The sequence below is a fragment of the Notechis scutatus genome, chromosome 1, assembly GCF_049901735.1.
Source record: "Notechis scutatus isolate UNSWTSFEM ecotype Mainland chromosome 1, rNotScu1.2, whole genome shotgun sequence".
NCBI classification, from domain to species: domain Eukaryota; kingdom Metazoa; phylum Chordata; class Lepidosauria; order Squamata; family Elapidae; genus Notechis; species Notechis scutatus.
The window spans coordinates 299,117,452-299,234,612 of NC_142009.1; the positions used below are offsets into that span (position 1 = coordinate 299,117,452).

Here is a 117,161-nt window from a genome sequence, read left to right on the forward strand (position 1 = left end):
TAAAGTTTTACAATGCCCCTCACAAAAATGTTTTTTGTGCTACTAATTTAACTTGTGTTACTAATTAACTCTAATAATGTAATTTACATGAAGTTCAAATCACTGTAAATCACATCTTTACAGGCTTATGGATAAGTTTAAAAGGTTCACAAAATTTCTTTCTCCATTATTCATTACCATACTATGATCACATTTATCTTGCCTCTTCCTCTGGGAAAAAAATCCAATTTCAAATAAAACTATTTCTCAACTTTTAATTGCATTTCCTACCATTTCATATGTTGATCTAAAATATCTCTAAATGAATGTAAGGCTGTCCACTCTATTGCCTCTATACAAGTTACTTGAGAGTTTTAAAACAGAGCCACAAATGCTTACTATGAGGATCAGATAAGAAAGAGAACATCTCTTTTCATACTCTCAACAGCTAAAATTTTAAAAATATATAAACTAAGCATATTTCACACCAGTTTAGTTACCAACCACGTTTTACTTTGCCAGTTGTTTAAAATATTTTCCTTTTTTTTACAGTAGTTTGCATTACTTGACAGTTTTATTTGGCTCATCCTTTTTTACACTAGACCTGATTCTTGAAAATAGCTGAGTAACTGTTCACTCTTGATTATCAAGGATTGTGCAAGGTTGTTTGCTTGTAGTTAATATTTATTTATTTACCAGGCTTATATCCTGCTGCAATTGTAGGATTCTTGCAGTTCACAAAATAAGAATGTACAGCAAAGTATAAAACATACATCAAATAAAACGGTAACAATGTTGTATTTTTTCCATTCTTCCATGAAAGCTAAATTAGTAATTTTAGACAAACAGCATTAAATGTATTTTAGACAAACAGTATTAAATGGTGTATAAGAAAACATTCAGTAAGTTTTACAACAGTGCACCTCACAATCTATTTAATTCTATACACAGAACCATGTCAATTAAACCTTAAGTATCAATTAAAAGTTACTTCCTTTTGGATATAATCCCAAATTGAGATTCTGTGTAGAAGATAGAAACAGTAAGTAAATATATATAAGTAAATATATTTTGCGTTTAACCCACTGATAGTTCTGTTTAGACTGCTACAATTGTTCCAGGGCTCATAGGATGACAGTACTATGGGATATTTGCAGTAAAATGAAAACAATCTTGTAAGTGTGGAGAGCATTGATAGTGCCAATATGTTTTTAAAATATACTCTGTACATGATTTAATGCAAGTTAGGATTTAAGTTTTAAAAATGAGTCACAAAATTCTTAGCATATTGAATAATATTCATGGCCAGTTTGGGTCCAGTTTGAAATGGAACTAAAATGAAGGTTCTCAAGAAAACTGAATGCCGTGTTTGATGTATTTCAGTGTTACCAAAAGACATTTTGAAACATGTATATTTGGCATAGTACATATATTGCATTTCATACTGTCTTTGAGCAATTTTAATGAGAGTTATGTATTTTAAAAAGTTTAAGGATGACTTATTACTACTATATAAATGCTTAAAAACTGGTCTCCCTATTTGCAACAGCTTTCCATTAGTAGCAAAGGTATATTTTCTTAATGATTATAAAAGTTTCAAAGGGACATGAAAGGGTGTTCACAGATTTTAAATAAGTAGACAAGTGATAAAAAGGAACATAAAGTTAATTGGAAAAATGATATAAAAATGTATACATGTATATAAATGTACTTCTTTATTTCTAACTGTAAAAAGATTGGACAAAAATGTATGTCAAAGAAGAAACACCACGTTCACTGTTTTTAATGTTTATATCTAATAAAATTTATTTTTTAAAAGTTTCAAATCTCTTAGAAGTGGAATACATTGTAGGGTTAGAAGGTGCTGTGCAGGTCCACCAAGTCCAACTTCCTCATTGAAGACTGGAATCCAAATTGAAGTATCGCTGACAGATGGCTAATAGTGACATGAATGGGAACTATCATCTTGGTAATTGTTTCTAGTTCATATTGATCTCATACTTAGAAAGTTTGTTTTAACATTCCATTGGAATTTACCTTCCTATAATTTGATTTTTTTTAATTCATCTCCATTCTGGAACAACAGGTAATAAGTCTTGGTTTATTATAAACAATGTTTTTCAAGTGTTTGAAGACTATTACAAATTCTGCCTCAGTTTTGTTTTATCAAAGCTAAACATTCCTGTAATCACTTCCTATTCCAATATCTTTTTCACAAGTACTGGCTGTTGCCAAAGCAGGAATTTCCCCAATCTAGTATACATTTTATTTCTTATTTCTATTTGGTTATTATTTTCAGCTAAATGATCAAGATCATGTTGAATTCTACTTCTTAAGATTTGTGTCATCGCTAAATTTGATGAGCATTCTTTAAATTTCTTCTTGCAAGATATTTGTAATAACATTGAAAACAGGAATGTGGATTGAAATTTGTGACATCCCTCTTGAAATGTCATTCTAGTTTGATGAGGAAACATTGATCAATGCTCAGAGCACTCTCCACTTATGTAATTGTTATGCTTATCCATCTCACAGCAACTTGATAATCAACATCTCACAGGCACTTTGTCAAAAGGTTTAATGAGACAAAAACAAATTACATCTGCAGTATGCCGATAATATCTGAAGGAACTTACCTGGTCAAAAGATGGGACAAATTCAGTCTGAAAACAACTGCTAATGACAAAACTGTGTTGGTTATAAATTACCAACTCAGGATATCAGGATATCTTCAAATAAGTCTTTTTGGAATCTGTTCTAGAATCTCCCAAGGTGTTGATGTCAGATTGATTTTTAGTAACCTGCATCTTCCTCCCCCTCCCCCATACATTAGTTTTCAAAGTTAGGCATAAAAACTAGCCTCCTCCTATTCTCCAGGTGTTTCCAAAGATAATATGTAACATCAACAAGTTCCTTCAGTACCATGGGATCTAATTTATCTGGTCCCAGACCTTTGTTAATTCACAATATATTCCCTACCCATATTTTTATCAGTTTCAAAAATTCATTCATTCTTATTGGAAAAGACTGAACTTAGGTAGTTTCCTTTTGATCATCTCCACTGAGCAGCTGGTATATTTGTATTCCCTTGTATTTCTCTTGTCTTCACTGAAGACGACATTTCTTGTCATATTTCACTAACCTAAACTCAGATACTGAGTAAAGTCCACATAATTAAAAGTCCCCAGCTTTACTACTTCCAAATTGCAATCTAAAAGATGTGTGCTATTTGTTTTTGCAAAACATCTATCTCCTGGGTAGGCAGTAACATACCATCAATTCTTACATTTAGCTTTAACCCTGATAATCTCTACAGTAACGCCAAATTCATTTATGGTACTTGGATTTGGGAGCATTTGTAATATACAGTGTGACTTTCTTCTGCTTTGGGACATATTCTATCTTTCAATTATAATTACATACTTATAAAATCAGTATCCCTAAAGATGCACAAATAGTTGCTAGGGAGGATAAACTGTTTATCTGTAAAACAAAACGCTGTGATGCAGTCAAACCTTTATTTTTTTCAAGATGAGATATCTTTTTCTAGCAAAAGTTGTTTTCCTGTGGCTTCTTAATTCTCCCACCACCACCACCAATTCTTTAGACACATCTCTTCCTACAAGGATGTTTATACCTGTTAAGAAAAACTTGACAATGCATCTTGAATGGATAAGTATTGGTTAGTGGACAGTCTAGTTACCACTACAAATAGGAGACGCAGACTTTTACTTTTGGTATATTCACATGGTATAAAATAGAATGGTTGAATAAAAGTGAATATTACACTTGTCTGGCAGTAAACTATGATCTATTCTTTCATTTTATCAATAAAGGAGAAGATTAGTAGCTCAGGATTGAAATGTGGGATCCTTGATGCTTTCTGAGCTTGTTTGTTATTTCATTTTATATCAGTTATGACATTTTCACCCATAATTATAGTCTGTAATTTGTTTGGCTTAAAAAATGCTGACCACAGCCATAACAATTGTCTCCACATTATACAGTCTTTGTTAGCAAAAAGTAATAGTCAACATGTATATTCAGGGTTTACAGATATGTAAATGTAATATGCATAATGACTCGGATCAGTGGTGGGATTCAAATTTTTTTTACTACCGGTTCTGTGGGCGTGGCTTGGTGGGCGTGGCAGGAGAAGGATACTGTAAAATCTCCAGTCAGAGGTGGTATTTGCCGATTCTCTGAACTACTCAAAATTTCCACTACCGGTTCTCCAGAACTGTTCAGAACCTGATGAATACCATCTCTGACTTGGATGGAAATTTTCAACCTGCTTTTTATATGCCATTAACTAGTGTAGCATCAAAAAGTTTATTATAATCATTAACAACTTTTCTCACTAGCAACAATCATTCAACAATATAGGGGAATACCTCCTGTTGTCAGGATGTTAAAAAGAAAGGATTTAAATAAACTGATAAAATCTTTCTAGCTCATGTCATATTAAACTCAACCACAAACGAACATAAGTTTATTTAAAGTTGTTTATAAGGGTACCCAGGATAAGAAATGTAGTTTCACAGTCAAGAAATATATCTTAAAATAATCCATTGGCATAATTCAACATATTCAATGGGACTGTAATTTTTTACCCCTGGAATACTGTAACAGTCCTCTACGGCTCATATGACGCTGGTTTTAAAACCAATTCATTTTCTAAACCAGGTTGTAATATGGCATAAGTCTGATATCCCACCCCCATCTCGCCCTAAAATTTACACAGTTCATCATTGTAATAGATTCCTTAGTGTTAACTTTATGCAATAATATATGCAGAAATTTTAAAAGTATATAATAAACATTACATTGCATTCTTTCTAAATACAACATTCTCCTTTTACTACAGAGTAGTAATAATTCCCTCTTAGAGAAGAAGGAAATATCCACCTTATAGCACCTATTAAACATTTCAGGAAAACACTGGGAAGGTTACATATGCATTAGCCAAGAAAACATGCAAATTAGTCCTAACTGAACCATTAAAGCATGCTTCTTGGTTTATCCTCTAGTATCTTTTAGTATTAAAAATATACATTTCAAAACCAAGGTTTACATCTAGGACTCAAAAAAATAAGAACACTTGGATTTGGTTTGCTCATTTCACAGTGACTGGATAAACCAAGACAGGAGGAAGCAAAGCCTAGAATAAAAAACATTTATACAAAGAATCCTCTATCAGTTTCAGGGTTATACATATAGGCTGAAGTTCATAGGTTCAGGTATTCATCACACATTGCAGAACATTTCCAGGTCAAAATTCACAAGCAAAATAATCACTAGAAATTGAATTTCTTGCAATGAGCCCACGGTTAAGATTGGAAATTGTCATATTTAGGCTTTGTATGGCTTCGGTGTATCTTATGTCATTAAAATTGCATGACTATGTTTGGGAAAGGTAAACCTTGTATGTGATTATACAGGAATCAAAATAAAAACCTTCAAATATGTGGGGAGTGTTAGTGTAGAAGGGGAAAGGGGAATAAATTAGTTTATGATTTCTTAATAGCTAACTCCTTAAAAGGGTGCATTTATAGTCTCTTTAAATTGTAACACACAAAAAATGCATGTTTAGTTTAATCAAACTCTGTTTAGTAAAAGGACTGGTATTTTGAAGGCTGTGGTTGGGTATAATAATATAACACTTTTCTTCCAAAAGGCAAGAGCAGTCACAAAATCCTAAACATCTACAGCCAGAATCATGTTTTTCCTCTTGTGTTTGGAATATCCATGGATTTCCCCTCTCCTGAAAGCATGTTTGAAGAGATGCACTAGCAAACTGAGTTTCTACCCAGTATGTTCCTGAACTCAGTTGAACTACCCCAACACACTCTACAAGGGTAATTAGGTATTTTATAATAGAATGCACATCATGTCCCCATTACTTTTTGTGCGATACTAGTTACCCGTTGGCCTCTGGGTGCTCTTTATCACCAAATAAAACTCAGAGGGCTTGTGATTCAAGGAAATGCCTTTTTCTCTCAGTTGGGAGAAGTTTAGGTTGTAATCATGAGAGACGCCCTTAAAACTCCTCAGACCTTGGAAATTTCCACTTTGACTGGCTCTTTACACAATTAAAAGAAAATGGCTGCATTGTTTTTCATCTGATGGGGAAGGACTGCTGAAAAACTCATAAAAGGAAAAGGCCTGCATTGAGTTCACTATTTATCAAAAACCCTGTTCAAATAAGAAATAATAACATACACTTGGGATGGGCGGGTTGTGTGTGTGCCTTTGAGTCAGTTTTGACTCTGGACAACTGCCAAAACTAGTCCCTCCAGTTTCTTCACAAAGTTTTTCAGAAATGGTTTGCCATTGCCTCCTTCCTAGGGCTGAGGGAAAGAGTCTAGTCCAAGGTCTCTCACCTGGCTTTGTGCCTCAGGCGGAACTAGAACTCACCGTCTCCTGGTTTCTAGCCTGTTGCCTACACCAAACTGGCTCCCATTTCGGGGGGAAATAAAAAGTGGAAGAGGCATGCTATGAAAAACAGGTACAATGCTTAGGTTGACTGACATTATAGAATCCCAAACTAAATCTTATCTGAATTTGAAGGTATAAATTGAGAATATATTTATTGTAGGTACCTATGGCTGCCACTTGTGCTACAGATTTTATGTCTTCTTTTTGCCTCATTTGCTTCTGGGAGATCTGGTCTATTATTTTTCTTAGCTGTAAATTTTCTTGTGATATCTCTGATCCTTCTCAATATTATTATACATGCTTTCAAGTATTCAAATGGGGAAGATAATTTGTATTTAAGGAATCAGGTTCATTTAGATGCCATCATTTTAAGATGTTATCTGGGATGCTCTGTACTGAACATTAAACATAAACTCTTCTGGAATCCCAGATTAGCTAAATGTCTAAATATCCTGACATGTATTAGGCATCTGATTCTTTTTATGATGGCTGGGTCACTAACTCACCTAACATTTGTCTTTTCAACTGCCTGAAGGTGTATTTTGGTTCAGAATTCTTGGTAATATAGTTTTCATTTCTTTGTAAATGATTTTGGGATTTTTGCAATGAGAAATGGTATGCAGATCTTTTTTATTTAAAAAAAAAGAATTGTGAAGGGGAGGTGTAGAAACTTTGTTTCTTGTTTTTTTTATATAAAATACTTTTCACTGACCCATCGACAGGGCAGGTGTGTTTCTAGTTTTACTTCTTAAAATGAATATTATTGTTTTCAAAGAGAGACAATAAAGATATACTTTACAATGGAATCCATTTTCACAGAGAAGACTTAATTCTCCCCTGGTAGCAAAGATTTATGGTTACAGAAATGTTTTGGATCTCATTTGCCAATGTTTTCAGCCGATATGATTATGCTGAAGTTGTATTTTGATTCTAAAGAAGTTTTTAAAATCCCTTAATTAACTACTCTGTAACTTTTCTATTGGTAGGTACATTTTCATTCAGAAACAAATAATCACAAATGTGTTGTGCAGATAAAAATGATGGGGACATGCATGCATGAACCGGTTCTGAATTGAAGAACAAGAAATTTAACTATTCTTATTTCTTCTGTTTAAAAAACACTATAAAATACAATTGAATGACTAATTTCACTTTGAATTTACAAAGTTTTCATCCAGAAATGCAAGGAATAGAGAAGAAATAATTCCTATTGCTATTGATTTTTTTTTTTTGCAACTGTTGACAATTTATACCTTCCATATACCTGAACACTAAAATGAACTCAATCTTGTTTTGTTCAGCATACAAGCGCTTGCTCATTCACTGAAAACACATTTATCCACAAGGCAAAAAATGGAGTTAGATCTTCTAGGTTTCAGGCAAGGCACTCAAAATGTGAGCAAATGTGATTCTGCTCACAAAATTTATTTAATGCTGAAATGATACAAAAACAGTAAATCTGCCTTAAAGAATGGGCTCCTACAGGTCTACCACAGTCACCCAATAGAATTATAATTCAGGCTTTAAAATCAATACAATTACGTAGGTCCTGGAAGCAAAAAATTATTAAGGGCTGGGTGGGTTGATTGGTTGAAAGTTGGGAAAACTAAGCAAATCTTTTCGAGGTCCACTCTTTTTTTTTAAATTTTATTTTCACTTAAAAAAAAAATTAAGACCAGCACAATAGTTTGCTTTTCAGTAATAAAATAAGAATTTATCTGATGATTATTAGTATCCAATATTTAAACATCCATGATGAAAGTAAATGCATCAATATACTGTACAGATTTAGATCAGAAATAATATATCTTGAATATAAGCCACAATTTTATTGGGGCACTGTAGACTGAGCCCAAACTCCTTCTTTATCAAAGTATTTCAATATCTGGCAGTGAGTGGGAAAGAGATATAGGCTATCAGATATGCTAGAAATATGATTAATTTCAAAATATTTGTAGTACTTCATGCTTCTGATAGACTCTAGTCAGACAGACAGATCACTAACTGTCTTTATCAGCACCATTTCTTGAAGCATGAGGGGCACTGGAGAACTCTCTTTGCAGCCGTAGTGCGCTAATAACTTCCATGTCCCAATCCCATCCACTGGAGAAGGTCTCCATGTCTATTAATGAGGCATATGGACACATTTCCAGACAAATATACTAGATTTTTAAACAGAAGGGAAGGAAAAAGAATAAGACATGTTAAGGATTAATTTTAAAAGGGAAATGTTATTTCAAAATACATATCAAGAATGCTGCAAACCAGCAATTATTACATAAGTCTCTGCCATTTCAATAATTATTTGAGTGCAGTTTCAGAAAGAGCAGAAGATGTGTTGATACAATTTTGTCTCTTTTTCATATTTAAATGAAGATTAACATACCTGCTATCATCTCCACCAGCACTGACAACATATCTGTCGCCACTTGTAAAGCGAATACTGGTCACATGAGCCGAGTGACCTAAAAATCTTTTATGTTTTGCCTTCAATAAACAAAAAACTTCCTGTTAGTTTAACACTTTTTAAAAATCACCTTGACATTATTGAAATCATTGTTAATCAGGGCTCACTGCTGAATTCCTTCTCCTTCTATTGCTCCCCCGCTGCAAAATTATCCTTGCTACCACATGAAATATAGCATTTCCTCCTTTATGTCTAAAAAGACAAATTCAACACAGTTTCATAGCAGGTATATATGCTTTTTTTCCCTTTGTGCCCTTTCACTGCTTTGTACGAGTTTTCTTGGGCTGTTTTGGCAGAAAGGGCAGGCAAAATTGGGTTGTTCCTTAATTCTTTATGAAGGGACAATAACAACTAAAAAAACAATAATAATATGGTATAACTATAATGGTAGAGTTTTAAAATTTTTGGTGGCCGTGGCAGAACAATCAATTCTCTCTCTGCAACAGACATTTAAAAACAGGCAGAGCTCGAATAGTATCACCTTGACATTATTGAAATCATTGTTAATCAGGGCTCACTGCTGAATTCCTTCTCCTTCTATTGCTCCCCGCTGCAAAATTATCCTTGCTACCACATGAAATATAGCATTTCCTCCTTTATGTCTAAAAAGACAAATTCAACACAGTTTCATAGCAGGTATATATGCTTTTTTCCCTTTGTGCCCTTTCACTGCTTTGTACGAGTTTTCTTGGGCTGTTTTGGCAGAAAGGGCAGGCAAAATTGGGTTGTTCCTTAATTCTTTATGAAGGGACAATAACAACTAAAAAACCAATAATAATATGGTATAACTATAATGGTAGAGTTTTAAAATTTTTGGTGGCCGTGGCAGAACAATCAATTCTCTCTCTGCAACAGACATTTAAAAACAGGCAGAGCTCGAATAGTATCACCGGGCCCATCATATTAATATTTCTGAGAACATCATAGAGAAACTCTGGTGGCTTTCAAATTCAGCTATCAAAAGAACTGGTGATTGAATGAAAGAAAAAGTTCTTACAAACTTCTCTGGACAAGGGAAATCGAACAACTTGACCATGCCAAAATCGTCGCCTGTTACAAGGCTAATTCCCGAGTGAGAAACACAGGCACAATTTACATCCGCTTTCTCAGCATGCCGGGACCAGATTCCAACTACTTCATCTCCTAGAATGCTGAAATAGAGGGAAGAGAAAGGAACCAAGAGGACATATTTTGATGTAGTAGAGGAAATAAAGAGCAAGGTGTACTATATTGTCAGAGCTGAATCATTCTAACATTAACTATTATCATTATTTAATTACTTTATACTAGTAGTCATTGTATAGACCTATTCCCAAAAATAAGCCCTAGCATGTTTTTTATGCATGCGCCTAATATAAGCCAGCTGTCCAGTCACCCATTCCATCTGGTTGCTCATGGTGCCATGGCCATGAGGCGAGGTGGGGTGGTGGTGGAGTTGCCCCACTTGCCATGCACTGGCTTACCTCAGGGCCCCTGCAGCCAGGCCATCCACATCCTGACACTTGCCTCGTGGCGGCACCACCAGCAGCCATGTGCAGCAGGAGCCCATATGGTCGGCATCTGCTTGCTCATGGCTGCAACAGAGCAGAGGCTGAGTGGTGTGCTGGTGCTGTGGCCATGAGGCAAGGCAGGTGTTGGGGCATGGATGGCCTGGCTGCTGGGGCCCTGAGGTAAGCCGGTGAGGGTCATGGGGGCATCTCCACCCCCTTGCCTTGCAGTGGCAGCACTGTTGTTCCCCACGGCCTCCTACCTACTGTGAGCAAGCAGAAGAAGTGGTCCTCCTGTACATGGGGAAAAAAATAAGACACTCCTCTGAAAATAACCCGTAGTGCTTATTTTGGCCCGCAAAAGAAAATAAGACCTCTCTGAAGTCCAACTAAATGATAATATTTGAGGGAAAAGACCTAGAAAATCACCCTTCCTATCTTACCTAGTTAGTACTCTCAGGAAGAAGCAATCTGGCAATTAACTTGGCTATGTGCCATGTAGAGCTTTAAAGATGATAACTAGCAACTTCAATTTCAGCGGGAAAGTAACTGGTAGCTAGTGTAACTTGCTGAGTTAGAACAGTAGTGTAACTCAGATAAACCACTAGACACCCAGAACTGTACCTACGTGGCATGCTCGATTTGTTGTAGCTTCCAGATGTCAACCTTTTGCTAAAATATATGTTTTTACTGTCTTTCCTTTAGTTAGAGAAATTCAGTAAGACATAAAGCTGAACTGCAGAATTCCAAAATCTTTCTAAACTGGCCCAGCCAGAGTGACTAATGCTGTGGGATGCTGTGGTTCTGCAACACCAATACTCCTGTTGTAATGTAAAAGGACAGGTCTCAATTAGTGTAGTTAATGAATTCCAAAATAGTTACATTACAGCTTTGGAATTCACATCATTTAAACTAAAGGGATGTTTCTATAGAAAATAAAATAATTGGTTCCAGCTTGACAGAAGCAGGCAATTAATTTTTTTTAAATATAATATGTTTCTTAATGAAATGCTTTTTGATAGAAAAAGAGGACAAACCCATATGCAAAGAGTACCTCTACTCTCTTGTTATTTCAAAATGAGCCTCTACTTTTTCAGCTTTCCTTGAATGGAACCTTCATTTTATCCATTTTGCATACACAAAATGATTAATGTCTAAACTCCCAATGACAAATGTGCATGTGCTAGCTTTACCTCCATGTGAACTAACCTTGCATTAACTGAATTTAAATGCTCCCATTAAATGCAACCTGGTATCACTTTATAGTTTGTACTAAATTGAATATCACACTATTTGAACTGGCACCAATAGCAGCCTGCCTATATGCAGAAAATATACAGGTTTATGTTCTTTTTAGCAGGAAATGATATGTCATATTTTAAACAGTGAAATATTAATCTACCTGGTCCAAGTGGCCCACGTTATTCTATCAATCACAGTTTGATCCAGAAGTTGTTTTCCTGAAGGCACTTCATAAACTTGCCTTTTGTAAGACCCAGTGGACACCTTTAAGAACACATAGAGGGAAATATAAACTTTCTAAGTATTCTAGATTTATGTAGTCTATAAAAAAAGACTTTGTGTTCTTAAGTTGCATTACCAACATGTTACAAAAACTGAAGGTCCAGAACTAAAAAAATATATACAATAGCTTTGTCATGAAGTATTGTTATTACTGCTATCACTATCCTTCCTCCTAACTCACATAAAAAAGTTGATGGGAGAAACCCTAAAGAATTCTAAAATAAGACATTTTTAAGGAGTAGCATTTATTAGTTTTGTATGACTTTGAAATCTCTAAAGACTCCCAACTTTAACTTTTACAAATGTATTAAAGTTCTGCTTCTACTTTCTACTCCGGCTGTTGACAATCTGGTTGAAAATAACAGGAAATTGCCTATCTCAAGACCAAACTCTTATAAATTCATACTGGAGTAAAAAATTCCAAGATACAACCTTCAAAAAAATGTTCATGATATAAATGAAAAAAAAAACCTGCATGACAAAAAATCCACATTATTTCCTTACCTGAAGATAACAGCTATCTGCAGAAAAGTCCATTTGAATAACAAAGCTTGGGATGTCTTTGCAGTAGCTGGCTCGGTTAAGAGGAGGCCCAAGGGTCAGGTCATAAAAGTCAACTGCATTTTCACTTGAACCCACTGCTAAGTAATGGGAATCCGGGCTGAACCTATGTAGAAAAAAAAGTTTAAAATTCATTCTTATTTACCAAATAACTTATATAAAAAGCTCATTGTTAAACTGCTGTTTGAATCTTTTCTGCTGCATACTGAAAAATATCTACATCCCCCTATGTACGACATTTTCATGTTTCAGGTTCTTTTATTTTCTTCTGCTTGCACATACAAATTTCATTCGTGCCGCTGACTGTGAAGCAAGTCAGTTCAGTTTCTTCTCCTTGGAAATGGTGAATGGTGGTGCTAGAATTTTCCATCTGCTAAGCCATTAATAAATGAATGAAATGCAATAGCACCGTATCTGGATAAGCATCATATCCAGTAATAAAACCCAAGTGCAGATGTCACATTTGTTCCTGGAGCAAATGAGAGATACTGTATATTATTTCTCACCTGATGTCTTGGATGGCAGATCGTCTGTCTCTTTTCTTCCCCCATATCTTCAGAGAGTTAACTAATAGGATAATAAATTCTCCATTTTTCATGCCAATTGCTACCATGTCACCTTCCGGGCTGTATGATACAGTGTGTGCTGCATGGCCCAAATTGACTTTGTTCACCATTTTCTGCAATAGTTTCCAAAAATGAAATTAAAACTAGAATAGCATGTTAAATGATACAATACTTTCTTTTTATCTAATTAGCTTAATTCCTGGTAATGCTTTACAAAGTAAAGTTGAAAAATGTATCATTTGTTTAAATACCAAGCCACCTATTGCTTCGGCAAAAGGAGTGGCACAAAAGTTAATAAATAATTTACTGTAACTTCTTAAATGCTATTTTTACACCTACTTTGTCAGCAATATCCCAAAGTCTGACTGTTCCATCTTCTGCTGCAGAAAGAAAAAGATCACGAGACGGGTGGGTTGCCAGTCCCCAGATAGGCCCATCCATGTGCCCATTAATCAGAATGTTACAGGCAGCATTTTTCTCTCCAACTTCTATGATTTCAGCATTTCGTGTCCCAACAAGAATTTTTCCCTAGAACAACCATGAATTAATGGTCATTATATAATTTAATAATTTATTACTGTAATAATTATACATATAATAAACAGAGAGGCAATGTAGCACAATAGTTAAGGCATCAGGCTAGAAATTGAGAAATTATAAATTTGAATCCCATCTTCAATTAGAAATAGAGATGGGATCAGAAATGGATGCCAACATGGCACAGGGAAGCTAAAAAGTAAGTATAACAATAACCTTAGCTACCGGTTTATTTCTAGTAACCACTTATAGGGGGCGTGCATAAGCGCACCAACGTGCCTACCGTCCCTGTCCTATTGTTTCTTTTTTTCTTATTCGTATCCATTTCATGTATTTATAACCATGTTTATACTTATACCTGCTATCTAATAATCGCTTGACAAAACAAAATAAATAAAAATAAAATAAATAAAAATATATAGTCAAACTGTGGTGGACTGTAGTGTGGATTCCCAGGAGGGAGGGGCTGCTTTACAGTAGGCAAAGGGGCTGCAGAGCTTGAAAAATTTAACCCTCAGAAAGAGAATTAAACCAGGTCTCCATAGCTATTGCCAGATTATATCTGTAGTTATGCAAATAGTCGCTTTAATCTGGCAAGATTCTGTCTACAGATAAAGGAAACCACTCTTAAGTAACTCTACATGTCGTTCTTGGTACTTGGAATCTGACACAAACTATAGATTTACACAACTATTTAAAAATAAAATCTATTGCATAGTATTACCTCATCTTTAATATCATTCTTAGAAATTATTTTTGTTCTTTATGTGGTCAGCAACAACATATCAAAGCAAGGGATACACATAATCATGATAAAAATATAAAAATGGTGGCCACAGAAGCCCAATTGAAATTATACCTGTTTTTCATGTGCAATGCATGATACTTTGGCAGCTTTGATTGCACTGTTGTGGTCACCATGTTGACTTTACCATCTACCAAAGTTTAGGATTATAATTATAGTAAACAATTTATGTACAGTATGTATTTATTCGATTTCTATAGCTGCCCACATCAATAAATGACTCTTATTACTATTGCTAGGCTCTTGATATGGTTTAACCCTTACTCAAGTTTTACCAACAAAAGAAACAAGATATTTTCTGATGCCATGAAACAAAGAGAAGCTCATTTAATCACTGAGAATATGTGACAGTTTATCCTAGGACTACTCCATCTGGGTTGCAAATATCTGGATGCCTACTAGATAGTGAATATTGAAAACTCTAATTCTGTGCTGTCATCTTGTGGTTATCATGAAGGCTGCAGCCCGAGTATGGTGTCTTAGGAGTATCCAAAAGTGGTTAGGACAAAAATAAAATATATTTGTGTTCTTTTAACTTAAATTTAAACTTAATTTAAATAAGGATGTCAGAATAAGTGCATTCAGGCTACATAACCATTTCCTGGACACATTGAAAATGAAAGCCGAATGGCATTTTCTGGAAGATTGTGCTACACTTGGCAATGAATAGATAAACCCAACAGGTGCAATTTCCCTCCAATGTTAAAAAAAGCAAGGAAAAAACTTCTGTAAGGTTGTAAATAAATTTCCTAAATTTGCAAAGGTCTACCTGAAATTCACATTCACATTCACATGAATATATACATACACAATGCATAAAAATCCCCTATTGCTCTCTTATGTGACCATATTGACATTGGCCCAGCAAAACACTTTGGAAAAATGATGACCTACATGTTGTCTGTTCCTGTATCCTGTTCCTGTATTCAGAGTCTAATTTTCCAGGATAGCATACATAAATACCATGCAAATCTCCCATACCACCTGCCAGATTCTCTCCCCATATGATTATTTTTATTTATTTTTAATTAGAAAATAAATAAATGGACAGCTGGTGGTTGTCAGGTAAACCATTTGCCTTAACCCTGATTTGTATTTCTAATAATATACCCAACTTCTTCAAATATTCAATCAGCTTTCTTAATAAATAAAACAATAGATGGCTACAGCCAATATCTTATTTGACAAAGTACTTGCTTCCTGTGAAAACTGAATTGGTAATAGAACATCCTTGGAAGCTAGGGAGATGGGAAGCTTTGGGGTAATTGCCCTTCAAGGCTGGGCATGCTTCATTATACCGCACCCTGAAAACTGCATTACTTGCCAGCAGACTTCCTGGTGTAATTCAAGATGCTATTTATTATCTGTAATGCCCTTCATGACATGAGGCTATATTATTTGAGGAATTACCTATATCCCATGATTTTTGCTAATCTGGTAAGATGGAGAAGAACTGTTGTGTTTTGGATCCTCTTGATCAAACAATGTCCTCTGTCAGGATCCATAAAGTGTCCCTTCTCTGTTGCAGTGGAACCATGTTCCCCCAGAGATCTGTATGGCTGCCATCCTGATGACCTTCAAGAAGTTCTTTAAAAACTTGTCTGTTCTCCCAGGTCTTGGCATATAATGGTTGTGGAGGCCTGTTGGTTGTGTTTCATGATATATAGATTGTGGTTTGTCTAGATGCATATAATCATTCTTTTGTTTTCTATTTTTGCTTTCTATCTTTTTAAGTATAAGATGCTCAATGTCATTCTAGAAGCAAGTGGCCTCTAAATTTAATAAACAATCAAATAAGGTTGTTTTTTGTTAGCTACACCCATTTTGACCACCTATTGCCATGACTGCTTATCAAAACATAAATACATGTTTTGTGACTGGAAACACTCACAATGGCAGCCATTTGAGGGCAGTGCCTATAACATGGTTTCAAAATTCTGTCCCTACCACCGCAAACTGTTACAAAGCAACAGGAATTAATATACTCTAATTTGTTAATATTTTTAAATGTGTGTGTTAACTACTGTAACTTTTAATGATAAAACATGGAAACAAGGCACAATACCATCTATTTGTATATCTACCTTTGGCCTGGGCCATATTGTGTTATTGACTTACTTTGCCTCTGCACACAGAACGGACACAGTCAATTACTTGTCCAGTCTCCAATCTAAAGGCTCGACATCTTCTAAGTTCCTGGTCCCATAGCTTAATTGCACCTCCTTCTTTGGATCTAGCCAAAACAAGAAAGAGTCTTTTCAGAGAAAGTAGATGAAAGTCCCTAAGACCAAGTACTGTTCATTAATTTAAACAATTCACAGAAATTCAGTATTTAAAAAATAATAATACCTCAGTTTGTGCTCTTCTAAAGTTATTGTGGTATTTAAACCAATTTTGTAATGCCAAAATGATTTTTGCATGGCTGATAAGTGGTATCTGATTACAATATACAAGAATCTGCATTTAATGATCTCAGAATATCAGAATTAAGTTTACTGTATTAGTCGCTGAGAATAAGATATTTTTCTTCACTTGGTATAAAGACTCCTAAACTTTTAATGCTATCTAGAACAGTGTTTGTCAGCTTTGGCAGCTTGAAGATATGTAGACTCCAACTCCCAGAATTTTGGAAGTTGAAGTCCACACATCTTCAAGCTGCCAAGTTTGAAAAATCTTTAAGCACACAATTAATTATTTCCTTTGCAAGATAAATTATTTACTATAGTCTACAATTTGTAAAACACTTAACTCCATTAGACACATAGGAAAATAGGAAAAGAGATGCAACATTATTTCTGAAAGTCACATGGCAATTACTACTTTTTCTACAAGTAGATGTTTGTTTTACTCCACTAAAATATTACAACTAGTCATGTAGAACCACTGAGAGAGTGTAACCAGCAGCTCCAAATACATCCTTTATTTGCATGGAAAAGAAAAACTGAATTCCATCTCTTTGATTTACTCATAATAATCATCATTTTTCCTGTTTAAAGTAACTAGGACCGATTTCACTGCTTGCTCCACTACTGATTAGCCATATCTGTCAATGTAGACCAGGGTTTAGTGAAGGGGAAAATAGTTACATCACATGACAATATGAGTTTGACACCCGATGTAGACCATATAGGTGCATTATCCATTGTAAACACTTTACAAGTACAATTACTACTACAATATAATTTATTATAATACATTTCTGTATTCATTAATAATTTTGTAAAAATTACTACAATTTGTGAAATTACTACCACAGTTGCCCAATGGTAAGTTAGGTGGGCAACAAATTTAATAAAACAAACAAACGAACAAACTATATTCATATAAGAAAGCAAGACTCACGGCCTCTCTTTGCCTCCAGTTACAATTAAGCCATCACGCAATGTTGTATACATTGCAAATATAGGACCATTATGAGCTTTGCCCACAATTCGATTCAATATGTGATCCTTCCAAACACACACATCTCCACTAATGGTACCTGTAAATGTCAAATTATTCTGAAAAGGGGGAAAAATATGTCCATCATCTGATTTCAAAAAAGAATAAATGCAAGCATTTACTATGAAAGGACAATTCGTACGGAACATAGTACCCAACCCATAATCCCAACCTAACTCTGGCTTTGGGAGAAGAACAAACTTTAGTTGTTTTTCAACTGACAAGTGCAAAAATCTAGTTGCTCTTCACTTCTTATTGGCCTTTAATAGCACCGATCACAATTATTCTTCAGTAACTGATCTGACATTTTTGCTTACAGGGTTCGTTCCTCAGCACTATTATCAATTCTTAAGTACTTTCAGTACTTTTCTTTTTTATTCTATAGCCACGCAATTGGTCAAAAGAAGCTTTGGGACCTATGTGAGAAACCTAGCAATATTCTGCTTTTTGAAAGGGCACCTGTATGCTACACTATAGCTAAAACTATAAGCTTTTCCCTGCAAATGATACATACTGTATTCATAGTATCATTCAATCATTGCTCAAGCAATATACAGTCTCCCTTAGTCTTTTTTGGATTTGATGACTATAAGTCATGAATGGGAAAATATACTAAGCAGCAATTACAAAAAGTGGTTTTAAAGTTGATCAATATTTTAAAATATTCTTTTAAATTACGTACAGCTCCAAATGCCACAGAGAGCATGGTTTGCATTCGTGCATCTTCTATTGAACTTGTCTGTCCTTTTTTACTAAGAAGGGCTCTTCCAGCAAGGGTCCAAAATCTCACATGTTTTACTCCTACTGAAACAAACTGAGTGTCGGAATCAGGCCTGAATTCTGCTACAAAAATACGTTGGTTATGACCGGCTCTACTGGCAATTTTGGCACCTAGTGGGAAGAGTTAATTATATTTTACATTCAGATATACACAATTGTATCAAGAAATAGTGAAAACAAATAGTGTCTTAAACAATATTCTTTCAAGTATATAGTTGTAGCATTGTATTTTACCATTAAATTACATATTTGGTCATTTTCTTTATTGATGCTGATAATGACAACATTATTGCTAATAGTAACATTTTTATTTTTATCTTATTAATGAAATTCGTTATTCACTTATGAAATTTTAGTATTTAAAACTTTAAAAACAACCAGAACATTATACGTATACAATTCTAAATTTTTTACATCTCATCTTGCTATGAACAATATAGCAAGTCTGTTATTAACCCCTGTATTATCTCCCATTCCATAAGGAGTATTGTACTCTTTTAGTATCTATCCGTTTGAATCCCCACATTATGTTGCTCATGTAAGTAGTCTAATTAAGTATTCCTATCTAGGTGCAGGTCAATATGAGAGATATTGGCACCAACAAGTGATTAACTGCTGCTAATAACTGTAATCCAGGACCTAATGCTTCTTTCTGTACAAGGAAGCTCTACAAAGTATGGTTGAAACCATGCATGATGTCACATTTAATACCCATTGTATACAGGCAGAAGATATCAGATTATATTTAAATTGCAAAGGCTTTTTAGGATAGTAAATTATTGCATATGCCTGAGCATTCTGCTTCTAGAACAGAGCACTAGGCCTGTGACACCTAAGAGGTAGTTATTTAATAGTTATTGTATTTTTCAAGTTGCCCTCTAGCCAAACTATCAACACATCAACACCAGATGTCTAGCTTTAATTAAGCCACATCAAAAACACCAGTGCTGGGTTTGTCGGCTTTGTGAGCGGCAGGGATTCGCGATACAGCGCGATCCCTGCTGCGCTAGCCGCTTTTGGTGCTCCGATCCGGACGGGTTCGGAGCTAAGGCTACCCTGCAGGGGTAGCTGAAGATAGGGGGGATCCGGAGAGGGGTTTGGGGTGTTGCAGACCCCCTCCCCGGCCGGCAGAACCCCCTTTTCCCAAGACGGTGCAGCGGCGGTCTGTAATGGCCGCCACAAAAAAGCCGGCAGGCGGGTAATAATGCGCAGGAGGAAGAGGAGAAAGCCATTGAGAGTGAAAGTTTTCTTGGTTGACCCAGGACTCTAAGACACATTTAATACAATTCCTGGAAATTATGGCTTTCTGAATGATTCTTTCCACAAGAGAAAATAAGCGGCAATTTTGAGGTGCTGAAAGGAAAGTTTACTCTCCTTCCCTACGGAATTAATAAGTGGATATTGAGAAGCCTGTCTTTTTCAGCTAAAAACTAACTTTATGTGATAAGTGGGAAGGGAGAGGACAGAAAATATATTCATATGTTAAGAGTTTGTTGGAGGAGATGCCTTAAGGATTTGAAGACTGGAATATAATTTTAATAAGATACAGATTTGGACTTTCTTTTTTTGATTGATACTACCCCAGGAAGAGAAAGTGAGAACTTTGTCTTGACTTAGATTGATTGAGGACTTTGGGATTGTTCTATTTTTTTTTTTTTTTTTTTTTTTGAAATATCTTGGTTGGTGCAGGAAGAAAGAGGGGAAAAAAGAAAAGAAAAGAAAAGATTTACAATGGCTTTTTGTGTTGAGGAGCTGAGAAAAGAATATGAGCAAGCAAAAACAGATGGTAAAGATGGTGTGAAAGAAGCCTTCCTTTTTTTAGAAATGGCGCTTGTTAACTATCAACAAACACTACAACAGATGGAGGCAGCAGAAGACGAAGATGAAGACGAAGAAGAAGAAGAAGCCATCTTTAATGAATTTCAACATTTAACTAAGAAAGAAGGAAGGAAGAAAGGAAGGAAAATGAAGGACTTAAGCCTTAAAAATACTTAAGAAAGAGAAAAATAAGGTGCAAAATCAATATAATGATAGTGAACAAAAGAAAAAAGGAACACAACAGAGAAGGGAAACCAGCAAGGCAAAGGCAGAGACTAGGAGAAGGGGGTAGGAAGGTCTGGTGGGGGAAGAAAGAAAGAAAGGTGGAGAAAAGCCACAAAGTTTTGAAATTAGATGGGAAAAGAATTTTTTTTAGGGACAAAGGGTAAAGTACAATTTCTTTAAAAAAGTTTCTGCAAGGTACATAAGATGGTATTGTAGCATTTGTATTAGAAATAGAAAATTAGAACAGTTTAAGAGTTGATAAGAGATTAAAATGTTGAAATGTTTAGAAATGATTGATTTTAAAATTTAACAAAATATTAAAGGGAATGTTTAGAATACTGAGTTTTAATTAAAGAGTTTAATATGTTTATGGTATTGATGTTATTATAAAATTATTATAGTAGCATTTGTTTTTGGAAAAGGCAATGGGAATATTATAAGATTTAATATTTAGATCTACTATTTAACTATGTATTTAATCATTTTGGATTTATTATTATTATTATTTTTATTAAAAAACAAAAAATTAAGAAGATAGAATGTACCAAGCAGAATCAGATTGGGTATTAGGTGTTATTTTAAATGTTAATCTAATTAATTTAGGGGGAAGATAGAAAGGCATCATACTCTGATTAGTGATTTCAGGAGAAATTCTTTTTTTTATTATAAGGAATGAGACAGGGGGATAATAAAGAATGGACAAAAGATACAAATATAATGACTCAAATTAAGATGGATTAAATAAGATAGAATTAAGAAGATTGAAATGTGTGGAGAAGCTAATATAGAAGATATAGAATGGTAAATAAAATAGGTAATGATATGTAAGATGAGCATGAATATAATTGAAGTTCATGTAGAGAGAGGTACCTGGGGCCAAGTTACTTTCCTAAAAGATTTTTTATATGTTTGTGTGTTGTGTGTTTATGTTTTTGGGAGAATTAATAGAACCTTGCAGAAATATAGAATGACAATAATGGTAACCAAGTCAGAAAGAAATAGATGAAATAATAATAGTGAAATTGAATAAGATTGAATAAAAGTAAAGAGAAGTAAAGAGAAATTGGATAAGAGGTATTTGTATGCTCATATGGAAATGGTTTAAAATAGAATTATATTGTATAAAATAAGGTTTTATTTGACTTTTAAAATTTATAATGGAAAAAGGTTTAAGTATGTAATGGTCAATGATGATTTGTTTGTCTTTAAAATTAATAAAATTTGTTTAAAAAAAAAAACACCAGTGCTTCTTGTACTTTCCTCTGATCTTCCCAAGTAATTCACTGGTTGTCTTCTGACATGAGTTGGAAGTGGGCAGGGGGAGAGATGCCATCTTCCAGATTCACACTGATGCCCTGATTGATATTGCCACTGGATTTTCTGGTCAGAAGTAATTTATCACTCCTTTCTCTAATAGATTCTGTTTAATCTATCCACCATCTATCTGCCTGTAATTTTTGATATGGGAATTTTAAAAGTGTGATAATTCAATTCAGACTGACAAGCAATCTCTCTTGGTTTTCATTCAACTTTTAAATCATATTTCTCATGAATTTTTGGATGACTTTTTAAGAAGTTAGACAAGCTGTCATTTATTCTAAGGACTGTATTCTCTACACAATGAATGAAGTGGAGGTAGTTTTTCAGTGCCTTTGTAAATACTGCCTCTGCCTAAGCCAGGCAGAGGGTGTCAAACTCAAGGCCCGCAGGCAAGATCCAACCCGCAGGGTCCTTAGATCTGGCCTGTGGGGCCACCCTGGAAACAACAAAGGACCAGCCTATGGTGTCTCTGTCAGCGAAAATGGAGCTGGGGGGGGCATGCACAGCCCCAAGGCTCTGTTTTTGGCTGCGACATCCTCCTGCAGTCCTGTACAAACGAAAACAGAGTTCGGGAGGAGCTCCCATTTTCATTGGCAGAGTGCTGCAGGAGGCCATTCCAGCAGAAAATGGAGCCTGTGGGGCCACCTGGGCCACTACAGGTGCCCCAGACACGAGTGACATTGAGCTGGTCACACCCACCCTGGCCATGCGCCCTAGCCACGCCCCCCCAAGGTCAAACACAACTCTGATGCGGCCCATAATGAAATCGAATTTGACATTTAGTCTTTACCCAAACGACTGAATTTGCCAATTTTTATTATACATTATTCCTAATTTTGCTACACTAAGAACACCACTGGTTTGTCTTATTAAGAAAATGATTACTCTCAACTAGTATTTTAACATAAGTTTTTTTTCTGCTTAAACAGACGTTTACTTCTCTGTGTATCCCTTCATCCTCCAAACCCCACATCCTGCTTTACTGTACCATACATGCAGATACTTGCAATTTTATTTTGCATGCAAATTGTGCTTTTATACCCTATTCCAGAGTTTAAAGATGCCCTTCATTGGCTCTCTGTCCGTCATGCATAATCAGGTGGAGAAACTGAGAGAAAAATACTTCATTCAGCCAAGAGGGCTGTGAAAATATCAACAGGCCCCTTGCATCATGGATATAAACTGTTTCAACTTCTACCCGCAAAACAACACTATAGGGCACTGCACATCAGGACAAGTAGACATAAGGACAGTTTTTCCCACATGGCATCACTCTGCTAAACAACTAATTCCCACAACACTGTCAAACTATCTAGAAAGGCAGTATTACCATCATTATTCTCATCTTCCCTATTACCTATCTCCTTATCTTCTTGTGACTATAATTTTGTTGCTTATATCTTAAGATTTATATTGTTTACTTAGTATCCTAGTATTATTTACGTTGATTGCTTATTTAGTATCCATGGCTATCACTAAGTGTTGTATCTAATGTTTTATGATGAATGTATTTTTACAATTATTATGATAATTTTCTATCACTATTGTTGTATGTACACTGAGAGCTTATGTACCAGAGACAAATTTGTTGTGTGTCTAATCACACGGCCAAAATATATATATAATTCTAATAGATTCATTGCTGTGTAAATTATGAGTGAGAATTTCAGCAAGATTCTTTAATCCAAGTTTGAAGTAAATACAAACTCTTGAAAACTCTCATAGGAATTTCCTAGTTTCCAATACAGTGAATATTTGCCTACCTTCTTGCCATTTCCAAATGGTAATGGTATGTTCAGGATCCAAACCAACAGACAGAAGAAGCTTGCCAGTGGCACTAAATCCAACTGAACAAACTCCTTTTGAATGGTAGCATCGCAGTATAGACAATGTCTGTTTGTTCATTGCATCCCACACATGAATACAAGGAGCTGTTGCTGAACAAATATAAGAACAGCAATAATTAATTTTGTTAAAGAAAGCTTATATGATATTTAATATTAAAAACATTCCAATTTGTTTTAAAGCATCTTTTAATTTTTTTAACATTTACATTTGTTCTTTTAAAAAGTTACATTTAGTAAGTATAAACTCATTCCTACTAAGATTTCTCTTGCAATCCTAAACTTATTTTAGATCTGAAAGAAAATCCCCTAAAGCAACCCCCCCCAACCCGCCGTCCGTGCACCACCACCGGGCAAAGCAACCCCCCCCCCCCCGTTCCCCCCCCCCCCCCCCCCCCCCCTCCTCCCCTCTCCCCCCCCCCCCCCCCCCCCCCCCCCACACCCCCCCCCCCCCCCCCCCCCCCCCCCCCCCCCCCCCCCCCACGAAAAAGAATGCCTTAAAGCACCTATAGGAACAAGTTTTTTAATCAAAAGTACTTTATGCCAAATGCCAAATCTTGAGATTTAATTTAGTTTTCTAGAAATGTTTCCACTGGATTTTAGTTGTGGGCTATAATGCCCTTAAATGGAGACTACATAGCCCTGGATAGGAAGGTAAAGAAACTGTAAAAACCAAACTGTCTTTTCAACAACTTGCCAGCTGACTCTCACTGCATAGGAAAGAACAGAACCCTGGAAACAAATAACTGTCTGTACAGATGGTGCTGCCAAGAAGGGTTTGTATTTCTCGGTCATGGACTGTTCTACCCACATAAAGAAATCTTGGCAAGAGATGGATCACATCTCCTACACACACTGGGAAGGATGTGCTTGGCAGGTGCCTTGTGAATCTCCTATTAATCATGTAGTCATACCAAGACAACCATCACCTACAGTTTTCTCCTCCTTTACAAAAGAGGCAAACATCTATGAACGAGAAGCACATTCTTCTGCCCTGATTTGCCTAGAGACAGGTTTTTCACTTGAAAGTAGAGTGCTGCCAGAAATGTTACTTTAATGTTTTATTTTATTTTGTTTGTTTTTATTTGTCAATTGCTTACAAAATAATAGGTATAAGTAAAAACATAGTTATGAATACATGGATACATATAAGAAAAATAAAAAAATATGTCTTAATAAGTCTTATTAATCAGAACTGAAAGACTTATTTTGATCTAACCCAGCTTGCTCCCAGAAGCCTGACAAGAAGGACAAATATGTTGTCACAGGTGCCACTACAATCTAATAGGATGACATACATATTTGAAACATAAGACTTGAAAAGCTACCATTTATTGAAAAGGAATAGGCTCAACAGAAATGTAGTTCAGAAATGGTTTATTACTAACAATAACATTATCATTACAAAGAATGAATATTTTATTTCAATTAAGGGAAATTTTGAACATTTGAAAATTGTTAAATTTTATGTTTTGAGTTAAAAAAATGAGTAATATGTTTTAATACCATGTAAATATAATCAGTTATTTACAACATACTAAATAACAGAAAATGCTTAGTTATAATTGAAGATATTAAAATTTAGCTTTTTTCTTACTTGACATGTCTGCTGAGTCTCCTGTAATGGAAAACCAGTAGAAAAATCATTACAAACAAAAAAAATGATAATTTATATATGTGTGGTATAATGTGTATAATTTCAATTTATTCTTAAAAATAAATCTAAACTTAAGCTATTTCTATGTAATTAGATGCTCTTCCCAAGCACAAGATAAACTGTTCAGAGCAAAAACAGAGACTTTTTTTACATCAATCTTGTAGATTACCCACATCTAAATTATATGGAATTTTCCATTTGCAGAGAAATGTTATTTGGCCAAAGACAAATTATGTCATCTTGTTCTTTTTGAAGCAATCCACAGAAATGCAGAAAATTTATTATCTTAGCTACTTTGAGAGAGTTCACAAGTTATGCGAAACAATGAAACGCAATACAGCAGAACCCCTGGTCATGAACGCTTCTGACCACGACCAAATCTGGTTCCGACCCAAAAATGCACAATTTTCTTTTTCACAGCCAATTTCCCCTTCCGTGCCATTTTTTTTGTAAGTGCCAAATTTCCAAAATAAGATTCAGGTCATGACGAAATCGGGTTGTGACCAAAGTTATGGAACAAATTATGGTCGTGACCAGAGGTTCTATTGTACTATGTGAATGAAAAACTGCCCTTGTACTAAAATCTCTCTGTTTCTAATTCCATGCAATACCACAGGTGTTCCCAAACTGTAGTTTCCTCAAAATTAGGACTGTGCATAATGTGTTTATCCAATCTGACTGAAGATAGGCTATAATTATGCGGAACAGGATTATTTACAGTACAGTAGATCCTCTGGTCACAAATGCTTCAGACCATGACCAAATCGGGTTCTAACCAAAAAATGCACAATTTTTTCCTGCAGCTGATTTCCCCTTCTGCACCATTTTTTCTTTTTGTAAGCGCTATATTTCCAAAATTAGAGACAGGTCACAACCAAATCGGGTTGTGACCAAAGTTATGGAACGAATTATGGTTGTGACCAGAGGTTCTACTATAATTGCTTTTCAATTATTTCATCTTTTTAAAAGTTTTATTTGGGGCAATTCTTTCTCTTCCTTACATAGCCTAGGATGCGACAGCCCCCAGTAAGTTTCTTTAATTATCTACAGGGAATCACATTAGAATGAAAGAATAAAGAGAAGTACAATGAAATTTTTTTTAACAAACTAATTAGAAAAAGGTGACTGTTATTCTCCAAAGTTCAGTAAAATGAAGAAAATTCCACTGTAGAAACACAAGTTATGTCCTTTGAATCATTTAGATTATGATGTCATATCATAATATATTATGTACATTACTATAAATGATAGAATATGCAATCTGCATATCAGATATATAACCCAAATTATATTATTTATGTTATCATGATGGTGATGTATCACATCCATGACTACTTTGTGTCATTTGTATCTTGGCATCATTCACAAATGACATAAATCATAGCAAAAATTTATGCATTTGGTGCAAAATCCATGTACTGAAATTTGAGATCTAATTTTTCAATCTTCACAAGACAGACCATGTGGTGATATGTAATTTGTTTATCTTCAAGCTATACAAATCTTCTCTTCATCCAATATTCTTTGAAATCTTTTCTTCATTTCATAGTTATGATTGTTTTATTATTTAAAATATACTGTAGTTTGCATATAGCAGGCATCATAGTGTTATGTAGAATAAAAATGCTCATCAAATTTAATAATCATTTTGATGAATGCTGAGATGAAAATATAATTGCCATTGTATAAACAGGAATAGATTTGTGAATAATTTTTAATGATACAAGAATAAATTTAAACTCCAGTAACTGACCAATCAGAAGCAGTGTAGCTAAATGCTTTCTTCTCTTTATGAATTCACCTGGCTACCTGCTCATAGTTACAGTATATATTGCTTTTTTCTTAAAAAATTGAAACATACCTACTTGGCCAGTTGCCACAAGGTTGACAAATTTGGGATGCTGATTTATAGTGAGGCACAAAATGTCATCATTATGTTCCTGATAAAAAGACTGAGAACCTAAAGAGAAAAATTTATATGTATTATTTCAAGCACAGTATTACATCTGGAGAGAAAAAACATTATTATAGCAGATAACAGATAATCAGAGTTGGAAGGGACTTTTTAGGTCATCTAGTCCAACCCCCTGCCCAAGTGGGAGACGCTACACCATTTCTGACAAATGGCAGTCCAGTCTCTTCTTGAAAGTCTCAAGTGATGGCACTCCCACAACTTCCGAGGGCAAGCTGTTCCATTGGTTGATTGTTTTCACTGTCAGAAAGTTTCTCCTTATTTCCTGGTTAAATCTCTCCTTGTTCAGTTTCCATCCATTATTCCTTGTCTGGCCTACAGGCGCTTTAGAAAATAGCTTGACCCCTTCCTCTCTGTGGCAGCCCCTCAAATATTAGAAGACCGCTATCATGTCTCCCCTGGTCCTTCTCTTTACTAGACTAGCCAGGCCCAGTTCCTGTAACCGTTCTTCATATGTTTTAGTCTCCAGTCCCCTAATCATCCTGGTTGCTCTTCTCTGTACTTTTTCTAGTGTCCCAACATCTTTTTTATAATGTGGTGAACAAAACTGGATGCAGTACTCTAGGTGTGGTCTTACTAAGGCTTTATAGAGTAATATTAGTACCTCACTTGATCTCGTTTGTATCCCTTTATTAATGCAACTTGGGATTGTATTAGCTTTTTTGGCCGCTGCTGTACACTGCTGGCTCATATTTAGCTGGTTGTCCACTAATACGCCAAGATCCCTCTCATAGTTACTGCTATTGAGCCTGGTTTCACCCAGTCTATATGTGTACTTTTGGTTTTTCTCACCTAAGTGTAGGACTTTACTTTTCTCTACATTCTCTATCGTTACAGAAGGAACATGAATAATGTTTCATACTATTTTCTTTTATAGACATGTAGTTTTCCTACCTGTTGCCACATTATACAGAATCCCAACTGATGCTGTATGATAAATTATGTCAGCACCATCATTCAAATAGTGCACATTGTTTCTGCCATCTCTACCGCGGTATCCAAATACCAGTTCGAGCACTAAATCCTAAGAAAACATATTTAGAATCATTAGATTCTTTTATAAAAAGGGTTTTAAACATGTGTAGTAAACAACTTTTAACAAGTTCTCCCAACACTGAGAAAAACTGACATTACCACATTATACTACCACATACGTAATTGACAACAAATAGGAGATATGTCTTCTAAACCTCCAATTTTCTTCTTCAGTTTTAACCCCAAAGTACTAGTTGATTTAATTATTGGAAGTTTAAAATAGATACAGAATAAAATATCACATTTTGTGTTACAATTTATTCCCTCTACTTGGTCAAATAGAGCATTTACATTTGTTTAATATTTTTTAATGGGATAGCTCCCTATAGTTCTTGAAATTATAGCTTAAATAATGTTTTTAAAACCAGCTATTTTTCTTACCTCTATAGGTCTCTTCTTTTTCCCAACATTATTTGTCTGGAGTTTTTCAGGCTGAGGCAGTGCCCTACTAACTGGTGGTCTGAAACAAAGAACTGAGAATAAGAAAAATTGTCTGTCACCTGTTCAGTATAAAACAGTATTTTTTGAACTGTCACCTGGACAATGAAAATTTTTAGCCTACCTGGCTAACGTATTATAAATCAGTTTTATATAAAAGTTTTTTATTTAATTGTGCATATATTATTATTATTATTATTGTTAATTGCCTTCCACATGTTTAAAAACTATAAATGAATGAAATAAAAATTAAGTATATTTAATCATCACATGGATAATATTAATTCATTTTTGAGATAAAGAAACTAAATCTCTTTTCTTTGCTTATTAATGTGTTTATTAGCTGTAAAAAATTAAACTTTCTTGCCTTCTCCTTTTCCAGATCTTCTATTTATCCATTTCCTAATCTTGTCTTAGGAAATGTCTCTTGCTCATATTTAGATAATGTATTATAAACTCTTATTTGAATGAATAGAGATGAATTAGCATACTATTCCAGAGGTAGGACAAATTATGGTTGTATTTTATAGCATACCACACTCAACAACAAGAACAGAACCATCTAATTTTAAAATATCTCAAGATATTTCTATTAGTATCCACAATATATATTGGCAAATGCAAATGAGATAGAGAGTAAAGTTCCTCAGTTTTTACTATTCTGAGAATAATGGCAAGAATGAAATAGGATTGGCTGCTCACTATCAGATGGTAAAGGTGTAGACAATGAGTGAAAAAAAAATGAGGCCCCAAATGCTATCACCAGATGTACAGTGATGAAACAAATATCTCACAGAATTTTCTGATCCCTCTGTACATTATTTCACAATGACATTACACAAGCAGCAAAAAGATACAGTGGAGAGGAAAAAAGCATGATAGCAATAGCAATAGCACTTAGACTCATATACTGTTTCACAGTGCTTTACAGCCCTCTCTAGGTGGTTTTTACAGAGTCAGCATATTGCCCCCAACAATCTGGGCCCTCATTTTATTGATCTCTGAAAGATGGAAGGCTAAGTCAACCTTAAGCCTAGTGAGATTCAAAGTGCCAAATTGCAGGCAACCGGCAATCAGCAGAAGTAGCCTGCAGTACTGCATTCTATCCACTGCACCACCATGACTCAGAAACCAAGTAAGAATATAGCAGTTCAGAATCTGAATTTCTTGAAGATGCTTAGTTAAAATATACAACAAAGTAGTCAACTGGATGAATCTAGAGCACATCAAACCAGTAAGCGGGCTTACAGCTGGTCATTCTATCAAGCGCTTTTACTTTATGCCCTTATACTTCAACTTTTGGCTGACATTTACACAACGAGAACAAGCTCAATATTACATGTTGCATTTATTGATTTTAGATCTGTATTCTATCTAGTTCCCAAAGCAGAGTGATAGAGTAAGATTATAAACTGCTGTATAGGTAGATAGTCACTGGACAACATTTTTAAGAACCTCAGAATCAAAGTCTTTGCAAAGCCATCACATGAATGAGATTCCAAACTATTTAAATGGTACATAAATCCATTGTGACCAAAATCAATCAATCAAAATCTTATTCCTCAAAAAGTAGCCTAATAAGCACAGTGCAACCTTGTAGTACACTTACAGAAGGAGCTTTAACTGCATTTAAATGAGCTTTGAGTGCCCTAGCCAACGTCTGCTTTGAGAAAGCATTCGAGATCAGTTACATCAAAACTAAGATTTTGATTTTTGCAAAGAGACCTAAATTTCATGCCTAAATGTTAGATGGCCAGAATATTGAGCAAGTAAAATCCTTTAAATATCTGGAGTGAGCGTGGTTTTCCATAGTTTGACCAAATGCAAAATGCTCACAAAGCAGTGATTGCAATTCAATTCTTTCATTTTACCAGAGGAGCTATATTCAGATAAGTGCAATTATTCTTCAATGCCCAGCTGGGTCTTATATGTCCTTTCTCCTCTTGAAAGAATTGAATCTACATTCCTAAAGTTAATTTCCAGTTAGCTCCTTATGTACCAGTTAAGAAAACAGGTAGGGATGACTGAAGTGAAGTAGGTGCATAGATTTGCATCACACCATACTGGCTTGAAAATACAATTTTCCCCATACAGGTTTGCAATCTTTCCATATTGAGAACAGCTATGAATTAGTATGGACCAGGACAATTTCACAAAAAGTCTAACATCTTAGCATTTCCAGAATAGTTTTTTTAATGATAGGTTATGAATGTGAACTATGTATTTAAGTAATGTGTTATTTATATTTTTTAGCTTTCTACAGTTCTTATCGTTTGTGATTGTAAGACACCTAGAGTTATTCTGGGTAAGATGGGTGGCCAATAAATTTTACAAATAAAATAAATAAAGATCTAGAAGCCCAAAAGCACTAGTCTGTTCAGTGCAAAAAAAAAAATTCTGAGCAGTTAAGCCCCCCCTCTTATTTCAAATCAGCAAGATACACACACACACACACACACACACACACACACACACACACAATTTAACTGTTTCTAAATTTCAAAGAGCACTAATGCAACATTCTCCCTACAGGAGTATTGAAGGGCCAGTATAAAAAAGTTCCTTATGAGCTAAGACTTTGCCCTGTAGATAGAAGCTATTGAAATTATATCTCATACCTTGCCCTACTGTATCCTCTATAAGAATCCTAGTACCTCCCTTATAATGTCTTATCTGGTAAAACACACAGGAAAACCTGATCATTTTTATATACAACTGTTGTTATCAGATCAGTATTATTTAGTTTTCTTGAATGCAGCTAAAGTCCGTTAATACTGCCTGTAAAATTAGGCATACTTTGACTGTCTACTGGTGATAAATCTACCACTAACTAAAAATTCTTATCCTGTTTTGTTTTTATTTTATTTAGTGTGTTTGCAATTTGTTCCAGCTCTATGTCAATAATCCATTTATCTCTTATTTCTTAATGATGAGGCAGAGATGATGTGCAAAAATGGCAGTTCTCTCCCCAGGTAACCACATAAGAATCAGATTGCAAGAAGGTTCTGCCTTCTACCTATGAAAAGAATAATTGCAAAATGTTTTAACAAGTTTACAGAGAAGCTGTTTCTTGCATATTTTTTGATTTAGCTATTACCCTTTTTATCCCTTGCCAAAAGTTTCATTCACCTCTTAAAAGTAATGTGAAATAGGGACCTAAATTAACTAGTACCACATGTAACATTTCCAATAAACCTATGTCAACTTATCTTTGACAATTGACTGAATTTTACAGTTTTATTTTATGTTTGTTCACATAATAGCAATTACTTTATAAAGATTTACTTATGTATGCAAATAATATAGCATGTTGGTAAGTACAGGTATAAATAAATAATGACACTACAGTGGCAGATAGCTTTGGAGGGCAATGGAAGATGATACAGAAATATGGAGTTAGTGGATGAAAGAGAAAGTATTACCTGGAACCTCTTTTCAGCAGCAGATAGGAAAAAGAAGATGATTACTTATTCTAATCTGGCTTGAAACTAATACATTTAAATAGGTGCTTTTGGAAGAATATCAATATTTTCCCCCTCATAATAGATAAGGTTTTATATAGAATTCTTTCATCCCCTAAACTCGGCTGAAGATGTTACCTAGCTAGTGACAAAACATTTGGAAATCAACTCACAAGGAGAATGAACCTGCTTCACCCTCATCCTACACCGAGCTCCAGATATTCACCATTATTGCAGAATTCTTTTAATTTTCTCTTCTGCACAATGCCTGAGTCTAAAATATTTTTTGAGGACGTATTACTATTAAGAGGGGAAAGGTTGAAGGAAAAGTTTTGAATGCTTTTCAAGGATCTACTTTTACATTCTTAGTGATGCTGGAAGTAGGGCTGCATATACATTTAATATATTCTTATTCATATGATTTATTGGGATCCCCAATGATGAACAGTCAAGTTCAAGCAACTCAGAGTAACACTTGTTCATTTATTGTCACTGGACACAGCAATAAATGTTATCAGAAGAGGGATGATGATATGTGGAGTTCCATGCCTCTTACCATTACTTAAAACTATTTAAGAACCACTAAACTGAACTGAACTGCAGTGTCAACAGAGCCTTCGTGCAGTCACCCTGCCTTATATACAGAATTTCATGAAGGATAGCCAGCTTCCACTGGTAAATTCCCCATGTTTTCCTCATCATTTCTTTAGTGTTTTTCTTTGCACAACATAATTGGATGAAAGAAAGTAAGAACAGCTGCATAATATCATTTGATAAACAGTACTAGCAGCAATCTTTTTGGAAGCAATTCTACAAATGGAGATTTTGATGCGCCTATTTACAATATTCCATCTTTTCCCATGATACTATCAAATACTTATATCACCCAAATTATAATACACAAACTAGATTGTATAAACTTAGAATCAATTCATTTACTACTCAATCTCCTCATAGGAATACTCCGGCTCAGTATCATTTTTATTTCATTTGTTAAGAACTTTATTAAAATTCTTCTGCCAACATAGGGACTAGTTTCATCCAACAATAAATAGCATCAGGGGAGGATAATTTGAAAGCAACACCATACTCTCTGGATTCTAACGCTTGCATAATTTAGAAAGATTGCTAGATATAGCTCTTTAGTTATAGTAACAAAGATACAGTAACTTTGTGATCTTATATAACTTTGCTTCCCTGAAACAGTCATTTGAAAATGAAAGATCTGCATCAGTAAGAGCACTAAAGCAAAGAATGAATCTGGCCAAACCCAAATAAGCCTATCGGTGGCAAAAAGTTATTTTCCCACTCTTATTATTACATCCCCCTAATGGTCCTGTTTAGTGCGACTTGTTCCTTTCTGGTGGAGTTCAGGGTTCACAGAGTTGTTTCTCAGAATATTTTAGCTACTTGATGGATAAAAATATTCAGATGTACTCAAAGTTTCAAGTTTCAAGTCCATCTAAGGTGTTTGATGTCTTTTACCTAAGCTGTTTTTAAGCCTGTCACTCGTAATATAGACAGGATCCTTAAAAAGTGAGCTCAGCCACCTATTCAGGTATTTCTATATTGTTAAAGCAGCCTTGGAGGTGACATGTAGTTGGGTCCATCCAATTACAGCTTGCTTTATGGAAAGGCTGGTTCCTCTATCTTTAAATCAACCAGCGATGTAACTCTTCCTTAAGAAGTCAGTCCTTGACCCAAAAATTCTGGATAACTTTCACCCAGTCTCCAAGACGTGTGCCCTCTGGAACATTATCACCCCAGGTATTATTTGGCTCCCACCCTGATGATGTTTAAAACATCACTGAAAATTTGGCTATTCCCCAAGGATTTGGATTAGCGTGGTGCTGAGTCCCTGTAAAATTTTATCTGATGAAATGGTTTTTTTTCCAGGTGCTTAAATTTGTATTGTTTTTCTGCTTTTAATCCTGTATATTTCCCAGTGTTTGGAAGCCTCAGAATTACATGTATGTATGTATGTATGTATGTATGTATGTATGTATGTATGTATGTATGTATATGCTCTTTATTAAAAATGGAAATTTTATTTGCTCTGTGTGAATACTATTAGGAGAAACTGCTTGATGATAGCAGCTTTCTTACCCTTTGTAATAATATGATCAATATTCCCAACCAAAGAAGAACATAATTAAAACCCCACCTTCTTGTACTCCCCTTGCAGACAATTGTACTCAGGTGTGTTTTTTAAGAAGTAAAAGAAGGCAGTAATTTATTCAATGTAACATCTGATTTTTTTTTCTTAAAATAAGGTCCTTTCCCAACTCTCCCTGGTAATATTCCACAACCTATTCAATTGGCAACCTGAGGAGTATGAGGAACAACTTTGGTTTATAGAACAGTTGAGCTATAACAAACCACTCACATGCAGATTGTGCAAACCATTTTCTCAACCCCTTCCTAAAAATAAAAAGAACCTCAGTGCTGCTCAAAGTTGCTCCTGGGGCAACATATCCTCTTAAAAGCTTGGTCTACTTTCTCACACTATAGGTAGATGCACAGAAGACAGTAAAGATTTAAGTAAAGCAAAGTTGCCCGACCCTTATAACATATAGGCAGACAGGTGTGTGTAGCTAGGTAGGATCTAATAAATCCAGTAATCATCCAGACACAATACAACTCCTTTTCCTGATTGTAGAAACAGCTATTCTAGAAGGTTGGCCAAAATGTCTTGAATAAAATTTCCCCTAAGAATATCATAGACATTCATATATCCAATAGCCCCTGACATACACAACGGATGTTGTCCCAGCAATTATAGGAACACTCTGCTGGAGATGGAAACATGATTATCTCACATTCAAATCATTCTGTAAACACGGTCAAAGGAAACCATATCTTTTCAACACAATGTTCCTTAGAATCCAACTTGACAAATAATAACATTTCCTTAAGTTCGAACTTATTTTTTCTAATGAGATTTTACTTGATAACATGATTTATAGTGATTTTGTAAAGAGTAACTCACCTTACAACTCCTTGCCTTCATAGCAAGCATAAAAAAATAAACAGGAAAATTAAATTACAAACAATGCTTAGTATAAATGTACTTAAAAGAGAACTGAAATTAATTAAGAGGATTATTATTGTTTGATTCCCTAATATTTAAATGAATAATAATTGTAGAGGATCTATTTTATGACATATTAACGCAACTTTCATACTGCGTTATTATTAGTAAGTCTGTGTCTGGACTGATTCCCAAAGTAAATTTTGAACAAAGATATTGATACTATGTACAAAATGTACATGTAAAGCATAATGGACAACAGGATGTACAATGTGAGTTTCTGAAAACCACTTAGAAATAAATATTTTTTACCAGTGCCACGGGAAAGTTTTTAAATGTATTAGATTTTTTTCATCCATGTACTGTTCAAGGAGACAGGTCTCTGAGTAAATCTACCTTTGTAGTAATCTTTTCTTTACTAGAGTGATTTCTGTTCTCTTTCAGTCTTCTTATAAGAATGTCCTACAAATTTCAAGTGTTTTGCTTCCAGCTGTGCTAGAAATGACACTTTTAAATGTCTGCCTGAATAATGCATGAGAAAGAATATATTATTAGGCTTGGTAGGAAAACTATTATCACAACATTCCCACCTTAAGGTTAGAGTTACTGTGAAGTTTTTCTTGGGCACTGGTCATCCTATCTAATGATGCCACACAGGACTTTAAAACTAAGGTTCATGGCTAAAATCCAGAGATGCATTCACATGAATTCGCAGGAGAACTGCAAATATGAAATACAGCAGGATTCAGTTACCAGATTTTGAAATATGTAATACAAATTATTTCTAAAGAAATGGGGATCCATTAGGCCATTAACTAAACCACTGATTGTAACTCCAAGCTATTAGTAATTATTGTTACATGTGTCAATCTTGTAATAAAATTAACTTTTTAGTCCATATGAATGTTAGTTGCCCAGAGCTGCTATGGCAAGATAGCGGCCATATAGTAAATAAATATATTTTATTTTGCAAATTTAGAAGTACCTTTCATCAGCTGAAGGCTCTTTTTGCTGTAGATGAGGCTTGATTCCAAACATAGGTCTTATGTTGGTTGATAAGGCTTTAATGGTGTAATTAATATCATTTTCTCTTGTGACATCACTATCATATCCTAATAAAATAAACACAATTTTTTAAAAGAATTAGGCTAGACATATTATTTTATTTAATTTATATAAGTTGTTTTTGATAGTCTTTTTCCAGACTATCAAAGACAAATCAATAGTTTGATTCTAATATAGTCTTTCAAACAACAGGAAGAATCTTTTTTTTCCTAAAAGACCCAGTTCATTCTGCAACAATATTACAACTTATACTTTATGCTATTTAAGCAAGTATTCCCAATGCTAAACAAGTAGATATTCTAACAACAAACAAAAACACCAAACAAAACACCAAACAAAAAACTCCTCCCTAAATTATTTAGAGCATGAGTGTTCAATTTTTTGGATTGCCTTTGAGTGAAGAATTACCTTGGCCACACATAATATATATAGTATAGTTAATGTACATAAATACATAATAATGTTAAAAGTTTTCAAATTTGTGCATTACTTGTTATTCAGGACCACAGGCAGCCTTTGGGCAGAGGATTGGACAAATCTCATTTAGAGCAGTGGTCGCCAACCAGTGGGCCGCGGCCCACTGGTGAGCCATAGAAAGATTTTGGTGGGCCGCAGAAGAAATGACCCCCAAAAGCAATTAATCTGGGCCGTGTAGTTCTCGCACCTCCTGGCTCTCCGAGGGACCCTGGAGTCAGGTCCCTGAGATGCACGCGCCAACCAGCTCCTACACCCAGCTGCAGTGGCAACAGCAGTCCCCTCTCCCAGCGCCCACTGTTAGCTCTACCCATTAGTTCTCTAGCTTTGAATTGCTCCTGCCTCTCTTTCCTCCCCCCCACACCTACGTGCAGGCAGGAAAGGAAAGGGAGACATGCACAGCTCTCCACTCTCCCACCCCTCGCTGCCTCTCCCAACATCGAAGCCTCGGAGACACAGGTAAAGCCACCACAGCAGTAGCGTCCTGAGTTGCCTTAGCATGCTCAGTTAGTTAAGAATCGCCCTACCCAGAGAAGGAAGTGGTGTTGGAGGAGGAGGAGGAGGCAGTAGTGGAGAAGCAAGCAACTCAGGGTACTACTGCTGTGGCGGCTTTGCCTGCGTTTCCAAGGCTTCAATGTTGGAAGAGGCAGCAAGGGCTGAAAAAGGGGAGAGCTGTGCATGGCTCTGTCTCCCTTTCCTTTCCTGCCTGCACGTGGGCAGGGGGGAGGAAAAAGAGAGAGCCGGGAGCAATTCAAAGCTAGAAAACTAATGGGGAGAGCTGGCAGCGGGCGCTGGGGGAGGGGACTGTTGTTGCTGCCGCCGCCATGTGTGAGAGCGTGCATCTCAGAGACCTGAGACAGGAGGCACGGGAACTGCAAGTGGGAGCGTTTGATGATTTCAAAGAACTCCTGGAACACGATAGATTGGTGTTTTGTAGGTCTTAGTGAAAGAGTGAGTTTTGTTTCACCTCCTTTCCTCCCCGGGTAATGCAAGAGATGCTTTCTCTCTTTCTCTCTCTCTCTCTCTCCCCCCTCCCCCACCCCCAAATAATCACTAGCTATGGCTAGGTTTGGCAGTGAAGTGCTAAAGCGAGCGAAGTCCCCCCAGGGACACCTTTCCTTGCCTGTCTCCAGTTGAGGCTGGAAGAGGCCCCCTCCAGCTTTTCTTCAGCTGCAGATCTGAGCCTCTCAATCCTCCACCTGGGATCTGAAAGGAGCTCCCACTGGGACTTGTTTGTTGGTGAGCCACAAAAACCAACACCAGACCCAAAACAACACGGGACACCACCGCCAATCCCCCTCATCAGACCCAGGCTCAAACCCATCCTATAAACGAAGGACAACCACTGTCCAGAAACCAGACCACGGCTGCTTCGCCAGCTGTCGCACCCGACCCCAAAACCAAACAAGTTGACACATGCCAATAACACAGACCCAGACCCCAAACTCTAAGCCAGACCAAAACCCAGAATGCTACATCACAGCCACCTGCTCAAGATATCACATCAGAAAACTCAGGAAATTACACCACAAGAACTCAAGAAGTTGCAACACAGCAAACGACCCAAGAAATCACAGTACAAGACCAAGGATACCACAGCAATAAAACTCACAAGGTCATCACACAACCCATTACCCAAGCTGTTACAACACAGGAGGCTAATGGAAAAGAGGTCAAAACACAAACGACCCAGGATACCACAACAAAAGAACTTGCAAGGCCATCACACAACCCATTACCCAAACCGTTAAAACATGGGAGGCTAATGGAAAAAAAATCACTACAAAACAAATGATCCAGGAGATTACAGCACAAGATCCAGGATATCTCCACAACAAAACTCACAAGGCCATCACACAGCCCATTATACTAATATCAACTCCATCAACCAATCAAGAGGCAGCAGCGCAGCCAACCAGCCCAGCACACCAGCCCTCCCCAGTATTTATAGAGAGACGGCAGCTCTGATCACACACTGCTTGCACTGGCATGAAGCCGAAAGCACCAGCCTGAGGATGGCGAGTGGGACCTCCAAAACGTTGCCAAGATACTCTTAATCTCACATGGGAAAAGACCCGAACACACCTCGACCTACATACCTGTACCCGTGAAAATCTACGAATATATATATGTTATGGCTCCCCCTTCAAAGTTCAAACAACACAAAACCAAAAGCAGCCGTTCCAAAACTTAAATCCAACAGAAAGGAGTTCTACAATATTATATTCCACATGCCCTGTTTATCAAAACAGTCCTGGTACAAATTCTCAAAGCTCCGAGCCTCTGCTGAAAAACCTCTGCACGTAATCAGTCACTTTGTTCCTGACAATCTTCCCCACACAGCTGTGTTCTTTTATACACTTTGAGGCAACGTGCTAATTACTGACTCGCCCTCCCTTCTAACTGAGTTTGCCTCCGTAAACCACCTAGATGGGCGTGTCAATCTCCCTAAATCAACGTCTGGCCTGATGTCTCCCCACAGCTTGACGTTTCAGCCTCCTTCTTGTTCTGGCATCAAGCCACGATCTGTCAGCTTCTTCGCCGACTCTTCTGACTCATTTTGTGGCTCAATTGCAGGCATGAATGAAGTCGAGGGTTCAGGCAAAGAATGTCTGTGTGATAACCTCTCATCCCCCTGGCTCACATCTGTGTCTTCTAACAATTCAGACTCCAAATTCTCAGCAGGCTCCAGCCTTTCATCCTCAGAGTCATCAGAATCAAAATTCACAGCAGAATCGATCCTTTCAGTCACAACACTATCCTCACCGCAGGGCCCTTCCCCGAGTCTGATGATCAGGATGTGGTTTTGACGGAAATTGTGCGTGATATGTGCGAATAAGATCTGGGGCATGCACCTTGGATACATCCTGCCAAGAGCGAATTTCTGTTTCATTGTCCAGTTTTCCCACAAAGTACTGGAATCGTCCCTTTAACCATCTGGAATCATAAATTCGATCACTGTAGAATCGTAATAGGTTCAGTGCTGAGCCTGGATGGAGAACTGGTATCTTCTGGAGAACGAAGATTACACGATGGAGTGTCAGGTATTAACAGGAGCGATGAAAAACAGGGTGAATGCGCATGGAGCGCGGTAAAGTAAGTCGATAAGCTACCGGATTAATAACTGCCTCGATAGGGAAGGGACCAATAAAACGATGATCCAATTTCCTAATCGGACGATCGACCAAGATGTTTCGTTGACAACCACACCTTGTCTCCCACAGCCAATGGAGGCGTTGCCCGACGCGAACGATCGGCGAAACGCTTATAATCAGCTTTCGCCGTTCTAATTGTCTAGAAATTAATTGATGCACCGCATATAACTCCGACAAAAATCTCGTGCCTCCGGAACTGGAGAATCCGCGATGGATAGGGGAAAAACCTCGGATGATAACCCACATTGGCATAAAAAGGTGTCATGTGGGTGGAGGTGTGCCAAGAATTATTAAAGGCAAACTCTGCCAATGGAAGATAGGTCACCCAGTCATTTTGTCGTTGATTGACAAAACATCTGAGGTATTGGGCGAGGATGCCAATGACCTTCTCAGTCCCGCCATCGGTTTCCGGATGATGTGCCGATGCTAAACATACTTGTACTGTAGAGCATTCATTAGGCTTTTCCAGAATTGAGCGGTGAACTGAACACCGCGATCTGAAACAACTCTATCCGGTAAGCCATGTAAACGGAATACGTGTTGTATGAAAAGCCGGGCAGTAACATGAGCCGAGGGTAATCTTCTACACAGGATGAAATGGGCCATCTTAGTGAGCATGTCAACCACCACTAGCACTGTCGTACAACCCAACGAAAGGGGTAATGCGTTAGAAAGTCCATGGAGATCACTCCCCATGGTCTACTCGGAGTCGGCAGTGGTTGAAGAAGTCCAGGAGGCGCACCCGATGCCGCTTTCACTTGTCGACACTGTATACAAGCAACATAAGAAGACACATCGTGTCGAACCCGAGGCCACCAAAAAGTCCGGGTGACCAAGTGCAGGGTTTTGTGAAACCAAAATGACCAGCAGCTGGATTGTCATGACATTGTGTCATGATGAGGGCTCTAAGTGTCCTGTTGGGTACATACAACAAGTCTCGATGTCGTAACAAACCCTCTTCAAAGGACCATGGGGAATCAGGTCCAACTTCTTCCTTTCTCTGCTGCGTCCATGGGTCAATCGCTGCGCCTCTCGTATGCGAGCCCGCAAGTCTACAGGATCTTGCAGTACGGCCAAGGATTCTGTTGGTAACACAGTTCATAGAGGAAGAGGATCCTCAGGACCGATATACTGGCTTCCGAGACAACGCGTCGGCTCTCCGATTCTGTCCACTTGGAATATAAGTAACGGAGAAAATGAACCTGGCAAAAACAACGACCATCGAATCTGGCGTTGGTTCAATTTCTTAGCTGTGGTCAAATGTTCCAAGTTTGATGATCCGTCCGAACCTCTACCTTGTGCCGAGCCCCTCTAAATGATGTCTCCAGGTCTCAAAGGCAGCCTTAATGGCCAACAACTCCTTTTCCCAGATGGTGAAGTTGCGCTCTGAAGCTGTGAGCTTCCTAGAATAGTATGCGCATGGGAAAAAGGGCGCGCCATCTTTCGAAGCTTGTAACAGTACCGCTCCGATAGCGACATTAGAGGCATCGGTCTCGACCACAAATGGACGATTCGGATCAGGATGCCTCAATATCGGCTCAGCTACAAATGCTTTCTTTAAAATGTCAAAAGCCTGTTGTTGCTGGGGGGCCCACACAAATGGGACCTTCTTACGGAGGAGCTGAGTTATGGGGTCTATTACTTTAGCAAAGTCCGGGATAAAAGTCCGATAGTAGTTGGCGAATCCCAACAGACGTTGTACGCCCTGACTCAACAAGGGGCTTCCCAACTACATAATGCTTCAACCTTTTAGGGTCCATAGCAATGCCCTCGGGAGAAACGATGTGCCCCAAAAACTCTATCGACGACTGAAAAAGAAACACTTCTCCAGTTTCGTGAGAGTTTATGCTCCCAAGACGCTGAAGCACTTGATGAACCTGCTGAAGGTGGTGGTCTCTGGACCGGGAGTAAATTAAAATGTCATCCAAATACACCACGACAAACCTATCCAGCATGTCCCGAAAAATATCGTTCATTAGGTGCTGGAATACAGCAGGAGCGTTAGTCAGACCAAATGGCATGACGGTGTACTCGAAATGACCATAATGAGTGCCAAACGCCATCTTCCACTCGCCCCTTTGCGCATCCGAACCATGTTGTAGGCCCCACGCAGATCTAGTTTAGTGAAGATAGTAACCTCCCGCAACCGCTCCATCAATTCTGGAATGAGCGGCAAGGGATAGCTATTCTTACGGTGATAGAGTTCAGGCGTCGATAATCACAACAGAGATGAAGTTCTCCCGACTTCTTCTTAACAAAAAGAATGGGCGCCAAAGAGGGGACAAGGAGGGTCGAATAAACCCGAGCTAAGTTTTTATCTAAAAACTCTCGGAGTGCAACCAACTCGGGCTCCGACATAGAATATAACCTCCCCTTGGGCAATGGAGCCCGGTATCAGGTCCACAGGACAATCATAGGTACGATGTGGCGGTAATCGGTCTGCCTCCTGTTCGCTGAAAACATCGGAAAAGTCCGACAGCTCCGAAGGAATGGAGACAGCAGGAGCGGCGATATCTTGGCCGGCGCAGACATGCCTCAGGTGGTCCACACATTGTAGGCTTGAAACGAAATGGCGTTCTGCGCCCAAGCCACCAACGGATCGTGCAAACGTAGCCAGGATACTCCGAGCACCATAGGGAGATGGAGGTTCGAGGTGACATAAAAACTGATCGCCTCCTCATGATCCCCAATGACCATACGCACTGGCTGAGTTGCTAGCGAATGGGTCCCGACTTGAGTTCTCGCCATCTACAGTTTCCACCTTAATGGGGGATTCACAGGAATCAAAGGAATTCCAAAATGTCCAACAAAAGCACAGTCCATAAAGCTGGTTGTAGCCCCTGAATCCACCAGCGCAACGGCGGAATTCCCTCCTTCTGGGACTGCAGAAATATATAGTGTCCAAAAGTAAATGCCGAGGAGGGCCAGGATTTACTTTGGCAATTTGGGGTGGGGGTGTAGAACGTGCCCACCTAGGGTTTCCCGAGGTCGGGCCTACCCCGCTTCCGACGGGCCAGGAGTGGTTTCGGCACAGGTCTGCAAGTCCCTCTCCGAGTGCAGGAATTTGCAAAATGTCCCGGACCCCCGCAGTAAAGGCACAAGCCTTCCTGGAACCTTCTCGAACGTTCGCGCCGTTAGGCGAGGGCGGAGTGCGCCTATCTCCATCGGCTCCTCAGCCTGAACCGTGGGTTGGAAAACTCTCGGTGGCGGTATGCGTGCGCGAGAAAACACAGGTGGTTCCACAACAGGCCGTTTGCTCCCACGTTGCTGTAAACGAGCTTCAATACGTAAGCACTGAACTATCAATGCATCCAAAGTTAAAGCCCGCTCTGCATGGACTAGCTCATCCTTGATGGCATCAGACAAGCCTTCCTGGAATGCAGCCATATGAGCCGGTTCGCTCCATTAGAGCCCATGCACAACAAACGAAATTCTGCCATGTATTCCTGTAATAAACGCTTTTCCCTGCTTAATATCCATTAGCCATCTGTCCACAGTTTGTACCTTAATGGGATCCTCAAACATCACCCTCATTTGTTGGAGGAAACCCTGGAAATTGTTCAATAACGGGCTATCTTGAATTAACAAGGAGTAGCCCAATTGGCAGCCTGCCCAGTTAATAAACTAATCATAAAGCCTACTTTAGCCCGGTCGGTTGGAAAGTCTTCAGGTCTCAGAGAGATAAACAATTGGCATTGACCCATAAATGCCGGAACCTGTCCATTTGCCCAGAAATTTTCTCTGGCATGGATGCCGGGCTTTTCCTCACAGGAGGGGCAGGGGAAGCAGCAGCAGTGCTTGGTAAGCTGGAAACATAATTCAGCAATTGTGTTACCTGATTTTGAAGTGTCACGTTACTTTGCAAAAGCTGAGTTATTTGTTGTTGTTGTTGCTCTACCAAACGCTGCAGTTGATTTGAATCCATCTTGCTTCAAAGATGGTTTGTTTGGGTCAGGAACAAAAATGTTATGGCTCCCCTTCAAAGTTCAAACAACACAAACCAAAAGCAGCCGTTCCAAAACTTAAATCCAACAGAAAGGAGTTCTACAATATTATATTCCACACGCCCTGTTTATCAAAACAGTCCTGGTACAAATTCTCAAAGCTCCGAGCCTCTGCTGAAAAACTCTCTGCACGTAATCAGTCACTTTGTTCCTGACAATCTTCCCCACACAGCTGTGTTCTTTTATACACTTTGAGGCAACGTGCTAATTACTGACTCGCCCTCCCTTCTAACTGAGTTTGCCTCCGTAAACCACCCAGATGGGCGTGTCAATCTCCTAAATCAACGCCTGGCCTGATGTCTCCCCACAGCTTGACGCGTTTCAGCCTCCTTCTTGTTCTGGCATCAAGCCACGATCTGTCAGCTTCTTCGCCGACTCTTCTGACTCATTTTGTGGCTCAATTGCAGGCATGAATGAGGTCGAGGGTTCAGGCGAAGAATGTCTGTGTGATAACCTCTCATCCCCTGGCTCACATCTGTGTCTTCTAACAATTCAGACTCCAAATTCTCAGCAGGCTCCAGCCTTTCATCCTCAGAGTCATCAGAATCAAAATTCACAGCAGGATCGATCCTTTCAGTCACAACACACACACACACACACACACACACACACACACACGTGTGTGTGTGTGTGTGTGTGTGTGTGTGTGTTTTCTTAAGTTTTGTGGGTACTTACATGTATGGTATTCAGCTTTGTTCGGTATTTTCCCACGTCATTATAGTTGTGCTTTTAAAGTTGTAGCAACATTTCAGCAGAATCTCATCTGCCATCATCAGGCTGCTGTATAGTGTTCACCTGTGAGTCAGACTTTCACAGCCATTTCTGTTTTAAATTTGGTGCTAGCCTACGCTGTGCCAGAATGTTTTTTTCTTCATCCTGATTAGTTGGGAGTCTTGGTCTGTGTTTATTGGTCTTGGAGTTTGCTGTGTTCTGCTTGATTGGTGTTTCTAATATCTTCTGTCTGTTTTGTAGCTTTTTTTGTCTTGATTGGCTGGCAACATTGTGTTTCCTGTATTGGAGGCTTTTAGTGCAGCTTGGCTCCGAGTAAATGGACGGCTATCATTTATTAGGAAGCTAGGTTTCATCTGGGTGCCTGGTTGGGGTGTGTTTGAGCTGGAGGTATCGGGGGGGTCTGTTTGTGCCCAGGTGTTTGCCTGGCTTGTGGTGTAATTTATATTTAACATAAAAAATAATATTAAATATATTAGCTTTTTAAAAAATTCGTATTAGTGGTCCTCAGGATTTAAAAGTATGAGTTTGGTGGTCCCTGAGATCCAAAAAGTTGGCGACCCCTGATTTAGAGCATACTCTCCTCCACGGGTATAAAAAACTTAAAGGTTTCACTATCAGTTGTGTTTGATTCTAGGGCACGGTGCACATCTCTGTTTCTTGGCGAAGGGAGCCAGCATTGTCCGAAGGCCATTTCCATGGTCATGTGGCCAGCATGACTACACCCCAAAGGCACATGGAACATTGTTACCTTCCCATCAAAGTGGTATCTATTACTCTATTTGTATTTTCATGCTCTTGAACTGCTAGATATATGATCTTATGATCTTATGGTTAGACTATACCTCCCCATGTATAGTCGAACCGTAATAAAAATTAACCGATGATACCTAAATAGATGTCACTATTTCATACTGCAGATTTTATAAAATGAAATCATTCTATTCTTTAAAATTGGCATGGTTACTTACCCCCATCTTCCTCAGAATCCAGGTCAGATTCTTCGCTATCACACTGCCTACTTTCTCGATGACCCTCCATCTCATGAGTCCACAACATTAGCGACATATCTCCTCCTCCTATACTGACTAATAAACTGTCATCGTGAGTCCAGCGGACATTTGTCACATGTGTACTATGAGCCACATACCGCTTAAATTTGCTGTACTTTCCCTAAATGGGAAATATATAAATGTTTAATTCACAATAAACACATTTATCTAAAAACACATTAAATGTCAGTGATTGTTGCTTTTGTTTTTTGTTCTGCTTTAACTGCAGACTCATTAATTTATGCAGTTGAAGCCAAAGTTAAGATTCTTACTAGAACAGATATAAAGGAAAGGAGATATTAGATTAAAACCCAAATTTGCAGATCTCCAGCAAAGTATTTTTGAAATACGCACATACTTTAGTTTTTGAACATTCTACTATGCAATGCATAAATGAATATTTATGTTCAGATTTAACATAAGAACCCTTCCTAATCATCCTATGAAGCTTGATTGGTAAGTTTATGAATATTCCAGAATTTGCATGGATTCGTTTAAAATTATTATAGGAAAAAAAGAAACATTACACATAGAAAACATAATATATACAACAGGCATGATTCAGCCTAATTTTTAAATAAATCATTAAACCCACAGAAAATTATTTTCCACAGTTGATAGAAAGCCAGTTCATAAATGCAAAAGGAGCATATACTGTATTTACAATCTACAATTATGAGACTGGTATAATTTTATCTTTCCAATGTTGAAAGCACTGCTCCTTCTTCAACACAATAAATCCATACTTCCTATAATAATACATTTGTTTTTGCAATAAATCAGGAGTTTTGTAGTACCTTTTCAGACTAACAAATTTTATGTAAAGCTTTTTTGAACTAAAGCTTACTACATTAGATGCATGGAATGGTTCAACAGATATATGATTTAAATTGGTATAGGTGTAGAGAAGACAGGATGATTATGCAAGCTTTATTTATTTATTTGATTTATATAGCTGCCCACCTCAAGAAGTGACTCTGGGAAGTATAGATCATAAAACATAAAAAATTAAAACAATATCAAATAAATATATATTAATAACAAGTAAAAAAATTACCATAGATGTTAATAAAGTCAAGAAACAAGCCCTTCACATGCTTGGGAGCGCAAGTTACATATGATAAAGATGACAAGTATAATTAAGAACTATAACATGCTGAAAACTGTAGTATATTGAGACCAGGATTTTTAACTCATTAAAACTGTTAATTGATTGGATATTTATAATCTCTCTCATAAAAACAGGAAATAAATTCTCAAATAGTTTGTATATTCTACTTTTTAATTTGGCTAATACATGCAGTTTCTAATATTTTGATAAAATGAACGTTTGTATTCTGAAACAGTCACTGGTTTGACAAAAGAAGTAAAATGAAAGTTATAACCAGTTATTAATATCATATATACTGTAGAGATAGATAGATAGATAAATAGATAGACAAACAGACAGACAGACAGACAGACAGATAGATCGATCGATCTAGATCACATAAATATAGTAGATTCCTCCTAATAAGTGTGTTGCTAAATATAAAAACTATAGGATTGCCTTGTTTTATTATGCAGACATTAATTTTACTTACTTTGGCAGGGAAGTGGAAAAGTTTTACAAATCCAAAATCATCTCCTGTTGCCAAGACTGTATTGTCGCTGCTGAGGCATGAAGCACTTACATCTGTGACTTCTCCAATTATTGGCCATATTCCTTCACAGCACGTACCTAAAACACTCGTCCAGGATGCCCAAGAAATCTTTTCTGCCTACAAAGATAGTAACCTGATCACAAAGATTACTCTGGTTTAGAAGCATTCTTGTCAGTCACTAACACTAAATATTCTTCCTTTCCCCCATTATCATATATGACAAACACTTGTCTCTTTTATGGGCTGCAGCTTCTGTAGCCCTTTTCTTGCTGGTGCCGATGTTTCCAGAGAAATAAGAAATAAGGACTGAAATTTCTTTGAGGCTCAAAACCAGAAATTCGGTTTAGATTTTTTGACTCCATCTTGAGAAACATCTATTCTGAATTAATCCATCTTTTCCAGGGATTGGGATTTTGTCAAATCTGATGCATATACCTAATTATTATCCAATATATTAATTTAAACTGAATTTTAGTTTAAAATATCAAACTATTACAAGTGAAACCATATCTTTACATGCCTGCCAATTGTTTTGATCATTAATATTATTTTAATTTTAGCAAAAAAATATTTGAATGGATTTTTCAGCTGTAATACTTAACAGAGGACCAATGCTTTATTTTAACTAATACTTTTAAAGACTTATAGCTAACATGTAAATATAATGGGTTCAATTACAAAATTATAATTATTTTAAGATGTGCATAAAAGGTTCATTGCCACTGTGTCCAACAATGAAAACTTTCTGCTTACATGACTGTCTTGAATGACAGAAGATAAACTGCAAAAGAAACAAATCTGCAGGGAATGTTTTCTTGGAAATAAGCCCTACTTGGTTAACCAGAGCTTACTTTTATACAAATGCACATGGGATTGCAGCCTCAGTTCTTTTTATGTTCTTGTTATCCATTTGCAGGAAAATTTTGGGAAGGTCTTTTTTATATGGAAATCATAAAGATTCCCTGGACATACCTTGACTTCCTGTGTCTTGCTGGTGATTAGTGTAAATCATACTTGTAGCATTTGAACTGAATTCATAGAGATGAGTTTCTTAGTCCCCCTGAAAGGGCAACACAGTAATACTCACTCTGCTATTCTATGCTGTTCTATTAAATTTCTTTAATTGTTTATTTGTAGCTTCTAATGGCTTGTTTCCATTGACTATTGTGTCATTTCAGCTATGCAAACCATAGTATTATGTAGGGACGCTAGCTTTGTGGAAAGAAATAATACTAATGCCTTTTACAATCAAAGTTTGTTAATTAAGCATGGAAAGAAAAGTTATTTAAAGATAGAAAACAATTTCAGGATTTATAGACATAAATTAATCACGCAGTAGATATGAATCAGTACCCTGTCTAGAAAATAGACAGTCCTTTTTGGGGAAGTTATGAGACTATAGTTTGGATTTGCTCAAGAAATGGCTGCCAAGGAGAGAAAATACATTATTAATTATGACTGCCACTAAGGATAAGGCTATTCAACACCACCTATTTATTATATATAATTACATCCTACCTCCTTTTGTAGAGTCCAAGTAGCCTACAAGCTCAGATAACTTTTTCTTTTGCAAGGGACTGAAGGATGTATTTCCAAACAAAAGACTGGCTATATCCATTCACCATTTTTATTGCTTAACAACAAAAAGGGAGCCATGAAAAATCAGAGACATTTTTACAAATATAATTTGTAATTTATAATTAGCTTTTCATTAACAAAAAATGAGCATCTTTTTAAAAAATTCATAAAAGGGAATCTGGAGGATATTTTTCCAGGAGCACCACTGTTCCTCATAGCCACCCACTATTTTGCCACAGTCTCAGTGGCATTTAAGAGATCTTCAATGTAGCACAGGGGTGTCAAACTGAAGGCCCATGGGCCAGATCTGGCCCATGGAGTGCTTAAATCTGGCCCATAGGGCTGGCCTGGACAGCCTCCTGCAGCACCCTGGCGATCAAACCACCCCAGTAGGGGTGGGATTCATTTTTTTTAACAACCAGTTCTGTGGGTGTGGCTTAGTTGGTGGGCGTGGCTTGGTGGTCATGTGACTGGGTGGACATGGCTTGGGGGTCATGTTATTGGCTGGGCGTGGCCAACTCAATATCACTCACATTGAGGCACCATTTCCTCGCCTGGCCTCTCATGAGTGTGGGGATGCTGCAACAGTCGTAAGTGTGAAAAATGGTCATAAGTCACTTTTTTCAGCGCTATTGTAACTTTGAATGGTCACTCCACACAAGCAAAGTACCAGCAAAGGAGGGGAAAAAACCTCCAGAGACGTTCCAGAGACAGGAAGTCTAGTCCTGCCAAGAATGTAATAAGAGTTAATGGAGAGGCAGTTTCCGTAAGCAACACCAGAATGTTTCCTTCCTGCCTTCCTTACAGGATTAGGCCAGTAATTTCTTCTAACAACCAGTTCTCCAAACTGCTTAGAATGTTAACGACCAGTTTTAGCGAATAGGTACGAACCGGTAGAATCCCACCACTGCACCCCAGCCAGCCTGTGGAGAACTACAATGCTGATCTGACCCCAGTGTGGCATCCTGATGTAGCACATTATCCAAAACAAATTCAAGATCCAGTGAAACTTAACTACTATGATACACAAACAATTTAAATATTCTACAACTATATATTTTTAACATCTAAGTCTCCTAAAAAATATATTAATCAAAAATCCTCAAATCTTTGCAGTAAGTTGCTTTCTTTATCATTTATCATTATTTATATGAAGACATTACCTAATGGATTTTATTTTTATAAAAAGGTATAACCTGATTCCATTTAAGGTGTGGCCTCTATGCAAATTAGGAAAAGCAAGCAAGCATCATGTTTTACTTCATTTTAATACTGAGAAGTGCCATTCAAATCACAAAAATTTATATTCTTCTTATCTGAAATTTAATTGTAGAAAAAATACCCAATGATCATGTAAATGACAAAATAAAACATAACAAAACAAAACAATGGGTATCTTTTTACCTGTGCAGTAGAAATGATCTGTCTTTTTCCCCGTGGAGCTTCAAAAAATAACTGTTCTTTAGCACCAGTGTTGACTTGTAGAAGTTTGCCTGAAAAAAAAAACCCAAAAGCACAGTTCACTGATTATCTTACTGAACATTTGTCTGACCATAGAATGTTAAATTATGGTATTTATTTAGGGCATCTGGGAGTTATTTATCACAACTATTCGGAAATTATTTAGGAAACCTTCAGAATTATCAGAAACTTACCCTGTATAGTTTGACACTTTCTAAATTGTAGAACTGTAATCGGGGACAATTGCCTGGAATCAGGGTGAGTGGCAGACAGAGACTTCTTTCAACAGCTGTGACACCTGCAATTTCCCAGGCCATAGCAGTATTCAGCAGCAATGAGTAGACTGTATGAACACTGCCGCTGTTGTGTATCTGTCACACATTCACCAAGAAAATTGGCAGCAGTGAGATCAGACGTCCATTTCACACTTGACTCCAAAAGCCAATTAAGAAGAAAGCAGCTCCTTGACAAATCACAAAGGACGCCCACAGAGTAATCAGCAGTTCAGCATCTGGGCAAACCACCCAGGTCATCAGGATTCTATGTACTTTGTGGACTAAGGAGCACAGAAGAGAATTGTTTCAACTTCCCAGGGAATGTTCATTTTGCCCCAAACACTAATAGCTTCAAACATCTTTCCAGTTTATTTATTTGGCTAAATTCTCCAACTAAAATTGGCCCCCCAGGAGCTATTAAAACCTGTGTGATAAAACTCCCCATCCTGAGGATTTCCCATCACATTGGAAAAATAGTGAGGAATGAAAGAGGAAGAAAGGATGTGTTTCAAAAAGTTAGAGTCGGTTTAATTTACTGTCCTTAAGTATTCTTAGTGCTTTTCAAAAGAAGATGGTAGACAATTGTATTTAAGTGGCTCCATCAATTACATAACTTGGCTTTGCCAGCCATTACCCCACCAGCAGCTACCAAAAATAATCATTTTATAGTAATTGTATTTCCTTACCTCTTATATCCCAGTCCATATGAGTTATATAACTGGAGGCTCCCTTGCAGATTCCAACCCTTTTACTGCTCATTACACTGTAGATATCTACAAAACTATCATATGATCCTACAGCTAGGTATTTTCCAGCACCTGCAATACAATTATAAGAAGGTAAGTATTTTCATATCAATTTCAGTATTCTACTGGAAAGTGTCCTCGGCAAATGCCAACATTTGGATCACGTTATACAGACTTAGACATCTATGGAGATTCTCAGCCATCCAGGTCATAGATACCAAAGGTGTTTTTTCAAGAGGCAACTGGACTTCTCAGAGCTGAAGAAGCTTCCTGGATGAGAAGTGAAACATCTTCAAAGAAAAACCAGAAAGTCCAGTTGCCTCTTGAAAAAAAGCACCTTTGGGACAACCATGAGAATCTCCATAGGCATTTAGCTATGCACTTTGGGATTAAACCCTTTGAATGGTGTGGGAGTATGAACAGATTTCTAAAAAAATTGCAGACTACAGGAACCACTTTCACTTCACTTTGAAATGAAGAAAACACAGTCATCCCCAACACCTGTGTTCAGCACAGTTCCACAACACAGTAATCTCAGCAGTTCTTTTTTTTTTTCATGTGCAACACAAAACTTTATTAGCACAAACAGTCTAGCAGTTACTGGAAACTTGCATTAACCTTACAATATTAAGCCATTATACTGCTACAGTGCAAACAAATGCCACTGGCAACCTGAAAATTGTTCAGAACATCTAAATGCCTCCCCTCAGACGCAGGACAAGATGGAGGATGGATTCCTTCAGGATGCTGTAGTCAGAGAGGATGCAATCATCTTCCAGCTGCTTTCAGCAAAGATCAGCCTCTGTTGGTCTGGAGGAATGCTTTCCTTATCCTGAATCTTGGCCTTGACATTTTCAATAGTGTCACTGGGTTCCAGCTCCAGGGTGGTGGTCTTCCCAGTTAAGGTATTGACGAAGATCTGTATCCCATCCCTCAGATGCAGGACAAGATGCAGGGTGGACTCCTTCTGTATGTTGTAGTCAGATAGGTTGCATCCATTTTCCAGCTGCTTTCCAGCAAAGATCAGCCGCTGTTGGTCTAAAGGAATGCCTTCTATGATAGTCTTCCAACCAGTCCTTTCAGCAATTCTAAGAAGGCTCCATACCCATTTGCATTCCTCAGGTGACCCTGAGGACACAGCTAAACTTCCAAGTGGCCTCAATGACTCTCTAAAAGAATGCAAATGAACTGCTATCTGCATGGAACATAAATCTTTCCATTGCCCACCACCCAGTCAGAACTGAAGAAGCTTCTTGGATGAGAAGTGAGAAAGAAAAACAAGAAAGTCCAGTTGCCTCTTGAAAAAGCACCTTTGGGACTAAGATATTAAGCTGTGCCTGATTAGTATTTGGATGAGAGACCACTGGGAATACCAGAACTGCAGGTTAATCCAGGAAGTTGAAAAACATGACAAATCACATCTGTTCCCAAGAATGTTGCAGGGATGTGTTCATGAAGAAGTCATTAAGTAAAGCATCCTTAAAGAGACTTTTTTTTACCCTTAACAGACTCTTCCCCAAATCATAATAATCTATATTAGATTTTTACTTTTTCATTAATTTAGTTGGGGAAGATATTGGATTGCATTTAATTTGATTAAGCATTCTTAGCATAAATTTAAGCAGCCCTTCCATATGATTACCCTACAATTAATGGTGACTGCATCAGTGCATGGATTCAGAACTGCAATGTTATTGAAACTCTCACAATTCTAGGATTATTATTAAATTATTAATAATTTAAGTAATTTACCATACAACCCATAGAACCAAAAAACTTTCCCCTTTAAGTTTTAAAATATTTAACAATATTTTATTTTACTTATCAAATGTATATGTCCACTAATCTTACAAACATGACTCCTTATTTAGTAAGTATTTCATGGACTTCAGCTCTTGACGACTTCATGGACCTGTCCCTGCAGGGCTTTCTTTCCCCTTTCCTTTTTCTATTAGCAACTAAAATATTTAATTCTAAAATACAAATGTGACTAATTTAATGAAATAAACATAAAATGTCATAACATCTCATTAATTGCTGAACATTTCTGGTTTAACAATAACACCACAACAGAGTTGTAAGGGACCTGGAACCTTGGAGGCTCAAGCAAGAAGCCCCTATACCATTTCATACAAATGGCTACCTAATCTCTTCTTAAAAACCTCCAGTGATAGAGCACCCACAATTTCTAGAGGCAAGCTGTTCCCACTGATCATTTTCACTGTCAGGATGTTTCTTTTCTACGTTGGATCTCTCTTTGAAAAGTTTCCAACCATTACTTCTTGTTCAGCCCTCCAGTTCTTTAGAGAACAGGTCGACCCTCCCCTCTCTGCGGCAGCCCCTTAAATATTGGAAGATTGTTATCAAGTCACATCAAAACAGAAAATTTCTGTTTTCCTTAATTTATTTCTAGTACTTCCAGAACATCACAACTACTTCTAGTAAGAAAGATCTCTGAATAGATGATTTCCATTTCATAATCATTTCAAAGGCCAAAAATTGTGAGAATGTTACATTCTACAGTGAATTAACTGTTCAAAGAAAAATAATTAAAATGTCATTTCAATCATATTATGGATAGAAAATTAATATGTCTGTTGTTTCAATACAACTCTTCACATACCACACAAAAGTCAATGTAATTCTGGGTTGAGAAAAAAGAATTGCTCATAATTCAGAAGACTCCGTTAAATCAACTTGTGATCTGTTTTAGCATGTTCCACAAACAGTATGGGATCAACTCAAATGTTTCCTTCTAAAGGTGTGAATATTAATATTTCTAAGGTTTTTGACTAGGCTTTACTATATGCATAGATCCTCATGCATACAGAATGCAGACTGCCTCTGTATTGAAATGCACTCTTATAAAAGTTCATTTTAATTCTTCTGAACATAAAGCACTATTATTATCAGGCGTCTCTGATCTGAAACCAATTACTTACCAGAAGAAAATCGTATTTCTGAAATCGCATCTTTCCTGTGATGAAAAGAAACAAGATCCTCCAAAGTATCTGAATTTACCATTAAGAAACTGCCATCATTCAGACCTACTGCCAATGCTTTTCCATCAGGTGAAAAAGAGCAACATCTTCCCCCTGCCAAATACAAAAAGACATGCTGCTGATCCTAATCTTCAGTTTCACACCATCCTGAATGGTGAAACTTATTTGACTTCTTTCTACAGTACCTCTGCTGTCATTCTCATCCTCATCCTCTTCCCTTTTTCCAGCATCACCTCACTCCAAATCCCATTCTTTTTGACTCCTGTGTAATAATTATACTTACCTAATCCTTTCCATCATCTCTCCTCCAGAACTCTCCGTGCATCTCCAATATCCACTCATCGCACTCTATTTTTTCTATTCACCATCAAAACTGCACTGTTCCATCTCCTTTTGCTGCAAGGCCTCGAATCCACTTCCTAATCTCTATCACTCAAGAGTTCAGCAAACTCAGATCTCTTCTACTATTCTATGATGATACAGATCTCTCTTGAAAAACACATCAAACCTTTCCTTGCTCCCTAGGCCTAAGGATCAAGATATCATTCAGATGTCTTCTTGTGTAATGGTGACTCTGATATCTCACTGCCAAACGTGCTGCCTTACATTGTCACTATATGTAAGAGAAACTTTATTAATAAAAAGATCACACCAGTTATTTCTGGAATTTGACTACTTATTTTATTGTGTTGCAAAAACATAGAAATATTTCTTCCATAAATCTAAACATTGCAGTGGGAAATATACCTAGAATTGACCTCTTCACAAATGGGTTTTCATGCAAATTTGTTTTGTAATTATCCTAGTAACTCTACTAAAGGTAGTTTATTTGTTCTAGCAATCTGATTCCATTTTTTAATTGAAATTAATTTTGTTTTTTAATACTTAACAAATTATCATATGTCACTTAATTGGAATCTTGGAAAAGTTCAAAGATGTAGGGAAGACTGGGGAGACTGGAAAAGGAAACAAAATTAATCTTACCCTTCTTCAGTTTTCGAACAGCTAGCATGCAATGGCTTGGTGAAAGATCCCATATTCTTAAGGTTTTATCTTCACTTACAGTGGCACAAATAGGTAAATGAGGATGAGAAGCTAAACCCCAAACATCTCCTTCCATATGACCCTGTAAAAAGAAATTTTACTCTGCAAGTTAACAGCTGATAATGATGCAGTTACAACACAGAGCTTTGGAAAAGAGCATTGAACATTTTTGGAATATTTAATCATGTTTTAGACATTCTGTCAAAATGGCTATCATAGTTAGTTTAGCCAATCACAAAACATCTACTTAGTAAAGGGAAAACTAGTAAGATTCGTCCTTTTTATTCCCTCTATTTCCCAAGTGTTTTTAATCTTTTTAGTTTTTGGTAGAATGGCATATGTCAAACAAGTAGCTTTAATTTTATTTTCCAAGTATACCCCTGGGATATTTCTTGGAGTCAGAAATAGTTACGGTTGGAGCTTAGCTTTGTAACATACCCATTTATTCTGAAATTAAATTAACATTAAAAAATCAAATGAAGGGACTTCCGGTTTGTCGGCTTCGCGAGCGGCAGGGATTTGCGACTGCGCTATCCCTGCTGCGCTAGCCGTTTTGGGGCTCCGACCCAGCCGGGTACGAGAGCTAGGCTGCCCTGCAGGGGCAGCTGAAGGTAGGGGGATCCGGAGAAGGGTTTGGGGTGCTGCAGACCCCTCCCTGGCCGGCAGAACCCCCTTTTCCCAGGATGGTGCAGCGGCGGTCCGTAATGGCCGCCACAAAGAAGCTGGCAGCCGGGTAAGAATGCGCAGGGAGGAAGTGGAGAAAGTGATTGAGAGGAGAAAGTTTTCTTGGCTCCTAGGACTCTAAGACATATTTAATAAAATTCCTGAAAAGTATGACTTTCTGAATAATACCTGCCAGAAGAGGAAAAAAGCGGCTGCTTGAAGGTGCTGAAAGGATAGCTTTCCCTCTTTTCCTACGGAATAAATAACTGGATATTAAGAAACCTATTTTTAGGTGGAAATTGGTTTTAAGCGATGAGTGGGAAGAGAGAGGATTAAAAAGAAAATATTTGTATGCTAAGATTTGTTGGAGCAGATGCCTTAAGGATTTGAAGACTAGAATATATTGTAACAAGACTTTAAACAGATTATGGACTTTCTTTCTCTTTGATTGATATCACCCCAGAAGGAGAAAGTGAGAACTCTGCCTTGGTTTGGACTGATTGATAACTTTGGGACTGTTCTATCTTTTTTTATTTTCTTTTGAATATTCTGGTTGTTGTAAGAAGAAAGAAGGAGAAAAGAAAAGAAAAGATTTATAATGGCTCTTTCTGTTGAGGAACTAAGAAATGGTGTGGAAGAAGCTTTCCTTTTCTTAGAAATGGCGCTTACTAATTATCAACAAAAATTACAACAGATGAAGACAGCAGAGGAACAAGAAAGAAAGGAAGGAGCCATCTTTAATGAATCTCAGAATTTGATCCAGAAAAAGGAAGAGAGAAAGAAAAGAAAAAAAGAGAAAAGAAGAAAACTAAAGGATTTAAGGACTTAAGATCTAAAAAACATTTAAGAAAGGGAAAAATAAAGTGCAAAACCAATATGATGATTGTAAACAAAGGGGAAAAGAAATACGACAGAGAAGGGAAGCCGGTAAGGCAGAGGCTAGAAGAAGGGGGGTAGAAAGGTTTGTTGGGAAAAGAAAGAAAGGGAAAAGGTGGAGAAAAGCTACAACGTTTTGAAATTAAATGGAAAAAAGGAATTTTTATGGATAATGGATAAAGTATAATTTTTTTTTTTAAAAAAAAGATTTTGCAAGGTACATAAGATGAGATGGTAGTATTGCAATGGTTTAAGAGTTGATAAGAGATTAAAATTTTAAAATGTTTAAAAATGATTGGTTTTAAAACTTAATAATAGGAGAGGTTTAGAATATTGTTTTAATTAAAGAGTTTAATAAAATTATGGTATTGATGTTATTATAAAATTTTTATTATAGTATTTCTTTTTAATATTTGGATTTATTCTCTAATTATGCACTTAATTGTGTTGGATGTATTAGTTAGATAGAATGTACCAAGCAAAATCTGATTGGGTATTAGATATTATTTTAAAGATTAATTTTATTAACTTAGGGGGAGATAGAAAGGCATCATACTCTGATTAATGATTTCAGGAGAAACTGATTTTTTTTTTTTTCATAAGGGATGAGACAAAGGGATGATAAAAATGGACAAAAGATACAAATATAATGATTTAAACTAAGATGATTAATTAAGGTAGAATTAAGAAGTGTGAAATATGTGGAGAAGTTAATATAGAAGGCTTAGAATGGTAAATAAAATAAGTAATGATATGTAAGATGAGCATGAATATAATTGAAGTCCATGAAGAGAGAGACACCTGGGTCCAAGTTACTTTCCAAAAGATATTTTTTTATGTTTTGTGTGTTGTGTGTATATGTCTTTTTGGGGGAGAATTGGTAAAAACTTGTAGAAATATAGAATGAGAATAATGGTAACTAAGTCAGAAAGAAACAGATGAAATAATAATAATGATATTGAATAAGAGTAAAGAGAAGTAAAGAGAAATTGAATAAGAGGTTTTGGTATATTATATGGAAATGGTTTAAAACAGAATCATAATTTATCTGACTTGTTAAATTTACAAGGGAAAAAGGTTTAAACATGTAATGAATAATGATAATTTGTGTGTTTTAAAAATTAATAAAACTTGTTTTTAAAAAAAAAAAAAATCAAATGAAGCAAATAATTTGGCATTTGTGATCAGTAATTCTGTGCCCAAATACCATGTTTGGGGTACAAGATCTTAAGACATCAGAAACCCACTTCCTGCCCATCTTCAATATACAGGTTTTCTTTCTTTTGCTAGGATAATGCATGAAAGGAAAAGCAAGACATGGTTGATCCTGTCAATGCAACTTTTCAATGTGACTTTTTAGTATAGCTGTAGTTATATGGATCTGGGCACCATTAGGTTCTTATTGTATTATTTGTCTATTTGGAGGTTCTTTGGGTGGAGTATTTGTTTGGTCTTATGTGTGCTGCCCAAAGCCACAACTGGGAAAATGGGTGGATGTGTAAATTGATGAAAACAGCATTTAACTGGAGATATAATAAGGATAACACATATTTAAAAGACAATGTTTTTTACATTGTCCTGTATTTACCAAATATTGGTAGAAAGTAGTGGATTATGTCAATATGATAGTGCAACAAAAGCTAAATTTTTCAAAGGATAATATTCTCTTACAGTACATGGAATTAGACAACCAGACAACGTAAATGAATTTTCCATGCCCTTAATATTGCCAAAAGACTGATATTGTAGAATTTAAAAGATAAATTCATGTCCACTTTCACTCAATGGATTTGATTGCCATCTATGAGTGGATTGTCTATAAATGAAGATTTTATAAAATGAAATATGGGTCTCATTTATACAAAACACAGTAGATTAAGAAAAGCTTAATGTTTGCATTAAACAACTTCAGTATATATGAAATAATAACTGTTTATTGTTATAATGACATATGGGAGTTTTGTTGTATTTTTTTTTACTTTTTGTAAAAGTAAACTTTTTATATGTTCTTCTTTTGTTTTTGACAATGTATGTATTGCTATTACTACCACTATTATTTTTTAAAAAGTTATTTCTAATTCACTGCAATTTTACTTCACTATTTTAGCATTCCAAAATGTACACTAAAATAAGAGATATATTAATATTTACCTGAACTAGTAAAGTTATTGGCCCACTTTTATCAACTTCCAATATTTCACCATTCTTTGTTCCAACTAAAATATGACCATGTCCTAACGATATGGCACGGATAGAAGGATTATCTTCTAAAAGAAGACCTAAATGGGTAAAAGAGAATAAAGAATTATATTTGAACAATCACAGTATAAATAAAACCAATTATTATTGGAACATCATATTATGTTTCCTAAAGTTTAACATAATCCTTGCTGGGAAGAAAATATATTTTTATTTTATTTACCTTTGATAATCCAGTGCTTATTGACTGTGAATTGGTCTAAATGAACTCATTGGGACATATTTATGCAAATGTGCATAGCACAATTGCATAATTGTTTCTGCCTATGCCATCAGATTTAACAAGAAGGGCATGCTCTTGAGTCTCTTCCATCATCAAACAATGCCATTTTATTGGACCTTCAAGTCATGGCTACCCTCTGCAATAGCATTCCACCAGAGAGCTGAATGATTAATGATGAATGCTGACCTTATTAACCTTTTGTAAAATTCTGAACTGATCTTCCTTGTTTTAAACTGCAACTCAAAACTTGTACTGATTATGTTCTAAGACCCAGGCATTTGGGTCAGGAAGTTAGGGAGCTCTGCTGGTGATGTGGCTTTTTGTTTGGGGAGTGGGGGTGGGGGTTACTGTTTTAACCAGAGTATCATATGCTGCTATGGTGGCTTTCATTTGGTACTTTGTCCTAATCATGCTCTGTGATGGACAGGTCAATAAATAAATATAGACATAAATACAGTTTAGTATCTACTGGATAAACTGTCCAATTAACTGTTGTTTATGAAAATATCCATTCTGAAATTGATTGTGTGTGTTTGTGTGTGTATAGAAAAATCACAAATTGAGCTTCCAGTTGGGTGCTGTGTTGATGAGGACCTGAGGAGTGGATCGCCACTCTGAAAGATTCCGATTTTGGCTAGTTGGTGGCTTTTTGGAGCGTGTCGGACTCCGGAGGGGTAGGCAAAGAAAGGGGAAGACATGGAGGTCTTGGGGAGGTGCCGCGATCCTGGAGACTGGAAGAAGATCCCCCTGAAAACCAATGGCAGAAGGGGGAGATCGTGACGATCGGAACCAGAGACGCAGCAGCCCAGCTGATTAAAAGAAGCAAAAAGAGGGAAACAGCAGGCTGAGCACTGGAAAAGCGTATTTAAAGAAAATTTTCAGAATATTGGTGTATATCGTAAAGGAAGCTCTGATTTGAGTGGTGTGGTAAAGCGGCGGAACTATTCACAGGAGCACTGACTGAAACAATGGCAGAGATTTATGCTGACAAATAGAATCGTGAAACTTGAGGAGACGAAGGGTGTGATAATAACATTTGCTTTGCGAGTGGAGGAGTGAACTATAGAACCTTATTGTCCGTTTATTTGAGAAATGGGGAAAGAAAGAAAGGACCCAGAGTCTGGAGGAAGAACGGAGAGGCACACACTGCAAGATGCTTGAAGTCCAGTGTAAAGTTTCCACAGTCTGTGTTGATTTGGGGAGCCATGTCATCTGCTGGTGTTGGTCCACTGTGCTTCATTAAGTCCAGGGTCAACGCAGCCATCTACCAAGAGATTTTGGAGCACTTCATGCTTCCTTCCACAGACGAGCTTTATGAGGATGCTGATTTCATTTTCCAGCAGGACTTGGTACCTGCCCACACTGCCAAAAGCATCCAAACCTGGTTCAATGACCGTGGGATTACTGTGCTTGATTGGCCAGCAAACTCGCCTGACCTGAACCCCATAGAGAATCTATGGGGCATTGCCAAGAGAAAGATGAGAGACATGAGACCGAACAATGCAGAAGAGCTGAAGGCCGCTATTGAAGCATCCTGGTCTTCCATAACACCTCAGCAGTGCCACAGGCTGATAGCTTCCATGCCATGTCGCATTGAGGCAGTTATTGCTGCAAAAGGGGCCCAAACCAAGTACTGAGTACATCTGCATGCTTATACTTTTCAGAGGTCCAATATTATTCTATGTACAATCCTTGTTTTATTGATTGCATATAATATTCTAATTTTCTGAGATTGTGGATTTGGGGTTTTCATGAGCTGTAAGCCATAATCATCTCAATTATAACACATCACAGCTTGAACTATCTTGCTTTGCATGTAATGAGTCTATCTCATATATTAGTTTCACCTTTTAAGTTGCATTACTGAAATATATGAACTTTTACACAATATTCTAATTTTTCGAATTTCACCTGTATAACAATAGGTTTCTGCTAATCTCTGAATTGTTTTATTCACCTCAAATTACATAGTAAAATTCAGTTCTAATATAAAACCTTTTACTGCCCAAAAACAGATATAGCACATTATGGGAATTACATGAAAAGCTCTCAACTACTCAGAAGTTCCACCTGTTGCTCTTCCCTGCTTTCAAACTCTTCAAAATTTTTCAGCTGAATCAGATCACAAAATTGATTGAGATGAATCAGCTCCCCAAAAGATCATTATTTTAAAACAATAGAAAATACATTTCTAGTATAATAATCTAAGAAAACTTCAACTTCAAACTTACCTTTGGAGCCTGGGGCTAATGCAGTTCGTTTGATGGCATATGTTTTCAGACACCGTTCAAAGCTATCATCCCAAAGAGCAACAATTCCATCTTTTGCCCCAGTTACAAATCCCTAAAGAGAAAGAGAATATAAAACATATTCTATATCTCTTGATTCTAAATCACATTGAGAAGTTATTTCTATGTTATTATACTCATTTATATTTTATTCCATTGACGCAACCCTAAGTAATATTTCTGCAGCAATTTTAATTAACTAACTTTACACATGTCATTCATATTCATAAATTTGTGTTTCTGAAGCACAGATCACAAATTTATATTATTAAAATGTGGTTGTTTCATGCTACATTGACCCTGAATGATGGTGACACAGTTTCACAATGAGCATCATCCAAGCAAGATGGCTTGTGAACTTTGTTGTGTTTGTGTGTGCGAGGCTACTTGTGCTTAAAATGTTATTGTGCTTATAGTGAATGCCCTTGACTTCAAACAAAAGTGCATCTAGTGATGAAGAAAAGACTAAAAGGGCCAAGACAGTGATGGTTTTGAATGAGAAAGGGTGGATTCTAAAAAGATTGGTTGTCCACCACCACCACCCAGAGCAGAGAGATGAGGAGGGGAGGAAATTTAAAAATAGAAATCTCTTTATGCAATCTCTCCTGTGATAGACCCATTTTCCACTCTTTCCCCACCTCACCACAGGGTGGAGAGATTGGAGAAGAAGAGATTACAAGAGACTAAGAGTAAGCCAAAACACAATGAGGAATATCCTGGCTGCTTCTGTGGAGCAGAGCCAGCGCAACGTGCAACATGTTCATATCGTGTAATATAATGTTTTGGGAGAGGCTGCACCAAGGGAGGCTCATTCAATTTCATTGTACACATGTTGAGCATTGACAATAAAGGTTTGGTTTGGTTTGATTTGATTTTAATTTGATTTGTAATGTGTGCACTGTTGATTATATGCATAATTATAATCTTTGTTATACACTTTTTGAGTTAAGGAAGAAAAAGATGAAAAATAGTGAGCTTGCCAAATCCTTTAGGCATCTAACTTCTGGGCTTGAATGAAATAAAATCAATTTATATTCAATGATAAGTTACTCACTTTTTCTAATGCATGCATGCTGAACAATGGGCCATCATGTGCTTTCACTGTTTTGACAAGGAAAATATCTCTCCATATACACACATCTCCAGTTGCAGTTCCAGAGAATGCCATTTCTTCTGTCCAGCCATAAACTGCACACATCATTGTATCAATTTTTCCCACTGGACCCACATAACCTTTTTTTCCAATTAATCCACCTCCTTAAATTCAAATAAAACCAAATTATTATATTTGACCTTGAACATGTGTTTCTAAATGAGCACAGAACTGTTTTAAAGGTAAAACACAACTACTTTAATTTTTTCTTTCTTTTATTAATTACAGAATATATCATAGGGTCATCTGTTATCTTAAAAGCAAATTATGTTAAAAAGCTAAAGTAACAAATTACTATTGGGTTTAGCTTCATTTACTCTCACACCCCTGTAAACTACAGTGTCACATAAAAGGGGAAAATAAAATATGGTTGAAGTAACTTTATAATTACTCAAAGTAATTTTAAAAATATTGCCTTACCTGCTCTTCGCCAAAATTTTATGTGTTTAATTCCAGCTGTAATTAGTTTATCAGGCATAAAGGGGTTAATTTTAACAACAAAGATCTTGTCTTTACTCCCCCTAAAAGAAATTTTAAAGTATTTTCACTTTCATGTGGGAAAATATTTTCTCCATACAACAAAACTTTCACAAAAAAACAACTTGAACCATTATTTATATTCAAATAGCAATATAAAAATCCAAATTTTGTTTTAAGATTAGTAGTTGAATTGTCCATTTATCTTTCAAAGTTAGAATTTGACATTCTCCATTTTACTTTCTGCAATGACAAAATTAAAAAAATATAGATTTTTGCATAATTATCTCCAATGTAAAATTCTTCCTGCTGTGGTATAATATCTTCAATATACCTTTTTCACATTTCCTTATTATGTTGGTCCCTCATCATTCTAACACAATAACATTTTTTAAAAGACTGAAAACATCTTCTATTTTTTTTAAAATCCCAATTGCAGTAAACTGTGACTTATGCACCTTAATCAGCAAATAAAAATTACTGATCTTCAAAATCTCTGATCAACATACTAATGATTAATCATAATAGGCTCTATACCCATGATGGTGGACCTATGGCACGCGTGCTGAAAGTGGCACGCAGAGCCATTTCTGTCAGCATGCAAGAGGTCGCCCGGAAGAGCCCCAATGCACAGGCACGCACGGCCCTCGCCAGCCAGCTGATTGTCAGGTATCTGCCAGCTGATCTGCCAGCTGATTGTCAGGTATCTGCCACCCATGCGTGGGGGATACGCATGCGCAGGAGACTGCATGCACATGCGCGAAGGCACACATGCAGAGGGTCGCATGCGCATGCACGGGGGAGCGGGGGGGGTTGCACGCGCATTGCATCATGGGTTTCACTTTGCACGCAATGTGGAAAAGGTTAGCCATCACTGCTCTATACCATCTTCCTTTTATCTTACTGAATTTTTATAAATGGACCTAATGTACAGTATATGTAAGGCCTAGTAATATAAACACAATAAAGCAGATTGGATATAATTTGTACAATTCATCCACATCCACCCAAGAAATTTGACAGTCCATTGCACATTAGGTATCAATACAAACAAGGCCACAAATGTCCTGTTTTTTACTATGATTTCAATATAATCATAACACATGATTATAATAAAACAACTGGGTGACTTTTTTTTACCTTACTGCTGAAAGCTTATCTCCTTTTCTCCAATCCCAAAGAACAACAGTGTGATTGTCATCTATTCCAACTGAAGCTAAACGTTTGCCATCAGCTATAAAACAAAGTATAAAGCATTGTTTCATTAACAGCAATATTTACAAATTATGGCAATAAATACCGGGGGGGGGCACTTTTTATATCTCATTGTCATATATTTGTATATCATTGCTATTTGACTCCAAATATGCACTCCCCCCCCCAATCATTCTATATTATTTCAAGGCCTAAAAGGTCAGTGTCATTTACATACAGGCTGCTTGATTTTTCAGATTTACCTCTGTATACTTTTAGTAACTTAATAATAACCATAGTCTGCTATTAAAATGCATATACTGTATTTCTCAGGCAAATGTAGCTTATTTACCAAATTTCCTGAACCTCATAGACATTTCAATAGTACTATGTGTCAAAGATGGCTAATATCATTGCAACATACAAAAAACTCAATAAAAATAGATAAATATTGAGTAGCAAAAACAAAAATCACATTTCAAAACGTGTTATGATATTATAGGCTTTGTGCTGCACCTAACAAACCAATATTTAAGGAATGTAAATGTAAACATTTTGAAGAATACCTCACATAATAACTGATGAAATTTAAGGCAGGCATTTCTGATCTGTGAGCTAGATCTGTAACACTTACTTTAAAGATACAGTTTAGAAGTCTAATTATTTCTTTAATTCAACCATATGCTTGTTTTTAAAAGATATTGTCAGCTTTAAAATTCAGCTGCCACATTTTTTTAAGAGAGTTGGAGGAGTAGAAAAGTTCAAGGTTATTCTGTATGTCGTATTAAGAAATTCCAGTGGCAGTTAATTGGTTCTCGTGATTTATGAAGTGTAGAAGTGGGAGGAGAGAAGGGAGGAGAGAAGGTGGGTTCTGTGTAACGCGCAAAAATAATTTCACTTGGGAAATTGCCTTTGACATGCCAGATCTGTTTCTAAATAAATCAATTGGAGAGAAATGTCTCAGAGTGATTGATATCATGGATACTTTCTGGATGCCTTAGAGATATACTTTTTCAAACTAATTAAAAATTTAAAAAAAAATCATGTGGTGAAATATATGACAGAACTTATGCTTTTATTATACTTCAATGCTTTTTCATTGGCATTGGCTCATTCATCATTCTCAACTATTATGGTCGTTAACTTATTTTCAACATTTAACCAACTTAAGACCAGTACATCTACATCTGCCCCAATTAGTTTCTATGCAGGCAATTGTCTCCACTTGAGGATTGGAGATTCCGTTCCTTCAGCCATCAAACACCCACATTTTAGAAGAGATGGGCATCATAAGGATAGGCAGTGGGAAACTAATTTCATTATAAGATTGCTGAACAGAATCCAATGACTACAGAGATACAAAAGACAACATTCTAATAATATCTCTCCTTCACACACCATCAAATACACATCCTCCCTTAGTATTAACAAAATAAATCACATTTATGTAGCCTACACTTTCACAAAAATATGATAACCATACATACCTGAAAAATCAACAGCACAAACACCAAACTGGTGATAGCCCTTTAATACCGACAGTGGTTTGATTGTGTCTGTATCCCAAACATGGGTTGAGCAATCCCGGCCAACCTTATATAAGAGATTGAAAACATATACTTACTAACTTACTAGGTTGTTTTTTTAATTATACCCAATTCCTAACCATGCCAGCCATTTGTATTACAGTATTTTACTCCTATTTCCATGTCCTTCAGAAAACTTCCAAAACTTGGCTGTTCAAGAAGGCCTTTTGAGTCTAATTATTGACTGTTTCCTAGTATGATTTGATTGCTTATTGTACCCTATGACTATTATTAAGTGTTGTACCTTATGATACTTGACAAATGTATCTTTTCTTTTATATACACTGAGAGCATTTGCACTAAGACAAATTCCTTGTGTGTCCAATCACACTTGGCCAATAAAGAATTCTATTCTATTCTATTCTATTCTATTCTATTCTATTCTATTCTATTCTATTCTATTCTATTAATATGGGGCCATAACTCTGGCATTAATTCTTGCATTCTGTATTCTTATGATTATTATTTTTACATCATCATGTGTTTAGAGTCTATTTGTAATAAGGTAATAGATAAATTGTGCTAATAAGTAAGCAAATGTTCACTTAGCTAACACACAGCACTGTATTTTCTTGGGATGATTCTGTCTGTCATTATAAATTATTGTTGTACAATTTTGAAAATAAACTTTGTAAGGTGTATTGTGTTAAACAACCACTAAATTAACCATTTCTAACAATTGTTTATAAAACAGAAATTACTCCATTTGATTATAGGCATCCAAGACAAAATAATATTAAAATTGTGACACTTTCAGCACATAATAATGTAAATGGCATTGTTATATAAGAACATATGATGCCACTATATAAACTTCATCATTTACATCAGGATCAAGATGTACTGTAGATGTTATCTTTTACCTCCTTTGATCCAATCACTCTCATTTATGCAATTCAACCTACTGGTTCTAATCAAGCATGGGTGCATCCATGTATTTTATGAAGTTCTGTGTATCCAGCTGCTTTAGTGTTTTTCAGCATAAAGCATGCAGTGGAAAAGCTCCCAAACATACACAGAACATTTCCCTTTACAGGAAAAATATGCTTCTGATTTCCAGACACATCTATTCTTACATAGCCCAAGAATCATCCAAGAGAGTCATGTTTATTATTATTTTTTCGTGTAGCATAACAAGCCCAAACATATTTTCTACAGCAGAAGAATATTGACAGGAATATTAAATATCCTTTATAGCCTGACTGGACTGAAATAACAACTTTAGATCTCTAGTTCTTCCATACATCCTACCTGGCCTGTGGCCACATAGTCCTTTAGAGGGTGAATAGCAAGGCATAGGATATCATCATCATGACCCAAATAAAAGCGCTGTGTGTTTTGCTGCCGATTGTATACTATACCCACTGCTGCAACATGGTACACAATTTCTCCAGTCTGAGTGTAAAATAAATTACTCCGACAGTCATAGCCTCTGTAACTAATAAAACAACATGAAATTAAAGTAACATGAATTTTAATACAATACATATATACATAGAGAGTGCTATTCCTCTTCAACATAAGCCACATTGTATTTAAACGCAAAAAAATAATCAGAAGTAGGAGAGAAGAGAGAAGAAAAGGAAATTTAACTAAACTTAATTTGTACCAATATTATTCATACCTTTCTATCCCTATTTTTGCTTTCACTGGGTTCATACCTTGTCTTTTGTTCACTAAGCTTCTTCCCTCTTTCTTTTTGAAGATCTCATCAACTTCATCCAAAGACAGCTTTCCCAGTTTTCTTCTTTCCCTCAAACTGTTCTTTCTTTTTTCATAACACTCCAATTTTTGTATGCGGTCCATAATGATTTATCTTTCATTTATCTACCATTCATTTTGACCATATTTCTTTTTTGTTTTATCACACATTTCTCCTGGCTTATCCCAATCCATATAATAAAGTGGGTGAAAGCACACTCCTATATACAAAAACTAAAGGTTTCCCTATGAATCTGGTGTTTCTTTCTGGGGCACAGAGCTCAGGTCTTGAACTAGGGCTGTCAGCTCTCTAAGCTCAGCATCATTAACCGCTGAGTCACTGCGCCCCTAACTCCTACATGCCAAATTGGGTATGTCTCAGAGAATAACAAATATCAGTAATTTCCCTTTGAATTGTTTGCCCTGTTTAAAAAGATTAGCTAAGTTACAGCGTTCAACTTAGGCCTACTTCCCATCAACTATTAGGACAACATTCACTATCTTGACCTGTTTTTAACAATAACTCATATATTAAAAAAACCTATTATTTTGTAGAAGAAACATGAGAACACAATACATTTGCCTAATGATTCATATAAGCTTCCTTCATATTGTTATATTGGGTATGCATAGGAAGAAACATATAGATGAAACCTGAGAACTTATATTCAGGAAAACCATTACTTTCTCCCAGTACTATAATTTCATTCAAAATAAACCCATGAAGCTGGTTTTAATTAAAAACAAAATAGAACGGCCAGTTGTAGAATTCATCCTTGAGAGTCCAAATCTGGATAAATACATAATATGTATGATTTCCTTTTAGGAAAGAAAAGAAAAGAAAACATAGAAAAGACAAAAGGAAAGGAAAAAGAAAAGATTTACACACCCGTGAACAAAATGCAATCTTATACTATTGATCGGAGACCTCTCTCTTCTTTTTGAGGCTGCAGTTTTTCGTTTTTCTTTGCATTGCTCTTTAAGCTGAGGTAGATCTTCTTTGTAAACCTTAACAGAGAATACAAAGATTTTCTGTTATTGTGCATATTTGAAAAACCAATCACTCTAAAGGAGTAGAAGTTTTCTATATGAACATCATATATTGGACATAGTTGCAACATCGTTAAAAAGCTATTCCAATTAAATAAATTATTAGAATAAAGAATTCTAAGTAATTACTGTGAAAGCTGAAAATGCAAATGGTTTGCAAGTCCCAGTAATGAAAGTCAATAGCATAAAAAAAAACTCCTGAGCTTAAGATCAAATATAATATGAGGGTCAAACCACAACAATCTGCTCAAGAACTGAAAATGAAGATATTAAACTAGTGGAAAGGTCCTAGTTCCATCTTAGGCATGAAAATTGACTGGATGACTTTGGGGCAATCATTATTTCAGTCCAATCCATCTCATAGGTTTGTTATGGGGAAAATAGGAGGAAGGAACATTATACATGTCCATGGCCTGAGTTATTATTTATAAAAATAATAAAGGTGGAATTAAAAACAAAGAAATAAATAAATATTAATATTAAATATTTGGGGAAAGAGCTGAAATTACTTTTAAAAGTCAATAATTGGGATGCATTTAAATAATGACCTAGCTGTATGTAGCAAATGTATTTTTCCATTTTAAAAAATCCATTTGTGATGATAGCAAAACGTTTATCCAGTGACACACTACTTCAGGGGACCTACCTTTAATTGTCTTGAATCTGGAAGAAGCTCCATAGGACTCAATATGACATAGCTAGATAAGAACTTTTATTGCATGCTAAGACAAAGCCATTTAAAGCAGTTGATTAACCACTGCCAATATGACAATGCTATACCTTCTGCATTTTAAATAGGACCCTTCTTCCTTTTTCATGGCTTAGCAGAATCTTGCTTTGTATGTCTCATGCTGAGCGACATTTGGTTATTAACATATGGTAAGTAGTAAGAAAATCTAATGCCCAACATCTCCAAAATTAACTTCTTTTCCATATTCCACCCCATCTCTCCTCAGACTATACAGACTATATAGGTAGACAGTTGATTCCATGACAGAAAAATAACTCAAGCATAATTGTGGCATTAATATTTTAGGTGCATCCAAGATTATTAGGATAAGCAGAATCAATCTAGGGGGTTTCTAGTCCATTCCTAAATGTATAGGATAATACCTGTCGTCGATAAGTGATCTGAGTCTCTTGCTCAATTTCAGAGTCCAGCTCTGGAACATCAGATTGATCAGAATCTGATTCTTCACTATTAGAGTCAATCATGCTTTCTATAATACAAATAAATGTTTAAATGTTACAAATGATACATAACCCTCAAATCTAAATGTTCCTTTTATTACTATTCTCATTTCAGAAGAAGAGCTCACCCTTGACAGTTATCAATATCTATACATGCTTGGCAAAACTGCTGACCATAATTAAGTCACCAAAGTTTTCTGTCAGTATCAGAATTAAGTTGCAACCCAGCAGGAACAATTATGAACAAGATACAACAGCAACTGGGGCCAGAATTTCCGTCACTAAATGATAAGATTGCGAAATCAAAATCACATGGTGGAAACATGGTGGAAACTCAAAATCACATGGTGGAAACATGGTGGAAACTGCAAAAACATATGGACTATACAACTTGATCAGGGCAAAGCAACAGACGCAATTTACATAGACTTCTGGTACACAACAAACTACTCCTAAAACTAAAATCTTATGGTATCTCTGGACACCTGCATAACTGGATAGAAGCATTCCTGTCAAATAGACAACAAATGGCCAAAATTGGGAGCGTCCTATCAAATTCTGTACCTGTCAACAGTGGTACCCAAGACAGTGTTCTAGGACCAACTCTTTTCATATTCTACATAAATGACCTCTGTGATCATATCAAGAGCAACTGCGTTCTCTTCGCTGATGATTTAAAGCTATTCAACACCACAGACAATACTGCTACCCTTCAAAAAGACCTTGACTATGTATCAGAATGGTCAAGCAAATGGCAACTTCAAATCTCAACAAATAAATGCTCTGTCCTACATATTGGCAAAAAAAAAAAAAAAAAACAGAAAATAAAATACAGGCTGAATAGTCAAGATCTTGTTGATGATCCAAACTCTGTCAAGGATCTTGGAGTACTCATCTCTAATGATCTAAGTGCTAGAGCCCACTGTAACTACATAGCCAAAAAGGCGTTAAGAGTTGTTAACCTAATCTTACGTAGCTTTTTCTCTGGTAATATTACACTAATAACTAGAGCATACAAAACATTTGCTAGACCAATACTCGAATACAGCTCATCAGTCTGGAACCCACATTACGTATCTGATATTAACACAGTTGAGAAAGTCCAGAAATATTTCACAAGAAGAGTTCTCCACTCCACTACTCATTGCAGAATACCTTATGCCACCAGACTCGAAATTCTAGACCTAGAAAACCTACAACTACGCCGCCTTCGGTCTGATCTAAACATAGTATATAAAATCATACATTGCAATGTCCTACCTGTCAATGAATACTTCAGCTTCAACCATAACAACACAAGAGCAAACAATAGATACAAACTCAAGGTTAATCGCACCAAACTTGATTGCAGGAAATACAACTTCAGCAACAGAGTGGTCAATGTCTGGAATACTCTACCTGACTCTGTGGTTTCTTCCCCAAACCCCAAAAACTTTAACCTTAGACTGTCTACTATTGACCTCACTCCTTTCCTAAGAGGTCTGTAGGGGGCGTGCATAAGCGCACCAATGTACCTACCGTCCCTGTTCTATTGTTTCTTTTATTTTTTATTTTTCTTATATGTATCCATGTATTCATAACTATGTTTTTACTTATTATCTTGTAAGCAATTGACAAAAATAAATAAATAAAATAAAAATAAATTGATAAATGATGGCAATCCTGGCACTTCTTATAGTTAATAAAATCCCTCTGCTCAATAGTTTCCCATTAGATTAGATTACTTTTCCTCATTTTAGACTATGAATATGATGAGAATATTACAATTTCTTGTACTAAACAGATGAAAATGGACTGCTTCTGTATTTTATAACAAAGGCCAATTAAAGTATCTTTAAAAGGATAGTCTTTAAAACTTATTTCATTATAATAGTGCCACTACACAGCCACTCTTTTCTGGATAAGCTATATTTCCTAAAGGTTGAAAACAAGAACCAAGACAGGAATAAGATTCATCTAATCTGGTGGGAAATCAAAAGAAATAGCAAATTACAGTCCAGAATACTTGTAAAAGATTTTAAGATTTTAATAAATCTTGATCAAATACAATTCACTGGAAATAAAAATCAGAAGTCTATATCTAGCATTTATGAGATACATTTTCAATCATTGTTCCATATCTTTCTGGAATATTTTAGTACTATACTCATTTTTACAATCTATTCCTGGTATTTAATATGACTTTTAAAATATTTTGTTATTAGCCAATTATAGAAGGGAGACAAAAGACATGTCTATATAAATAAATACCAATGATACACAAATACAGAAAATAGCAAAGAACAAAACTTAGGAGTAAAACCTCAAAAAATCTGAATAACAGCTGAAATATTGCCCATCTCAAGAGAAATTCATGTCAAAATCATTATAAGCAATATTATATATTATTGTTGAAATCATATTAATTTGTATATATTCACTCACCTTGTGGTGGTATGTGAAGAGCATCTTTCAACTTTCTTTCAGGAATAAATTTCCACTGAAAAACAGAGTGGTCTGCTCCACCAATAGAAATAACCCATTGATAATCATGTGACCACCTGACGTTTGTCACATGTGCTGAATGGCCAAAGTATTTCTTAAACTTTGCCCCTATTAAAAAATATAGGTTCATTACATTTTGAAGTACAGTTCACACAATTTATATAATGCAGTGTTTCTCAAATGGGGTTCTTAACCAACTTGGGACCCCAGACTTGGGCACACCACCAGGTCTTCATGGCCTTACAAAAGGTCAGCGAAACCAGGTTCATCCTGATCTCTGAAGGGTGATTGTAATATGTATTTTTGAATTGCAAGCCATTCAGAGTCATTTGCTGATATGCGCAGCTATAGCAAGCAAGCAATCAAACAGACAAACAAACAAGCAAATGAAGAATGTTCCAGAAGTCAGATCTATGTCTGAGAAGACGTATCTCTAGTCCCCACCAGCCAACATTCCTGGATTGATGGGATTGTAACATGTCCACCTGCTGGATTCAATGAGATGGGTAGAAACAACTGGGAAATTATGTTGTCTCAGGTAACCTCATGCCAAGCTATGAAGGGCTTTAAAGCCAATAACCAGCACCATGAATTGCACCTGGAAATATACTGGCAACCAATGCAACTCACACAGTAGTAGTGTTACATGTGTCGAATATCCAACATGTTGAAGCTTGTGAATACTTTTCAAGGGAATCTCCATGTACAGCGCATTGCAATAATCCAGATATTTAAGACCACAAAACACAGTAAGGGTAATTTTCACTTAACAATCACAATTGAGACTAGTAAATTAAACTCTGGCCACTCTGAAAATTCTGTGTGACAAGAATTGCTAGTCTCTGCATCAGGGACATATTTTTCCCTCTTCACAAAGTTTTATTAATGTTACATGACCTATAACGGAATTATTACCTTTGGATTGGCTTTTAGTTTCTTTAAATTTGAGTAAAAAACTATCTTAACAATCAGACTCTTTTCTTTCTTCCATTTTAAGCATGCATGGTGTTAATAAAGTCCGCTGGAGTTGGGGAGGCAAGTAACTTAAATGAATAAATACAATAGAATCCCAAGAAAAATTGAACTCTAAAAATGATACAACCTATTATCAAGAGAGATTTGCACATGTCCAATCAATCTGTGGCTAGTTTAACAATTAAATTCTTTAGTAAATGAGCCACAAAGATTACATTAGGTAGATTGAATCTGTGCTGCATCCAAACCTCTCTGAGCCTTGTAAGGAAATTTATTTTAAACTCCAATTGGATCCAATGTGTTTGAAAATTGTTTAGGAGTATCACCCAGATGTAACATGTTGTGAAACCTGTATCTTTTATAGATGTATGTTTCAGCTGACACAAATGACAATGCCTTATCTACCTCCTTCCCACAAGCACTTATTTCTTTTAGTTAGAACTAAATTTCTTGAAAAGACACTACTTTGGTTTACTACCTTACAAAACTTATTTTCATTAAAATTACTTTACAAAAAAATGTTACCTTTTCTTATACATGGATACCGAAAAAGTTTTACTGTTCCATAATCATCAGCTGTAACAAGAACCTGACCAACGAAATTTGCATCAACAGAATTGATATCATTGATCTCTGAATATTTAGGCCATATTCCGTTAACTTCAAGGCCTGAAACTGAAGTCCATGAAGCCCACTGGATACCTTTTAACTCTTCTTTATTCATAACTTCTTTTCCCCCTAAATAGAAAGAGATACTTACTCAATGATGCTTGTCAATTATAAAAAAAATAATTACTTTAAATAAATTCTGAATTTCAGACTTGGTTTATTTCACATGAAGAACCTTAATGAGGTTTTAACCAAGCTGAGAAAAGGATCTTCTTTCTCTTTATAAGAGAACACTGAAAGGAACAACAGTAAATAGCACATTTGTTAAAGATACTGAGAATATTAAAAACATTGTTAAACAGGAAGAAAGAACAACTAAAACTGTGTAAACTTAATATTACTTGAATTGGAAGTAGATGCCAATACAGCTTATTCCCAAGAAATACTTTTGCAATATTGTAGCCTAAGATATTCCAAAATTTATGCTACCTCCAACTTATTTGAGTTTCAGTTCAAGCACAGGAATTTTGTTTTGTTAATACATGTTTAAAGTTTAGCATACTTTTTTGAACATAGCTATTCTGTTATGAATCATAAAGTTAGCCAATAAATGGAGTGATTTATGCTTTTATAGTTGTTATTCTCAAATAAGGTTAAGCTTGATGAATAGAGGAATAATCATTACAACTTTAAGAATCATTACAACTGTAATAATCATTACAGTTCCTATGAATATTCCACTAGGCAGCCCAACACAGACAATTCACTTCTTTTTCTCTTGGATTATATAACAGTAGTAAAATATCTCACCAGGCATCCTATAAAAAAGACGTTTTCCACTACCATCATTGGTTTGCAAATATTTACTGTCTAAAGACCAGTCCATATGGGTTATAAAACTTGAGGATCCAACACATTCTCCAACCTTTTTATATCGTTGAATAACACCATAAATGTCAACAGAGCTGTCATTGGAGCCAACTGCAAGGAAATTTCCATCTAGTGAATATTTTAATTCATGAATAGCTTCCTTCCTATCCTTAATGTGAACAACTTCTGTCATATCTCTGTAACACAGAAAATAGATAATATTGATTAAAGCTACATTTAAAAAGATTAATCTCTGTTGAAGCTAAACTCTTTTGTTACCTCATGATATACCTATGTATTGCAATAATATGGAAGTAGCTTGCCATTGACTTCTGGGATATTTTGTTATTTCCTAAATCATAGGCAGGATGACTTAATTATTAGCTTTCATGAAGTGACAATGAAAGGGGTTATATCACCTTTCAATCCACTTTTGTGAGCTTCCTTGCACTTCTAGTTGGCCTTCGTGTAATATAGAAAGTTGGATTAAACAGTTGTCCATGATCCAGTACAATAATTCTTATGTTCCTTATTTCCCATAAAACTCTCATTAAGCCTTTCACCCAAGTAGAAAAATATAAAAGCCTGCCATGAATTCTAAACAACTATACTTACTGATCTGAGTATTTTTGAAATGCCGTCCCCACAAAGATTTGACTGGTGTTTAGTAGTATTTTAATCCTATATTAATGGTGTATTAATTCATATTGTCCTAAGATATTATTTGTCTTGCTGCTGCCTAGTTTATATAGTGTCTTTACCTTGCATTTTATTTGGTTTTATTGTATATCTTTTGTTGAACTGGATTACTTCTTCACGTATGTGTGCATGCAGTGTGTGCATGTGTGCACACATGCTTACTTTAACCTAACATCTTTGATTGGATAGTTTAAAAATAAAATATATGGAACAATTAGATTAATAAAGCATAAAAGTGATGATCTTGCAGAAAAATAAGATTTTTTTTTACTAATCAAGGCAACAAAAAACAACTTTCTGAATATATATATATTCAGCTTACCATACATGTAAGTACCCGTGAAAACTTCAGAAACATATATTTTATATATATATATATATATATATATATATATATATATATATATATATATATATATATATATATTTGTTTTCTGAGGTTCTCATGGTATTTGTATGTGGATCTTTGGTTATTCGGGTTCTATCCGCGTAAGATTCAAAGTATCTAGGCAGCGTTTGGCGAGGTCCCACTCGCCATCTTCAGGCTGGTGCTTTCGGCTTAGTGCCAGTGCAAGCAGTGTGTGACCGGAGCTGCCATCTCTCTATATACAAGTGGTGGGGGATGGTGTGCTGGGCTGGTTGGCTGTGCTGCAGCCTCTTGATTGGTTGATGGAGTTGATGTTGGTATAATGGGCTGTGTAATGGCCTTTTGTTGTGGAGATATCCTGGATCTTGTGCTGTCATCTCCTGGGTCGTTAGCCTCTTGTGTTTTAACGGCTTGGGTAATGGGTTGTGTGATGGGCTTGTGAGTTCTTTTGTTGTGGTATCCTGGGTCTTGCGTTGTAATCTCCTGGGTCGTTTGTGTTTTGATCTCTTTTCCATTAGCCTCCTGTGTAGTAACAGCTTGGGTAATGGGTTGTGTGATGACCTTGTGAGATTTATTGCTGTGGTATCCTTGGTCTTGTGCTGTGATATCCTGGGTCATTTGCTGTGTTGTGACTTCTTCAGTTCTTGAGGTGTAATTTCTTGAGTTTTCTGATGTGATGTCCTGAGCAGGTGGCTGTGATGTAGCATTTTGGGTTTTTAATATGGCTTTGAGTTTGGGGTCTGGGTCTGTGTTCGTTTGGCTCGAGTTCGTGGTGGTGCCACATCTTCATGGTGGGGTCAGTTCGCTTCATGTATGGTTCAGAGGAGTTTGAAGTGGGTAGTGATGCAGCTGCAGTGCGGCTTCTGGTCTGTGGTCGTGTCTCATCTTCTGTGTGGGTGTGAGTCTGATTTTTACGTGGAAGTGTGGTGGTGGCATCTTGTGTGGCCCTCATGGGTGTGGGTCTGGTGTCATTTATCATGTTGGGTACTCGTCTGTTCATGAGGGCGGGTTTCCAAATGGCTGGTAAGCGGGAGGTGTCATCTCTTTTATTCATGCTGTGTGGGCGTTTTTCTATCTCTATGGCTTCTCTGATTATTCTGCTATCGCCAAAACTGAACACCACAGCAGCAGAAACCAGAACTATCGCCAAAACTGAACACCACAGCAGCAGACCAGAACTATCGCCAAAACTGAACACCACAGCAGCAGAATAATCAGAGAAGCCATAGAGATAGAAAAACGCCCACACAGCATGAATAAAAGAGATGACACCTCCCGCTTACCAGCCATTTGGAAACCCGCCCTCATGAACAGGCGAGTACCCAACATGATAAATGACACCAGACCCACACCCATGAGGGCCACACAAGATGCCACCACCACACTTCCACGTAAAAATCAGACTCACACCCACACAGAAGATGAGACACGACCACAGACCAGAAGCCGCACTGCAGCTGCATCACTACCCACTTCAAACTCCTCTGAACCATACATGAAGCGAACTGACCCCCACCATGAAGATGTGGCACGACCACGAACTCGAGCCAAACGAACACAGACCCAGACCCCAAACTCAAAGCCATATTAAAAACCCAAAATGCTACATCACAGCCACCTGCTCAGGACATCACATCAGAAAACTCAAGAAATTACACCTCAAGAACTGAAGAAGTCACAACACAGCAAATGACCCAGGATATCACAGCACAAGACCAAGGATACCACAGCAATAAATCTCACAAGGTCATCACACAACCCATTACCCAAGCTGTTACTACACAGGAGGCTAATGGAAAGAGATCAAAACACAAACGACCCAGGAGATTACAACGCAAGACCCAGGATACCACAACAAAAGAACTCACAAGCCCATCACACAACCCATTACCCAAGCCGTTAAAACACAAGAGGCTAACGACCCAGGAGATGACAGCACAAGATCCAGGATATCTCCACAACAAAAGGCCATTACACAGCCCATTATACCAACATCAACTCCATCAACCAATCAAGAGGCTGCAGCACAGCCAACCAGCCCAGCACACCATCCCCCACCACTTGTATATAGAGAGAGATGGCAGCTCGGTCACACACTGCTTGCACTGGCACTAAGCCGAAAGCACCAGCCTGAAGATGGCGAGTGGGACTCTCGCCCGCGTTGCCTAGATACTTTGAATCTTACGCGGGATAGAACCCGAATAACCAAAGATCCATATATATATATATATATATATATATATATATATATATATATACACACACACACACACATACATACGAGCACAAATGAAAAATAATGGATTTATTACTTATGTCATGCAGCTAGCCAGCAGGGGGTAAAAAATTACTATTTATTGGGGAAAGCAAAGTTTATTTTATGTTAAAAGCTCCAAATGTATAACCTACCTAACACGAAGTACTGTAAAAGAACCATCTTTCATTCCAAGAGCAAGATGAATTCCATCAGTGCTAACAGCTGCACAACGAATGGGTTCTTCCATGTTGCACCGTGCAATTAGTGCATGATCTATAAGGCTCCATATTCTATAAGAAATGTATTTCATGCAAACAATATATTATTGCCTATACAGCAGAAAATAGAACAGATTTTCCCTTTACTACCAGATCATTTTTCTTCTTTGTCTTCTAAATCAGACTGATATTGAGAGTTTATTCCCACTATCTCAAAATATATTTGAGCACTGAAGTGCAGAGGTCCCCAACTTTCCATTTTGGCAGGCCAGCTTAGGTGGTGGTGGCGAAGTGGGAGGGAGAGGAGATGGTTTCACATGTGTGCAGCTTTCATAAATGTAGCTTCGCGCATGTGTGCACACGTACTCGCCCACCACTTCTGCAGACTGGTACTGAATGGGCTGCCGCCCAGACCGGGTGGTGGTGGTTGGGGACCCCTGCTGTACTGCATAGTTCTCTGGCTGTATGGTTATTATCTAATTGCTTTTTCTGACTGCAGATCAATTTTTACTCAGTTCAAATTAGGTATACTATTATTACCACTCTAAAAACATTAGTCCTTGCAACTATTTGCTGTCATACTCTATATTATTTTCTGTTGTGGTAGTTTTTTTGCTAATTTTTAAGCACTTGTATATATATATATTTTGATAGTGTACGTATTTATATTTTGTTTCTTTTGTTTTTTGCTTTTCTGTTATTATTTAAAAGCAATAAAAATTATATTAACAGGTTTGTTATTTGTACCACATATTGAAAATCTATCTGCCATGTCAGGTAGCAATTATATAATTATTCCACTTACTAGTCAGCCAGCTGCATAATACATTTACAAGTAACGCACAACTAGGTACAATTCATGCAAAGAATTAACCTGATAAGGAATGAATTGGAAAGAAAAGGAAGAAATACGGCATACGTCTTTATCTGATTCAGTCTGTTAAACATGTACAATATAGGAACCTTTACATGAATTTCACCTAATTTTATGAGCATTCGGTTCCAACTGTGGCATCAAAAGCTGATTTTACAATAAAGCAATAATTTTACTGGGCAGTAATTTGTAATACATTACAATAACAGTATAATGTATAATGATTTATATAATTGGTTTGCATTTTAGAATTCAAATAACACTTTATGGAATCTGTATCATTTTAGAAATCCATGGAGCTAACCTAACTGATCGATCATCACTTCCAGTTACAGCTAATGGTTTTGTAGGATGAACTGCCAGGGCCCAAAGCTCTCCTTCACAATGTCCTTGCATAATAAGAAAAGGCTTATTGCGTTCATGCACCACAATTTCAAAAATTTCACTGTCCTGTGTTCCAACTAGGATGTGATCTCCTCGCCAACAAACACTTCTCACTGACAGTCCTAGGAAGAAGCAAAACAATTGTTCAAGCATAGGTTTCATACTCAATGTAATTACTATTAGATCCTCAAAATTGCTATTCAAGATAGCAGTCAGTATTACAGCAGTGCATGTGTCTCAAAACTTGCTTTTCATCCAAATAGTTTGCCTTTTATCAGTCTACCGTACACCTGAAGAAAAGACAGTGCTACTTTAAAGAATGAACTTACTAAAGTTAATGCAACTTTTAAAACCATGGCACTTTTTTTCCAAATTCACACCAAAGTAAGAATAGTAAGTATGTGTATAACCTAAGAAGCCTTGTTTGAGCTAAATTCCTACATATTTGGAGAATAAATTTGCTCATTTAACAATATGTCAAAAGTGATTGTATAGGTATTCCCATTCCAAGGCTCTAATTTAGACTCTAAAATTTGTCTGCAAAATGTTCCAATAGTCAACAGAAGAAAACTAAGAGAGGAAATTAAAGGTACAACAAAATATAGCAGCATCAATAGGTGCAAAGAAGGAAATCTAAGTTGAGCTAAAGAATGTAAACTGGCAGCCAGCTTGGATTACTAAATGGCTTGTTCTACAGGAGGAAAAAGTTTTTTTAAAAAATTTATGAGATATGCTCAAAATGATTGAGCAAAGTTGCATTAGTTTGTTTTTACCCCAAGTAACTTGTTAAATTATAAAAAGATGTGTACTTGATATCTGTTTAAACACAAATTTCATTACAATTGTGTATATTATTGCAGCCTTCTGTCAAAAGACTAAACCTAGTAGAAATATTTTGGCAGACTTCTAATGAGAATCCTATTGAGGATTTGCCTTATGTAATTAGCTTAATTGTACCAATGTCATAATCCATCAAACAGAATGTTCCATGATTTTCTTCATATTCCAATTATCATCCTTCCACAGTTTCTCAGTGATTAAAAGCATTAGTAAGCATGTTTTGTTATGACTCACTAACAATAGTATTGCTGTATAATAATTTTAAAGAACATAAGAGGGGGAGGATAGGAGGAGGCAGATTGAAAATATGAGCAAAACTATAACTACATTGATTTAAACTCAAGTGGCAAAACCATTTCATGCATGAAATGTATCACAGCCTCATTATTACTCCAGATGCATGCATTCCCAGCTTGGCAAATGGAAAATTATATATTATATATGGATTTTCATTATTACATGTTCATACTCCACGTTGACTATAATCAGGGAACCATTCTTCTATCACCAACAGAGTACAAAGAACAACCAGCAGAACTACCTATTGATGATAAAGGGCCACTATTTTGCTGCCCAACTCCAGCTCTGAAAGTTACTCATTTGGAACACGACCTGCATTACTAGGTAGGAACATTTTTTGTTGTTGCTTTTTTCTACTTCACATTTAAGAAAAAATATCTCTGAAATAAAGTAATTAAATAACCCTTTTTCCTTTTTTTTTTTTTACCTTTATACCCCTGATCGGTTTCCCTGAGATCAATCGCAGTAATGGGTTTAAAATTTAAATCCCAAAGGCGAATGCAGCCATCCCTGCCACCAGTGGCAAAGCCTTCTTCACATGCATTCATGCTGAAAATTCCTGCCTAGCAGAGAAAAAAAAGCATATATTTAAATAGAGAGTGCTTCTAAAAAGTAGAGTCCCTTTCACATCAAGGAACACAATTATTCAAATAAGATAAAATGCTTTTTTGTTTATAATGTTTCAGAATAATTAAACTAATAATAGATATTGTATCCTAAAATAGAAAATAACAATTATATGCATGTTGGTATTTCTGGAAAATCCTTCCTTGAATGCAACTGCATTACGTAATTGCAAAATACCATTGACAGCTTTCCATAACTCTTGAACAATCTGCTAACCAAAATAAAAATATGCAAAGTAGCATTTTCTATTATCATACCTTTTTCATTTAAATTAATATTAAACCAATTATTTTTTTATTTTTTTATTTGATTTGCCAATTGTTTACAAGATAATAAGTATAAGTGTTGTGAATACATGAAATGGGTACATATAAGAAAAATAAAAGAAGAATAAGAGAAACAATAGGACAGGGATGGTAGGCACGTTGGTGCGCTTATGCACGCCCCCTACAGACCTCTTAGGAAAGGGGTGAGGTCAATAGTAGACAGTCTAAGGTTAAAGTTTTTGGGGTTTGGGGAAGAAACCACAGAGTCGGGTAGAGTATTCCAGACATTGACCACTCTATTGCTGAAGTCGTATTTCCTGCAATCAAGTTTGGTGCGGTTAACTTTGAGTTTGTATCTATTGTGTGCTCTTGTGTTGTTATGGTTGAAGCTGAAGTATTCATTGACAGGTAGGACATTGCAATGTGTGATTTTATATACCATACTTAAATCAGACCGAAGACGGCGTAATTCAAGGTTTTCTAGTTCTAGAATTTCAAGTCTGGTGGCATAAGGTATTCTACAATGAGTAGAGGAGTGGAGAACTCTTCTTGTGAAATATTTCTGGACTTTCTCAATTGTGCTAATATCAGATACGTAATGTGGGTTCCAGACTGATGAGCTGTATTTGAGTATTGGTCTAGCAAATGTTTTGTATGCTCTAGTTAGTAGTGTAATATTACCAGAGAAAAAGCTACGTAGGATTAGGTTAACAACTCTTAATGCCTTTTTGGCTATGTAGTTGCAGTGGGCTCTAGCACTTAGATCATTAGAGGTGAGTATTCCAAGGTCCTTTACAGAGCTTGGGTCATCAACAAGATCTTGACTATTCAGCTTGTATTTTATTTTCTGATTTTTTTTGCCAATATGTAAGACAGAGCATTTATTTGTTGAGATTTGAAGTTGCCATTTGTTTGACCATTCTGATACATACTCAAGATCTTTTTGTAGGGTAGCAGTATTGTCTGTGGTATTGAACAGCTTTACATCATCAGCGAAAAGAAAGCAGTTGCTCTTAATATGATCACAGAGGTCATTTATGTAGAGTATGAAGAGAGTTGGTCCTAGAACACTGCCTTGGGGGATACCACTATTGACAGGTACAGAATTTGATAGGACGCTCCCAATTTTGACCATTTGTTGTCTGTTTGCCAGGAATGCTTCTATCCAGTTATGCAGTTGTCCAGAGATACCATAGGATTTTATTTTTAGGAGTAGTTTGTCGTGTACCACTGAATCAAAGGCTTTACAGAAGTTTATGTAGATTGCGTCTATTGCTTTGCCCTGATCGAGTTGTGTCGTCCATATGTTTTTGCAGTGTAAGAGTTGCAGATTACAGGATAGTTTTTTTCTGAAACCAAATTGTTTATTGGAGAGTAGGTTGTTTGTCTCTAAGTGGAGGATGATGGATTGGTTAATAATTGATTCCATGACTTTATAGGTGACGCAGCATAAGGAGATTGGTCTGTAATTTTCAACTAGGCTAGGGTCTCCCTTTTTGAAGATGGGGATGACTGTGGCTTGTGACCATAGGTTAGGCAAGGAGCTGGTCCTGAAAGATTTTTCAAAGATTATGCTTAGAGGTTTGGCTATGGCAGTGGATAGCTTTTTTAAGAAGTAGGCACATATTCCATCCAGTCCAATAGATAGAGATGGTTTTAGATTGCGTAGTGCTTTTTCAACATTGTCTTCTGTAAAATCGATATGTATTAGATCATTGTGGTTATCTGTGGTATGGCTAGGAAATACTGGGCATGATCCATTGCTGTTTACAAATACTGAGCCAAAGAATGTGTTAAAGATGTTGGCTTTAATGGTGTCGTCGTTGCAGTCTTTACCATCAGGTCCTATCAGGGGTGGGATGGACCTTGAGTCTTTTAGTTTGTTGTTTACAAAATTGTAAAAAGCGTGGGTGGAATTGGTGCTTAGGTTTTCCTCTTGTTTAATGTGATAATTGGTGCATTCGGTCTTTATCTGGTGGCATAAATTTTTGTATTGGCTTTTGAAATTGGCAACGTGACCAGATTTGTTTTTCCGCCAGAGTGATCTCTTTTTGGATTGAAGTTTTTTTATTGTTATGGGTAATCTGCTTTTTTGTTTTGTTTTGGGAGTTGTTGTTGGTACATATAGTTTGATGATTCTTTTGACTTCAAGTAAAAATATGTTGTAATGGTCTTCAACAGTATTGCATCCAGTGAATAGAGATTGCCAATCAAGGGATGAGAGATCGTTGTCTATAAGATCATAGTTGCCTTTTTTGAAGTTATAATTGGGGATTACATCATTGTGGTGATTTTTGTGTGGGCGTATGTTGAGACAAAAGTCAATCATATTGTGGTCACTGTTGGAAAAGGGTTCTTTAGTTTGTATTCCGTAAATTAAATTCAAACTATTTCAGAAGATGAGATCGAGGCAGTTGTTTAGTCTAGTGTTGTTGGTTACTAGTTGTTCCAGTCCCAGATTTGTAATAGCATTGTAGAAGGTTGCGTGTATGGTTTCAGTTGTACATTCATTTAGGGTCCAGTCAATATGAGGTAGATTGAAATCACCAAGAAAGATAAAAGGGTATGGGCAGGATGCTGCCCATGTTAGTAATGTATTTAACTTGTTTACATGTTCGATGTCATAATCAGGTGCTCTGTAATATAGTAAGAATCGAATTGTGGTATTTAAGGATAGTTCACAGATGATGGTCTCAGGAAGAGCAAGCTCCTGGGTAACTTGGATATTTTTTAGATGTAAGGACTTTTTATAGAAGATAGCAACACCACCTCCTCTACGAATTTCACAATCTGATCGGTAAATATGATAGTCTCTTACTGTGGTAATGGAGTCAGGGAGAGATGCATTGAGCCATGTTTCACAAACAAATATAATGTCGAATTTAGCCATATTTAGTAGGAGGAAAAATTCAGGTATTTTATTCGCGAGGCTTCTTGCATTGAGTAGTTTGCATTTAAGGTCAGTAGTAGTTGGAATTGAGGTAGTTAGGGGCGTGCGTGCCTAGTCTTGGGTGATGGTGGATCGGTTGAGGTAAGGTTGTGGTTGAGGATTAAAGCTGAGTTGAGGGTTGTGTGACTTACTTTTGATACAGTCAGCATGGTAGTCAATGTACAGGTCCTTCTCTCCATTGTCTAGACGTTTTTTGAGTTCAGTGCGGAGTACACGGGAGCGGGCACGTTGCTGTATGGTTAGGTCAGGGCGACAATGGAGGTTCTTATGGTTGGTGTTGGTTTTGGCGAGTGAATTTATAGTGTAAATGAATTTACGTTTGCTTGATTCATTTTTGCAAATGACTCTGCACAAGCGTGGGGCCACAGAGCCGTCTCTGTTTTAGAGCTCTCGGCCAATGCGGGAAATGTCAAGTATTTCATCAGCGGAGATGGTTGATGCTTGATAATCACTGATGATGTTTCGGACAGTTGTGATGTCATCATTATCATTGATGTCCTCTAGACCAAATAAGGTGGCGTTTGGACGTTTCTGTTCACGCTCAACAGCTTCTCTGATGAGGATTGGGATATCAATATTTGTCTGGGTTGTGTTTTTTTGTGGATTGGGTTTTGGATTGGGTTGTGGTTGTTGGGTAGAGATGTGGTTTGTAGCTATTGGATGTTCAGGTTTTTGCGTTGTGTCTTTTTTTTCAAGGTTGGATATTCTTTCTTTTAAGGCGTCCAGGGATGCTACTATGGTGTCAAGGGATGTTTCAATGGTTTCAATGGTATCAACTCTTTCTAACAGATCCAGTTTGGGTTTGCATGATTTGCAGAGATATGGAAACTCATTGGATGATTCCAGGTATTGAATCAATTGCTTGGTTAATCCCAAGCAGTCATGATGAGTGTATTTGTTACACAGAGAACATTTGATGGAGTTTTCATTATCCTTTAGATTTTTGTAGCATTTAAGGCATGTGCAGGAGTCTTGTGGTTCATTGGTGGGGATTACCTTCTCTTTAGGTTGTGGTTTGGCATTGGATTTTTTTTTTTTGGCATGGTAGGTTTGTTAAGATAGTACATTGATTGAATTAATTAAAGGAACAATTTTGGGTAATCTATATAACCAATATCACACCAATCAATCAATTGCAGTAATCTCTCTAGTCAGCTAATTTTCCTGAGCAACAATCAGCCTAATCAATTAATTACTCTAATCACTAATCAATTAATTACACTAATCATTAGTCACACTATTTGCACTAAACACTCTAATCACACTAATCAATTAAAACAATAATTGATTAGTGTGATTAGAGTGCTTAGTGCAAATAGTGTGATTACTGACTAGTTTAAAAGACCAAGATTCATGTAATTTAATTGATTAGTAAAATCAATGATTTAGTGAATTTAAATGAACAGTGTGACTAATGATTAGTGTAATTAATTGATTAGTGATTAGAGTAATTAATTGATTAGGCTGATTTTAGTTTCATATACAGTAGCTCAATTTTTTTTGTAGTTACAATAACTAGACAGGGAAATTAATCACAGATCAACTAATTACAACTGCATGAGTTCTTTATATTTAGATAATAGATTTTATGTACTAGCAATGCAGATATTCCTAAGTGAAAACTATTATAATCAAATTATCTTTCACACAGTATATACAAGTATTGATAGAGGACAGTCCTTTTCTGTACTATATCCAACACTACAAGTTCAACAACACACTTCTTGAGAAAAGCTGTTCCTCTGAGCCAACTGCAAAATCCATTTAGAAGCAACCAAAAATGTCCTTATTGAGAACAGCATATCAGAGCTAATTTGATAATTAAGGAACTGTCCCAACATGTTCTATCCCATGCAAAAACATATAAATGCATGACAGCTCAAAAACAGCAATGCTGAAGGAAAAACAAATTACAGATAATACAACTGTATCACAACCACAAGAAAATTAGAATGATTTCAAATCTAAACGACCTACATTTTCAGTTATGACAAGCCATACATCCACAAAGGAACATAAGAAGCATAATATAGCAGCAAACTATCTCAGGATATGTACTAGAGTGTATTAAATTATTAATTTAACCATTAATTAACTGATTAATTTTATTAGTTAAAAAGATGCACTTGACTGTTTGAAAGTTTATGTCTTATTGAACAGCTTTTGTTCTTATATCACTTTTAACATTCCAGCTTTCAAAATTATAATACCTTAAATATATTTGCATATCTCAGTTTCCTTTGACGAAAGTGAATAGGGTTACATTTTGAGCTGTCAAATCATATCAAATAAAAGTGGACTTTTTATAATGGTCATAACCCAGCACAATAGAAATGTGGGTACAGTAATTAGAAAAGCATAAAGAGTACCTCAAGAATCAAAGCTAAAATCTAAAATAAAATATGAAAAGCAGTAAGAAATAAAAGATATGCATTAAAACCTAACCATGAAGACCAAAATCTGAAGGAAGGGGTAGGAACATTATATGTGTTAAGTTCTGGGCGAAGAATGGAGGTGAGGCCAGAGTGATTTCTAACAGCTGTTTATTCAATCCTGTCTGTGAAGCAGCTGAGCTCCCTGGCTGACACAGCTCCTTTTAAATGAAACTGAAAAAACAACCAATCAGGAGAGAGTATTTTCCTGCTCCAACAGAGGACCAGAATGAGAACTTCAATTGACAACTATACACTATATACAATACATAACAATATGGATACAGAGGAGTTGAAAAAATTAGTTTGTGGAAAATTATATCTTTCAAGTTACAAAGCACTCTAAAAATGGCGAACTGGATGATGATTAGGTCTGGTTTATAACTTAGGTCATCATCCAATGAATTTTGAACACTGCTGCACAGAACCTGTGCAAAGCCAGGGTATCTGTGGACATGACAGTGGGATAACATCAAGTTGCTACTCTCCCTTCTCTGCCATCTGCTTGGCTATCAAGCCCCTCTTCTCTCTAGGAAGGCTTGCAGTTCTGGCAAGACTCAATGAAGAATCAATGCAGTATGGGCAGCAAAGCAAAGATACCATTTCTTTAGCAGGGAGGCATCCTTCAGCTTCTCCAGTGAAAGAAAACAGCAGGTGTTTCTCCTGCAAGTCAGGTAATGAACTTGGTCTATAACCATATTTCCCTTCCTATAGTCCAGGGGTGGGCAAACCTTTTGGCTCGGGGCCGCATTGACTTTTTAAAATTTGACAGACGGGCCGGGTCAGCACAAGATTTTTGGGAATCGCCCCCTTCCCCCTCTTCTCCTTCCCCTCCCCTCGGAGGCTCCCCTCCCCTCGGAGGCCCTCTGAGTCAGGAGTTGCTACCGCCGGCGCGGCTCCGCGTGGCTCCAGTCCCGTGTTGCCTCGGGAAGGGAAAGGCAAAAAGGAAGAGCCACGGCGGTGCTTTGCAACGGGAGCAGCGGCACCGGAGGCTCAGGCTCAGCGGCTCCTGGTTTTGCCTTTTCCTTCCCAAGGCAACGCGGGACTGGAGCTGCACGAGCTGCGCCGGCGGTAGCAACTCCTGACAGCCCCAGCCGGACATCTGAGCAGAGCCCGGGTGAAACTGCCTCTTGCTGCTGCTGGAGCACCGCCGGTCGCCTCCTCCAAGCAGCCTGCCCGCCCACCGGGCTTCCTCTGCCGCGCGGCTCGGGGCCAGGCGCAAGTGCCCGCGAGTTAAAGGAAGCCGAAAGTTGCTGGGAAGTTGCTCGGTGCTGGGAGCAGGCTTTAAAGTGCCGCCCGAGCAAAGTTTAAGCAGCCCACCCACCCGCCGGGCAGAACCCTTCCTGCTGCTCGGCGGGAAGACGCTCCAGCCTGCAAACTTTGCCTTTGCAAAGTTTAAGCCTGAAGCCCGGAAACCCAAGCAACTTCCCAGCAACTTTCGGCTTCCTTTTAACTCGCAGGCACTCGTGCCTGGCGGAGGGGAAGCCCGGAGCCTCCTCCAAGCAGCCTGCCCGCCCGCCCGCTGGGCTTCCCTTCCGCCGTGCGGCTCGGGGCCAGGCGCGAGCGCCCGCGAGTTAAAAGGAAGCCGAAAGTTGCTGGGAGGTTGCTCGATTTTCCAGGGCTTTGCAAAGGCAAAGTTTGCAGGCTGGAGCGTCTTCCTGCCGAGGAGCGGGAAGGGTTCGCCCGGCGGGCGGGCGGGCTGCTTAAACTTTGCTCGGGCGGCACTTTAAAAGCCTGCTTCCAGCACCCGAGCAACTTCCCAGCAACTTCGGCTTCGCTTTAACTCGCGGGCGCCGCACCTCGCCCGAGCCACACGGCAGCCCGCTCCAAGCAGGCCGCCCGCCCACCGGGCGGAACCCTTCCCGCTCCTCGGCAGGAAGACGCTCCAGCCTGCAAACTTTGCCTTTGCAAAGCCCTGGAAAACGGAGCAACTTCCCAGCAACTTTCGGCTTCGTTTAACTCGCGGGCGCTCACGCCTGGCGGAGGGGAAGCCCGGAGCCTCCTCCAAGCAGCCTGCCCGCCCGCCCGCCGGGCTTCCCTTCCACCGCGGCTCGGGGCCAGGCGCGAGCGCCCGCGAGTTAAAACGAAGCCGAAAGTTGCTGGGAAGTTGCTCGGGTGCTGGGAGCAGGCTTTTAAAGTGCCGCCCGAGCAGGACCGCCGAGCCGGGAAACGGGGCACCAAGGCAGGGCAAAGCTCCACCAGCAGCGGCATAGCTTTAGGTGGCTCCAAGCAGCCCGCCCCACCCGCCGGGTGGAACCCTTCCCGCTCCTCGGCGGGAAGACGCTCCAGCCTGCAAGCTTTGCCTTTGCAAAGTTTAAGCCTGGAAGCCCCGGAAAAAAAAGGGGATCGGCGGGACTCACCTTCGGAGAGGTCGTACTCGAAGGTGATTTCGAACTCCCAGCCGAGGCCTTTGCAAATTTCTTTTCTTTCCTATCCCTAGATCGCTCCGCACTGTTTTGCAGCTTTGGGAGCCACGCGGCACAGGGCAATTACGCCACGCCTAGCGATTTTTTTTCAGGGGCGGGCGGATTGGACAGACCAATGGCAGCGATTTTTTTTCAGGGGCGGGCCACATTGGACAGACCAACGGGCCGGATGTGGCCCGTGGGCGTAGTTTGCCCACCCCTGCTATAGACTGTACTTGGGGAGTGGGATTGTATTGTATGCTAAATTTGGAGATGAATATTCATCAAATTTTACTATAATTATGTGTGAAAGAGAGTTTACATAAAGCATTAACAGAAGCAAAAATGCTGATATTTAATTCTAAATGATTAAAAAAATCAAAATCATAAAATTATTTAAGTCTATTTATAGATTTATTTAATGTATATGGCCATCCACTTGCCAAGCATCTCTGGTTGTTAACAAGTTAAAAGCCAGTTTGGTCTAGTGGTTAAGGTACCAGGCTAGTCCAGGAAACTGGGAATTCTAGACCAACCTTAAGTATAAAAACCAGCTGACAGATTTGGGGCCAGTCACTCTTTCTCATCTCAACTCATCTCACACAGTTTTGTAATGGGGAAAATAAGAGAGGAAGGAGTATTAGGTATGTTTGTCTTGAGTTAGTTATGAAAATAATAAAGCAGGATAAAACATATTTTTAAAGTATTAAAATACATATTTTACTGCAATCCATTTTCAAACCCGTGTTTGTCCTGTCTGTTTTTTTAAACCTAGAAAAAATAAAAGACTGCCATATCAAAATTGTACTTACGGCATGTGCTCCTTGTATGGTTCGTATAAGGTTGATTCCTTTCCATACATAAATATCTCCATTAAGTGCACCAGAATATGTTATTTCATCTCTTGCACAGGCGAGGCACAAAATAGTTTGGAGATCACCAGTCTTACCAAATACACCACGCTTTGGTGTCAATGAATTTCCACACAGACTCCAGAACTGTAACATAAAAGTTATTTGCTTTAGTAACATTGGTCATGGAATATTTTAAGTCATTAAAACACAAACTTTTGAGATGGATGGCTGCCAAGGCAAAGCTCCAAATTTTGACTTTTTTCTCCCACTGTCATATATTTAAGTAAATAAATGTTTACAGTATGATGCCAATGCACTTCAATGTCATTTTTGTTCTATATATAGAGAGAAAGGAAGTATGCTGAGTAATCACATATATTACATGAGAGAGATGAAATCAAGAAACATAGTTGTATCATTATAACTGCACATTTCTAGTAAAACTGATTCACATTTTCCATTTCCTCAAACCAAATTAAATAATATGCAGAACTTAATGTTATGCCTATTTCTCTGAGAGAAAATACTGCTGAATTCACTATTATTTATTCTTAAGTCTATATAGTAAATCCAGATTTACACATACTGCAGGATGAGCCACTTAAATCAATGGGATTAGAAGTTCCACTGGTATCAGTGAATCTACTGAAATCTAAAGTGGTCTTGCAAGAAACATATCATGTATATCTGTGAACAATACAGAATAAATCCTACTGACAGACAAAATATTTAGGTTTTAAGAACAAACAATGCAAAATTAATATTAAAAAGTAGTGTTTGACTCTACGGGTGGTATTCATCTCCATTTCATAGCCGAGGGAGTTAGCATTTTCTTTTTTTTTAAATAGTTTTATTTGGGTTTTCACACATACAAAATACAAGTAAAACATCTTTTTTGAAAATAGCATGGTCCCGGGTTGAACTTCTTTATACAGACACAAAACTCAATTTCATGCTCCTTTTTGTGTTCTATTCCATATCTTATACTATTCTACATTTTCTATATAGTTTTTCCCCTCTTTTAATTTTCTCAATTTTATTTTGATTATCTCATCTCAATTCAAATCATTATATTTATACTTTTGTCTGTTCTGTTTCAATTTCATATTATCTTTTCTCATTAAACAAATTTTCTCCTGTAGTTACTAATTGGAGCATGACACCTTTATATCTTTTATACATCCATTCAACTCTTATTTAAACTTCAATATATACCTTAAGGTTATGACCTTCAATATAATACATAATACATTACTTCCAATCGAATTCTGCTTGGTACATTCTTATAGTACACACTATATTCTTTAAAAAAAAAGGATTATAAATATATGTAATTATAAACCCTCATTCCATTCCAATTCATTTCTATCATTAATAATCATTAAAATCTTAACATCTTTAACATTTCTTTTCAATTAAATATCATACTTCCTTAAAGACACGTATAATCTCCATAATTAATTTTTCCCTTATTTTTCTTCACGTTTTGTAAATCATTAAATATTCATTTTGTTACATTTATTTATTGACAAGCATTCCACTGAATTACGATAGCTATTTTATCAAATATTTTAATTATACATTGTTTCATATTTTCTAAAATTATTTCTATTTCTAATATAACAATACTATCTTATGTACCTTTGCAGAATCCCTTATTCCATTAAATTTTCACCCATTATCTCTAAATAGGCCCTGTTTCTCTATATTTTGTTTCTGTCCTTTATTTCTTTTCCTTTCTTCCCTCTCATCTTCTCCCTCCCCTTTTTACCCCCTTGCCTCTCTACTTCTAATTCTCTCTTCTGCATTTCCCTCTTCTGTTGCTTTCTGATTTTATACTTATTTTTCACTCTATTTTTTTGGAGGGGGGGTTGTTTTTCCCAATCTTAAACTTTCTATTTTCTTTTCCCCCTTTCCTTTTTTCCCCCACTTAAGATTACTTGTTCATTAAAGATGGCTTCTTCTTTGTCTCAATCTTCTTGTTCTGCAGGCATTTCTTGTTGTTTCTCATAGTTCCAAATCTCCATTTCTAAAAACTGAAACACGAAGCCAAAAGAACCTCTCCCTTCTTGTGCATCTTCTTTGTACTCTTTAAGTTCCATTTTCAGTTCTTCTAAAAGTGGAGCCATTTTAAACAGTTTTAAACAACCACCCGGGGGAGTTAGCATTTTCTGAAGACCTTTCTGCGGTCATGTGGCCAGCATGTCTATACAGAATGCTGTTATCTTCCCACCAAAGTAGAACCTATTTTTCTACTTGCATTTACAAGCTTTCAATTGCTAGATTGGCAGGAGCTGAGGCAAAAATGGGAGCTCACCCCATCACATGGTACTTGGGTCTCAAACTGTCAACTTTCTGGTTAACAAACCACTGGGCCTCTGTGTCTCCTTATATATTAATAAATTAATATAGATAATATTAATAGATGTTTTACCTATTCTCTGAATCCAAAGCTAACTTGTTCCTTAAGAGGCAAGGTTGAATAATTCTACATGTCTCCTCTCAGAAACAAACAGGGGGCTTGGTAAACATAAGCCTATATTCTGTTCATATTTGGGAATTTGAAGTTTTCCTAGACCATGACAAATAAAGGACTGATGCTCTTCATGTAAGGGTTTTTTTAAAGTGTTAACAACTAGCAACTGGATCACAAGTGAGCTCCAAGCCACTCTGAATTAATAAACTGTCAAATTTAAATGGCCCATACAGAAAATAATATCTCATGAACTTAATGGTTGGGCTTCATGCTTGTGTTACTTTTTTTTTTAACTTAACCTAGTTTACTAATATCCTAGTCCTTGATTCGGTCTCTTTTTAACTCTGAAACTGCTTGATATCTCATCTGTTTGAACTCCATATATGAATATTGGCTTGATGTTTTATTCTAATGTAAATTACTAGCTTTTCATTTAAAATATTTGATTTATTTACGGTATTTATATGCTGCTGCTGATTTGATTGACAGCTTGCTTGTTCAACAGCTTGCAATGCAATATGTGAAAAGTTGACAACAGTTAGAAAATATCTGATTCAGACAAAAATAGCCAAAGGATGGAACAGAAATAATTATAAGCATATACAAAAACCACAATGAATCAAAAAGCCCAATGGGCAACAGAAAAAGATACATATAGGCCAGAACCCCTTAAAAATGTTTTCCAATGGAAATGTTAAGCATCTCCAAATCACATTAGAAGTAAGGCTGAAATACTTCATTTTTTAAAAAGGACATCACTATAATGGAAACTTGATGAAATGAGGAAAATAAATTAAATCTGGTCCTTTCTTGAATACATATTATCCAGAAAGGACAGAGAAGAATATACATTGCTCTGTATACCAAAGAGAGCACAAATACTTCTTCAAAGCTACTAAATAAAAACATCAGGGGTTTCAAACTGGAGGCTGCTCAGGGACTTGTGCCTCAGGTGTATTCTTCTTTCTTTTCTCCCTTCCTTGTCTCATGATCTTCAGCTGGAAAGGGAAACGTTTAATACAGGTACTCCTCGACTTACAACCATTTGTTTAGTGACCATTCGAAGTTACAACGGCACTGATACAAGTGACATGATCATTTTTCACACTTATGACTATTGCAGCATTGCCATAGTCATGTGATCAAAACTTGGATGCTTGTCAACTGGTTGATATTTATGACGGTTGCAGTCACCTGAGGTCATGTGATCACCATTAGCAACTTTCTGACCAGCAAAATCAATGGGTAAGCCAGATTCACTTAACAACTGTGTTATAAACATAACATCTGTAGTGATTCACTTAACAACTGTGGCAAGAAAGGTCATAAAATGGAGTAAAACTCACTTAATTATCTCACTTAGGAACAGAAATTTTGGGCTCAATTGTGGCTGTAAGTCAAGGACTACCTGCACCAGCTTGTGGCTGGCTGTTAGTATTTCTACATGTACTCCTTCCATTCAGGTTTCAGCAGCCAATGCATCTGAATTATATGCTCCCACTTTTCCCATATCACCAGTCACCTGCACGAAACCAACTTTGTCCTCATGCTTAGTATAAAAACATTTTGACAACATAAATATTGCCAAGAAAAGTAGAGATGTGCACAAGAAAAGACTAACTAGACAACTCTCTCCCTTAGAAATGTTTTAACTCCTGCACTGCAATAGTGGTCTTAACAGCCAATTTAAGTTTTATGATTCTTTGATTGCCATCTGTAATATACATTTTAATAAATAACTTGAGATACTATTTCTGTTTGGGGAAGATGGGCATCAATTTACAGCAACAGAAGATCAGTCATTCTAAGAAACCGGAAGGAGTCTAGGGAAATAGGTATTTAGAAATAACACTCCATTCCACCATAACCTGGGGTTTGCATTCAAAGACAAATTGACAAATAATACTGTCAACTAAAAAAAAGGAGCCTCGACAAATACATTTTGCAAGAGAAGAAATTATTAACTCAGAAATAAATTATGTGAAATTATGCAAGCCATACTGAAAGATTAATAGAAAATAGAATCCTGAGACCCAATGAAAGATTCTTGACTTCAGGTTGTCCATGTGCAGTACTATGCATTCCTAATAAACCTTAACCAGCACCTGATCAACTTTGTTGAGGTATGATATGTATGAGCAAATGAATGATTGAGTGAGAATTAAAGCAGAAAGCAGTTAAGACTTGAGCAGTTTTTAACACTATATTTTTTACAAAATAAAAATAAATCAAACTTAAAGGTATTACCTAAAATTAATACATTTTATCAAATGAATAGGCTTTGATAGAACTCTAACACAGAAACAGTATATTATATAAATGAGAGAGCAATAGCAACTAAACTAATTATATACAACTAAAAAAATTATATACTTACAATCCACATATTTAAATAATAAAATCAGATAGAAAACATATATTTAGCTTTCTCACTGTAGTGAGACACACCAAATTGTCCTGTTTTTTGTTCTACTTTCAGAAACTCATTACACCTAAAAAGGTTAAGAAAATACATTTTAAAATTGCTCATACCTACAATAAAGTTTATCATAGACAAAGTGTTCTGTAAAAGTTTGTTAGCAGAATCTTTTTATTGGAAGACTGACTCCGCAATCTTATGCAAGAACAAGTACATGTCTTAATAAAGAGGGTTGAATCTGGCCTTTAAAATAATATATAGATGCATTATGGAATACACTTTGGACTAAACAAACGTTGAGGCTCCATTCACTTCTGTGATCTGAACTGATTAAAATTATTTTTTAAAAAAACTGATATTAAGTTAATTTTAAAATTTAAAAAATCAGACCTATTTAAAAATTGAAATACAAATTCCTATTTAAATTCTTTTAATGAATTCTGTAATATGTTCTAAAATAAGTTAAAGTGTGTCATAAAATACTACTTCTATATATATAGTGTCAATAATAATTAGATTAATGAGGACAGCAATCTAGAAGGCTCCTGAAAAGCTACTGGTTGCACTTTTGCCAGTAAAGAAAATTAATAAAAATAAAAGAAAATAAGTTTAAAAAATGGTCTGTAATAATATGACTATTGTCTGACAGCCAGCTGCCTGTCCTTTTTGTCTTCATGGAAATGGAGTAGCTGATCTTCAAGAAGGAGAAAAATATAATCCATATTTCCTCTGTAATCTGTTTAAGATCTGACATGACAAATTCTTCCATTTTTCCCCATATACAATAAGATTCTCCAAATAATGCGGTGGTCTGTTTCAGGAAGGAAAACGCCCACAGCTTGTTTTTGGTACACAAAAATAGTTAAGGCTGCATTCTTATTAACTCTAGTCTACAACATTAACCATGCATTACTACTTGATATCGATTCTCACCATTAGCAAGAACCAATGAGAGTTAATGGTTGGAAATAACTAGCTAAGTGGGAAATATTTATGGCTGACTACAATCCAGACCTAGTCAATGATCTTTTCTAACCAATTATAGTTTTAATGCTCAGTTTTCAAAACAAGCTATGCAATTGAACTATTGCTTCCTTGTTTCTATATAAGTTGTTCATCTAACATGCCATGTTTGATGACAATCTGAAAAGAATTTTTGTCCATATCTGAAGTATTCCAATTCTGTAAACATAACCCTTGCATTTCTAGAAAGGAAAGCATTTGGAAAAAAACCACCAGATAAAATTTCATTGCTTCCTCTTCTTGATGAAACTCCTGGCTTTGCAGCATTTTATTAGCTTTCATAGTACAAAGACAGATGACTCACAAAAGAAACCTGGGAAATATTTATGCAATACACGTAGTCCTCCACTTACAATTTTAATGGCGCCCAGAAATTCCATTGTTAAGTCATGACAGTTGTAAGTCGAGGCATCCACATGACTAGACCCAATTTTTTAAAGCCACTAGGCTACAAACAAATATGTAGCAGCAGTTTAAAATAAAGCTCAAGCTAATAAATTACTATTATTTTATATATTATATGATGTGATATTCTTCAATCAAGCACTCACCTTATGCTGAATAGATTATAATATGTTTACAGTTTGGAAATATTTATTTATTTATTTATTTTTGTTTATTTGATTTGCCAATTGTTTACAAGATAATAAGTGTATACATAGTTGTGAATACATGAAATGGGTACATATAAGAAAAATAAAACAAGAATAAGAGAAACAATAGGACAGGGACGGTAGGCACATTGGTGCGCTTATACACGCCCCCTACAGACCTCTTAGGAAAGGGGTGAGGTCAATAGTAGACAGTCTAAGGTTAAAGTTTTTGGGGTTTGGGGAAGAAACTACAGAGTCGGGTAAAGTATTCCAGACATTGACCACTCTATTGCTGAAGTCGTATTTCCTGCAATCAAGTTTGGTGCAGTTAACTTTGAGTTTGTATCTATTGTGTGCTCTTGTGTTGTTATGGTTGAAGCTGAAGTATTCATTGACAGGTAGGACATTGCAATGTATGATTTTATATACCATGCTTAAATCAGACCGAAGATGGCGTAATTCAAGGTTTTCTAGTTCTAGAATTTCAAGTCTGGTGGCATAAGGTATTCTACAACGAGTAGAGGAGTGGAGAACTCTTCTTGTGAAATATTTCTGGACTTTCTCAATTGTGCTAATATCAGATACAGATTTGATTACAGCAATATATTTTATTAACTCTTTCTGTCTGTATACTTTCCTAAAGAATTCAAACCTTGTCTGAAAGTTCAAGCACTTGTAGTGTTCTTGTTATATATTCTTTTTTTTTTTTCCTTACAGGACCTATTCCTCAGTTCCCCACTCCTACCCCCCAGATGGCATGCTGAGTGGCGGATGATCTCTTTTCTCTTCTCATACAGTTGATTATGCAGGATAATTCTTTTTTTTTTCCAGTCGTGGTATCCAAAATTTGAAATGGCTTCCTGAAGTACTAATAATAGCAAAAGCAATAGCACATAGACTAATATACTGCACCACAGAGCTTTACAGCACTCTCTGGGAAGTTTACACAATCGGCATAGTGTGTCCAATAATTTGGGTCTTCGTTTTACCGACCTCAGAAGGATGGAAAGCTAAATTGAGCCCTGTCAGGATCGAACTCCAAGCTCTAAGAAGAGCTTGCTTGCAGTACTGCATTCTAATCACTGCACCAACCCAGGGGTCCTTAGAAACAATCATTGCCTGATTTCGGATGGACAGCAAACATAACTTCATTCAGAAAAGCTCTGATTCTGTTGTGATTTCTGCTCTATCAAGCATTGTGTTGAAGAATATTGGATAGCATTTTCTATATAATCTTATAGAAATAGTTATGTATTTATTCATTCTACCAGTAATCACTGTAATCTGGTAGCACTCCAGCTTGTTAACCAAAAATGTTCATAACAAAAAGATCCAGAATAAATATTAATAGTGTACCAATAAATTAATAATGATCACTCAATGAAAACCAAAGACCAACAACAATACAAAAAAAAACCCCTGATGACAGCTGCTCAGTTCACAAAAGCTCTTTGGAACAGCTCCATCTTCAACATTTCCTGAAATGAATAGACAGAGAGAACCCTTCTGATCTTGGCTGGAAGGCTGTTCCAAACCGCAGGAATTGCCACATAAAAGCATTACCTCTATGCTTCAGCCCCTCTCACTTCTAGAAATGAGAAAATACCAACAGCTTCTTCTAGGACAACTCTGTTCAACTCAGTGTAACTCAGTTAAAGAACAGCTGGAAATAACTTAGCTTTTATCAATTAATTTTGTTTTGTTTTGACAAGAATGAGACTGCTTATGTTTACTAATAAGATTTCAGTTTAAATAATTTTGTGCCAAATACTGTAGTCAAGGAGGTGGAGTGTCCAGTGACAGGGAAAGGACATTTCCACAGCAGGGCCAACTGGAGTTAAACTTATTACTGCAACACTGAATGATGATAAACCGTCCAGAGTCATCTTGATTGGCAGTCTATAAATTTTATAAATGAATTAATGAATAAATGGTGGTCTATCAATTGTATAAAGAAAAAAATAGCAACAGCACTTAGACTTATATACTGCTTCACAGTGCTTTACAGCCCTCTCTACACAGATTACAGAGTCAGCCTATTGCCCCCAACAATCTAATCTGGGTCCTCGTTTTACCAACCTTGGAAGGATGGAAGGCTGAGTCAACGTTGAGCCAATGAGAATCGAACTGCTGGCAGTTGGCCGAATTAGCCTGCAATACTGGATTCTAACCACTGGGTCACCACAGCTCTAAATAAAACCATCTTCATTTCATCCCTGAGGAATCCTATCTTGTCCATATAAAAAAGATTTATTTTATTTATTTTTAGCATTACATTTGGAGACCATTCAACTCCTAGAAGAATAAGGGCTTCCAGAAAACCTCTAAAGACCAAACAATTAAAAATAAAATACTTTACACAAGGATAAAGATCTGTTGTGATGAAATGGAAGCAGAACTGATATATATGTATTCTTACCTTAATATGTTTTACACCACAGCTAACAAGTTTGTTTGGTTGGTACAAATCCCAAGAAATATCAAATATCTGAATAGGGGACAGACAAAAAAATGTTGGTCTTGAAAATTATAGAGAAAAGCAAACATATTTACAGAAATATATCCACATCTCCTTATCTATATTTTGTCCAATGTCTTAAACTTCTTAAATACTTGTAAATTTATAATACAAACAGATAAGCTTGTTAATTTAAATGATCATGAAAGCCAATCAAGGCTCTTTGCAAGAAATATGATACATAAATATAATACTTGTTAGGGATAACATTGTTTTACCCTAACTGTTTTGGGTAAAGATAATAAAATGATGAATCATGGTTTGTCAGAAAAAGTGTATGTGACTTTAAGCTAAAGGAATGTAATTAAGGGTGCAGCTGTAAAAGTACTATATAAGCAGCAAGGCACTCTCTAGCTCTTACTGGCTGGCTTATTGAAGACTGCATTCTTGCTGGATCGGGAGGAGAAGAAGTGTTGGATTACTTTGAAGATATTTCTCAACGGAGAGAAGATAAGTTTTGGACAGATTTATTATATGTGTACTGACACTGGCTATTCGACACGGACTTTGCAATTAGAGTATCCTCGACAAGACTTGACTGAATTTGGTATTTGACTAATGGACTGTTTATAATGACTATGCTATAATTCTTAAATGGAATAAATTATAATTTTTGATAGCACAAGCGTATCTGTATTTTTACTGCGTGTTAACTAGAAAACTTATCTCACACATTTACCTGTCTTCCTATCTGACTTCGCTGCACGTTCTGTTTAGTTTGTTTTCCTTAACACCCGTTGGGGAATCAGGCTTAACAATACTAACCATATTTAATTCATTGTAATTTTCTCCTAAGCAAATAAGTGTAAAAAGCCTTATACAGAATCAGAAGTATAAACTATGCATTGTCACTTATTTCTAGTGCCACTAGAAATAGTTGTATCAAACGTACCAAAAAAAAAAAAAGATAAAAAAAAAAAAAAAAAAAAAAAAAAAAAATATACCTACTCTGTCAGTGTGACCAGGAGCCATGGACAACATTTTTCCTTTTCTCCAATCCCAGACACAGATTGTATTTTTTGAATCCAAACCAACTGAAAGCAAACGCTAACAATTCCCAAAATATTAAAGGAGAAGAAAAGAAAACATTAATATTCAAATGATAATATGTTTTGAATGTTTCAGTTTGTGGGGGGAAGAGAATATCAAGAATACAGTATTTTTAAAATTAAATAATGTATTACAGAGTTCTGAAGAGATAAGGTAAAATCCAAAGAACTACATGGAGAAGCTTCAGTAATATTATATTGTTTCTGCCCCCTTCAGAATCATTTGCCATGTTTTCTAATGGGGAGATCGATGAATAACCTTCAGTACCTTACAAAGGTTGGGGGAAGGAAGTTGTATTATAAGGTTCGATGCAGTTATAAGGCAAACCTACTAATAACAGTTAGTGATAAATCAGGTTCCCTCCTCTGAAGCTTTTGAAAACATCGGTTTACAAAGTTTTCAACTAGAAGTAGGCTTTGGGCTTCACTAAATATTGACCCAAATCTAGTTTATTTAAATAGATTCAGAAGGTACCCAAATCAGAAGTTTCAGGAGTATCCAAATCATTCTTCTGAAATCCAATATGATTTGAACCTTATAAAATTGTCAGAGAGAGACATAGAATTTTCTAGGAAGAAAATTAATCTGCAAAATTTGACACATTTTTCCTTAAAACTCTATCACGTATAACAGATACTCCAGGTTGAAAAGATGCAGTTTTGTAATTGAGCCTTCCAGTTTGAATGGTGTAAACCCAAAATTTGCTACCACAAAGTTCAAGGAGAGGAGTACTGATATAGGATTTTTCTAGAATTCAGTGTCCTTTATTTCTTCTTTAGAAATAAAAATATTAAAAGAGTTGTATTAGATTCTTTTGGGGGAATAAAGGATTGCAACGTAGTATGTCAACTTGGAAAATGCTGAATTTTTCAACTTTTGCTTCTCTGCTGTACATTCATCTTCACTAAATATCCTATTAAACATTCTATGACTTTGCTATCAATTTAGTATGTTAGGAGACTCTTACATATTTTTATTAATTATACCTCCCAATAAATTTAATTATGAAATGAAATTATTTGGAGATATAATTAACCATAATTACATGTCTATGATGTATGCCACATTGATGCAAATTACTATCTCCAAAATAAACAAATAACTATGAGAGGACGAAGAAGTGAATCATCTTCATTTTACTCACAAAGTTGAAGAGTTTATATTTCTATTGGAATAACACTACTAACTTTCTGAACTTTTAGATATGCATTCCAAAAGTGCATTTTCATATGTCATTTTCATAAATGCTGCTGACAAAATAAGCAAAACAGAAACAAATGCCCTTTAAAAGAAACAAAGTCATGGGGGGAATTAAAAAGGCATGACATAAATTTAAAAAAGGGTGGGAATTTGATAATGTGGACACAGCCACCACCTTGCCTTTGAGACTCCCAAGTTGTAATTAATCCCAGAAGTTAAGTAATATTTTAGATTCTTGTACATTTCTCCCTTCAGCCTATTAATAATTAAATTTGCAAAACTGGATCCTACAAGCAACAATAATATTAATAAACATTTGTATAATTTCACCAAGAAATAAAAAATGTTAACTTTTTATATTAATTAGCAAACTGTAGATACCTAGAACATAAACCACTGCTTCTACGGTTTTAAAATTTGACAGACTTCCTTCCCCAATTTTATTAATGTTGGTATCAATTAATTTAGGTTGGACTGAAAAAAGGTGGAAAACCTTGAAAGATTGCTACTAGAGATCAGTGCCAGATGTATTTTCAAAATGAGCTTCTCTTCTGGGTTTACAATCATATCAGAGAAGCTCTGACTCAGTCTAAAACCAGTTAAGATATATTCGAATCAGACCAGTGACTAATGCATGATTCAATTTAAAATATTTATTTTAAACAAAGTTGAAAGACGTGACTATGAGGAATGGTCAACAAAATGGTGGGTGCAACTGGGTGTTCAAAGCTCCGCCTCTTTTTAATTGGTTATTAAGAATATTTTTTTAAAAAAAGAATATTTCTAGGCCACCACATCATGCCTGTTAAAACAGGGCAGACTCTTCTTTGCTGTCAAACCCACCATTTTGACATTATTGACCCTGGTTAAAAGGCAAAGAAATGTGGTTTACACAGGACAAGAAGAAAAGGACAATAAAGGCAAAATGCATTCTAAAAAGGTACTCTAATGGGAAATCTAAAGAAAGTAAAAAGTGAGAAGAAAATTGTAAGTGGGTAATCAGTCTGAAAGATAGATAAAAATAGATCTCATATAAATAAATAAATTCAGTATTTAAGCACAATAGAAAAGTTTGGAGAGAGCTTCAGTGATTTTCAGTATGTCTACATCTTACATTTACACAATATCATCCTGACTAAAGAAAGAAGTAATGGAGCTATAGATTTTGGATTTAGCATTTTAAGTATCATAACCTTGGTTCTTCAATTTTTCATTTAGAGAAATTATATGAACTTCATAGACTTTCAGAGTAAAATCAATAGACAGACATGTTTTCTGCATGTTTTCTAATATTAAATATATTTAACATTAACCAGTAACTAGTATTTGTACTCATATCGTGCCATATGGGAGTGACAGAAATGGTTGATGAATGAAAATTTTCCATAGTGTTTCCATATGGATAACACTATGTATGTTTCAGCTATTTATTTAAAATAAAATTGCCTTTTAAAAGTAACACTTCTAAACTACAGTGTAAATTATATCACTGGAGAATCATAATGCTTGCCTAAATTAAATCCAGATGGCTGAACAGGAAAATATATCTAAAATCAAATGTTATTTTCTTAAATCTGTTATGCACCATAAATAACCATGTGTGGTATACAAACAAATAAAAATATTTGTATGTGGCTTTTGGGAGGGGGAGAATGAGAGTTTGCTGTGGAACAAGGTACCACATACATATGAATGAGTGAGTGCAGATTTTGCAGTATTAAAAATATTTTTATGTTTATTATTTCCGTTAAGGTTAGAGAGCATTGACTAGAGACTTAAACCATTTTTTCTGCAGTGATTATTAAGAAATCACCAGAGTCATTAAGTGAATTCAAAGTCATTAAGTGAACATCAGTTGCTAAATGAACCCATTGTTCATTATGGAGCATTTTTGCCAAAAATGGAACTAAAGAAAGGTTTTCAGCAAAAACATTGTAAATCACTGTCATGTGACCACACAGGGCATTGCAAACAGCTGTAAATGTGGATCAGTTGCTGGGTGCCCAAAATACAGACATATGACTGCAAGGGGGTGGCCATTGGAACTTTGAAAGCAGCTTGTAAGCATCTTCTTGGGTGTGGGGGTCTGTCAAAACTTCAAATAGTCAATAAGCAACTGATCGTAAACTGAGAACTACCTTTAACTGCATGATCAGTCTTTTTTACGAAACCTCAGGACAACTTTAGGAGCTTAGTTTTTCTACAGAATTATGAAGCTGATTGTGAAATTCAGAATTTCACTTTTATATAAAAGCTAACCTGGGTGGCATGGTGGCTCAGCAATTAAGACACTGGGCTTGTCAGCTGGAAAATCAGCAACCAAGGTTTGAGACCTGAGCACCACCTGACAACGTGAGCACCCATCCTTGCCCCAGCTCCTGCCACCCTATCAGTTTGAAAGCATGCAAATGCAAGTAGATAAATAGGTACCACTACAGTGGGAAGATAACAGTGCTTTGTGATATCATGCTGGCCACATGACCGTAGAAATGTCTTCAGACAGCGCTGGCCCAATGGCCTTGAAATGGAGATGAGCATCACTCCTTATAATTGGTAATGATTAGTGGAATAAAATCTGCAGGGACTCCTTTTAGCTTTACAAAAGTTGAATTTACACAGTAATGTGCTATATAATGCAATTTAATTATTAGATTGATAGACCATTTTTAATTATGTAAGTAAGCCTTAATTTTCTTAGCATATTTATGAATACTTCTATATATTTATTTTAAAAATTAAATATTTCAGTGTATCAACCAAAGCTAGTCTATACAGTAGAATTTTCAGTGAATTATGCAGATATTAAATCAGAATAGTTAATAAATATACATACCTGACCATCTACATCAAATGCCAAGCAAGCTATACCATGTGTATGAACATCTTTCATTACGGATACAGTCTGTACAGTATAAGTATCCCAAACACAGATATATGGTTCTTTCCCAACTTGACCTGTTGCTACCAATACTCGATCAGGATGTAAAGCAAGGCTTGGGGGAAAAAAAGAAGCATAAACAAAAGTTAATAACTTTTGAAACAGGTCATCTATAGTCTGAATTTCACTGCATGTCTTAGACCTATCTGAAATTATTATTCTGAACTTCAGTGTAACAAGCTCTATGAATCTTTCCTCAAACAACTTTTTAGTTGAACAGAACTGTAGCACCTCAAAGAATTACTTTTAAGAATACTTTTCAGATGGTAAATTGGCAAAGAGCAAAAGCATGGAAGAAAGAAACCCATTACTTGTAAACTACATCCTGTCAATATCTTTCATAATCCATATAATCCAAGGATAACAAATAACTCACTTAACAATGCAGGGATTTATTCGCACATGAGCTTCTAGATATATCACGCGAGTTGCTATCAGTTATTGTTCTTAATCATCCAGAGACTCATAGTACATAGAAACAAATGTGGATTTACAACTTATTATTTACTTTCAACGCTAAAAGTTCCACTTATTCACCATGGGAAGAGACACATTTGATTGCTGGAATATGTGTTCTAAATATGTTTTTTTTTTCATTTTAAAGTACAACATAGCATTTATGTGTGAGAACCAATTAATTATGTATGTTCAGTTCATAATAACAGGACAACTATAATAATATGCTTAGAAATCTGCCAGATATCTGGAAGTCCCATCCAAATTATCACAGCAGATGCTAAAAGGCGAATATGTCACTGCTGACCCGTGTGGCAAAAGAAGAATGTTCTTAAGAACTTTCTGTTTGCTAGAATGGACTTTATAGTTCTAAAGTCTTAAATGCAATTGATCAAGTAATGAAAGATATACTGAAAATATGGCATGGTCTTCCAAGTCAAGGTTCCCATTCCACAACTTGGGACTGCCCTTGAAGACCATCCTAAAGAAAGCTGGAAATAGTCCACTTTCCAGATAGTCTTCTTTAAAAAAATGATTCCGCTTTTCTTTAGAGAAAGGAAGCTACTCAAAGGCTTCCCCACTATATCAAAACAGGCAAGCCATAACCTGCTCTGACATAGTAAAGGGAGACACTCATTTTGCCAACTGGCCACCTAAGTGAAGTGGCATTGGATGAAGCCCATAGAAATAGATAAATCAAACAAGCTTCTCTTCTTCTGCTTTCTCCCTCTTCTCCCTATGCTACATGTCCCCAAACTGCTGTGATTTTATTGTATGTTACTGTTGGATAGGAATGTTTTTTTGAAAACCACTAGGTTTTGAGGATATTTTAGGGAAATTATTTTTCAACGCTTTACAAAAGCAAGAAAGTGGTTTGAAAGCTCTGACTTAGCCTCAGTTTCTTCAGCAAGGGATTTGTTTATGTGACTAGGGAGGACTTCATGACCAATTATATGGGTGGGATGCATGATAGTTTTTCATATTTTGAAATGTGTTCAAGAACAAAAAGGTGGAGAACCCCTGGTGAAATCAATTTTAAGGATCCGAAGCCAATGGTATGATCAGATGAAGTCAGATTTCTTTTTTCCTTTGTTATGTCCTATCTGTAAAATTGCTATTGTTGCTAATTTAGGAAGATGCTGTAAGTCATCTTGCAATCATTTAACAAATATCAATCTGTAAAATACATTGTATCAATCTTAGTCTATTTATTCTAAATATCACTGTGTCTACAGCTCATTAATTGTTTAGCAGCAAAAATATGGTTGATTTTCAAAATAAGCTGCAAAATTTGTTGTAGTTTAATTAATCCATTAATTTACCTACATGTAAAGAATAAACTTTAAATTATCTTATGCCTTCAGCTCCTCAACCTGTTGATTTGACATAGTAACTCTAAACATACTACACATTTTAATGCTTTTTAATTTTAATCTATTGTAAATATTTTAAAATAAAAATTTGATATAGAATAAAACCACATCATTTTAACAGGAAATAGGATGCCTTGTTTTTAGCAACAATTTCATAGTAGAGTAGATACAAAGAAATCTGGTTCAATCACCAAATAAGGCTGGGAGGGAAGATGGAGTGAAATCTTTAACAGCTAATGCCAGACAGCACTGACTATGGTGAACTAATAAATCAGTGGCCTTATTTTGTATATGTATAGAAGAAGAGCAGGCAGAGCTGAAGAGTGGAGTTAAACACATCATCAATTTAGACTCTTTGCATTACCACAACCCCACTGAATTCTGTTGACCTTTATCTAGTGCCAATTTAGCGCTGACCATTAGTCGACCAGATTTTTGGGTAGAAGTATGAGCAATAAATCTGAGCTTCAACTCCAATCTCAGTTACTGTCCCTGACAATAAGGCAACTTCCTACTATCTCATGCAAAGAGAAAAGTAGCTATACCCATATCCTTTACTGCAGTTGAACAAATCAAATGAGAAAATTTTACACAGAAAAATTCAGGAAAATATATGCAGACCAAAACAGATGCTACATAATTATATTTTAAGCTAGTTATCTCAAAAGTTCATGTATTCTTTAATTCATTTTCACATGCTATTAACAAAAATTTCCAGAGAGCTAGATATTATAGGACATCTTTCTACTAGAAACTAGCATCTTTCAACCACATTCTAGATTTAAATGACTATGAATCCATATATCATTAGTCTTATTATGTCCAAATGTAGTGGCTAAAGATATTAATCTTTGATTTTTTTTCCAAATCTAATATCTGTGAAATTACATTTTTTAAATACACAAAAATAATGTACAGCAATGTAATATTAGGGTAAAATGGAGATAAGCTGATACTGTAAAATACAAAATAATCTAGTGGCCTGCTGCTTTCTATGTTTAGAATTCTTCCAATATAATATTGATATATTACTATACAAGATATGTCTTAGATTTTCATTCTAAACATCCTTTCTTACTGAATATAAAGTGCCTCCTTTAAGGTTCTCTACATACGTTTGGATAACTATATATGCTCTGCTGGTATTTGCTAAACAAATCTGAAGAACCCTTTGCCATGGAACTCTCTGAATCCAGAAATACGCTAAAACTGTTGTAATTCTTCTCACCTCTCAACTCAATATCTAAAAACAAAGCTGGACAGCTCCCGTTTTGACAAGAACCTTGTCTTGTTTTCCTTCTACATTGAATGGTATCGCTTTGTGCTGGACAGCTCCCCTGCTGTTCATGAAATTTGCTTCTGTTCCTGCAGTAAGACTGGTGACTGCTATACAGCTGCAACAAGACTGAAATCTCAACTGCTGAACAGAATGCTTTCTTCAGGTTTTTTTTTACGAGTAATGTATGAAAAATGCTCAAATCCCACCACTGAACATCCTACTGAGGCCTTCACTGACTTATGAGGTTTTCTTAGATATGTTGATTTATCAAATTTACCTTTACAGCTTTATGAGTAATAAAGGTGTGTTTGTTTTAAAATGTTTTTTTTTTAATTTCCTAGCTGTTGGATTATTTTTTTACTCCAGAGAAAACCATACAGAACCACAATCTCATTTACTAATTTCTGCACATGATAGCAGTATCACATTTAAAAACAGGGTAGAAATTCAAGTTAATGCATATTAATGCTAGAATACAAAAGCAACTAATTCCACATGACATGTACTTACTATAAAAAACAATAGGAGTTATGCTAATAGCAATAATTGTATAGTATACAATATACTATAAAGAACAAATGTTTTTATTGGAAATACAGCTATAATAACTATTTGACGCAGATGCTTCAATTAATGGTATACTCAAGTGAAAATATACTTTTATTTATATGTAATTATGAACTAAAATAACAGCGATACAATAAAAATAAAATATTTATTTGAAATAATATCTCAAAATTAACATCTTTAAAATATTTTCTATTTTTACTGATAGTTCTAAAAAAGTTAACTAAAGATTATAAAGCATTTATTTTGAGCTTGGAAGATTAATGTAAGGGAAAATGTAAGACTGTCAGAAATTCAGAATTCAGTAAGAAGTATTGTTTGATTTCTACTTGGGAAGTTGTGTGTATATATGCAATACACAATTAAATCCTAAGTGAAAACCAATTCTAAAATAATGTTTTAATATTATTTCCAAGATTTTGCCAATCTTATGCTATGATTGCCAACATCAGTTATATAAAAGTGTGATTCTATTTATTCATATAATACAGCACTACTAGCACAAGACAATATTCAAAAGCTTGAGGAAATGGGTCACAGTTATATAATATATCAACAGTAAACTTCTGCAAGTTTGCTGATTTGAATTGATGGGAGGAATCATGAAAATCCATTGCCTAGGACAGAGAAAAAATAGTTTTCTGTCATGTAAATGTGTCACATTTGTTTATTTATCAATGAAGGATAATAAAACTCGATATTATTTTAACTAAAAAAGTATACTTGGTAGGAATGAAAAAAATACACCTGTTCAGGACAAGGTAAATATTATCCTCCCATCAGCCACTCATAAAGATTACAATGCTTCAAAACTTACACTGCTCAAATTGCTCAACTGTAGACAATTTCATAAGACAGTGAAAGGAAAGGAAGAAGCACTATAAGAATGTCTTTCCAGATCCCTTCAAAGATATTGAAGAAGCAAATCTTAACAAGGGTACATAAAGATCACTGATGACAGATGAGATTTTTTTCAAAGAGAGAAATTGAAGATCTTTCCTTACTTACACCTAGCCACAGCACCAACATAACCCTGATGTCTAGAAGTTGAGTCATGGCAATTGGATTTTTTTTTCTTTTTTGGTTTGAAAATTTTCATTGCTTATCCACATAGCTTCTTTAGTCATCCAAACTACTTGGATAGCAATTAAACATTTCAAAGTTTAAGCCAACAAGAAAAGAAGTCCAGTTGCCATGACTCAACTTCTAGACATCAGGGTGTGTTGGTGCTGTGACAAGTTGACTTTTGTACAACTCTACCTCCATGACTGACAATTTTCATTGACAATAGACCCTGTTAACTTTTTTTGTGCCATGTCCACATGATATAACCATTACTTTGTCCCAAGCCAAGTTAGATGGGTTTAAGTCCATACCAGTATCAAATCTTATATCGATACCATCCAAGGCCAGATTCATGGTGTGTACAATCTATTAGGCTTAGGACGCTGTACCTTAGAGGAAAGTCAATTATTGTTACTGACAGGGAAAAAAAGCAATAGAGGTGGCTAGAAATTGGCAAAGGAGACTCTGTAGTTCATGTAAGGATACTGTAGTTGTCTCTTAATTAAAGATGGACAGCAGTTCAACTCGACTATGGAAAAAGGCTAAAAAGGGGTGGAGTGTGAATCAAAATCAGAGATACAGTATTAATTATGCGAATTCCGATTCTACACACTAGCCAAAAGTAAGTGCATTCAAAACCTCTACTTCATTCTCAAGAAAATGAAGTTACATTTGCTCAAAGTTTAGTTATAAACTGAGGGTTTTTGCAGGATATTATTTTAGTGGCTCTTAGAAAAAGAGAGGAACTGCAATGCTCAGAAACCAAACCTTAATTTTTGGAGCAAAACAGATAAAGAGAAGTCCCATGGAAGGAGGAGGAGAGCTTCGAAGAATCCCAGCTCCTGCAACGCTTCTAGGAAATGAAATCAAGCGAGGACTCGGCGGTTGTCCTGCGATAATTTCCGCAAGGACGGCTCCAAGGAAGGCTTGGAGCAGAACAAGGGAGGAAGGCTGGGGAGGAAGAAGCGGCATCCTACCTGATGATGTCGTCCTGATGCCCCAGGTAAAATTTCTGCCGGTGCTCCCGGGGACTATAGACCACTCCAGCCCCCGCCACAAAATAAACGATCTCTTTGGCGGCCGTGTAGTAAAGATTGTTGCGGCATTGGTGACCTCTATAGCCATAAACCCACTCTAGCCTCAAGTGGCTCTTCGGGGCGCTTCGGTCAGCCATGCCTCTCCGTTCCCCGCTGGAGAACGGACCCTTCCCGCCGGAGCGCCGAGGAATGGAGGGAGAGAGGAAGAATTCAGCCGGCTCTCTGCGCCACGACCGGGGTCTTCCTTCGCTTAATCCTGAACCGGCAACATGGAATCGTCTCATGCAGCCGCCGCCGCCGCCGCCGCCAATCCGCCCGCCTCAAAGAAAGCGTCGCGCAGCGCGCTGAGCTGCGCTCCTCCGGGCAGCGCCTCTGCTGCTATCGCCGCTAGACATGGCTGCGCGGTGGCAGGGTGGCCCCCATGGTTCGACGACCGTCTTATCCCCCTGCTGGGCCCGACAGCCGGCGCGACGGAGGCCGAAACTGCAAGGAAGGCTAGGCGAAGACAGCACCCCGATACACACATACACCCGCGTGCCCGTCGTCGTCGTTGTCGCCGCCGCCGCCGCCGCGGTGGTGCGCGCGGCTACTTGGCTGCGTCGTCTTCGCCGCCGTCCTCCCGAAACCCGCGGGCGCTTCTCCCGCAATGTCAATCCTCCCCCCGCCCCCCCGTCTCTCCACTGCGGCTGCGCAGTCCCGTCATCTTGGCGGCGGCGGCGGCGGCCGCTCCCGTTCTGTTTTTCCCGAAGGCTGCCTGGACGTCGGAGTGAGGAGTTTTGTCCGCTTCCATGAAGGGGACTTCGGTGAACGGCTGCACGGTCTTCATTTTTTGTTTTTTGTTTTTGAGCTGGCGGCCCTTTCACGGCCAGGTATTCCCAGGGTAGTCCTAACCAGTCCTCGTGTGTCCTTCGAGCTACATGAAGAGGGCGGGGGGGGAGGAGAGAGAAACAGAGGCGAAGCTGCCGGCGAGAGTAAGCTGCTTTGCAAATGAGGAAGACGACCGCGGTTCTAGAGTAAATAATATCCTAAGTATGTCAGTTGAAAACAACAAAATAAGCACCCTTCCAAGTAAGGAACCAGACTGCTATTCCAAATCTGGCAGAAACTCTCTTTCCAGTAGTAAATTGTCCATAAACGCAGATTTCATTGTTCTGAGATGGCATTTGATCTTGAAAAGCTTCTGCAAAGTTTCATCCTAAGTGTGGATAAACATTTAAGCTGCAAAACAGAATGGCTTGTAGCTGTGTGTAACCAAGTTTTCTACCTAATTGCATGTTAAAATGTAGCACTTAGTGCAGCCCAAGCCTTGGTTCCTGAATCACAAACATGCCTCAATTATACAGAAATTTGCTGTGAAAGGTACTTTTGTTATTTTCCCTCCTTTCAGCCACCTAGAAACACTTTCCATTAATCACTCACTCTCGAAGCTTCTCAGTTCATTTACAAATGGATTTTAACTTAATGAGGAACCGCTTATGTTAAAATGCAGATAAATAGCTAACTCCAGATGCTAGACTTCAATATGCATACAAATGCACATGACTATTTATATAAAGACTTTAAGGATACACATCCGAGCCTATTAAAAAAAAACAGAATGAGTAATATTTTTAAAAAGAAAGGTAAATTCTGGATTTTTCTTACAGGGGAATTAATAATGATGGTGAACATGTCAATCTGACTAGGTTAGAGTTCTGATTGGTCTTTGCCTGAGTCTGTACTCGGGTTGTCAAGATCTTACGCTGTTTGCTCACTTATTTCATTTGATTCCATTTGAAGATTGTGCAGTAGAAAAGAATGATAAACAGCATGTGAGAAATGCTTCTTTTTGACATGACAACATCTATATTTGGGATAATGTTAGAAAGCAGAAATAAAGAATAAGTACACTACAACAACAAAATCTGATCCAGGCATTGACAAATAACAAGTAGAGAAAATTTCCACTGTTGAATGTCTTAGTACATATATTTCTTGCATACAGGGATACATTACTTTGGATCTATTCTGATCCAACCAGGCTCCAAGAGAGCCAACACCACACAAAGGCAACAGCCCCCACCTTTTAAGGTTTCATCTACGAATTCTGTTTCTTCACAGATAAAAGGCTGCTTCCAACTAATTAGCTCTGACAAGAAAGAGCCTTGCCAAATTGTTTTTCAAGGCTGCCAAAAACCCACAGATAAGAAATAGTTTACAAAAGTTTTCAAATGCTAATTATAATGTCCATGAGACTGAGCTTCAGAGCGTCTTTGCCTTCTGCAAAGAACCCTTCTTCAAACCTGGCTTTTATCCACTTGGGGGAGGGGCCATTACCTTGCAGCCTGACTCCTGAGTCACCCGTGCTGCTGTAACTGCTCTCTCCTACAAGCAATCCTGTGCACACACGTACTTGGCACAGGCTCCTCGGGAACCTCATCATCATTGCTGCCAGCCCAGGGGTGGGATACGACAGGGTTAACTACCGGTTTGGGATTTACGAGTTTCCCTGCCCGCTGTGAGCTGCGTGCCTGTAAATCACCATTAGCACGCTGCGTGCCGAGAAGCAGCCTTTGAAACAGCCCTCTTCTTGTTTTTTAAACTGCAGCTGTGCCTCGTTCGGCAGCTGAAGTTGAAAAATCAGGAAATAAAGATCAAGTAAGAGCCCGGGTGGGTGGGTAGGCAAAAACATCAGCAGACATAGAACTGGTTTCTATGTCTGCTGTTCTTCAGAGCTACCGGTTCTACAGAGGTGGACAGAACTGGTAGAAACCCACCCCTGGGCCAGCCCCCACAATCTCTGAAGGCAGCAGTCCACTCCTGGCCCCTAATGGTCCTGGCCCCTCATCTGAGTCCTCACTCTCCTCTACCGTCCGCGCTTGCTGCCAGCTAACCACAACAGGATCTAACACTTACCATGGAAGCATGGATGAAAAAATCGGCAATATATACGAGAAGAAAAGTGGATTATGATTAACTCAAAAAGAAGCTAGATACGACACAATTGCTTGAAATCCTGAAAGAGAACAGTGTCCAGTAAAGAAGAAAAATCCTAGAAAATGCAATTGTAAAAAATACTAGTAGAAAAAAAATGGGAGGCCTGTTTAGAGACCTGTGTCTCCCCAAAGAACTTTCTCCCCAAAAATTATAGAAAGTGGGGATGGACAATGGAGAAAGGTGCATACAACCAAAGAGTCATACTATATAAGGCAAGAAACTACTGTAAACATTGTCTCAGAAAGACTAAAGGTCAGAAAAAACAGAGGCTTGCAAGAAATAGCCCAAATAAGAAAACAGCATTTTCAGACACAAATGGCATATTAAAAACAAAAAAAGCCAAAGCATAGAGATGTATTGGAAGAAAAAAGAAGGAATAATGGTGAGAAAGCAGAATTTTTAAATAATATTTTCTGCTTATCTTCCCTCAGGGAACAAAGCTGTAGCTGGCTATGAAATAAAGGAACTGCAGCTTAGGATAGACAAGGAGAAAACACAGGAACACTTAACTAATTTAAACCAGCCAGATGAATTACAGGTTACAGTTCTTTACTTATTATGTCACTTAGTGACTTGTTGAAGTTATGATGGACCTCCTCAGGACCACATACAATCTGGATTCTAAGTTCAGATAGTCAGGCCAGCACCTTTGCAGTTATGTGATCACATTTTGGGCTCTCAGCAACAAATTCACATTTATGGCAGTTTGCAGCATCCTGCAGTCAAATGACCATGATTTATTATGTTTTTTGCCAGAAACCAGCTATTTTTTTTTGCCGGTTTCTGTTAAAAAAACCACCCACTGTGGACAATGAATTCACTTAACAACTGCGATATTCACTTAATAATACTACAAGAAAGATTGTAAAATCAGATCAGTCAGTGGTGACCTGCTTAATGACTGGCATGACTCCCAACTGTAATTCCAGTCTGAATTGCAGTCATAAAAACTAGCAAAGGTGAATACAAAATAAATAAGGTCTAAATGTTCTTGAGAATTGTCAGGTCCCCCCCAAAAACAAGAGGAAATGTAAATGTCCTTTCTTCAAAAAAAAAAAAAAAAGGAACAAGGATAATCTGGAAGTTACAGACCTGAGCAAAATCCTGAAGCAGATTATTAAACAGAAAGTTTATCAGCACTTGCAATGCAACAATGTACAGGAGCCAATTAATTTAACCTGCTTTTTCAACAGCCTAGCATCCTCGCATTCAAAGGAATGCTATGGACATATATTTGACTTCAGCAAAGCATTCAATAAAAAGTCTCATGACATCCACATTAATAAAATGATAAAATACAGACTAGATGCCACTGCTATTAGATAGATTCAGAACTGAGTGACAACATCCAGAAAATACTCCTAAATAGCTCCAGTTGAGCTTAAGAGAACAGCATGAAGTGGAGTTCAAGTTCCTGTCTTGAACAAATATTAGTTGTTTGATATTCTTCTTGCCAACGAGTAAAGGGTTGAGGTTTGATTATATTTGCAGATGACCCAAACTAAGAGGAATGATTATTAATATTTATTATTTTAGAAAAGAAGAAAAAAATTTAAAAGCTAAGAACAGGTTTCAGGCTGGAATGAATGGGATGTATAGTCTTTCATCCAGATGAGGTTCACAGTCGCCTCGAACCATGCAATGGGTATCATATAAAATAAATAAATGAAGAAAATATAAAAGGCACAAGTATAAGACAGAAGAGATCTGGCTTGGCAATACTATATGGGGAATGATTCTAGATGACATAGTGTATCATAAATTGAATATGATGCAGTTGCTAAAAAGGCAAATGTCATTTTGAAATGTAGACCCCAGATCATGATAACTGATTGACACCTCTATTTTCCCTTGTTAGGGAACAAGGGAAATAGACACCTCTATTTCCCCTAGTTAGAATTCTGTATCAAATTCCATGGGCTGCAATTTAACGTAAACAAATCATAGCTCCAGAGAGAGCTATCAATATAATGAGGGGCCAGGAAATCAAGTCCTGCAAGGAATGATGAAAGGAACTGGGTACACGTTGTTTGATGGGGCATTGCCACTTAGAAGTGAATCAATCAGATACCAAATAAGCGTAGACACCAACCAACTATCTCAACTGTATAAATGGTTGCACTGAACTGTAGAATAGCAAACTAAACTGGACCACCAGAATAATGGTTTCTATAGAGTTTCTGGCAACACTTTTTCCCAGTTTACAGAAAAACTGAAGTAAAGAGAATGGCTAGACTATAGACTTGCTGCATTAAAATTAGCTGATTGAGATACATTGTACATCATGGAACTGCTCTAGGGTTGATGCAGTAAACCCAGGCTATCAGCACATAAAAAATATCTTGCATTTTTCCTGACATAATTAATTCTCCATCTGTTTTGCAACTGAGAATCATAAAAAAGATTAACAAGCTTTTTACATATGCATACTTAGCATATGAATATATTAAGCTTTTATATGGAAAATCAGATCCTTGGACTATATAGCCAACTAAGTATATTTTATCTAGTAGCTGGCAAAATTCCTGAGTTACTTATTTTATTTATTTGTATATTATACATTTCCAAAGGAGAAATCTAGCTACAGTATTTCAGATTTAACTGTTTTCCATATTTTACATTATGTGTTATATTAAAATTACTTATTAATCTAGCTGCTTATTAGTTGAATAGCAGAGTACCTATGGCATGGTACTCCCCCACTGAGTCCCCAGGCCAACCAGAATAATTATAATATTTATAATAGTTATAATTTTATAGCATGCCATTCTGACGTTTCATCTTTTCTAAGGTCGTTGTGTAAAAAAAAACCCACATTCTATGGATGTGCTAGATTTTTATTACCGGTACTTATGTTCCTTTGTTAATTTTTTTTTTTAATGTGAATATACAAAGATGTGTCAGTTTTAACTGAAACTTATAAACATAGGTAAAGAGGTGATATTTCAGGACTAACTTGGAAGGCCTGTAATTCCATTGGAATTTGGGGAAGGGGGGTCAACAATACTGGTAAGAGAGTTCTATACCTTATGACTATCGGCCTAATTTGCTTGACAAGTAGATAAACAAGGAAGGACCTCCTATGTTGATCTCAGAAGTTTAGCTTTTGATTGTTGAGTAGGATACCTTACATAGAGACAGAGCAGGTCAGGTTATCTCATGCTAAGCCATAATGTTATTTATAAACCATGACTAATATCTTAATGTTCAGCTGAATCCAGCAATTACTGTTTATTCAACCATAATGAAAACAAATTATAGCTTACCATAGTACACAAAGTCAGATCCTATGCATATTTCCTTTCACTGGCTGACATTTCTTAATAACACCTCATTGTTGAGTAGACTGCTAGAACGAAAAATTTCAAAATTTTGGAGATAGAGTGAGAGGGGAAATGTAGGGCTAAATATCTGGCTTGCAAAAATCTGGATAATTGTTCCACTTAATGGTCATCTGAAATTTTGCCAACTCAAGTAAGTGGAGAGGTTAAAAAGGGAAGAATGG

The 117,161-nt window shown here is 36.7% G+C and overlaps 2 protein-coding genes across 5 annotated transcripts; both read right to left on the bottom strand.

Moving 5' to 3' along the window:
- Positions 1-8,113: 8,113 nt before the first annotated feature.
- Positions 8,114-111,359, bottom strand: EML5 (EMAP like 5). 4 transcript variants are annotated; one of them, XM_026679164.2, is made up of 43 exons: positions 110,621-111,359; positions 104,799-104,958; positions 100,664-100,762; positions 99,617-99,685; positions 90,645-90,830; positions 81,580-81,715; positions 79,933-80,134; positions 78,689-78,826; positions 75,154-75,410; positions 74,260-74,472; positions 72,700-72,867; positions 70,198-70,304; positions 68,924-69,042; positions 67,585-67,771; positions 66,235-66,340; positions 64,694-64,787; positions 63,497-63,597; positions 62,978-63,180; positions 61,867-61,978; positions 59,305-59,432; positions 55,555-55,696; positions 54,511-54,663; positions 51,509-51,640; positions 50,491-50,579; positions 47,449-47,625; positions 45,785-45,986; positions 36,372-36,498; positions 35,345-35,359; positions 28,838-28,916; positions 28,316-28,445; positions 27,311-27,409; positions 25,390-25,410; positions 23,712-23,885; positions 18,488-18,696; positions 17,707-17,864; positions 16,483-16,597; positions 13,362-13,550; positions 12,963-13,135; positions 12,400-12,562; positions 11,774-11,877; positions 9,882-10,035; positions 8,804-8,904; positions 8,114-8,579 (listed from the first exon to the last, which is right to left on the bottom strand). In XM_026679164.2, exons 1-43 carry the CDS (start codon positions 110,962-110,964, stop codon positions 8,543-8,545), a joined length of 6,072 nt encoding a protein of 2,023 aa, XP_026534949.1. In that variant the 5' UTR covers positions 110,965-111,359; the 3' UTR covers positions 8,114-8,542. The 4 variants fall into 4 exon arrangements, 3 of the variants coding, with proteins under 3 accessions (XP_026534949.1, XP_087808177.1, XP_087808178.1); XM_087952051.1 differs by lacking the exon at positions 25,390-25,410 and having other exon boundaries at positions 8,425-8,579; positions 110,621-111,308; XM_087952052.1 differs by lacking the exons at positions 8,114-8,579; positions 8,804-8,904; positions 9,882-10,035; ... (2 more) ...; positions 12,963-13,135; positions 13,362-13,550 and adding an exon at positions 15,881-16,004 and having other exon boundaries at positions 110,621-111,308.
- LOC113419656 (polyubiquitin-like) lies at positions 52,110-52,833 on the bottom strand. The gene is given in 2 exon segments (XM_087952055.1): positions 52,110-52,355; positions 52,358-52,833. Coding segments are annotated over 2 exon segments (507 nt in total). The 5' UTR covers positions 52,770-52,833; the 3' UTR covers positions 52,110-52,260.
- Positions 111,360-117,161: the final 5,802 nt, after the last annotated feature.

Bases quoted from the DNA above. Each gene is read 5' to 3' on its own strand.
- EML5 (XM_026679164.2), bottom strand. From the start codon at position 110,964: ATGAGACGATTCCATGTTGCCGGTTCAGGATTAAGCGAAGGAAGACCC. The intron at 63,598-64,693 runs GTAAAAAAAAGT...AATTTCTTTTAG, and splicing joins GATAAGCTTTCAGCAGTAAG to GGGGAGTAAAGACAAGATCT. The intron at 59,433-61,866 runs GTAAGTTTGAAG...TTACCCATTTAG, and splicing joins ATTAGCCCCAGGCTCCAAAG to GTCTTCTTTTAGAAGATAAT.